At 46.0% G+C, this 132,871-nt stretch overlaps 1 protein-coding gene and 3 long non-coding RNA genes across 7 annotated transcripts; 1 reads left to right on the top strand and 3 right to left on the bottom strand.

The window, feature by feature from the left end:
* Positions 1–63,957: 63,957 nt before the first annotated feature.
* On the bottom strand, positions 63,958–89,480 carry LOC110257175 (uncharacterized). 4 transcript variants are annotated; one of them, XR_014830405.1, is made up of 4 exons: positions 73,156–73,262; positions 71,107–71,184; positions 68,171–68,274; positions 63,958–64,328 (listed from the first exon to the last, which is right to left on the bottom strand). It is a non-coding gene; the product is annotated as an uncharacterized LOC110257175 (long non-coding RNA). The 4 variants fall into 4 exon arrangements; XR_014830404.1 differs by lacking the exon at positions 68,171–68,274 and having other exon boundaries at positions 64,200–64,328; positions 73,138–73,263; XR_014830403.1 differs by lacking the exons at positions 63,958–64,328; positions 68,171–68,274 and adding an exon at positions 89,317–89,480 and having other exon boundaries at positions 70,993–71,184; positions 73,138–73,361.
* A 105-nt stretch (positions 89,481–89,585) lies between these two features.
* On the top strand, positions 89,586–93,476 carry LOC146396134 (uncharacterized). Its single transcript, XR_014830407.1, has 2 exons — positions 89,586–89,998; positions 90,665–93,476. It is a non-coding gene; the product is annotated as an uncharacterized LOC146396134 (long non-coding RNA).
* On the bottom strand, positions 93,428–94,252 carry LOC146396133 (uncharacterized). Its single transcript, XR_014830406.1, has 2 exons — positions 94,114–94,252; positions 93,428–93,605 (listed from the first exon to the last, which is right to left on the bottom strand). It is a non-coding gene; the product is annotated as an uncharacterized LOC146396133 (long non-coding RNA).
* Positions 94,253–116,389: 22,137 nt separating this feature from the next.
* RPL37A (ribosomal protein L37a) lies at positions 116,390–119,022 on the bottom strand. Its single transcript, XM_021076245.2, has 4 exons — positions 118,737–119,022; positions 118,531–118,659; positions 117,878–117,960; positions 116,390–116,513 (listed from the first exon to the last, which is right to left on the bottom strand). Exons 1-4 carry the CDS (start codon positions 118,764–118,766, stop codon positions 116,450–116,452), a joined length of 306 nt encoding a protein of 101 aa, XP_020931904.1. The 5' UTR covers positions 118,767–119,022; the 3' UTR covers positions 116,390–116,449.
* Positions 119,023–132,871: the final 13,849 nt, after the last annotated feature.

Genomic DNA, 132,871 nt, shown 5'->3' with positions numbered 1-132,871 from the left:
TGTTTTCGGTTCAATTCGGAAGCACTTCGTTTGCGCGCTTCCCATGTGGCCGGCAAAGGACGTCAGGCATGACCTTCAAGTAGGTTTCAGTCCTCTCCCTGCAACTCCCTCCATCCTCGGGTTTTCACTCACTGCTGCCTGGGACAATGACTTAGGAGTCTGGAGGCTGTTCACATCCTCTAGACCAGCGTACCCTGAATAGCCCCTCTTAGGGACCATTGCAATTTCCCAACCCTGGGAGCATCTGGTAACATGTAAGTACCTGAAATGCAGTTTCTGGACACTGAGAAACCTGCTCCCTTCCTCTCCCCTAGTCTGCTCCCTCCCCAGAAAATTAATCTCTTGGGGGCCCGGCCCCCACCCACAGATCTCCAGACATTTGCTGCAGGATAGACCCCAGAACACCCTGCTTCAGGGATCTTAAAGAGGTCAGATCAGCTTTCCAGGTGTAGGAGAATGCCCTGAGGTTAGGTCCTTTGGAGCTCTCCTCAGTAAATGGAGGTGAACAAGAATGGCCTCCCTTTATTCTTCTGTTTGATTTACTGAATCATTGATCCAAGCTGTTCCCAGCTCCCAGAAATTCCAGGCTGGACCCCACTTTAATTATCACCCATCTCCCTGGGTTGTGACCCTAACAAAGATCCTTGTCAGAGAGATTCTCTTGGTGGGGGGTGGGCCATTAAGCTGCCTCCAGACCAGGTATAATTTCTCAATACCTCTGTGCCACCCTTCCCCCCGCCAGGGCCCTGCACTCCAGCTCTTTCCAACTTCAAGACTTTACTGAAGCAGCTTTTGTCAGGTGGCTACCTGGCTTTGAAGGTGAGCTGGATGTCCCAGGAGGGCAAGTTTCTGATCTTCAAAAATGGACAAGAACAACCATTTGGGGGAGAGTTTGGTGTAATGAACCAACAACAGATTGCCAGAGGCTTTGAGGAGGAGACACGCATTTAGATAGAAAGGTGATGGGGGTTTCAGGGGTGGGATCAGAATTGAAATTGAAGCTTGGAATTCTACCAGGGGAAATGCAGGCATAGCAAGGGCATCCGGAGCAGAAGGACTTGCTGAAGCAAAGACATGGAAATGGGAAAGTGAGGTTGGAGAAAGGAAGTCCACTTTGGCCAGCAGGAGGCTTGGGGGCAGGGGACGGACTGGCAGGAAATCCAGTTGACATGTGTGGGGGCTGGGCTTCATTTAGAGGGCAAGGGGATGCAGCATCCGTGTTTGGGTGGAGGGGTGAAATAGACAGAGCTGGACTTCTGGAAATCGCTAGAGCTGTGTCTAGTGCAGATCCAACAAAACTAAGAGACAAGCATGAGGAGGCTGCTGGTCACTCCTCTTTGGTGTGCCCTGGATTGCAGCAGAAACATTTGTTTCTGTTGTTTTCACTGCCTAGAGTCCGGGCACCCTCAGAGCAGGGAACAGGGACACTGTCTAGCTTGACTCTGTCCAATAAAAATCTAATGCAAACCACAAACATGAGCCACACGTGCAATTTTCAGTTTTTCTAGTCATCGTGGTAAAATACAGTAAAAAGACATAGATGAGACCCATTTTAGTATATACTTTGTTTGACTTACTATGTTCAAAATACCATTTCAAGGTGTAATCAATATTAAAAATTATTAGTGAGAGATTTAACACTCCTCTTTTCATACGAGATCCTCAAGCTCTGAGGTGTGTTCTATGCTTATAGCACAATTCAGTTTGCACTAGCCAGCATGCACATGCTCAATAGCCATATGCGGCAAGTAGCTGCCAGATTGGATAGGGAACAGGTCTGAAATATAGTGCCTGACATCTGGTGGGCACTCAGTAAATGCGCTGAATGAATGAAAGTGGATGAATGAAAAGCACTAGCTCTAGAGATCCGATTCTCAGAACCCCAATCTCAGTGGCCATCGCAGTGCCCAGCAGCTGGGGGTGAAAAGTAGGGATGAATCATGAATTATTAAACCGTATGATTTCACTTATATCTGGAATCTAATATATGGCACAAATGGACCTTTCCACAGAAAAAAAAATCATGGACTTGGTGAACAGACTTGTGGTTGCCAAGGGAGAGAAGGATAGAGTGGGAGGGACTGGAAATTTGGAGTTAATAGATGCAAACTATTGCCTTTGGAATGGATAAGCAATGGGATCCTGCTGTGTAGCACTGGGAACTATGTCTGGCCACTTGTGATGGGGCATGATAATGTGAGAAAAAAGAATGTATACATGTATGTGTGACTGGGTCACCTCGCTGTGCGGTAGAAAATTGACAGAACACTGTAAATCAGCTATAATGGAACAAATAAAAAAATCATTATTAAAAAAATTAAGTCAGAGTGGAAGAAAAAAAAAGAATCTATGAAGAGGATGAAAGAGCTGTTCATTTATCCATTCAGCTCCTCACTTATCTTTGGAAATGCATTCTCCTTCCTGCTCCTCTGTAGTTCTTGGTCTCTTAGCCAAGAACCTGGGAGATGAGCCGGCAACGTGAGGCTCATTTGACAAATGCCAAGTGCTCGATGAGATTTCTCTTTCTAATGAGTCTGGAGAGCATGCTCTGCCGATACTTTTCTCCTTCTTCCCTGGTTAAGAGTAACCCACGCTCACTTGGCACCAACAACCCCAGCTTTTTTAAGTTCTTTCCTAACTGCCCTGAGGTTCACAGTTCTACTCCAGAAAGGCCAGTTGCTGGTGAGGCTTCAATCACAGAATATCCTCAGTGGACTGAAGTCTCAAGAAGAGGAAGGGCTGGACCAAGGCCCCAGGGGGGTACCTGGCTGCACTGAGGCACTGCCATTTTGTTCATCACCACAGGCCCAGGGCCTAGAACAGTGCCTGGGCACACAGAGGCTGAATAAATACTGAGTGAACCCAACTTTTCAGCTCCTAGCCCCCTGCTCTGCTCACTGTTCCTGGAGCTTAACGTCCCTTTATATTTCTTGCAAATTCCTCTGTAACATCCTTAGGCTCCAGATCCTGTCTGTGCCCAGTGAGGACTCGTTGAGAGATGGGGACAGGCTGAAACTGGTTTTCTCCCCTCCCCCTAATCCCTGCCTTTTTCCATTTGAAAAGTGTTTCAAAAACCCCACCCTCACGAGGTTTACCGTAACTAAGTACCACCTGTACTATTATTTACATAATATTTTTTTAATGTAAGTCAATTTGCTTTTTTTTTCTTTTTTACTTAAAGCTATTTTCTTAAACTTTTAATCACTACCATAAATGGAAAACCAGTATTGATGGCCATATATAGATAGCAACCATTAAAATAAACACGACAAAAGCAAAACAGTGTTATTCAATTCAAGCTGGAGACCATTGCGTACTGTAGCCTCTGAGGCTGGCACACTCTTCCTGGTTAACAAAAGATGAGACAGTCTAAAGAGAAGCCTTAAAGGCGAGCCAGACCCAAGCTGAAAGTTTTCTCCATTAAGTCATCAAGAGATGGAGAGGAATATTTTTTTAAAAATTTATTGGAATGTAATGTACATTCAGAAAAGTACACATATCATAAACTTAAGGAAAGTTCCCAAATTGGCCATCTCATATAACCAGGTGAAGAAAGAGAGTGTTAACTGCATTCAGAAAATCCCTTCATGCCCCCTTTCCAGTAGTTACCTGCCCATCAAGGGTAACCATTATCCTGACTTCTACCAGCATGGATGGGTTTTGCCTGTTTTTGCATTTCACATAAATGAAAATTACCATATGTAGTCTTTTTGTCTCTGGCCTCTTCTCAACATTACACTCATGAGGTTCATCCATTATCTTTGTGTGGGGTGTGTGTGTGTGTGTTTAGGACCACACCCTCGGCATATGGAGGTTCCCAGGCTAGGAGTCAAATCCGAGCCACAGCCACAGCAACACCAGATCCAAGTCGAATCTGTGACCTGCACCACAGCTCACAGCAATGCTGGATCCTTAACCCATGGAGCAAGGCCAGGGATCAAACCTGCATCCTCATGGATACTAGTCGGGTTGGTTACCACTGAGCCACAATGGGATCTTTCTGTCCATTATCTTGAAAGTGTTATTCATTCCCTCTCCTTGTTGGGGAGTGTGCCATGGTGTCACTACACCACACTGTATTTCTCCTTTCTACTGGTGATGGTCATTTGGCTAGTTTCCTGTTTATGACTCTTCTGAGCACAGCTGCTGTGAGTCTCCCAGGACATACTGTTTGTTGAGTATGTGCATACATTTCTGTTGCATTTCTACCTAGATGTGGAATTTCTGGGCCATGAGGTAACCTGTGCTTAGCTTTAGTAGGCACAGCTAGGAAGCTTTGTCAAATAAATGTCTGAATCTATACTCCCGGCAGCAGTACCGAGGGTTCCGCTTGGTTTCTATCCTTGCCAACACTTGGCATTTTCCGTCGTTTTTCAGTGTACCTGTTCTAGTGGTTCTGCGGTTGTGGTGGTTTTATTTTAGAGTTCCCTGATAACTCAAGAAGCTGAGCACCTTTTTAATGACACTATAGGAAAAAATTTTAAAGCAAATTGTGTCAGGAGTTCCTGTTGTGGCTCAGCAGGTTAAGAACCCAACTAGTGTCCATGAGGATGCAGGTTTGATCCCTGGCCTTGTTCAGTGGATTAAGGATCCAGTGTTGCCATGAGCTGTGGTGTAGGTCGCAGATGCGGCTCGGATCCGACATTGCTGTGGCTGTGGTGTGGGCCTATGGCTACAGCTCCAATTTGACCCCTCCCTAGCCTGGGAACTTCCATATGCCGGGGGTGCAGCCCTAAAAATGGGGTGTGTGTGTGTCACATGACGTTATGTGACGTCGTGCCCATGTATCAGGATTAAACATCATGAATAGCACCTACAATCATCTTGCGCACATGGCCTTTATAACTATGGAGTTTTTAGTGCACAGTTGCAGTTGTAGTTTCAAGAGGAAAGGAAGAGGCAGAAAAGGGTAAGAGGATTGCCTGAGCTCAGCAAAAGTCCTCTACTCTCTTTTGATACTCCTGGGAACTGCCGCAGAGCAGTGCCCGCCTCCTCTTTGGCACTTCCTGACACAAAATAAGCAGGCAAGAGGACCTCTGGCTTTTCTGATCCAATTCCTTGTTGGAAAGTCCACCAACCAAGATGAAAACTGAAGAATGTGTTCTGGGGTCACTAAGAGGCCAAGGCTGCATGCTTTGTGGTCATTTCCCCAACAAGCCTCCGGTCAAAGCCAACAACTTGATCCATGACCATCATCAGCTTTGTCTTCAGAGCATCTTAACCAAATACCTCTCCCCAAATGCTGGCTTAGGCTTTTGTGCAACCCTGTCCTTTAGAAGTTGCTGAATCAGATTAGATGACTCTGAAGTGACAAAACAGAGAAGACACAAAGGAAAAGAATCAAAATGAGAATGTGACACTGGAGGCTGGTGGAGGAGTTAAGAGAAAAGGCTTTGCAGCCAGGCTCTCTGCATTCATGTCTGGCCCCTCCCCTCACTGGCCCTGTCTTTGGGGCAAGTTACTTCTCTTCTCTGAGCCTCAGTTTCCTCATCTGTAATAAAGAGGTGATAATAATAGTACCTATTTCAGACAGTTGCTGCAAAAATTAAATGAAATAAACCAGGTGAAGTCTTTAGCACTCTGCCTGCCATGGAGCCCTCAACGAGGATAGTCATGCTATTGCAATTACCTGCCACTCACGAGGGGGGGCCCTTTGGCGCCATGCGGAGCATGAGACTGAGAATTCCCCAGGGTGAGGTCAGAAAAGTGCCAAGTCCCCTCCTCTGACACAGCTGGGAAGATGTTTTCAGGAGAAGGAATTCACCAAGGGGGGTTGATGGGCAGGGGTGGGAGTGGTTCCCGGGCATAGAGTGAGGTGGGACTCAGGTAAACAGATGGACACAGCTTCCAGGACATGCACTGAAGAGTTATAGGGAAGAAAGAGAAGAAGACATCAGAGCACAGATGCCTCAGAGGCCCGGAAGAAGGCCTGGAAACAGCCACGGGGATCTAGAACCTTCTCCCTCCTGTAAGTAGGGAGCCAAAGCATCTGTGTGGCCAAAACAATGGGCAATGAAATGCAGTGACACGAGGAAGAAAAGAACAAAACTAAGAGCAGTAAATCTGTGCAAATACTTTCACAGGTGTCACTTCATTTATTCCCATAAATGTCATAGGAGCCCAGAGAGGTTAAGTGGCTGTCTATGGCCACACAACTAGTATTGAATACAGCCAGGTGTCAGAGGCTTACCTTTCCACAACTACAGAAGAGCCAGGGAACCAGAACTCGGTTCCACTTCAGCTGCTGACTTCAAGTGTCCCAGATGTCTGCTCTGCCTCCCACGGCCCACACTACCTTCACCCTCATTCTGGTTCCCTCCCACTATGGAACCAACCATCCCAAAGCTTAAGTCTTCTAACAATCATGTGTCAGAGTTCCCGTCGCAGCTCAGCAGAAATGAATCTGACTAGTAACCATGAGGACACAGGTTCGATCCCTGGCCTCGATCAGTGGGTTAAGGATCAAGCATTGCCATGAGCTATGGTGTAGGTCATAGACGCAGCTCAGATCTGGCATTGCTGTGGTTTTGGAAGGCCAGCGGCTACAGCTCTGATTGGACCCCTAGCCTGGGAATCTCCGTATGCCACGGGTGTAGCTCTAAAATATATATATATATTTTTAAAAAATTAAGAATAAATAATAAAAAACAATCATGTATGTCATCAGCTGTGGTTCTGTGGATCGACTAGGCTCAGCTGGGTCATCACGCGATATGGAAAAAGTGGACAGTCTGGGACTTGGATCAGCCTGACTGAGCTGGGCATCCAAGAACGTTGCTCACTGTTCTCAACAGTGCCTGAGGCCAGCTGCTGGCTGGCAGCTGAGTTGGGTGTTCAACACCCTCCCTACGGCTTCTTACAGCAAACTCCAAGTGGCTGGGCTTCCAGGGCGAGTATCCCAAGGGGCCACATGGAAGTTGCAAGGCATCACGCCGTCCATTCATCCCACAGTATCACTTGCATTCCTCTGGTCCAACATCTTCCAGGCCAGCCCATCTTCCGGGGGTGAGCCATGCATGTGGGATGGAAGATGTTGTCCTGGCCCCCTCTGGAAAGCACGACAGCACAGCCTCCCCCCTTCTCACTGACAAGAACATCTGCACATAAGGCACGCCATCAGTCTGGGTCCCTCTGCTTCTCAAACTGCCCGTCATTCATTCCCCGGGGAGAGCACCCCGCTGCTCTCCAGAGGCAGGCTGATGGGGATAAAGTGAATGCCTGCTTCTCCTTCCCCTGGGTTACCCACCCCTCCCAGCTTCTGAGGCTCACAGTTTTACAAAGAGCACAGCGGAGCTCCAAGACTCAGGTGCCACCCGTTTCACCAAGCACAATTTCTTTCTCTCCTCTTTGGGGTAGTTGTTGAGGTCAAGGTGTTCAGAACCTCGGGACCCATTTGGTCTGAAGGAGGAGTGTTGAGCTTGAATTCTCCATATCAGGTTCAGGAAACTTTATAGTAAAAATTAAAAAAAAAAAAATCCTCTTTGGTAAATATTTGAGGACTTGCAGGCTTTGTATGGTCTCTGTCAATACTATTCATCTCTGCCATTATAGCCCCAGAGCAGCCAAGGATGCAATTCAAACAAATGAACATAGCTGTGTTCCCATTACACTTTATTTACAAGAACAGATGGCGGCCAGGATTGGCCGGAGGTCTGCAGGACGCCGACCCCTGCAGGAGGGCCTCCTTGGTTAGAGAGAGCAGGCATTCAAAGACTCTCCTACCCAGGGGATAATAGAGACACTGGAATATCACTTCCAGCCTGCATCCAACTGACCGCCAGTGGAATGTCCCTACCTGCTACCACAAGGGAGCAATAGGAACTGACTATTCCTATCAGAAAGGCTGGTTCTGTGTCCTCTCCAGGGTCCCCACTCCCTCCCAGAATCCCACGGTGAGGTGTCTGGGTCCCTAGCATCACTAGAAGACCCTCTCAATCCGGCATCTGGCCAGGCCCGGAGAGGCCCTCCCTGGAGCCAGACAGGCGGCACCCTGAGACCTCTTGGAAGAGGTAGGCGGGACAGGCGGCACAAGGAGGCCAGGCAGATGCCAGGGACCCAAGCGAGAAAGAACTGGCTTCCCCAAAAAGGTTTCAAGCAGGGGGCAGCATCTGTGAAAAATTGGAGTGGGGCTGCCGTCTCCATTAGATGGGCCTGCCCCCCGCCTCCAGGCTGCAGCTTTTCTTTCGAGGAACAAGACTACATCTGTTTGGCGATACTCTATCTGGAATCGTTAAATAAACCTTTCAGGCCCTGGCAAACAACAGCCCATCTTATTCCGATGGGGGAGCTCCTGAAACCCAGCAGACTTCTTAATCCTAAATCTGTCTGCAGGCGCCCCCTCTCCTCCCAGCAAATCCCTGCCGCCCCCGCTCCCTGGCCCTCAACTGGGAGAAAGATTGCTCACCCCTGCCACCTTTGGCCCCTCGACTGGAACAGATTCCTGGCTTTGCGTCTCCACGTTTACTTTTAGTATTGTTGGACTTGGTTTTTCTCTCCCTCCCCCTCTCTTCCCAGGGGGTCTCTCTCTCCCTCGCTCTCGCCGGCTCGGTGGATCGCAGTCACACAATACCGTCTGAGCAGACTTGCGCAGGGCCCCACAATTATCTCATCTTCCCATTACCCCCACCCTCACCCCCTTGGGGCCACTGAGAAGCAGGCAAAGCTAAACAAATAAAGGATGGGAGGGACCCAGCCAGCTTTTCCAAGGCCCTGGCCCTGTAGAATCGCAGGCTCACAGGCTAGCATGCCTTCTGCTCCCCAAGGGCACCAGCCGCCCCCATCATGATCACAACAAGCAAAAAAAGAAAAAAAGAAAAGAAAAAAGAGCCCCTCCTACAGCTGAAACCCAAGTCCACTGCTAAGGCGTGTTGCAATGCAGGCTGCGGGACCTGTGTGTCCAGCTGAGCACACAGACTTCCCCGCCTCCCCCAAAGCCTTCCCACGGCATCCACACACTTCAGTGCCCTAACTCTCCTTTCCAGGAAATCTGTTGCCTCCACAGAGAGTCAAGGAAAGCATGAAGTCGCTGAGGGCACGTTTGGGCTCTTAGAAAATTGCTGCCTGCTGGGCGGTGGTGATATGTGGGTTTGAACACACCGTTCTGCCCCCCCTCTGCCTTCCTGCCTGAGAGAGGGCTGTAGGGCAGGGCAAGCCGGGTTTCTCCTTTGCTCTGTAAGGAGAGCACAGCCTCTCCCCTCCAATCAGAAGCCGGCTGAGAGAGGGCAACCGCTCAGCTGAGGTTGAGGGGGAAGGGAGGGAGATTTGACCAGGAGAGGAAATGATGAAATCAGCCAGTTTGGAAACGAAGCCATTGAGGGGGTGGAGGTAGCCAAGAATCATGCCCTAGGGGAAGAGTAGGACCCTCAATTCAGAGACACTGCACAGGCCAGCGTGTGGATGAGAGAGGCTTCCTGGGGGAGGAGTCTTGCTTCTCTCTGGGCAGAGCGCCTGCCTGAAGGTGAGGCCACCAGCCTCTGACCTGTCCTTCGCCCCTAACAGCACTGCTCAAGAATGGAGCTCCGTCCGAGCTAGTCTGAGATCTAAGTTTACATGACTTGGTGTGTCTGCAGCTTCCATCTAGCTCCTCCATTCCCCCCTGATACTGTGAGCTCTGTGAGAACAGAGACTGGCCTTTTCTGATTCCTGGGCACCCCTCTCCCCCACTCACACACCCCTCTTCTGCCAGGCTTGACCCATAGTAGACGGAGAGTACCCCACTCCCCCATGTGCCTACACATACATGGGCAGCCTCAGAGATTCCTCTTTGCATAAATAGATGAACAGCACCCTGAAGAAATGAAGCTCCTCCTCCTTCAAGGGCGTTGGATCAATCTGTGGTTTCACTCCCCGAGCACTGGCCACCCCACTTGGCCCTCCTACCTCCTCATCCTGGCCATGGGCAGGCAATAAAACCCCACTGACAGGGCCATTGCAGACAGAGCTGATATCAAACTGTGTTTCCTAAACAGTCATTTTGGGAATTTGCTTCTTATTTTGGCCCTATCTTTGAATGACTCCTACTATTATTTCCTTGACATTTATCTTAAAATCACCCCATTTCAAGGAGTTCCCGTTGTGGCTCAGCAGTAACAAAGCCAACTAGTACCCATAAGGATGCAAATTTGATCCCTGGCCTCGCTCGGTGGGTTAAAGCATGCAGTGTTGCCACGAGCTGTGGTGTAGGTCTCAAACATGGCTTGGATCTGGGGTTATTGTGGCTATGGCATAGGCCAGCAGCTGAAGCTCCGATTCAACTCCCCTAGTCTGAGAACTGCTATCCCCTAGTCTGAGAACTGCTATATACCGCAGGTGCAGCCCTGAAAGTCAAAATAATGAATAGAATAGAATAGAATAGAATAGAATAGAATAGAATAGAATAGAAATCTAATTTCATTTAAATAAAATACCACAAGCAATAATACTTCTGAAAACAAGGGGTTTCATATACTAAAAAGCAGTATGTAACTTGTCAAATAGGAGTTGTTGAAGGTATTTTAATCTTTGGGCCAGTTTAAGTGTTTTAGACCTATCTCTGGGATCAAGCCCCTCATCTATAAAAAAGGAATGAAATTGCCTTACTCTGCGTTCCTGAGGGCATTAATACCCCAACAAGACAATGGGCAATATAAAGCCCTATCAAATAGGAAGGGAATTTTTAATAGGAGTCATGGCCACGAGAATGTCCACAAATTTAATAAACATGGGGATACTGTAAAGTCTAAGTTTCTAGAAGAGGAAGAAGTAGAGAGTGCTGTATGTACTCAAAAGAACAAGAACCCTGCACCAGATCCTGCAAAGGAGATATAACAAAAATAGTAGGGAAATGTACAGGCTATTAAAGGAAACAATACACACCCACATGAAAAACACAAATAAAAGAGCCTATAGGGAATTATAACCCTGATTAGAATTCTCTTGAGCCACGAAGGCAAAGCAAAGGAACAATGAGCCTCTGCAGGGCTCGTAGGAAGACTTGTAGCCTAAACAGTGGACCAGAAGACTTCCTGGAGGTGGTGTTAGAAATCAGAGCTCTGGATCTTTGGCTGTGAGGGTGTTTCTGGAATCCTTTTTCCCTTCCCCACATCTCAACTCCACATCCCCCTTGGGTTTCTGCCCTAGATGGCAGGTGTGTGTTGCAAGCTACTTTTCTAGCTGGTGGTTGGCAGGACATCAGGGCCATTGGAGGCAGTGGTGCTGTCTCTCTGGGGTGTGCCTCAGCACTCAATACCCTCTGTAACTGCCCACGCAATCCCTTACCCACAGCCTCCTGGGTGCACATTCTTCCCACTGGAAGTCTTTCTGGCTGCCGCCTCCAGTGAAACTCGTCTTCCTCACTTTCCATAATGTTTCTCTCTCCACTGTGCAGCTGTCAGAGTGCAACTATTTCTATCTCCTCTGTTGTTGTTCCTCTCCATTACTCTGCAGCTGATCTTGGGGCTGGTGTGGGACTTCAAGGCCTCTTCAAGGAGACAGAACTCAAAGCCTCTGGGGAAGACAGGAATTACCAGACCCTTATCATTGCCCCCCGCCCCCCGCCCCACCGCCCCAGTCTCATTGTAATGCCCCCTCCCCCACCTTGAGCAACCTGTCCTAAACTTCCTACCCCCTACTAAGAAAGGTATGTGGCCCACTCCTCACTCCATCCTTATGAGGGCCTTATATGCCCCCAACCAACCAGCAAATGTATCCTAAGTTCCCTCTTTCTCCAACCAGTCAGCAGGTCAGCAGGTGTATCATAAGCCCTCACCTCTCCCTGGGCTATAAAAACAGACATCACCACGTGCCCAGAGTCATCTCTCCCTGATCATCAGGAAGTCTGACCGCTGTGTTAACAGCATCTCTTATCTCAATAAACTCTTCTTTCTCTTCACCCCACTATGTCTGGAAAATTATTTCTCCAACCCGTACACACAGACCACAAACAGCTGGTCTCTTTCTCTCTAGAGTCTCTGCCTCTTTCTCCCTATCCTTGTTATCTTCATTAATGATAGGATTTTCATCCCCGTGCTTGCCCCCAGCTAGAGGCCTCTGTCTCTGACCCAGTCCTTTCCCTCCATAGGAAGAGTCTCAGGGATTCTGCTATATTCAAATGATCATCAGTGGCCATGAGACTCTAAGGAATCATTGTCTGGGGTTTGGACAGGAGGCAAGGCTTAGTCCCATCAAATCCTCACCACCACCACCACCACCACACACACACACACACACACACACACACACACACACACACACACACACACACACTGCAAGGTTGCAGCACTGGGCATTTGGCCAGTCCTTTCAAAGTTGTGCCTCCTGCCCATGATCCAGAAAGAAGAGTCAATATTTATTTCCATCCACATCTTTACAAAATAGTAAACAACCTGAAGGCTCAAGCAGGTGACCTCAGTTCCTGTTCTTGGTTCAGAATCCTGGTCTCTGCACCCTCAGGAGCATTTGAGTTCTAACACCAGGGATTTCATAACTTGAAACAATCAAAACAGGCCCACAGACTTTAGAGGCTGTTCAGGAGGGTGAGGGGATGACTTTTTGCAAGTCACCAAATTGGTTGGAGCCTCGGTTTCCTCATCTGCAAAGTGGGGTGGGAACGCCTAGCTCATGGGGCTTCTGGTGGATTCACTCATGATGGCCTCTGGCTGGAGGTCCAGTCCAAAGAGGGGGTTAATGTAATGTCTGCTAAACCTGAGCAGGGTCTCTACTGTGGTGGTCTTGCCTTCTGGAGCAATCCCCTGAGTGAAAACCGGATCCAGGACACGAGGTGCCAGGGATCCTTCAAGGCCACCTGTCGGCAGTTGAAGCCCCCTCCCTTCTTCCCTCCTGGACATAATGATTTCGAAGGCTCCACCTGCCCGAGAGGACCTTCACCTCGTAGGTGTGCCATCTGCCACTGCCTGTCCCCCTTCCTTGGTCCTGGCCATCTGGAACAGGGCCTTCTCTCTTGGCGAAAATATTATTGTTTTTTTGGCCACTGGTTTGATCCTCCGGAGTCAATATTTGCAGAGATAAGCACAGTGGCATGTAGCAGTGTGGTTGTTTATGACTCTCTCCCCAGTTCCTTCTGGGCCACAGTGTGAGGTGAGGGTGCATTTTGACAGCAGTGGATCCTGTTACTTACTCAGACCACCTCACAAGGATGTGGGAGAGAGGCTGGGGTCAGTCCTCTCCTGCTCCTAAAGGTGTGCTCTCAGCCTGCTTGCACAGGAGCCAGAAAGGGTTTATCATGACCTTCCGGGAAGCCTGCAGCCTGGACTCCTGTGCCTCCAGGCTGTTCCAGTTACACGCATCCTAGGCTGACCCTGACCTTCTCCACTATATTCTAAGGTCTTAGACTGGTCTTTTCTATAAAAATGAGATTTTCTGTTTCCACTTCACATAAAAATGTCTGGGGAGATTTTTCCACCCAGACTGGAGGGCTTATTTCAGAAGATTTGACTTAAAATATAGGTTCCTGTTGTGGCTCAGCAAGTTAAGAACCCAACTAGTATCCATAAGGATGTGGTTTCGATACCTGGTCTCACTCAGTGGGTTAAGGATCCGGCATTGCCAAAAGCCATGGTATAGGTCGCAGACACAGCTCAGATTCCGAGTTGCTTTGCCTGTGGTGTAGGCCTGTAGCGGCAGCTCTAATTCAACCCCCTAACATGGGAACTTCCATATGCCATAGGTGCAGCCCTTAAAAAAAAGAAAAAAAAATATATATATATGGGAAGATAGGAAGATTCATCAATAAAGAGAAATAACTTAGATACTTAAAAAATTATAATAAAATATAGGTTGTAAGGGGTTGTGCAAAATTCCTTTTGAAGTGGTATGACATCCCACTAGGACAGACATACTACCCATATTAAGCCATTGAGGACAGAGAAAGCAAGCATGGTTTCAAACAAAGGCCCAAACTAAAAGGCACAAGGACATGCGAAGTTGCAGTTGGGCTGCTTCTCAGGTGGGCAACTCTGTGTAATTACAGGGGGGTAGAAGCAGGCATTGATTAATGAACCATGGTTAATGGTTTTCCAGAGAGACACCGGGGAGGCTGGATAGCTAATAATAGTTGATAACAACTAATAGAAACAAGAAAGGAGGAAGAACAGGAAGGGGAAGGAAAAAGAAAAAGGAGCAGCAGAGCAGTGGCATAGCTGGGTGGTCTTCTCAATACCAGTCTCTTTTTTTTTTTTTTTTTTTTTTTTTTTTTGTCTTTTGTCTTTTTGTTGTTGTTGTTGTTATTGTTGCTATTTCTTGGGCCGCTCCCGCGGCATATGGAGGTTCCCAGGCCAGGGGTTGAATCGGAGCTGTAGCCACCGGCCTACGCCAGAGCCACAGCAACACAGGATCCAAGCCGCGTCTGCAACCTACACCACAGCTCACGGCAACGCCGGATCGTTAACCCACTGAGCAAGGGCAGGGATCGAACCCGCAACCTCATGGTTCCTAGTCGGATTCATTAACCACTGCGCCACGACGGGAACTCCAGTACCAGTCTCTTCAATTAAAAAAAAAAAAATTTAGGAGTTCCCGTTGTGGCTCAGTGGGTTAAGAACCCGACTATTATCCTTGAGGGTGTGGGACCAATCCCTGGCCTAAGGATCTGGTGTTGCTGTGAGCTGTAGTGTAGGTTGCAGATCTCAGTGGCTTAGATCCCAAGTGGCTGTGGCTGTGGTGTAGGCTGGAGGCTACAGCTCGGATTCCACTCCTAGCCTAGGATCTTCTACATGCCATGGTGTGGAGCTAAAAAGCCAAAAAAAAAATTTTTTTTAATGGAGCCAGCTTCTTTATTACAGAGGGTGAGTTCACATTTAAGTGTCTCCATTTCTTCTCTCTCTTTCTTTTCCTTTTGTTTTTTGTTTTTTGGCCACACCTGAGGCATGTGGAAGCTCCACAGCCAGGGACCGAACATGCACCTCAGCAGCAACCTGAGCTGCTACAGTGACAATGCTGGATCCTTAACCTGCTGCACCACAAGGGAACTCCCAGTCTCTTCATTTAATTATCTTACTGAATTCTCACAACCACCCCACAAGGCAGTTCGTATTGTCCCCAGTTTTCAGATAAAGAAAGTGAGACTCAGAGGTTAAAGTGATTTGTTCAAGGTCATACAGCCTATAAAACATAGGTACATAATGAGACTTTGCTGACTTTGATCAAGGAACCTTCCGAAGATCAGTCTTTTATAAACTCATCATTCTGTACTGTAGACAGCTGGCCCTGATTATCCCACCTTAGCCAATTCCTCTTTCTCCCCTTTGAGACAATGGGATCCTTTGAATCCTCGGCTTGGGCCCAGGCTAGGCTCCAGAACAACTTGGTCAAATGAGTCAAGATGACGTATGCCTTGCCCTGAAGCACTTGGGAATCTGGAGCCCTTTGGGAATCCGGGGGCACCTGCTATGTACAGGCGGTTTTTGTCATTTGGGATAGGTCAGTGAAAGAAGCCAGGACTCTCCCTGCTCTGGTGGAGCTCCATGGGAAGAGGGCACAGGAGTGGCTGGCAGACACCAGAGGGGTCCTTTTCTTTGAAAAAAGCTTGACCCAGCTCCAGGCTGCTCTCCTGGTAGCTAGTGAGGTTTATTTCCCAAACACAAACATGATCAACTCAAATTCCTACCCAAAAAGTGGTTTCCCTTTGCACTTAGGATAAAGACCCAAAGTCTTAGATCTGCCTTCAAGGCCCTACATGGGGTCTCCACCCATCCTCTGTCTCACTGCACACCAAGCCCCTCCCTCTCTAACCAGCACTTCCAGGCCCTTCTCCTTTTACCAGCCAGCCACCCCTTCAACCATCTCCTCAGTCAACACAGACTTGCAAAAGGAAGGCCCTGCTCCTGCTTGGCCAAACCTCCCCTTACAGACTCCCCGAGTATCCTGGGCCCTCTCTGTGGCACTTCCCAATGTTACGGCTTCATACGAAGGTGATCTGAGGCTCCCACACTGGACTGTAAGCTCCTTGCACCCAGGACTGACCAGTGCACACACACCCACGTGCCCAGAACCTGGTCAGGGCCTGCTCCAGCACAGTCTGCCAAATGAATGACCTTCCCTACACCCCACAGGACTAGTGATCTTCTCTCCTCACCCCTTTCCTATTAAGTGAAAGGGCAAAGGGCCAAGAGTTATGGGCAGGGTGCCCACAACACTTCAACCTCAAATCAGGATCTGTGGTCTCAGAGTATAGTTGCCTGTATTATGGGAGAAAGACAGAATGTTTGACTTCAGGTCATAGGGTCACCGCATCTGTGACGAAAAACAGAAACCACTGCAATATGAAATTCTGGAGAAAGAAGGGGATGAAATTAGTCCATGGCCAAGCCTGTCTCTAGAAAAATACTGAGCAGAACCCCTCCAGCCTCACGAAGCTTGGAGCTGCACAGCTGAGCACTCTGTTCCATTTCACCTACTCACCTTTCATTGCCAAAGTGCAGGCCTAAGCTGCAAAAGTTACCTTCCGATTAAAGAACTAAGAGGCTTCCTTTCCCTTATTCACCCAGTTAACAAGCAGTGGTTAAACGTCCACTGTGTTCATAAAAACGAACTGGACCTAGGCATGCTTGTCCTCCAATTCCTGCCACATGAACAGAGCAGGCAGGTTGGGTGGGACAGGGGGTTGAGACGCAGCTAAGGGTCTCCGGGGCAAGGTGGCAGGCACCTGCCTCAGCATGAGAAGGGCTTCTTGGAGGAGATGAGGCTCAGGGACTGAATCCAGAGACAGGTAAGAGTTGGGGTGGGTTGTAAAGGACTTTCCAGGCCATTGGAATGGCACAGACAAAGCATGGAGGCAGACACAGCTTCAGGTGTGGTAGGAGCCACTCGCAGTTTGGTATCCCTGGGAAGTCAAGTGTAAGACTGGAAATGTGGGAAGGGAGGTGGAGCAGGAGGGAAGGGCCAGGCCTTGGAGCAACTTTTAAGTCGACTGAAGAGGCTTTTTTTTTTTTTGCTTTTTAGGGCCACACCTGTGGCATATGGAAGTTCCCAGGCTAGGGTTTGAATTGGAGTTACAGCTGTCAGCCTACACCACAGCCACAGGAATGCCAGGTCCGAGCCATGTCTGCAAACTACTCGGCAGCTCATGGCAACACCAGATCCTTAACCCACTGAGTGAAGCCAGGAATCAAACCCGCATCCTCATGGATACTAGTCGGATTCATTTCTGCTGCACCACAACGGGAACTCCCCCTTAGAAGAATCTTGAATGTTTTCATGGCCAAACAACAAAGCATCATTGAGGGCTTTAAGCAAAAGAGTAACCCAGACAAGACTGCATTTTAGGTGGATAACAATGTGGGGAGAAAGGGTTTGAAGGGGACCAAGGAGGGACAGAGAAGCCAGTTAGAAAGCTGTCGAGTCCACAGAGAAGAGACAAGAGCACAATCTTGTGTCGCAGGGAGGTGCAGGGGGAGGAAGGTTTAGGAATGTATACTCAGAAGATCTAGGTATAATAAAAGCCATAACATGCTTTCCACTCTCTGAGTTCTTTCTTCCTGCTGGACACCATGAAGACCCTTTTGCATATCATTGTAAGTTTTAATACTCATCCAAGAAGGTAGGGGAGCCATGATGAGTAAAGGCTTGGAGGCTCTGGGACCTTATTTGTAGGGTCGAAATATCCTCAAAATGCTGTGCAGCCATGAAGGCCAACTGATCTGAGATGAGGGGAGAGAAATGAAGCAGAAGACAGAGGATGGACTAGAAATGAAAGAGAGCGTGTCCCAAGGATTAGTTAAGAGAATTTTATTGGGGAACTTTAGCAGAGAGTAAGTTTGCAAACCCAAATGTTTCTGTGCACCAGGAAACTAACCTAAGTTAAGTTCAACAGGCAAAAGGCCAGACAGTCAGGAATGGCGGAGACTGCGGCAAAGGAAGAGCCCAAGCACTGTCAAAAAAGGTCACCTGCTCTCAGCTTCAAATGAGGATGGCTCTGCAAGAATGAGAGTTCAAGGTTGCCAAACTGAGTGGTTTTCAAAGTGAAACCCGTTCTCCAGACTTTTGCATGAATTCTCCCAATCTGAAAATGTTGGTAACTAATTCAAAATTTGGAAAAGAGAAGAAAAACCCCATACAAAGCATCTCAACCTGCCTCTAAGCTGGACATGAGTCTGGGACTGGCAAATGGGGGTGTTCTGGTGTTGACCACTTTTTCAGGCTCAAGTTACACAAAGGAAAGGGAGAATCCCAGAGGTGCAACTGGGAGTTGCCCAGGGTCCTGGAGACCTGCCAGCTTGGTGACAAAAGACCAAATGCTATTTGGAGAAGGAGAGTCAGGTGTGGTAAGGTCTCCTCCCCACCGAGTGACAGGATCTGCATGGAATCCCCTCCTGGGGTGAGTGAAATCAGTTGCAGTGTGAGCAGGGGTGGTCAGGACATCTTCAAGCTTCTCGAAGCTCAAAAAGCAAGGTTCACGCTCAGCATTTGAAAGGTAGTTGTGAGTGGGCTGGACTGCCTTGCAATTATGCCACCATCTCAATTCAAATCAAGATGCCTCCAAGAATAAGGAAGGGCTGGCCCATGTGCCCCTCACTTTGTGCCAGGCAGTCCTGGGTGCTCCCTATGCTGACCTCAGAGAATTCAAATTCTCCCAACAAGCCCAGGAGGTAGGAGCCATTATCATGCCCACTTTACAGATGGGAAACTGAGATCCAGGTGGAGAGGTTAAGTCACGTGTCTTAGGACTGTCGCCTCTTTTGCCAGGCAGGGTCAGCGCCAGAGTTTGTGCTCTTTTAAACATCATTTCTCAAATTACCTCTGGTAGAAAACCAGTCCCCACCCACCCAATTCATCACAGACTGACTCTTGTAAAATACAGTAATAAATGAATTACTAGGAAAATGAGCATACGCTTGGACGACGCAGAAATGGAAAATTGCTCTAAAAGTTTCTGGATGCTTACTCTCAGTTTCTACACCTATCAAGTCCGGGCGTGGAGCAGCCGGGGCCACGGGGACTGAGAAGCGCTAAACCACCTCCGCAGTCATCCTCCAAGGATGCGAACGACTGGGCGCCAGGAAAAAAAAAAAAAAATCTCTTGTCTGGATTCCAAAGGCTGAACTGTTAACCTCAGCGCTCACTCTAGCAGTAGAGAGGCGTGAGAGCCCCTCGCCCAGCGTTCCTGGTGTGGGTGACTTAGGGAGGGGGGTGTCTCCTATTGTCCAGGAGTGAGATGGGTTCCCTCCAAAGGGCCCTTGCAAAACCCAAACGCTAGGATTCCGGCTCCTTTTGCAACATCCCACGCCAGCTCAAGAGAAATGTTTGCAGGGCCAGCTGTTTTTGCTCCTGCGCTCATTAATAAAAGTAGTGAACGCAGCCAGAGCCACCCTTTTCTTTCCTTTGTCCTGTCCTGAAAGGGGGCAGGGAGGGAACAAGGGGACGTGCCAGACGTGCAACAGGAAGGGCTCGGCTAGATGGGGACCGCGAGGAAGGAAGGCAGGTGGGCGGAAGGCGGCAGCTGCGGCGGGGCGGGGGGAGGGGCCGGGTGACAAAGGCGGGGAGACACGTGGAACCAATTCCCCCAGGCAGTGGGGTGGGGGGGTGCACCTGAGAACTGGAAAAAAACACCTGGCAGTTTCTGGAACAGAGGAGGATTAAGAACCGCTGATGACAGACCAGGGCTGGGTGAGATGGGAGGACCCTCTGAGGAACAGCTTCTCTAACTTCGGGACCTTCTTTTGATCCCCTGGTGATGTTTCTCACAGTCCATCTGTAGGGGCGGAGTGGGGGTTGGGCAGGAAATTGGTTGCAGAGGTGATAGAAAGCTTCCTTGGTCTGGCGGGAGCCGGGTTTCTCCAGCAAGTGTTTCCACGTAGAATACTAGACGCTGGTTAAATTTTAATTGCAGATACCTGCATAATTGTTCGTCTAAAAGGTTTAGTATATAATGTATTAAATGCCGCAGAATCGTACACTTTAAAATGATTTAAAATGGTAAATTCTGTGTTATGTGTATTTTACCACAATAAAAATGGAATATAAAATTTTATTCCATATGTCTGAAACTCAAATGTAACCAGTGCCTTGTATCTTATTTATTAAACCTGGCCAGCCTACTCCCAGCAGGAGCTAAATGGATGGCAGGGGGCTTCCTGAATGAAGCTGGGAGACTCTGCTGCTGCTGCTGCTGCTGCTGCTGCTGCTGCTGCTGCTGCTGCTGCTGCAGGAGGAGAAGAAATCACCCTCCTTCTCCCCTCCAGGGACCCACCAGTTCCGCCCTCCCATCAGCCAACACTCCCAGAAGCCTAAGCGCAAAGGAGCTTCCGAAAGGCAGGGGCAGGGAAAAATCCAAGAGCAAACTTGCCATTGTTTGAATTGACCCAGGAAAGCCAGACTCGCCAGGCCCAAGGACCACAATTTTATTTTATCTTTGTCAATCAAAATATTAATCATAACGACAATGATGATGCAGGAGGATGCAAATAAGAAAGGAGCATATTTGAGGTTTTAAGAATTGCAATGTGGAAGGCTCAGATCCTGGTAACTGCAAAAGATTGTGCGGAGAAGCGTCAGGGGCTTACAAAGCCAAAAAGCCACGAGGTTCTTAGGAGTTGCCTGGCAAGGACTGTGATGACTCTGACGTGAGCCAGGAATTATTTGTCCTTAAGGAATCACGAGTTGTTTTAGGGTGAGGGTCCGACAACTAGACAGGCTGTGGTGAGTTTCTGGCAGATGTTTTGGATGACTTCATCAGATCAAAAGGTCAGATTCCATCCAGGCCGGGACGTGCAAAAGTCACGCTCCATTACTGGCCTCCCAGCTCCGTTGCAGAGGGCTCTCTTAGCAATACCAACTCCCTTTTGATTTTCCTCTCAATTCTGCAGGCTGAAATGAAGCCTCACGTCTCCGTCAGGTCACCCTTCTGAAGTCCTTGATCTCTCTCTCGTGGACGATCCACGAATCTCGTGAGCAAATGGTTACTGCTTGCTACTGAGGCAGCAGATAGGACCATATAGGGGAGCATCTCCAGGCTAAGCATCACAGACAAGTGCTTCAGGTGAGAAGTGGAGGATATGGTTCTTGTCTTGCAGCTGGGTCCCTTAATGTCTATTCAGTCTTTTACCCATCGTCTCCTTATGAGATAGGCACTGTCCACGGCAGTGGAGCCTATGTCAGTAAGTTAATCAGACCTATTCCACATTGTTAAGGCGTTGACAATTCTGTTTGGTTGGGGGAGTCTAAAAGGCAATAGGAATTAGTTAAAATGATGTAAGATGGAAATGGAAATAACAAGTGAAAGAGAAGTCTAGAAGCGAAATGACAGGGAGCTTACGACGAATAGGACATAGATGGTCTAGGGTGTCTATGGCAGGTGTACCCAGCCTGGTGCTAGGTGCTGAGGGACAGCAGCACAGAATGGGATACGATCCTTCTCCAGGAACTCTCGAGGTTGTTTACAAGAATTGGCCCCAGGTATTTGTTCGCTCGTCCTGACTTCTAACCCCATGGAGAGGCCATTGGAGGAAGAGGGCTGATTTAGTTGCACAGAGCTCTTGAGCTCCCACTCAATTTTGCCTCCAGCTCTGTGAGTCCTGGGGCCTCAGTTCCCTGTGGTGGAGTGATGGTCTGACCTTGATGGCCTCTGCCTCTGCTCCCCCATTTCCCCTGTCCTGCTGTATTGGTTGCTTCTCTATTTCATGTCTGCTCCCTGGTTACCTCGGACAACCTGTCATCCTGAGAAGTGACCAGAGTTGAGTCCAGTCATTTGTAACCCTGGAGGACCAAGCTCAAAGCCATGAACCAATGACTCCCACATCTATCATCACCCTGTGAGGAAGTAGGGAGCTGGTATCAGGTTGCCAGGGTTGAATCCTGCCTCTGCCAGTGACCAGCTTGAACAGAGCTACACAGACTCTCAGTGTGTCTGTTTCTTTTTTCTTTTTTTTTTTAGGGCCACACCCGAAGCATATGGAGGTTCCCTGGCTAGGGATCCAGTCGGAGCTACAGCTGCCCACCACAGCCACAGCCATAGCAACTCGGGATCTGAGCCTCATCTGCAACCTACACCACAGCTCACAGCAACACGGATCCTTAACCCAATGGGCAAGGTCAGGAATCAAACCCGCATCCTCATGGATACTGGTTGGGTTTGTTAACTGCTGAGCCACAATGGAAACTCCTTTCTTTCTTTTTAAGGCTGCACCTGCAGCATATGGAAGTTCCTGGGGGAAGGGTCGAATCAGAGCTGCAGCTACAGGCCTATGCCACAGCCTCTGCAACAGTGAATCCAAGCTGCATGTGTGACATACACCACTGCTTATGGCAATGCCAGATCCTTAGTCCACTGAGCAAGGCCAGGGATCAAACCCATGGCCTCATAGAGACAATGCTGGATCCTTCAACCACTGAGCCACAATGGAAACTCTGTCCATTTCTTCATTTGTAAATGGAAATAATAAGAGTACCCTGTAGACTTGTAAGGCTGAATAAGATAGTTCCTGTGAAAGTGTGTAGAATGGTGCTTGTTAAGCATCACTATTTAGTATCACTGTTTATGAGATTTAGAAACAGATAATAAATAACTCCCAACTGCCTACCTTCAGGTCTTTGCTTTTCAGCCTATGGATTATAAACCACTAATGGGTTGTGAAATCACTTTAATAAGTATAATATTATTACACATTTAAAATAGATATTTATGGGCGTTCCCATCGTGGTGCAGTGGAAATGAATCCGACTAGGAATCATGAGGTTGCGGTTTTTGGGTTTTTTGTGTGTTTTTGTTTTTTGTCTTTTTGCCTTTTCTAGGGTCATTTCCGTGGCATATGGAGGTTCCCAGGCTAGGGGGCTCTAATAGGAGCTGTTGCTGCTGGCCTACGCCAGAGCCACAGCAACGTGGGATCCGAGCCGCATCTGCGACCTACACCACAGCTCACGGCAACACCGAATCCTTAACCCACTGAGCAAGGTCAGGGATCGAACCCACAACCTCATGGTTTCTAGTCGGATTCGTTAACCACTGTGCCAAGATGGGAACTCCGAGGTTTCGGGTTCGATCTCTGGCCTTGCTCAGAGGGTTAAGGATCTGGCATTGCCATGAGCTGTGGTGTAGGTTGCAGATGCAGCTTAGATCCCACGTTGCTGTGGCTCTGGCATAGGCCAGCAACAACAGCTCCGATTAGAGCCCCTAGCCTGAGAACCTCCATATGCCACAGGAGCGGGCCTAAAAAGACCAAAAAAAAAGACAAAAAATAAATTAATTAATTAAAATATTTATTATAATTACACAACAAAAGACAGGTATGTAGAAAAAAAGGGAAATAATAGAAAATATTAGTGTATCACCTGCACTAAGTATTGTTCTGTGAAACTAGGGTTTCAGTTGTATGTGTGTGTATTATGCTACAATGCAAAATGTATCTCTTATTGTGGGTCACAGTTAAACAATTAGAGGAGTTCCCACTGTGGCGAAATGGGATCAGTGGCCTAAAGGGATCAGTGGCATCTTGGAAGCACTGGAACGCAGGTTCAGGTCCCGGGCTGGCATAGTGGATTAAGGATCTTAGGTCACAACTACAGCTTGGATCTCATCCCGGGCTTGGGAATTCCATATACCGCGGGGTGGCCAAAAGAAAGAAAAAAAAATTAGAACCCACCATTTTAGGTTAAATCACTACTCCTTATAGTTCTACCCTTCCCACCTTTCAACACCCCTGCTCCTTCCAACCCCCATGCAAGCACTGCTTACTCTCTTCCTCACACACTCATTCGCCCCTTCCTTTCCCTCCCCTTCCTCCTCGGGATCCCAGAGGCTCAGCTTTCTCTCCACCCCTGATCCCCTAGGGGCCCTGTTTCTTCTCTCTCAGCTCAGATACAGGACACCAGAGGCTGGGTGCTGGACAAGTGGAAGACAGCGGAGTTGTCCCCCAAATGGGCAGTCCTGGGGCAGGAGGAGAGGTGGGGCAGCAAGGGGGAGGTTTTACATAACCAGAGCATCAGAGCACCAGAGGAACACGCTGGAAGCAGCTTTGGGTTCAGGGATGGAGGAGAGGAAGGTCAGGGTTTGGGGTCACTTCTGAGAGACAGACATTCCTGAGGGGTGGGTGCAGTTAACCTGGAGGGAGGATGAAGGGGAAAGAAAGAACTGGAAAGAATACCCCGGAGGAGGCCACTGAAACAGTCAGGAACCAAAGAGATGCACTGCCAAGTGTGACGTGGGGGGGGAGGTAGAGGAAAGCCCAGAAGAGGCTCAACAAATGCCTCTATGTCTCGGTTTGAGTAGGGGCTCAGCCCGCAAGGCCTGCCAGTGTCTTCAGGAACGGGTTTCCCTGAAGGCCTGGAGACTATCTTTGGCCTTGCAGGGTCTTTCCCCCACCCCCCCACCCCCACTCTGTCTCCTCTTCTCCTCCCCTATCCCCCTCTTCCTTCTCCCCCTCTGCTAAGTGAAGTAAATCACCCAGGTTCCTCAGGGTGAGGCTGACTTAACTGCAGCCATCATTACTTTAGCCACTGACCTCTGCAGCTTTGTTCAATCCCGCTTTTGGTCTGACAGGGCTGAGGGACGCCCACTTTGCATGATAAAGCCTGCTGTCTAGGCTGGGCCCCTGCAGACTAGCGCCTTCTTTAGCAAAGCCCTTCCCCCATCCCTGTTCTCCACCTGGCTCTCAGGTTGAGAGCAGAGAAGATGCACAGAGGCTCTCCGCCAGCTTGCCCAAACGCCAAAGCATAGGGCAATGGTCTGTATCATCCAGAGTTTCATCCTTGGAAGCATCTTAGTGGCTCAACATCGGAGTCCCGAGCTGTGCTGGCAGGAAAAGGGGGCTCGAGGAGGTGGTAGTTCCATCAGCTGATGCCTTTGCCTCAGTTCCCTCTAGAGAGAAGGTCTGAGAGTCCCATCACCTTGCACTCTGTTTGGACTTGATCCTGAGGGCCACCCATGTCGCTCGATTCTGTGGGTTCTGCTTCCTTATTGTGTAAAAGGGGGGCTCCTATTGAATGACATCCGACGCCCTTTATAGAGAAGTACTTCCCTGACAGGTGTTACCGAGGGTCCAAACAGGTAAAAGGAATGAGCAAAGCTTGCCGTCCTACTATAGGGAGTAGGATGGAGTGGCTCAAACAGGAAAACCCTTGCTCTGTCTCAAGCAGCAGCCACTAGTCCACTCTATTCTGCCCACAGAAAAGCTGGACATCTGTGATTTTATGTGAAATCTGCCAAACTTTTAAACACTGACACCTCGTTGTTTCAAAATGTCCAACCATCATTGCGAGCCAAGCGTGAACATCTGCGAGAGAGCCTGACTCAGCCTTTTGGTACCAGTCAGCTGCCTCCTCCAAGAGGTTCTCAAACTTATGCATGCCTCAGAATCGTCACAACGGCTTGTTACAACACAGCTTGTCAGGCCCCATCCAGAGTTTCCAATTCCCTAATGCTGCTGAAGGAACTGCAATTTCTAACAAGCTCCCAGGTGGTGTTGCTGCAGCTGACCCTGGGAACACACTTTGAGAACCACTGCTCTACTCTATAGGAATACAGGAGTTCATGTAATTCTCTACCTGATGCCAAAGCAGCTTCCCTTGAGGCACTGCTGATAATCTAGGTCCCTGATTTGCAAGTAGAGTGAGGATAATGGCGATGAAGAGAGCAGCTAACCGCTTAACGTGCATCCTCCAGGTAGTAAATATTTTACATACATTATGGCCTTTTTAGTCTTCACAAAAGTCCCAAAGGTCGACATTAGAAGTAGCCCCTAATTAGAGACGAAAATAGCTAATAGGCCGTGGGTTTGAAGCCAGTGAGACATGAGAGGCCACCTCCACTCACAAAAATTCACAGCCTCTTTCACACTCCATCATGTAGTCAGATCCTCTAGATAGTATTTTTGGCCGTACCCATGGCACGTGGAAGTTCTGGGGCAAGGATTGAACCCATGCCACAGCAGCACCCTGAGCTAGTGCAGTGACAATGCCAGATCCTTAATCTGCTGCACCCCAAGAGAACTCTTAGATCATACTTTTTTATGGGTAGATCTGCTTAAGTCAAAGCCAATGGTGTGTTAATCATTTATTCATTCAGTGAATGTCTGAGCTTAAAATATGTGCCTGGAAGTCATGCTGCACAATGTGAACATAGCAAGCAAGGTAAAAGGATAGGGAAGGATGGGGGGAGGAGGGCAGGGCTATTTTAAGATGAAGCCGTCAGGGAAGGCCTCTCCAAGGAGATGACGAATGAAAGGGGGATGTAAGGAAACGAGGAAGCGGGAATGGCAAGTACAAAGGCCCTGGGGTAGAAAAAAGTGTGGGACGTTCTAGGACCAGCAAGAAGACCAGTGCAGCTAGGAAGAGTGAGCAGAGAAGAGGTTGGAGAGCTGAGCGGGTTCCTAAAGGCCACAGCAAGGAGTCTGCTTCTACGCCAAGTATGATGCAGAGAGCTAGAGAATGAACAGCTATGATTAGGTTTAGGTTCTGGCTTGAACCCCAAAAGAACTCCTAGATCATACTTTTTATGGGTCGGTCTCCTGAGGATCCTCTGATCTGGTTAGATAGGTTTGGACTGGGATCCCTCCAGCTGCTAGGGTGGAGACCAGACTGCAGGGAAGAGGAGTGGAAAAAAAACAGAGCTTGCATGTAAATGACAAGATGCTCAGAGGAGGCGCACTCCTGCAGCCTGTCTCAGCCTCGGCGCGTCAGGGAGAGAAATGGTGAGGGAAGGAAGACAAGGTGGGAAAGAAATGGAGGCCAGGTTTTGGTGCAAAATGAAAACTACCTGATTGATAACTCAGGGCGTGGGAAGTTCTGCCTCCCTGATGGGGACCCAGAAAGAAAGGTGGTGTCCTGACTCCCCCTGACTTCCCCTGACTCTCAGCACCTAGTGCCTGACCTTGTTGGGGAGAAGAGGTGTCTTGTGTAGGGTTTGGATCTACAGAAAAATGATTTGGGTCCTCAGGTCCATCTCCTCTTAAGCCTGCCTTAAGTGCTCAGAATTTCCCATCATGAGAGATGGAAATATTTAAAAACTGGATTGTGGTGATGGTTGCACAACTGCATAAATTTACTAAAAGTCATGGAACTTACTAGGGAGTGAACATAATGGTTTGTAAATTCTACTTCAATACAGTTGTTTAAAAAAGAAAAAAATATTGGCCCACAAGGGAACCATCCGTTGAACCTTGAACTCCTTTTTTTTTTTTTTTTTTTTTTGGTCTTTTTAGGGCCGCACCCACAGCTATAGCTGCCTGCCTATGACACAGCCACAGCAACACATCTTCAACCTACACCACAGCTCACGGCAACACCAGGTCCTTAACCCACTGAGTGAGGCCACGGATCAAACCCGAATCCTCATGGATCCTAGTCGTTAACCACTGAGCCACAAAGGGAACTCCTGAACCTTGAACTCTTAAGAGATTTGTTTTGTTTTGTAAGTTCCTGGGCCAGGGATCAAACTGGCACCACAGCAGCAACCCAAGCCACTGCAGTGACAACACCGGATCCTTAACCTACTGCACCACAGGGGAACTTCCTTTTGAGAGTTTGTCTATCACTGAATAGCCCACAGCCCCTTAAAAATATACACAGTAATATTATTCCGAATGGAATAATAACCGTGGTGATTCGTACTTTTGAAGAACACTTGAAAACAGGTAGAAAACTATGTATGTAGTTTCAATTTTATTTTATGCATTTGTGTGTTTGTGTATGTGTGTGAGAGAGAGGAAGGGAGAGACAGAGAGAGGGAGAAGGGGAGAAAACCCCGGTAATTCAGGTGAGTGCAAATAAAGCCCATATAAAATTGAGTTAGAGGACAGACGAGCAGAAAATAGGTCATGGGCATTTACCATTCCCCCAATATTGTCTGGAGGTAAGGTCAGCAGGGGCAGAGACAAAGCACAAAGGAGACGAAGTAGAGGGAAATAAGTTAAAAGGTTCATCATGGAATCATAGGCAATTTCAACATTCTTTTCTTCACTTCTCAGTCTGTCTCATTTTTCCACCATGAACATGTATGATTTGCCTAATGGAAAGGAGGCATGAAATCTTCTAAATGAGTGCCACTCTGATGTTACAGATTACTTTCTGCTTTATCATGGACTGTTTCCTTCTTCTTTTTCCACTGTGAAGATTTAATTTAGATCAAACATTTCACAACTATTTATGGCACTCTTATTCTGTGCCAGGCACTGTCCTAGGCACGGCAGGATATGGAAAGATTTTTAAGGAACCATCAGGTCTCTTTTTCCATGTAGCTCATTGGACCAGTCAGGAAGACAGATGGGGATGCAAAGAACTATACTGCCGCTCCGTGAGGTCCACGGGCACAGAGAGGGAACCATAAGGTGTGAGGAGAGTTCAGTTAATCAGTCAGCAAAAATGCTTTTTGTTTTTTAAAGGAAATTCTATTATTATTGCAAACAATTTTGACAAAAGCGATCTCTCTGGCCTTACTAGCTTGGCAAGATCTCTGATAGCTGAGCTATGTGAGTATCTTGGGACGTTTTTGTTGGGAGCTAATGCTGATCAGACATCTGTTGCTTGTCCACCATGGGGAGACAAGAAGAATAGGATAGTTGACAGAAGACCAGGCTCTAGAGTCAAGCTGTCTGGATTCTAATCCTGCCTCTTCTACTCCATAGTTACATAACCTCTGGCAAGGTTCTTAACCTCTCTGTGCCTCAGTTTTTTCCTCCATAAAGTGGGCACATTAACACTACACACATCACAGATGGGTGGCAAGCACTGAGCACTGCATCAGACACTCAGAACACGCTCTTGGATTTTATTTTTATGTTTCACCTAGGAAATATTCATACTTCTTGGCATTACCTTTTTCATGTACTGCTTTAAATGTTTTCCACCTAAAGACCACATTATGACAATGACTCAGCAAATTCTTTTCTTTTCTTTTTTCTTTTTTTTTGGCTGCACCCTGGAGACATTCCCGGGCCAGGGATCAAACCAGCGTCACAGCATCCACCCAGCCACAGCAGTGACAACACCAGATCTTTAACCTGCTAGGCCACCATGGAACTCCTAGCAAACACTTTTGATCTCCTCCTATGTAACCAAGACCGTCTGCCTGCCTCACAGGGAGAGCAAAGCGGAAGAGAGCCAGGACCCCACCCTGGGACTGCTCACAGGTTAGTGCAGGAGAGAGTCACAAACACAAATAACAGAACAGGGCTGGTAATTAGTAACAGTAGTTGCCTAAAATGTTCTGAAGTCCCAGAAAACATTGTTTTTGCTCTAATAGTTAAAATGTGGTTCCCATTATCATGTTTATAGTATTCGCTGGTGAAGAAAAGAAGGAAACGAACGTTCCTTGGGTGTCTTGTGTGTGCCAGGCGCGGGGGACTGTCTATAACAGCATGACACTCACCGTGTACCAGACAGCGTGTTGAGTGTCCCATAGGCTTATTCTCCTTTAATCCTATGAAGCAAGTGTGGCTGTTATCCTCCTTTTATACACAGAGAAATCGAGGTCAAGTAACTTAGCTTAGACGTGACCTTTGGCTTAGACGTCAAGTAACTCCCCTAGGTTATACTGCCCAGAAATGGCAGAGTCAGGACTCAAAATCAAGCCCACCCTCTCAGCTATGCTGCATCTCCTCCCAGTGTGATATTCTACATGTGATCTAATCCAGTCTTCATAGTAGTTCTTTGGGGGTGATGCTGTCATGCCTTTTTATTTATTTATTTGGCCATGTCCACAGCATACAGAAGTTCTTGAGCCAGGGATCAAACCCACACCACAGCAGTGACAACACTGAGTCCTTAACTTCTAGGCCACCAGGGAACTCTGAACTTAGGCCTACTTTTATACACAAGGAAACTGACATTCCAAAAACTAAATGCTTTGCCCAAGGTCAAAGATTTATAAGTGACAGACCCAGATACCTCCAAAGCTGTGGTCTTTTTCCTAGTTACTCTGCAGCTATTTTCTCCTATGCCAATTAAAGTTGAATTTTCACCCAGGCCTGCATCAGTGCACTCTGGGTTGGGAGGTAGGAAACAGGACTTCTCATCCTGACTCTGCCTCTTACCAGCACTGGGGCCTGGGACAAATTGCCTCCCCTGTTGAGGACTTCATGCCCTCATCTGTCAAAAGGTAATATAGGGTTCATACTTCCCAGGAGGCCCCAGAGGAATGCCACAGAAAATAGGCTAAGACCAGACTCTGCTGGAATAAACCTAGGGTGGGAACCTGGGGTGATGCCCTAGGAATTAAGAGGGAGAGCTCAGAAGGTAACCACCTCCACACTGTTCAGGAAAGGGGTCTCCATCCTGCGATCTGCCAGAGAGGGATGTGCAGCATATGGCAATATTTGACTTTTTCAGGACTCACAGATGCTCTAGTTCATCTTTGTCAGCATCAGCAAACACACATAGATGCCATGTACTCTAGGCTCTAGGGTTATAAACAGTCCCTGCTTCATTGGTGAGACAAGGTGTACAAAAGAAAGAAAGAAGGAAAGAAAGGAAGAAGGAAGAAATGAAGGAAGGAAGGAAAGAAAAAAGCCAGGGAGGGAGGAAAGAAAGAGGAAGAAGGAAGGAAGGAAAGAAAAAGGGAAGGAAGGGAGGAAAGAAAGAGAAGGAAGGAAGGAGAGAAGGAAGGAAGGAAAGAAGGAAGGAGAGAGAAGGAGGCAGGAAAGAGAGAGAGGAAGGAAGGAAAGAAAAAGGGAAGGGAGGGAGGAAAGAAGGAGAAGGAAGGAGAGAAAGAGGGAGGGGGAAAGAGAGAGAGAGAGAGAAAGAAAGGAAGGAAGGAGGGAGGGAAGGAAAGGAAGGAAAGAACAACTAGACCAATGCCCATAGGAGTTTAGAGGAGATAACAGGGCTGGAAGGAAATGGGTAAGACTTCATGAAAGAGGATGGAAGGGTTTTGGAAGATGACTTAAGGTATTGTTCACGTAAAGAAGGCAGAGGGCATTTTGGACTGAGAGATTTCTGGAAGGCAAGAATGGACATATGTGGACATACTTTGAAGCTAATTGGTAGACCAGTTGCCTGTAGTGGATAATTTGCAAGATAAGCTGGAAAGTTAGAGTCCAGTCATGGAGGATTTCAAATGCAAGGATTAGAAACTGTTTTTATCTATTATCCTCAAAGAATTTTTAGCAGAAGAGTAGTGTAACCACACTAGGGCTTTATAGTATCACCTGGAGCCAAGTATGACAGACAGGTTCAAGTCTGGAGTTGAACAGTTGAGAAAAATAGGATAAGGACAAGCAAAGATCAATGGATTTGGAAAAAATAAAGTACCATCGATGACCCTGCCATGACACTCCGAGAGTGACCTAGGCAGGAACTGGTGCACAAAGGAGGAAGGAGGGGGTAACGGGTGCCAAAATAAAGAGAAAGAGTATTCAAATTCTAGTGAGAAGCTTCCAAGTAAATAGAAGGCCAGTGGGTTATAGGACAGGTTCAAGGAAAGTTGGGTCTTTTTTCTCAATAGATTCAAGACAGGAAAGAAGAAGTTAACAGAGAGGAGGAAAGTGCGAGAAGGATCAGAGAGGTGGAAAGATCTCCCCTTCGGAGTTGCCTGGCCTTTCCCTCCCCGCCCCTTCCAAGTTAAGATCTATACTTGGCAGTTTTAAGGGTTGGATAGATAGGCCAGTGCATGAGGTTATTAGCTCTCCACACAAACGCAGCTGGCCTCGATAGCTCTCCACACAAACGCAGCTGGCCTCGATGTTCTGCACACAACACAGTATGAAGTTATCAGCTGTGAGGGAGATGGAGGAGGAGAGATGGTGCTTTGGTTTGGGTATGCCCAGAAGCAAACTCTGAGATGAGCATTTGAGATAAATTGTGTCTTTCAGAGTTGATTCCAGGAAGCAGTAGTAAGGGAGCTGAGGTGTGAGATGGGGAAGGGCGAGCACCCAGTAATGGACAGGCACTGTCAGACCAGTGGCCCCTGTGGGAAGCTTCATCCAGTGGAGAATGCTGGGAATCAGCAGAGAAGAGAATTATCCTGCAAGAGAGGTGAGGGAGCCAGGGAATTCATCTCTCAGCTCCTGCCAATCACTGGCTTAGGGCCACTTCCAAGGACTACCTCTTACAGGCAGATTACTGGACAGTGGCAGGCATACCGGCTGAGAGGGCACAGCAGGCTCTGGCAGCCAGGTACAGGCAGCTGGAAGCATGCCTGAAAAAGATACCAGCGCCAAGAACATCTGCTACAGACGGGAACTGGGGGTAAAGAAAAATGTTTGAAATAGACAAGATGAGGTGTGCCGTAATGGTTCTTCGGATGCCCGATTTTCCACTTCCAGTTCTTCAGGTCCACAGCAGCATTTGCCTTTGCAAGAAGTCTTATTCTCTGATAGTTTGTCCTTTGCTCAAGGTCAGGGGAGGGCTCAGGGATCGGGCAGAGTGGGAAAATACCCACGTGGGATCACATGACCTTCATGCTCAGAAATGGTACATCCACTCCGTCTGTGGGCTGAGCCTCAGCCCTGGTCCCACTCTGCTGGTCTCCTGCCTACAGCCTCTGGGACATTTAATGGTGTGAGCAAGCCTCTAACTCAAGTTCAAAGGCTGCTGCAACTTATTGTCTGGGATCTTCAGGGGCCACACTTCATATTGGAAGGCACTGCTGGAGGTGGTTGGGAGTTGCTGGCATCAGTGGGGGCACTCACTCAAAGTGAACAGCAGCAAAAGAAGAAGAGTCTCCTAACAGAGGTGGGACCTTTAGGTGCCGCAGTGGCTCAATGCTAGTGATGTGATGAGGGTGCCACCATGGGAAAGTTGGATGAGACAAGACTTCAGGAGGTGAGGTATTTAGGAGTTTTTTGGTGGGTTTTTTTTTCTTGTCTTTTTAGGGCCACACTCGAGGCACATGGAGGTTCCCAGGCTAGGGGTCTAATAGGAACTGTTGCTGCTGGCCTGCGCCAGAGCCACAGCAATGCCAAATCAGAGCCACAGCTGCGAACTACACCATAGCTCACAGCAACGCCAGATCCTTAACCCACTGAGCGAGGCCAGGGATCGAACCAACAACCTCATGGTTCCTAGTCGGATTCATTTCTGCTGTGCCATGATGGGAACTCTGGTATTTAGGAGTTCTGTTGGAGCCTACTGGGTTAAGGATCCAGCATTGTCACTACTGTAGTTCTGGTTACCACAGTGGTGCAGGTTTGGTCCCTGGCCCAGGAACTTCTGCATGCTGCAGAACAGTGGAGGGAGAGGGAGAGAGGGGAGACAGAGAGAGAGAGAGGTATTTAATGTGGACAACTGGTTTTCAAAAGGGTTCTAACTGGTTCAACACACTGAACATGAGCAAGTGCTCAACACATTGTTTTAAGCCAAGAGATGCAATTGGTAGTTAATGTGCTTTTTGAAAACATTTTTAAATTATAAGTGATTTACACTGTTGTGCTAATTTCTGTTGTACAGAAAAATGACTTAGTTATGCACATATATACATTATTTTCTCAAAAATATATTCTTTTCCAGGAGTTCCCGTGCCATGAGCTGTGGTGTAGTTTGCAGACGCAGCTCGGGTCCCACGCGGCTGTGGCTGTGGCGTAGGCCAGCAGCTGTAGCTCCGATTTGACCCCTAGCCTGGGAAACTTCATATGCTGCGGGTGCAGCCCTAAAAAGCAAAAAAAAAAAAAAAATTCCTTTCCTTATGTCTATCCCAGGACATTGGATGTAGTTCCCTGTGCTATACAGTAGGACCTTGCTGTCTATCCATTCTAAAAGTAATAGTTTGCATCTAGCTAGTTAATGCAGTTTTGAATTCCCAATGCTTTCCACATCATGTGTAACTCTTTGAACCTTTTTTTTTTTTTTTTGGTCTTTTTTGCTATTTCTTGGGCCACTCCCGCGGCATATGGAGGTTCCCAGGCTAGGGGTTGAATCGGAGCTGTAGCCACCAGCCTACGCCAGAGCCACAGCAACGCAGGATCCGAGCCGCGTCTGCAACCACAGCTCATGGCAACACCGGATTGTTAACCCACTGAGCAAGGGCAGGGATCGAACCCGCAACCTCATGGTTCCTAGTCGGATTCGTTAACCACTGCGCCACGACGGGAACTCCCTCTTTGAACCTTTTATGTTCTATTTTTTCCCTAGAAATAAAATTAAAAATACCGCGGATATAAAGGGAATAGTCTGGTTGTATTTCCCTGGTTACCTGGTCGACACAATTTTTTTCAGTCATAGTAATAACAGCATCAGCAACATCGGGCTCCTTGGCCGAATGCACTATAGTGACTGGCCAGGTAGTGCTTTCTTCATTGGCATCCACTGACTTGCCTGAAGACCAGTGAGTTGGAGGCATCCTGGAAAACCTGCCCAGGTAGATACCATACTCCTTTGATAGCCCTGTCATTGTCAAGAATCTGCTCAAGTTTATGCGTCTAAGAATAAAATCTTGTTCAAGTTAGAAAAACATACAAACAAAAGTTCTAAGACCATTCAATGGGGAAAGAACAGTCTTTTCAACAAGTGGTCCTGGGGAAACTGGACATACACATGTAGAGAATGAAGTTGGACCCTGACTTCACATCATATACAAAAATTAACTCAAAATGAATCAAAGACCGAAGAGTAAGCGCTAAACCTGTAAATCTCTTTGAAGAAAACAGAGGGGGAAAAACATTGGATTGGGTGGTGATTTCTTGGCTATGGCACTAAAAAAGGAGGAAAGAAAAGAAAAACTGGATACAATGGATTTCATCAAAATTAAAAACTCTTGTGCATCAAGAGGGTGAAAAGGGTAACCCACAGAATGGGAGAAAATGTTTGCAAATCATGTACCTGATAAGGGATTACTCTCCAGTTCATGTAAAGAACTCTTACAACTCAGCAAAAAGAACTCAAAAATAGGTAGAGATCAGGAGTTCCTGCTATGGTGCAGTGGGTTAAGAATCTGACTGCAGCCGCTCAGGTGGATGCGGAGGCAAGGGTTGGTACAGTAGGTTAAAGGATCTGACATTGCAAGAGCTGCAGCGTAAGTCACAGCTACCACGGCTACAGCTTGGATTCAGTCCCTGGCCTGGGAAATTCCATATGCTGCAGGTGTGGCCATAAAAGGAAAAAAAAAAAAAAAAAGTAGAGATCTTACAAACTATCACCACAAGAGAGAAGCAATTTTTGCAGCTATCTATGGTGATAGATATTAACCAGACTTATTGTAGTGGTCATCTCTTCATACAGATATCGAATCATTATGATGTACACCTAAAACTAATGTAACATTTTATGTCAATTATTTCTCCATTAAAAAAGGGAAAAAATAGGAAAAATAGCAAAGTTTGTGCTATGTGTATTTTTTTGTGTATGTGTCTTTTTAGGGCCACACCCACAGCATATGGAAGTTCCCAGGCTAGGGGTCCAGTCGGAGCTGCAGGTGCCAGCCTACGCAACCCCAGATCCACCACATCTGAGCCTTGTCTACGACCTACACCACAGCTCACAGCATTGCTGGATCCTTAACCCACGAAGCAGGGCCAGGGATCAAATCTGCATCCTCATGTGCCGCTGAGCCACAACCGGAACTCCTGTGTTGTGTGTATTTTACCACAATAAACAACAAAGAAAAGGTGTTTCATTTGCTGCCACAGAATAATAATACAGAATTGAGGACAGAGGAGCTGTAAACTGGCTGTTCTCCAATCTCAGAAGAAAGGAGTTGCAGTCTTCAGGAGAATAGCATATGTGGCAAGTTTTGGGGGTTAGCTGTAGTGTAGATGGGCCTGAGCGTGCTTAGAAAAGGTACCAGATGCAGGAGGGTTTTTTACTTAGAAAAAAGAAAACCCCAAACTGTTAGCACGTGCAAGTCTGAGTCCCTGACGCACAGTGAGGCCAAATGATACCGAGATGTTAGAGTTTGGAGCAGGGAAAAGTTACTGCAGGGCCATGCAAGGAGGCAGGTGGTTCATGCCTTACAAACCCCAAACTCCTTGAAGGCTTTCAGCAAAGTCCTTTTATAGGAAAGGTGAGGGAGGGTGTGGTTAGTTGTTGCAAACTTCTTGGTGTCAGATCCGCTGTCCATAGAGGTCAGGCCACAAGATTCCTGTAAACCTCCATCAAAACAGGAGTTCCCGTCATGGCTCAGTGGTTAACAAATCTGACTAGGAACCATGAGGTGGTGGGTTTGATCCCTGGCCTTGCTCAGTGGGTTAAGGATCCAGCATTGCCGTGAGCTGTGGTGTAGGTCGCAGACGTGGCTCGGATCCTGAGTTGCTGTGACTCTGGTGTAGCCCGGTGGCTACGGCTCCGATTCGACCCCTAGCCTGGGAACCTCCATATGCCACGCAGGAGCGGCCCTAGAAAAGGCAAAAAGACAAAAACAAAACAAAACCAAATGTTATTCTCTGCTCTGAACCTTTTTATCTAAAGATGTCATATTCAAGAAAGGGTAGGGGAGGCATTAAATTCTTTCTCCATGCCTCCTTGCGGCTTTTAACCCTTAACAAATCCCATGAGCAAAGTGACATCGTTACCCCTAATTTTACTTGTTCAAGGTCCCAAGCATTGACTTTCTCCCCTGAGGTCTAGGCCCTGGCTAAGAGGAGAGGGTCTCCACTCAGGCCTGTTCCCCTGCTCTGGAGCCTTTGTCCAGCACCCAATATGGATTCTTCTGCTGATGCCTAGGACTGGCTCAAGAGGCAGATGGCAGCTGGTGGTACCCTCCAGGTCAGGTCCCCAGACCCTGCCTGGATGTCATCACTGAGGGAGCCAGGCACCCAGGACCCAGCCAGCCCTCAGGCTCCTCAGGCCTGGCTGGATCCCACCACAGACTGTGACCTAGGGAGACTGCTGCTGCCATTAGGTCATGGAGGGAGGCCTGGGACAGGCCAGTGGGCGGCTGCAGTGAGGGCCCTGGGGCTCTGCAGGACACAGCCCTCAGCCTGTCCCTGGGCTGCCCGGCTCCCTGGCCAGCCTGAAGCTGGAGGGCCTGAGGGCCCAGGGAGGAGGCCAAGATCTGCTTCCCACCACACTCTCTCTGCAGCGAGGACCGTTCTCCGAGACTAACCGTTGGCTGAGCAGGACCTCTCTGGGTCCCAAAATAGTAACAAAACCCTAAAGGGGCTCTACGCCCTCCTGGCCCCTATTACAAAACCTCACGTTGGTGTAATGGAAGGGCTTAGAGTCAGGAAGAACCACTCGAGAGAGCACTGCGGAGCTAAGCTGGATGAGATATGCATCCGGGAGGAGCGGCATGGGGGATGTCGCCCATAGATTCTTCTTCTTAAGCAAATACTTCCCAGGCCTGGAGGCGACATCAAGATGACAATTATGTGGCTCTAAGAGGCCCGTAGTCCCTCCCCTGGGACAGTACCCAGGTCTCACAGCGACGGGCGCTCTCATTCCACTTCTTTGCAGGACTTCCTACAGCCCCAGTAAACCTCATCCTTCCACATCCGCCTGTGATCAGCCTCCAAAGGGCATGATCGTGGTTCTTTTCATGTTCCCAGCTCTGGCTGGGAAGTTGCCCAGAGGAAGGAACGGGATTAAGGAGAAATGTTGACGTGTATTGTGTTCCCCCCAGAGCGATAATAAACTCCCATGGCCAGCGCTTCAGCATATTTTGATCTGTGGGATTTCGCACAGAAGTTAATTTAGGAGAAGGGGGGCTTTTGTCCTTCAAGGAGTTTGCAGCTCCAAGAGAGACTGTCATATTTTACAGCCGTGACAAATTGGGGGGCGGTGGGGGAAGGGTCTTTCGAAAGATGGGGTTACTTTCCACGCTAAGCAGAAAACCGAGATGACGCTCAGGAAAATGAAAAAAATGAGGAAAACCAGCCGTCGCCCAGGCAGAAGTCAAGTTAATCTCTAAAACCTGCTTTGGCTTGTCAAAAGTTCAACTTCGCCACACTCCACTTCAGTGCAGGTAAAAGGCGGTGGGGAAAGTTCCTTCTCTTCCCACAGTGGGGACATAAAATCTCTAGTAGCCAATGAGCTTCCCCGAGACAGAAAGCATCACCTTCCATCTGGGGACCTCTACAGATTCCTCTGCGAGCCCCCGCAGGGTCTGGCCCTCAGCAGGGGCTCAGCTCCGGTGAGTAGAATGAGTGATGGCTCCCACAAAAGAATCAACTGAAAGAATGACTGGAGAAGCCACATTCCAGCCCATGCCTCACTGATAACTGTCATAAAATGAAGAACAAAAGTGGACTGGATTGTTACAGTATTTTGACTGTGTTTAACTTTGTGCAAACACTTTCTGTTTTGCTGGGCTAATGGGAGGACTTGGGTTGGTCATAAACAACTAAATGAGCAAAGAAACGGTGTCTTACATTTGAAGTGATTTGCAGTTTACAAAGCTATTACGCACACATTTTTTCCACAGAGCCCGTTAACCACCTTGGGCACAGGCATGACAAAGAATACTTTCTCCTTTGACGAAACAGTAATTTAAGCAACTTCGGTGACTGCGATCGCAGAGCACAGCTGTAAACCCAGGTCTGATTCTCAGCGTGCCTTCTGACCTGCGGTTCTGGCTCTCAGGGGACCTATACGTTGGAAAAAGTCACCCCGCCCTGGGGTTCAGCCTGGTGCCCTCCTCCAAGAACCTTCCTTTGCCATCCAGGTGTCCGTGAATAACATTTGGTCTTGCTTTGTGCGGGTTGTTAATTTGTCACACATTGTGCAATTCAGTAATGAAATGTGTAACTCAAGCATTCAGGTCCTCTCCCACGCACAAAAATCATCCATTTATCACATCTCTCATGAACATCCGAAATTCTCATTTTCATTTTTTGGCCCTTCCTGTGGTCACTCTCTTCCCCACCGTATGCGTCACATCCCTGCCCCTTTCCCCTGATGCTCGTGGTCCTTTCTGAACTGAAACATTTTGCCACACCCTTTGCTGCCTCATTCACTTCCAGTGTCTGCACACCCCCCACTCCCACCCCCTTGACTTTTCCCCAAGGCCCTGGAGTTGCTTTCTTTGGAGGCAGTGTCTACCCACTCGTTCTTTCCACAGCTTGGGCCAGCTGGCCCCAGAAATCAATCAGTGGCCCATCAGTGACCAGGCTAGCAGCTGTCACCCCCACCATGGAATTTAGGTAAGTTCCCCAGAGGCCCGTTAGTGCAAACATTTCATGAGTCAGCTCTGCTTCACGGAACGCTCCCATTTCCTGCAGTCGCCCGGAGCCTGGTCCATGTCTTTATCTGCTAAGACATCAATTTCTACTCCCTGAGTATGAACATTCTTGGTTTTCTTTCCTTTTTTCTCCCATTTACAAAAACGCACTGCGTGGTTTCCCAGGAAGCTTTTAGAGCCTCCACACACTCTGCCGTCTTCTTCACTCTGCTCTTTCACGAGATCGCCTTTGCCCATTTTTAAAATTTTCCTTCTCAGGCGCCTTGGGAGCTTTACTATGTCGGCCATCCTTCCGTGCCCTTAGCTTTCTTAGGTGATGTGCTCCTGACTGCCTAGTTTGGGGGCTGGAGGGAGCTTCAGAGAGCATCCCAGAAGTCCTCATCCAGAGTCCTTGTGGCCACCCAGGGACCCTGGGGAAGCTGTAATGTTCTGAAGTTTGTTAAGGGTCTGGGCATTTTAATGGAGAGAGAGTCCATAGGTTCCTCTGCTATCCTCAGAGACGGACCACGGCTCAGGCCCTGCCCCTGGTCCAGCCTCCTCATTTTACAGATGCCCAAACAGATGCCCAAACAGATGCCCATCCCAGCATGAGTTAATGGCTCTGAGACAGGAGTTAGGTTGGGGGCCTCTCTCGCTTGTGCTCTGCCATATCTGAGTGGATTTTCCTGCCGGGGGGCTGCCCTACATGCTGTTCCTCCTTCCTGGATTTTCCCCTTGGACTCTTGCTTTTCAAGGGCGCATGCATTGGGTACTCCCTTGCACTGATTCCGTGCTCAAGGCCAGGTGTAGAGTTTGTGGGACCCAGAATAAAATAAAGTGTGAGTCCTGGCTAGGAGTGGGGAAGCCAATCCTCCCTCTCTTTGGGTCAGCTGTCCCAGGGATTGTGACCTTGGGGCCAGGGTACCCTAGGTCCTAGAGGCTGGGTGGGCAAGAAGCCCATGCTCAGGTGTGCACTGAGCAAGCTGAGGGACCACAAGTCAGAGAGAGCAGCCATACCTGTCCCATTAGAGACACCGCAGGGCACAGGTTTGCCAGGCTGATTGTCCCTGTGCCCACACCCAGGCGAGGGAGATCAGTAGTGGAGGGTGGTCCTCCAACATGCCGAGCAGAGAACAGCCATCATTAGGGGTGAGTGTGGGAAAGGGAGGCCAGACAGGGCCCGGGGGCCAGGACTCAAGGAGCGGAAGACAGCCCATCCAAGAGAGGCCATGGGAGGCAGACCCCAGTGAGCAGAGGCTCCAGGCCCCCTATGTACATTCTACTGTCCCAGTGGCTTTCACATCAATGATGAAAGTGTTAAGAATCTTGAGTTGGTAGCAAAAGAGCATTGAACATATGGGTCCTTCTGCACCAGCCACAAGCCCAAGAAGCACCTGGCAGCATCTCACATGTTTCAAAGCACATTCACCTCCTTGCCCTTATTCTGACCTCTTGATAGTCCTTTGAATTCATCAGATCAGGGGTCTCCTTAGGCTTCATTTTGCAGGAAAAGACGAGACCCTAAGGTAGTAGACATAGCTAAAACACATGAGTTCTAGAGTCAGATAGGTGACCTTCATCCCTCTGGGCTTCAGTTTCCTAATTTGCAAAGGGAGCTTTGAAAATTAGGAGGGTTGTTGTTGGATTACAATAAATAATGTATAAAATGCATTCTATAGTGCCAAACACAGTCAGAGCGCTCAATAAGCAGAAATATCAGCATGCCCATGGACCTGTCTGGCTTTTCCCAAAATCCTGTTCATGAACACTCTTCACTAATTTTCAATATGCACAAGCCATCTGTACCATTATTGGCATAATATTTTTGTTTAAATCTATCTACTTTCTAACACTTACATTTATTTTATGGGATAGCTTTATGCTCATGTCACAAGTGAAAGATACTAACACCTTAAATAGAGGATAATCATAATAATAAATGTATGGAAAATGATAATGGTATGAGATTCTCACCTTATTCTTTTTAGTGCTGCACTTGTGGCATATGGAAGTTCCCAGGCGAGGGGTCTAATCGCAGCTGCAGCTGCTGGCCTATGCCACCGCTATAGCGATGCAGGATCCCAGCCACGTCTGGGACATACACCACAGCTCACAGGAACACTGGATCCTTAGCCCATTGATTGAGGCCAGGGATCGAACCTGCATCCTCATTGTTACTAGTCAGGTTCATTACCACTAAGCCACAGTGGGAACTCCCTCACCTTATACATTTGATTGCTGAAAACTTAGAACCCAAATTTTCTCTTTGCTAAAAAGGGAAATTTGAAAATGTGAAAGGTTTAGCCCTACTCTGAGACTTCCCTTTGGCTTAATCTGCAGGGAACAATTTTGTCACTATTCCATTTGATGGCACGATGTGCCCTGCACATAATAGGAAGCAGTAGAGCCAAGGTTCACCAGACATTTAGCATGATTGCAAAAGATGAAAAACCCACACAAACCAACTCCAAATGTTTTTTATGGACACATGGATTGAAAGAATTCACATCAGTTCCTTAATAGTGATTGCCTCTGAGGAGGGAGAGAAGAGGAAAAGGTCATGTCAAAGGGACTTGAACCATCTTTGTCATGTTTGAATAGTTTTATCAAAAATGCTTGAAACAAATAGGAAAATATTTTTACGGTTTGCTAATTCTGCATAATGCAAGCATGAATATTTAATATTCTTCAGATTTTCTATTTTTTTAAAAAAATGTTTCCTAAAATGTGAGAGAAAAATAAGAAAAAAAAAGTTTGACCAGGCAACATACTCCCAAATAAAGTTACTGGGAAGGACTGAAAATTCTCTGCTAAGTAAGGAACTGTCTTCGCTTGCTAGGGCTGCTGTAATAAAATACCACACACTAGGTGGCTTACACAACAGATGTTTATTTTCCCAAAGTTCTGGAGGCTGGAGGTCCAAGACGAAGGTGCTGGCAGGTTTGGTTTCTGAAGCCTCGCTCCTTGGCTCGGAGATGGCTGCCTTTTCACTAGGTCTTCACAGGGTCTTCTCTCTGAACAAGTCTGAACCCTAATTTCCTCTTCTTATAATGACACCAGGCAGATTGGATTAGGACTCACTCTGAAGACCTCATTCCACCTTATTACATCTGTAAAGACGCTCCAAATAGTCATATTCAATGGTACTGCGGGTTAGGGATTCAACGTAGGAATTTGGAGGATACAGTTCAGCCCACATAGGGACCTTAAGTGATGACACCTGCTGACCTACCTCGCCATCCAGGAGTCACTTGTCACCTTCCTTCACTGACTCTCCTTCCCTCCTCTCCTCTTTCCAATGTCCTGAACATTCAGACGGGGTTTCCTGACTGCCCCACTGCCTGAACCTTTTTTTTTTTTTTTTTTTTTTTTTTGTCTTTTTGCTATTTCTTGGGCCGCTCCCACGGCACATGGAGGTTCCCAGGCTAGGGGTCGAATCGGAGCTGTAGCTGCCGGCCTACGCCAGAGCCACAGCAACGCAAGATCCGAGCCACGTCTGCAACCTACACCACAGCTCATAGCAACGCCGGATCGTTAACCCACTGAGCAAGGGCAGGGACCGAACCCGCAACCTCATGGTTCCTAGTCGGATTCGTTAACCACTGCGCCATGACGGGAACTCCTGAACCTTTTTTTTTTTAATTGAAGTATAGTTGACGGACAATAGTATATAAGTTTCAGGTGTACAACAAAGTGACTCTTGATTTTTAAAGCTTATTCTCCATTTATAGTTATAAAATATTGGTTATGCCTGCACCTTCTTGAGCCTTCCTGGCACTGACCCCTGCTTCTTCCAGGCAGCCTACTGAGGACCACCTGTCCTCCTCACTCCAGCCTGGCCCTGCACCCTCCCTTTGAGTCCACACCCCATCTTTGGATCCTCCACTCTGGAGCCCATGGGTGTAGCATCCCAGACTGAAACCCCGCAGCTTCACCCAGCTCAAACTAGCTACGCACAGACAACACATACAAGATATTTTCTCCATATTCGAGCCGCTGAATATGCCCACACAGCTGTCCTTTTATTTTATTTTATTATTTACTTATTTATTTTTGGCCATGCTTGTGGCAGGTGGAAGTTCTTGGGCCAGGGATTGAACCCATGCCACAGCAGTAACCTGAGCCACAGTAGGGACAACATCAGATCCTTAACCTGCTAGACCACCAGGGAACTCCCTGTATGATTTCCTGAGATATGTCTGCAGTGGGTATGTTTGTGGTATTCCTTGGCCCATTTCTCTCTTTGTATCATTTTCAGGTCACAGATTGTATCAATAAGCATCCAATCCAGAAAGCAGAAACCTCTCTAGACACATAGCCAGAGGGAATTTAACATAGGGAATTGTTTACATGGGGGATGGGAGACCTGAGGAGCCAGATGGGGCACAGAGAGGGACATGAACATGTGGCCATGTGAGTAAGGGTGACACCCAGGTGATGGTGGATCAGCCACACAGAAAGTACTCGGGCTCCACTGCTCCATGGAGCCGCCACATTCACTCTAAACGATGTGAATTCAGACGGTTAAGTGAAAAAAGCATAACCTTCTATTACGCTGAAGCTACTTTTGCTTGGAGTCTCTGTTAGAGTAGCTAAGCTCATGTCCAGCAAATACATCTCTTTTTATATCGCCTCTGGGGGCAGTTTGTAGAGACCGGCCCTTCTCCTTCTGAGAGGAGACAGAGCTGTAGCCTTGGCCTTGCCATCTGAAATACATTCGGATGCATTCATTATTCTCAAAGGAGTCCTGGAACTTGGGTGACCAGCTGTCTCTGTTTGCCCACGAATAAGTAGTCTTGGGGAGGTGGGATTTTCAGGGCTTAGATGGGGAGGGTCCCAGGCAAACCAGGGGGAGCTGGTCATCCTGCCTTCTCCTTGTGCTTTCAGCACCTGCCAGTGTCCCAACCCCATCCTCCACTTCCATGCCCAGCTACAAACCACTGTGCAGGCTGCCACCCTCCCTGAGGCCAGTTGCCTCCCCAAGTCCTTTTGAAAGAGACTCAGCAAGTTCGTCCATGCCCACTGCTTCATTCCCGAAGAGAATAAACACCTCTCTAGCCTCGGCCTGCTGAGCAGAGTAGCCAGAGTTCTTCCAGCAGCCTTGGCCCTTTGCACCTGAGACATTTTCCAAAATAAATCCACTTTCTCTGGATCTGAGGTTCACATCGCATTCCTTGCTTCTAGGAATTTTTCTGACTGTAAGAGGAGTCTCTCTCTGGTCTGGCCCCAAGAAGTTGATCAGGGGGTTCTCCTACCACACAGGCCTTGCTGAGCTATTATGTGCATCCTCTCTGAAAGGGAGCCTCCCAATGAGGGGTGGGGGTGCCCTCCTCAGCAGGGGCCCTCTCTCATCCTGCTTTCATCTGGGGCACAGCTTGCAGGACTGAAAAGAGCAGTGGATTGAGTTCAGACCCCCATGTTTGCAATGCTGCCTCTGCCCCTCTTCTCTCTATAATATTTGTCAGATTGCCTCACCTTGCAGGGCCTCAGCTTTCCCATTTGTATAATGGAGTGGGATAGGAGGCTGATAATTATCCCCCAAAAGATATCTGCATCTACTCCTAGAAACTGCAAGTATGACTTTATTTTTTTATTTTTTAATTTTTTTTTTTGCTTTTTAGGGCCGCTCCTGTGGCATATGGAAGTTCCCAGTCTAAGGGTTGAATTGGAGCTGCAGCTGTCGGCCACAGCCACAGCCATGCCAGATCTAAGCTGCATCAGTGACCTACGTTGCGGCAACGCCAGAGCCTTAACCCACTGAGGGAGGCTGGAGATTGAACCCACATTTTCACCAATACTACATCGGGTTCTTAACCCACTGAGCTGCAATGGGAACTCTCTGAAGAAGTGTCTTTGAATGTGTGATTAAGGATCTTAAAAGGAGGAAATTATCCTGGATAATCCAGGTGGACCCAAAATGCCACCACAAGTGTTGTTAGGCGGGGGAGGTAGAGGGAAATTTCAGAGATCTCAGAAGGGGAGGTGGCAAGGTGACTGGAGGCAAAGATTGGAGTGATGCAGTCACAAGTCAAGGACTTCAGGCAGCCGCCAGAGTCCGGAAAAGAGGAGGAACAGATTCTCCCCTAGGGCCTCCCAAGGGAGCCCCTCCTGCTGTTATGGGATGAAAATTCATATGCTAATGTTTGAACCCCCAGTACCTCACAATATAACCATATTTGGAAACTAAGATTTTTAAAGAGGCAGTTGAGTTAAAATGAGGCTGTTTGGATGGGACCCTAATCCTGTAGGACTGGTGTCCTTATAAGAAGAGGAAAGGACACTGGGGACTCACACATACAAGGGGGAGGAGCAGGTGGGGACACAGCAAGAGGGCTGCCATCTGCAAGTCAAAGAGAGAGGCCTGGGGAAAAAACCAACCCTTCTGGTATCTTGATCTGGACTCCCAGCTTCCAGACGGTGGAGAAAGTAAGTCTCCATCATCTAAGCCACCCACCGTGAGGGACTTTATCATGGCAGCCCCAGGAAGGTTTTTCTTCTTCTTCTTCCTTTGGCTGCACCGTCAGCATATGGAAGTTCTTGTGCCAGGAATCGGATCCGAGCCACAGCTGTGACCTGTGGCACAGCTGTGGCAATGCCAGATCCTTAACCCAATGCACGGGGCTGGGGATTGAACCTGTGCTTCAACAGCAACCAAAGCCTCTGCAGAGACAATGCTGAATCCTTAACCTGCTGTGCCACGGTGGGAACTCCAGCCCCAAGAAGTTAACATGGGTGGTGACACCTACTCATAGGCTTGTTCTAAGGTCAAGGAGATCGTGAGGTGCAGCTGCTGGGCTGGGGGATTGCTGTTTGCCTCTCTGTGCTGAGTTCTCCTTTCATGGAGGCTCTGCAGGTTCATCCCTCTGCCCAAGCAGAAGTAAAAAATAAAAATACGCCAGCCATAACGGCTTCTTTTTTGGTGCCTGTTTCCACCTCCCCACTCCATCTTCCTTCAGTGAACCCCATCATCTTCTAGGGCTCCACCAACAACTGGTAATTGCCTGTCCACATATCTGTCTCATCACCACTTAACAGCAATGACAGTAGCTTGCGTTGACGGGATTCTGCATACAGTCAGGCATCATGCTAAGTGCCTTTTCTAAATTACATCATTTAATGCTCTCTGTCCCTTTAATATGGGTACTGTTATCATTCCAACTAGACAGATAGGGAAATGGAGACACAGAGAGGTTAAAGAGTGTGTCCAAGGAAGTGGCAGAACTGGGAGGCAAACCCAATTTGTCAATGCCCAAGCCCATACACCCTTACTGCCTGTTAAACCGCAGGGGGGCCGGGGTGCACCCTATCTTAGTTAACGTTAACACTCCATCATGTGCTTGGCACAGAGTTTGGACTCAGTGAAGGCTGGCTGGATGGCTGATGAAAGAAAGGATGAGTGACACTTTCCACATGCCAAAGAAAAGCCAAGAAGATGCTCTCCAGGACTCTGCTTTGTCCAGCTTCTTCTTCGCTTGGCTCTGCTGTGCTTGCTGCTTACAGCAGCCCTGACCATTCATTGACTGTCTGGCATGGCCCATGCCTACATCCCACTCTCTCTGCTCTCACCCTCTTTCACCCTGATGCTTCAGCTCAGGCCCTGTTGACCCTCCCCTTCCATCACTCAGCAGTGGCCTCGTCTCCTCCTCCCAATGGCCACTACTCACCAACGTGGACAGAGAGAATGGAATTCTCAAAAGCCTGGTGAGAAAGGTCTGGATCCAACAAGGTTATGGAAATTGGGAGGGGCCCTTTATACTCACCCAAGTCCACAGGAAACTGGGTGTTATTTTTGACTTTGAACCTGGAACTCCCCTCCAACATACCAAGTCAGTAAGATGGAAGAGGGAAGATAGGGTATCAGAGCCTGGTTTCAATTCTTACCAGCTGTGTGTTGTTCCCTAAATTCCCTAAACTTGAGTTCTTTGGCCTACAGAATGGGGATGAGACTACTTACTGTCGCTTTTACCGTCAGCGCTGGCCATAGGAATCACCTAGCCAGGCTCTCCTGGGTCTAGATCACTGAGACAGTCCTGGAAGAGACGACCGATGCCAGAACTGCAGAGTTCAGTAATTGACCAGTCTAGACCTTGATCAGTGTCACTCCAACTGCTGATCCAGGCCCTTTGGGGATCAGTCTACTCTCCTGTTAATAATGGGGAAGGGCCTCAAAAACTTTGATTCTACATTAGTGGTTCCTGCACCTGCCTCAGGTGAGAATCAGAAAAATGAAGGAAAAGTAGCAGCTCACCTGAATAATCCCCTCCCTGAGTAAAACCCCAGAGCATCTCTTTGGAGTCAGGAAAATATTTACCTGGCAATTGTGTTCTAACTTACGCAGTTGCCCCTCCTTTGTGATGAGAGCCTAATCACTATGGAAAATAATCTCTCAACTATGTATTTCATAACTTAGCCCTTACCATAAATGTGCTCCCATGTCTCATCTCTTCTAAATATTCTAAAGCACACTTGAATGAAAGAAAACAATGTTTTCCATAGACAACTGCAATAATGTTTTCATCGAACACAAGACAGGCTGGCCCTGATGTCATCGCTGTAAACCCTTAGAGCAGAGCTTCTCAACAGCAGCACTATTGACATTTTTGGAGCAGATAATTATTTGTGTGGGGGGTTGGCCTGTGCATTGTAGGATGCTTAGCAGCATCCCTGGCCTCTACCCCGCAGATGCTAGTAGCACCTCTTTCCCCTCTTGACAGTAAAAAATGCTGCAGGTGTTGACTGGGGCACACATTCATCCCTAATTGAGAACCACTGTCCAAGAGAAAGAGACCAAGCCCAGGGGACTCTCTTTGCCTTGCCCCCCCTGAAATTAAGTATTTGTGGGAATGCTTTAGGACAATGCCAGTGAATTCAATGTAGGAATGAGTTGGCTGAGCAGGGAAGGAAATGAATATGATACACTTTGAACATGTAAAATGTGCACATCTGAAAAGACCATTTACAAATCTGGTTTCTGGAACATGATGCACAGTGGATTCTTCTTGGGATTCTAATATTTAGTTAGATGCACGCATGGTGACCTTGCAAAGTGGACCATTGTGACTTCATGTATGCTGCTTTAAAAATGGCATCCCTGGAGATACTGCTTTGGGAAAAATCCCCAGTAGGTGTTCCCCTTACTTGCTGCAAGTAGTAAACTCTTCCTTCTCCTGATAAAAACTTAAAAAATTAAAGTAAAATGGCAGCCCTCACAGATCTATCCTCAATGAAATGTTTGTTCTTACTCAGTTTCTTGGCAGGAAAAAAAAACAAATTTCCCCTGTAGAAAGTCCTCAGCAACTTATTAAAATTTATGGAGAATGTTGAAGCAACAACGTGTATAAAAATGGTGTGCGAAGCTTGGAGAAGGGTGGGAAGATGCCAGGCCCACTCAGGGCAGAAGGCAGACCACCGCATTAGATTGGCTGGCACTGGAAGCTGCATTTATCACCATGATGTGCTTGAGTCTCCTAGCAGTTGAGAATGATTTCTTGGAATAATCAGTTCAATGGGAAGCAGCTTGGATTACATGTTCTGGTCCCTTTGGGCTCCAGTATTCTAGGATCTGATAACTGCCTTATGTTTTAGATTGATACCATGTGGCTTCTAATGAATCGTGCCTCCCTTGGGCCCACTTCTCTGTGCTGGGTCACTTTACAGGTGATTCTGTCAGGAGGTAAAGTCTTTTCCCACTCCTTGAACTAGGATTGGCGTCATGACTTGCACTGACCAGTAGACTACAGAGGAAGGGATACTATGGGACTTTCCGGTTAGTCCTTAAGAGACTTTGCAGGTTTTGCTTTCACTCTCTTGGGACACTGCCATGGGCAAGTGAGAACACAGACCAGTCTCCTTGAGGATTCAAGCCCACATGGAGAGAGAGGCCCAGGCTTTTCTCTTGTTGCAGCCAAGCCCAGGGTTTTGCAGACCTGCTCCCCACAGAGGGGATCCCTGTGAAGACCCACCCAGTAAACCCACAGAACTGTGAGAACTAGGGCTGCTTTTAAGCCCATGCATTTTAGAGGGGTTTGTCACACAACAATAGATAGCTGAGCACCTTATCAAAAGATAGTTTTTAAGAAATGGAGTTCTTGCTGTGGCACAGTGGGTTATGAAAAGAGACTGTGGTGGCTGAGGTAGCTGCAGAGGCTTGGGTTCAATCCTTAACCCACTGTGCCACAGTGGGAACTCCAGGATTATATTTCTTTTTCTTCATAGCACATAATAGAACTCAACTGCAGAAATCGGAGAAGGAGAGATTACCTTATGAGAAACAATCTCCAATTTCAAAGATACTTGAAAGGACTGAATATTGCAGTGCCTTCCCTATTGAATCGTCATCTGAACAAGTTGGAATGGCTACTCAAGGCAGTAGATGTATATTTTCTTGCCATAGCAAAATGGAGGGCTTACCCAATCCCCTTACCATAGGATTATTTTTTGTTTTATTTTCCCTGACTTGGTGCAGTCCTAGGAAGAAGTTGAATTTGTTGATTATCTTTGCTGGAGGGAGAAGCTTAGCATCAGTGAAGATCACTGGTATTTGGTCTCTAATCCATTCTATGTTTCTCCCACTTAGGGATGCATTTTGTAATTCTTTCACATAGGCAATACCAAAAGGATAAAAGTCAAATTTAAAATCAGAGGGGAGGGAGCTTCCATTGTGGCTCAGTGGAAACGAACCTGACTAGTATCCATGAGGATGCAGGTTTGATCCCTGGTCTCGCTCAGTGGATTAAGGATCCAGTGTCACCATGGCTGTGGTGTAGGCTGGCCCTGGCCTGGGAACTTCCATACACAACAAGTGCAGCCCTAAAAAGCAAAAAAAAAATAAATAAAATAAATAAAATCAGAGGGGGAAAAAAAAAGAGTGCTGTAGAAACACAGCAACATTTTTTTGCCCAATGTAGTCTATTAGCACCACATGTGTGAGCTAGAACAGTATGTCTAGCTAATAGAAAGCTCATTTGTGATGAGTGCTTGCTCCCTACCCCCTGACACCATGCACACACATCCAGTCTTCTCCAAGGTGTTTTGAACATGTTGAGTTGTCGGTTACATATCCAGTTGGAGATGTTGAGTTGGAAGTGGGATTTACAAGTCATGAGTTCTGGAGGGAACACTGGGCTAGAGACAAAAATTGAGGGCTGGGTCATCAGCATACTGAGGGCCTAAGGAGTGCCCAGGGTAGCAACACAGCGTGGCCCAAGTCCTCAGAAGACTGGGCTCTGGAGCTGGCCCTGTCTATGTAACTGGGGACCATGAATATGACCCTTTCCCTGTCTGAGACTCCACCTCCCCATCGGTCGAATAAAGGGGAGAGATGAGATGATCTCCAAGTTTCCTTCTAGCAAAATATATTTGTGATTTTAGGATTCCAATTGCTAAAGTGTTCCCTACCCTCAAAGAGCTTACTTTTCTGCCAAGGTGAGCAAATTGAGAAGACAATCAATCATGGAATCCCAAGGACAACAGAGCAGAAGCCTTCTACCCAGAAGTCAGCCGAGCTATGGGAATGACAGCACTATGATGCATGTGAATAATGGGGAAGATTTCTTGGAGGCCAGAGTGGAGGTGGGGGGAATGATATGGAAGCTTCCGAAGCTCCAGATTGGAGGAAAGGGAGGAGACTCTGTTGCGTGTTTAGGAAGCGGATTGAATGAAGGCACAGAGAAGGAGAAGGGCATGTCATTCAAAAGAGTTTAACTGAAGGGAGTTGAATAAAAGAAGTATTTACAGGAGATACGGCTTCCTCTTTAGGGAGCCATGAAGGAGATGGAGAGGCACCCAGGGCTCAGCAACAGTGAGGAAGCAATGGCACACTATTTGGGTCAAGGGAGAGAACGCTGTTACCAGAGCCTCAGCAGAGCTAGAGGGAGGGAAGAGGGCCTGGCCAACAAGAGCTACAGCCATGAAGGGTTATAAGGCAGAAAGGGAACAGGGAAATAAATGCTCCATCTTCTCCCTCTCTTCCTGCTTTGGGATCTCCGACCAGACCATCCTACTGGACAATCCAAACAGAAGGCCAAGGCAATGGAGTCTGGGTGCTGTCATCTATGGAGGGCAGCATCCCAAGGCACGAAGCAGAACAGAGGGGGCAGATGGTGGGTCCAGGGGAGGTGGGGGGAAATGAGAATAATCATCCCATGAGGCATCCAGAGAAGAAGAGCGTGGTTTGTACTCTTTCCAAGAAAGCTTGCTTTGCCTCTGTCCAGACGTGAAAGTTGCTGAGTCTCAGAATTCCTGCTTGTGAAATGGGCCGTGCCTGTGTCCTAGAGTGGTAAGGATGGGTCTGTGATATGACAGAGGGAAGGGCCAAGCACAGGGCCTGGTCCACCTTGGAGACTCCTCTTTCCTACCCATGCCCACATGACACTTTGACCAGATTACCTCTCCAGGTGTGGGTCTCCAAATGATCTAATAATTTACATATCTGTTTCCCTCCATCAGTTCATTCATTAAGTGTGTATTTACTGAGCATCACATGTGATTGCTGTACGTACCACAGAGGACAATGCAGATGTGTTCCTTGCCTCTCTCCCCCCTTCCTCACAGACCTATCCCCATCCAGTGTGGGTCCCTGGGTCCTCTCTCCTGATTCTCACTGATTTTATATTTTCAGCATCTCCCTATCACCAACCTCTGACAGAATTGTGAGAATGGTCCTAGGAGGAAAGCTCCCTTGCTTTTAACTGGAGAAGCTGCTACTTAACTTTTCCAGCAACACTGAGCCCAAAAAGTAGTCGGCTTTATTCTGACAATGAGTCTGTGCCAGAATCAGCGATACAGCCATGCATGCAAGAGAGAAGGATCCAGCAAGGGAGACAGAGATGGGAAGACCCTGAGAGCCCAGAGCCTTTCTGAACTGCCATCAGAACACCCCAAGTATGGGGTCATGGGAGTATCCAGAGGTCACCAGATCCAAAGAAACGCATAACTTAGTCTTATCCCTAACACTTTGTGGAGCTGTTTATTGCCTTGCTGTTTTAGTGATCTGTGATTCTATTCAAAGTCCCCCTCTCTCTCCAGGACTCAGTATTTTCATCTGTAACATGAAGAGGTTGGACCAGATGACTTCTAAGTTCCCACTGAAGTGTCTAACTCAGATCGTTTGAGTCTATTGTTGTGGGAAGGCTAATAAGAACGTTAGATCTGATTTTATGGTATTGGATATTCTGGGAGCTTCAATCCTTTTGAAGATTGAAGATTCTGCAGTCTGGGTAATTTCCCTTCCGAGCTACCATTCAAATCTCTTCTGGAAAATAGCCTACACAATTCTCTTTCCACCAGGGGGCTTCAGGGAGGCCTCCAGATCTGCAAACACTGCAAAGAGAGTGTGAATCCAAGAGCAAGAGCTAATTGATGCATTGGCATCTGAGCCCAAGGATTGGCTTGGCCCCCACAGGGGGTGACTGAACTGAAGGTTTAGTCACTTTGGCGATCGAAAGAACTAAACTGAACTTGATGAGAAGTTGAACTTGGAGAATATGAATAAACAACACAATAATAATAACTCTTTATTGAATGCTTGCAATATGCCAGACACTGTGTGAAGCACTCAGCAAGAATCTCATTTAATCTTTACAACCCTCTGGGGTAGGTATTATTAGTATTCCCAAGATATAGATGGCCAAGTGTAATTTAAAGCCTTAAGTAACTTGCCCCAAGTCCCTCAGCTATTAAGTGAAGGATCTGGATCTGGGACAGCAACCCAGGTCGGCCTGACTCTGAGGTCCCTGAGGAGGCACGTGCTACGCTCTCAGAGCCCCACTGGACTTGGGAAAAGTTCTATTCATCATGTCCGCCTCCGAGGGATGGCTCAGAAGGATCACAATGTTCCGATTTAAAGACCTTTGGGAAAACTTTGCAGATTTTCTGTATTCCTTACCCCACCTCTGGCTGTGTTAATGTCTCAGCCCCCACTCCTTCCCCTGTTTCCAGAGGTCTCTGGGCCATATTAACATGTCTATTTATAAACTCAACTCACTGGCTCCACACTCTCTAGTTGTTTCATTTGGTGTCCTGTCTAAATTCTTTGGGAGGCTCCAGGAGGGGGAGACAGCAAGTTGGGTTAAAGGGAAAAGACCAGGCGGGGACCTATTCAAAAATATGATACACAAGCTCTTTTTGCTACTCATAAGATCCTTCAAGACCCATCTTGATAGGGAGGTTATGAACAAAGGCTTTGGGGGTCAGCTAGACCTGGATTCTAGTGATGGTTGTGAAGCTTCATCTGAGTTACCTCCCTTCTTTGAGCCTCAGCCCCCTCTTCTGTACAATGAGGGAGGAAGAAGTCCATCCAGGGTTATTTTTAGCACTTCTGGAAATCATGCATCTGCAGGGTTTAGCACAGTGCCTACTGCACAGTATGTGCTCCAACCTGGTAGCTGCTATTTGTAGAACGCTCTCATTGGCTGCCTGCTTTGTTCCTTCTCACTTACGCCACGCTGGGTAAAGTGGTGCCCTGTCCTTTCCGATAGGTTCAAAAGCATGCCTGCCTCTGGAACTCCCTTCAGACATGAAGTTCTCCCTTTCCCATTTTGTGAGCAGAAATTGCTCCAATGGCCTTGAGAAGAGCGTGATTGACTAAGGGCTATTAACCTAGTACCAGCTGTGTACAGAACAGAACACAAGAGGCATGGGGGAAGTTCTAATTATGGAGCAGAGGTTCAAGAGATAAGACTAATACTCATGAGAGAACCAGGCTGTAAGAATACAAGACTGTGCATAACGCTGGTACAGAGGACAAATGCTAACATTGCTTAGGACTTGACTGATGGCTCTTCCAGATCCCAGACAAATTTTCTTCAGAGGCTCGAGAGAACTCAGGGATCTCACCCTTAGTTGACGCACAAATAACCTGAGTCAGGGTCGTGTTGCTGCCACTCCATGTGGTGCCATTGCACGGGCAGTGGCAATGATTTGTGTGTGGGCTGCTGTTTCCATTTCCAGAGGGCAGAGCTCATGTTTGGGCTAGCAGGGTGTTTCCCACTCAATAAACAAGATGTGGCCGCAACAGGATGGGGACAAAAAGGTGAAGGGAAAGATCACTGAACTAGAGGTCAGGGGACTTGGGTCATAATTCCACAATGACCACTAACTTCTTGTATGACCTTGAACTAGTCCCTTGCCCTTCTATGTATAAAATGAGAGAGGTAGCCAGATAGGGTTTTCTGAATTGTGCTCCATGTTCTGGAACTTCTGGAGCTTCAAGGGCACCAGTGGGACAAGAGGACAAGTGAGTGACTGTTTGGGATCCTATGTTATCCCCCTCTTATCTTTCCCTAACTTCAACCAGAACAGCCCCCCATTCACATCTTTTTACATACTGGGTAGCTTTCTTGGAAAAATCCTAACTTATCTCCCTCCACCATATTCCTTTTATGTACAAGTCAGCTGAGTCCCAGAGAGCTAAAGCAACTTGACAAGGTCACTCAGTGAATGGCGGAGATGGTACTAAAATCTCTTTTCTGATAACAGTGACAATTATTTGTTGTCCAAGAATAAATGTCACCAGCTCCTAAGTTCTGAAAAGAGGGGCAAGCTGAAGGTAGGGCAGTGAGTAGGGGTTGGGAATGCATTGGCCAAGGCACCGGAATGCCAGCTCTGACAAAGTCCACCTGAAGTCCGGGCAATGCCCAATGAAGAAACTGACACAGGATTGGGTCCTTGATGACTCCACTCCCTGTTGACAGAGAAAGGGACCCAAGCCAAAGCAAAGAGACTCATTGGTCACCCTGAGGCCTTTCTAGAGGGCTCACCAATTTCTCCACCCTCTAGCTTCTTAGCCCTTGTCCCAGAAGTCAATATAGCATGCTACCAAAGTTCCTTTATTCTTATTTTTTAAATTAATAAATATTAATTTTTTAAAGAAAAAAGGGAGCAGTAAGTCCAAAGAGCACCCATCTACCCCCTCTCTACTCTTGGATTAGTGTGGGACATTTGTTATAATTGATGAACCAATATTGACACATTATTATTCACTAAAGTCCAAAGTTTACATTGGAGTTCACTCTTGGGCTTGTACACTCTAAGAGTTTTGACAAATGCATAGTATCATATATCCATCATTACAGTATCATACAAAGTAGTTTTACTTCCCTAAAAATCCCCTGTGCTACACTGATTGATCCCTCTTTTCTCCCTACCCTCAAACTTCTGGCAACTACTGATCTCTTTCCTGACTCTGTAATTTCACTTCTCCCAGAAGTCACATATTTGGAATCATACAATGTGTAGCTCTTTCAGATCATCTTCTTTCACAGAGTAATATGCATTTGTTTCTCCTGTTTTTCAATGAAAAGCAATAATAATGATGATGCAAGAGCCTGCAAATAAGAAAATAGTTTATTGAAGGGTCTTAAGAATTGCAATTCAGGAGACACGGATTCAGGTAACTACAAAAGAGTGTTCCAGGGAAGAGAAAGAGTCAAGGACTTGTAAAGACAAAAAGCCATGAGGACTTTAAAAATTGCCTGGTAAGAACTTTGATTGACTCTGATGCGTCAGAAAATGTTTGTCCTTTAAGGATTCATGCGTTGTTTTAGGGTGGGGGTCTGATGAATAGATGATCACAAGCTTTTTTTAGACTGTCTGATACGTATCTTGAGTTTTTGGCAGGTGTTTCGGACGACTTCATCAGGTCAAGATGTCAGATTCCACCCAGGCTGAGACATGCATAAGTCACGATTCCTTACTGGCCTCCTCGCCCCATTGGCCCCATTTTGGAGAACTCTCTCAGCAATACAGATTCCATTTTGATTTTCCTTTCACACCTCCATGTCTTTTTTGGAGCTTTTTAGGGCCCCACCTTCGGCATATGCAAGTTCCCAGGCTAGGGGTGGAATCGGAGCTGCAGCTGCTAGCCCACGCCACACCCACAGCTGGACCAGATGTAAGCCACATCTGTGACCTACATCATAACTCACAGCAACGGTGGATCCTTAACCCACTGAGCAGGGCCAGGGATGGAACCCTTGTCCTTATGGATACCAGTTGGGTTCGTTACTGTTGAGCCACAACAAGAACTCGGACCACCACGTCTTTTTGTAGCTTGACAGCTTTTTTTTTTTTTTTTTTTTTTTAATCACTGAATAGTATCCCATTGTCTGGATGTATGATGTTATTACAGTTTACTTACCTATTTACCCAGTGAAGGACATCTTGGTCACTTTCAATTTTGGCAGTGTGAAGGAAGCTCTTATAAATATTTGTGTGCAGGTTTTTGTGTAGACATAAGTTTTCTACTCATTTGGGCAGATACCTAGGAGTGTGAATGCCAGATTGTATGGCTAGACACTGTTTATTTTTGTAAGAAACTACTAAACTGTCTTCCAAAGTGGCTGTACCATTTTACATTCCCACTGTCGAAGTCTTTTCATTTGCTATTAAATGTTGTTCCAAGTAAAGGAAAGAGTTTAAACTCTAAATTATTAGCATGAATTTTACTGTTCATTTTTATATTGTGCAATGCCGGTTTTAAATGCAACTATAAAAACATTCACTCATATGCAGAATCACTGTAATTAATTACACAATTTGTATTTTGCAGCTTGTACATGCATGTGTATCCCATTTTCACTCAAAGAGTGGAAATATGGCATAAAGCACATTCTACCCAAAATTTTCTGCCTTCAATTTAGTAAGCAAGGACACAAAAGACAAGGAACTATGCATTGCCCTGTCCCTTTCCTTCTGCCATCATTTCACCATAAATGGGTGGCTAATACAGGAATGTAACAGGAGGAAGAAAGAGTCCTTGGTTGTTCTGTTCCTGAGAATGCCATTGCCTTCTTTCTGCCTTTAAAGCAAGTTGATATGAATGGAAAGCATAGTTTTTCAGGACAGTCAGTCCCCTACAGAGTTGTAGTCATGTTCCTATGGGAGAGGAGTAGGGAATTCTGGTGTTCCGTGGGACTCAAACACCCAGCTTTCATGGCACGCTTATCTTGTACTCACTTTGAGTCTCACTGAACAGCTGCACATGGTGTCCACTGGCATGCAGTGCTCCCGTGGCATCCCAAATGCTCCATGGGAATGGCGAGCGAGGAACAGAGGACACATATGTTGCACGTGTCTGCTCTGCTCATGGGCAGGCTCCACCCTCCTATCCATCGTCCTCTTTTTTTAAAAAAATTATAGTTCATTTATACTGCCAAATTCTGCTGTATAGTGTAGTGACCCAGTTATACATATTATATACATTCCTTTTCTTGTACTATTTTCCATCATGTTCTATCCCAAGAGATTGGATATAGTTCCCTGTGCTGTACAGTGGGACCTCATTGCTTATCCATTCTAAATGCAGTGGTTTGCCTGTACCAATCCCAAACTCCCAGTGTATCCCACTCTCTCCCCTCCCCCTTGGCAACCACAAGTCTGTTCTCTATGTCTGTGAGTCTGTTTCTGTTTTTTGGTTGTTTGTTGTTTTCGCTTTTTCAGGGCCGCACCTGTGACATATGGAAGTTCCCAGGCTAGGGGTCCAGTCAGAGCTGCAGCTGTCAGCCTACACCACATTCACAGCAACTCGGGATCCAAGCTGCTTCTGTGACCTGCACCACAGTTCATGTCAACATCAGATCCTTAACCCACTGAGCGAGGCCAGAGATTGAACCTGCATCTTCATGGATACTAGTCATGTTTGTAACCCACTGGGAACTCCTGTTTCTGTTTTGTAGATATGGTCATTTGTGCCATATTTTAGATTCCACATACAAGTGATATCATACAGTATTTGTCTTTCTCTTTATGACTTACTTCACTTAGTATGAAAATCTCTAGTTGCAGCCATATCACTGCAATGACATTATTTTGTTCCTTTTTATGGCTGAGGAGTGTTCCATTGTATATATTTGCCATATCTTCTTAATCCAATAACAGCTAATGTTTATTGAGCACTTGGTATATGCAATTTAGGTCCGAGTGTTTTATTATTATTATTTTTTTTTATCTTTTGTCTTTTTGTTGTTGTTGCTGCTATTTCTTGGGCCGCTCCCGCGGCATATGGAGGTTCCCAGGCTGGGGGTCGAATCGGAGCTGTAGCCACCGGCCTACGCCAGAGCCACAGCAACGCGGGATCCGAGCCGCGTCTGCAACCTACCCCGCAGCTCACCCCAACGCCGGATCGTTAACCCCCTGAGCAAGGGCAGGGACCGAACCCGCAACCTCATGGTTCCTAGTCGGATTCGTCAACCACTGCGCCACGACGGGAACTCCGGTCCAAGTGTTTTATATTGATTAACTTCTTTCATCTTTACTGCTTCCTCCTGAGGTAAGATGGCTAGCAGAGCATTAACCCAAGCACAGAGCCCTTCTGAGTGTGGGGTCTGTTGACACTGCACAGGGTGAATATCCATGAAGTCGGCTCTGAGTTTCCTTGAGGATGTTCAGGTCAATTCACATCCTAGCTCTTTCCTGACACTCTGTTATGTCACCCTCTTCCCTGCTTTGCTTCCAAGAGGTCATAGAAACAGAGCTCTTTCTCCTATCATCTGCCTAATGTTCAGATCAGAAACCAGAATGAGCTTCAGCATCCTCTCTCCCCCTCACAGTCCATGTTCAACCACCAGCCCCATCAATGCTCCTGGGAGAGCATCTCTTGACTCCTCCCACCTCCCATCGCCACTACTGCAGCCTGGTTCATCCTCCACCTCCTCAAACAGCTGCCTGATGGATTTCCCTGCACCCACCTCATCCTTCAGATGGAACCCTCAACAGCAGCCAGGGTGAGCTTTGCAAGGATAAAATCCAGTCCTGCCTGAATACTGTCCTGATGGCCCCCAGAATCCTCAAGATCAAGGCCTCTTCTGACCATGGCTTGCAGCCTCTTTCTGGTTTGCCTCCTCCTGTCTTTACAGCAATACTTTTCACAGTTCACCTCTCATTTCTAGTACTCCAAAAAGTTGGAGAATGCACACTTCTTTGGATATATCTTGCTTTTTCCTTCCTTCAGCTGTTCTTTCTTATCCCTCTCAAGTTTTAGTGTTGTCTCTTCCTGCCATGTCTCTATCACCTCCATCACGTAACCCTTTCAAAGCTACATCATAATGAACTTATCTGCATCTCTCACTAGACTCTAAGATCCCAAGAGCATGAGGATCTTGTCTGAATCACTATTGTGTCCCTAGTACATCGAGTACAGTGACTTTCACACAGTCATCACTCCATGGAAATATGTCAAAAGCATAAGCTCTCCCTGGGCCAGCTGTGTCTTCATGTCACAGATGAGATAAAAGTTCTTGAATGGGTGGTGGGGTGGGTCAAGTGGTATCCAGCCCATCTCCTCATTTTCCTGGGGCCAGCCTTGGCAAAGTCATTAGTATTCCTTGGAGGGTCGTGGTTTATTCTTTGTGGGGGTTTCCTGGGCAGATGTTTAGCAACATTCCATTCATCAACAACAAGCCAAGAGGCTAAAGACCAGAGAGAATTACCAACCTGTATGTGAAACCAAGATTTTCAGGGACATCCCCTTGTTTGGCCCATCCAGAGTTTTCCCAAGCAAAGCCCACCTAATCTGACACAGAGGAAGTAGGGTAATTTATGTCATTTCCATCAGAAAATGTCAACACTGCACACAGGATAGTTAATCCAGAATGAAATAGCAAGCACTTGCTCAAAATTGACTTAACACATTTCTCAAAGCACCTCAGATTGTTGCAAAACCTCTCTGTGCTATTTAAAAAAAAAAAAAAGAAAGAAAGAAAAGGAAAATCAAAAGCAAAACAAAACAAAACAAAAAAAACACAGCAGTTTGGAGTTGGGAACAAAGAGTCCCAGAATAGTTTCATTTCCACACCACGGTCACAGCAAAACAATCCTTTGGAAAATGCTTTTTAGTTAACAAGTCTATTTACTTGTCTCATTGGGTCCTTGCGACAATGCAAGCATTCCTTGCAGCCTTTGATGCCATGTCCAAACACTCTGCCTGCTTTTGAGGTCATCCTGGATCTCCGATGCTGCCTCTACCCCGATCTGTCTCATGTTTGTGGGTCCTGAGTTATGCAGGCTCCTCTCCTAAGATACAGGTTCTAGGAATGCCCGCACTCACATGGTCTCCATGGCTTCTCACAGGCACTCTGGATTGCAGTGGATCTTGCCTGGTTTTTTCTCTCTGGTTTCTTTTATAAAGTTTGTCTTTGATACTTTGTAGTTTTGCTATGGTGTATGTTAAAGAATATTTGGTTTTGATTCTCTAGTTTGGGATTTGTGGTGATTCCTGAATTTAAACATACTTGGGAGTTCCCACTGTGGCACAGTGGGTTAAGAATCCAACTACAGCAGCTCAGGTCTCTACAGAGGTGCAGGTTCCATCCCTGGCCTGGTACCATGGATTAAAGGACCCAGCATTGCCACAGCTGTGGCATAGGTCACAGATTCAGTCTGTGGCTCAGATTCAGTCCCTGGCCAGCAACTCCCATATGTGGCCAATGCAGCCATAAAAAAAAAAAAAAAAAAAAAATCTCATCTTTCATCAATTCTCAGGCATCTTCTCTCCAAGCATGGTCTCACCCCCATCTCTCCATTTTCTTTTCTGGAACTTCTGCTAGATGTATGAGAGGCTCTCTCATTTTCTCCTCCATGTCTCCTAATATCTGTTTCATAGTTTCCATCTCCAGGCTCTACTGGGATACTTTCAGAGATTTACCTCCAAGTTCAGTCATTCTTTCTTCAGCTATGTCTAATCTACCACTTAATTCATTCACTGAGTCTTAAATTTTCATGAGTAGTTTTTGGGTTTTTTTTTTTTTTCCTAAGAAAGGATACTCTTTATTTTTGAAGTCTGCCTTGTTGGGTTCACTTTCTAGGTATCCATTATGCTTTTGAAGCCTTACGTTATGCTATTAGTCATTTTAACACACTGAGTTTCTGGTCTCCTATGAAAGTTCTATAATCTAAGCTTCTAGGAGGTCTAGTCCTATTGTTTGCTGGATCTGTGGACTCCAGCTCGTGGCTCTTCCTTGTGGGCTATGTGATTTTGGATTGTGAGCTCATCTTCAGCTGGACTTTAATCTGGAGAAAGCGGTATCATCAAAGTGTTTGCTTCCAACAGAGTTTCACTGGCCCAAACCAAATTTTATATTATTTCTTAGACCAGGGGTTTCTAGGTTGTGCAGGAACTATTTATTCCAACCCCAAACCCACTAAAGACTCATGCCAGTGGTTTTCAATTCTTAAGGGAGACATTTTCCTTCCCCTCCTGACCTAGAGCTCAGTTCAAGATAAACAAATTTTCTTCCCATTTTTTTTTTTTTTTTTATGCTAGAGATTGACTATTTCTGGTCTACAGTTGTTTAAAGGATGTTGTCCTTCCACGGTTTTGGCTTTATGTGGAAGTCCCAGTGCCAACCCTCCACCTCCCAGAGGCTCAAGATCTTGTTTCTTGTCCCTGAACAGCATTAAAACCCAAACCCCTGTGTAAATAAAAGCAGCTCTAACATCAGCACCAGTCCTCCGCCCCCACCATAACTGCAAAGGACAGCCCATGTGCTTACTTTTCTAGTTTTCAGTTCCTTCTTGGTTTCTGGCTCCTGGAGCTTTTTTTGTCCACTCAGCCTTTTTAATAACAGATAGTATTTTTTTGTTTGTAAACACCACACACCATGCTAAGTACTTATGCCTACTGACTCCTTTAACTCCAGTAATACCTCTTGAGCTAGGTACTATTATTATCGGTCTCATTTTCATATAAAGAAATTGAGGCACAGACAAGTAGAGTCACTTTTCCCAAGGTGTCACGGCTAGGAAGCTCAGGCTGAAACTCAGGCAACCTGGCTTCAGAGCTTGCCTTCTTTGTCAACACTCCGCCCGCTGGGCTCTCTCATTGAGGATATGTAGGTGTTTCCTAACAGGAAACTCTTTAGATACCATGTTGCAGTTTCACACTGTTGCTCCCCAAACTGAATGAAGAATAACTGCATGAATAGATGTACTTTTCTGTCCATCAGACAGGCAACCTGGTGATTTTCACTGGCTAATCTCATAAAGTTGAAGCCCATCTCTTGGGTGGAAGATCAAATCCAGGCTCTATCATGAGCACATCTGCTGGTTCAAAGTAAATGATTCATATATGGGGAAATTTTAGCATATCACAGTCATGAGGGAAAGGTACAGGATTTTCCAAGGCTCAGTCCATGGATAATATGCATCCGAATAAATCCAAGATATTTCTTTAAAAATGCAGATTTTTGAGACCCTTCCCCAAATCTACAGAGTCAGAATTCTTAGGGTTGGGTCCAGGAATCTGCCTTTCAAAAATAATCTCTCCATCAAGTGCTAATTCTAATGGACACCAGAGCTTGAGAACCACGGCTCAGTCTTCACTTTGGAGCCCAACCTGGGTCTATGTTCCTTCTCAAGACGTGACCATGACAGGCATAGCAAAGCCCCCTTCTTCCCTTTTACGATCTAGTGCCCCACAGGTGGGGAAGCAAGCTCACAGAGGATGGCCTTCTGCTGGGCCCCCACTGCATCTGCGTTCCCAAGCACCACCCTATGGTATCATTAATTGTCTCAACTGATGGTCTATCTTCTCATATAGTCTGTGAAGGTGGAAAACATTTCTCAGTCAGCTTTGTGTCCCTGATGCAAACCACGGTACCTGACATGCAGCAATCGCTCAATGTTTGTCGAAATTGATTTGCATTTCTCAGGAGCCACCTGCTAATCAATGATACTGTGAGGGCTAGAACCCAGGTGTTAATTTTCCCAAGAAGACGTTAAATCTTCCAATCCTGTGGTCCCAGAAGCCATTTTTCTCCTATTCTTTTAGAGGAAGACGAAATTTCCTCCTCCTCAGACCAAAAGCCAGTCTGAGGTATGGGAGGTCAGCTCATTCCTCCTCACCCCTCTGAATCCCACTGTGACCCAGGGACTGCTATCCAGGTACGTCACCAGAGATGAATGAGTGCAGGATGAGGGCTGAGCATTTAGAAGCTGTGATGTGGGACTCATTCAGAAGTGATGTGGCCCAGACAGGGATGTCAAGAGCTCAGCAGCCTCCAGACAAAAAGTTCATGCTGTTGATGCTTGAAGGCAGGGAAGCTGTGCTGAGATGCCAGTAGGCTCCTTCACCTGTCCTCCTCTTCCAAGCATCACCCTTTGACTTGCAGGCTTGCCCCGTGTCTGCAGTTCCCCTGGAGGTTGCCAAGGAGACCCTGTGGCAGGGGAACTAACCCCTATTCCCCATCAACACTCTCTGCCCATCAATATCTCTCCAAGGGACCTCAATCCACACGCCTTCCTTCATACCAGGGTTTGTCCCAAAACTCAGTCCCGAGTTTAATCATCTTGCTTAGGGTTTTCCTCCTGGGAAAAGGAGAAGGACTTTGCTGGAGTCCTCCAGTTTATTTCTGTGGGAGACATTCTATTCTAGTTCTTTCTATGCACCAGGCACTGTCTGAGTGCCTCTGCAGGTTGGTTACTGAGATCGACAGAATGTGGACCCCACCTGACTGTTTGGAAGGAAGGCAAATGTTCACACACATTTAACACACTCTCTGCCAGGTCATCATCATTCAAGGAACAGTTTCAGGCCTCACATTCTGCCTGAACAACTTCCACCCTTGGACTCTCTCTCTGCGGGAGTCACATCTTGGGTGGTGCTTTTTAGCGCTCATGGGGCCTACGTGACGAGGGGCACTGAAGCTCCAGGGGTGACCTGCATGCTCCAGTGCCATGGAATCCCAGGTGTCTTGCAAGGGCATCCCCTCACAGGAATCTAGGAACAGCAAGAATGCCCCCACCTCCCTCACACGCCTCACTCCTGGCTTTCTGTCTGCAGTCTCTTGGCCTCCCCTGTTTCACCTCTGACTCACCCTTGACTGTAGTCTCAGTTTTCACTAATCTGGAAGCCTCATGTGATGCTGTTACAGTGGTGTGGGCAGGAAAGGAGAATTCCTCCCACCCCCATGAAATCCCCAAGGGACTGAGGTGTATAATATCCAGGGGTCCCAAATATCCAGGGGTCCACTTACTTTCCTCTGTCTTTGGACACTTATGCTATTTACAGGTTTGTTTGTTCAGATGTATTTATTTATTACACTGGCTCAAGTGTAAGCTGAAAACTCCAGCATCGAGCTGAGGCAGGTGGACAGATATAAATGACTTTCTCAAGCCCTGATGTCTCTCTTCTCTCTCAGGTCTGCTGACTCTGGTTGGCTCCATCTCAAACCTGTTCTCCTCCGGGGTGGCAAGACGGCCACAGCAGTGCAGGTCCCACCTCACCTCCATTCCAGTTCCGATGGAAGTGCCAGGAGTGGTTCTCAATGGCTCTGACTGGTCTGGGTTGGGTCACATGACCACCCCCAGACCTATTACCATCGTGTCGGGAGAATGGGGTTCACCCACGGCCAGACCAGAGCTTCTTACTCCACCCAGATCACATAGACTGGAAGAAAAATGGAAGTGGAGAAAATGAATGCAAATGTTTGTGACAACGAATATTTTGAGCACCATAAACACTTTACCTGCGTTATGTTATTCAGTACCTACCTCACAAGGTAACTTTATTTAATGATAAGAAAACCCAAATTTTACCCCAAACGGTGGAGAAACGGTGAGCATTGAATTGCTCTTCCTGACTTTTTTTTTCTTTTAATGGCCGTAGCTGCTGTATAAGGAAGTGTCCAGGTTAGGAGTTGAATTGGAGCTGCAGCTGCAGGCCTACGCCACAGCCACAGCAATGCCAGATTCAAAGCTGCATCTACGACCTACCCTGCAGCTTGTGGCAACCCTGAATCCTTAACCCACTGAGCGAGGCCAGGGATCGAACCTGTATCCTCACCGACACTAAGTTGGATATTTAACCTGCTGAGCCACAATGGGAAATCCAGATCTTCCTATTCCAGAGCCATTCTCATTCTATTTTGCTTACAAATCACTCCATCCTACAAACCATTCACTCTTAAAAATCTCAGGTCTCCTGCCACCTCTCTTTACCCCTTATCTCCCACATTCAATTGTCACTAGATCCCCCCACACACACACACCCCTCATCTGTCCTTGCCCTGCCATCCCACTGTCCCTGTCCTCGATGGCTTTCATTACCTCACTCCCCAGTAAAGACAGTAGCTCCCTAAGGGATCCTGGAGTCCCCACCCCAGGTGCCCACACCGATGGACTCAGACTGGACACAGTTTATAGACCTGACCTGTTAACTTTTTTTGAACCAACATTTTTTAATTGGTAGACGATTCCTCAAATAATTATTATTTCCAGCATCTCTTTTAAAACTGAAAGACCTGGAAAGGTTTTAGGTAAGTTTTTTTGTTTGTTTGTTTGTTTTTTTGTCTTTTTGTCTTTGTTGTTGTTGTTGTTGTTGTTATTATTGTTGCTATTTCTTGGGCCGCTCCCGCGGCATATGGAGGTTCCCAGGCTAGGGGTTGAATCGGAGCTGTAGCCACCGGCCTACGCCAGAGCCACAGCAACGCAGGATCCGAGCCGCGTCTGCAACCTACACCACAGCTCACGGCAACGCCGGATCGTTAACCCACTGAGCAAGGGCAGGGACTGAACCCGCAACCTCATGGTTCCTAGTCGGATTCGTTAACCACTGCGCCACGACGGGAACTCCGGTTTTAGGTAAGTTTTAAAAATTTCTCTGATCTTCAGTTTCCCACGTGAGCTGGAGATAATAACACCTGTCTGATAGCGTTGCTGAGGTGACTGATTTACGTGTGGACCCTTCCAGAGACGGTGGGCTCACATGGGCTTCCTGGGCTTTCCTACCTCTGAAGATAATCTCCCGGGTTCCTGTAGCATCTTTCTCCAGGGGCCCAAATGGCTCTGACCTGTGTGGTCTCCCCGAGCCTCGCAGTAGCACCGGGAGGAGGTTAAAAGCAGCTCTGGACGCCCATATGTGAAAAGAAAAAGGATCCTTCTGGGAAATGATGACTTTCGTCTAACATCACGCTGTCAGGTAGAACGAAGACTAACTGTTCTGTCCAACCCTTAAAACTTTGCCAAATCATATTCTATAAACATTCTTACAATGTCTGAGCAGGAGCAATCCAGGTGAGACAGAAGAAAGAAGAGCTGTTTGTTCTACCTGTGACTAGCCGCCGAAGGGAGGTTCCACAATCTTCTCAGAGGCTGAAGGATTTATGGGATTCTAATCACACAAATAGTGCTCCTGCTGTTAAAACAATACATCTACCACCACACCAATCTTGGCAGATGATGTAATCAATTTTACTGTTAGCGTCATCAGCGGTGATTATTGGCAAGAACAGCGTTATGAAATATTGAAGCCACTAAAAACAATGAGGCAGGAGTTCCCACTATGGTGCAGCAGGTTAAGATCTGGCATTGTCTCTGGTTCAATTCCAGGCTTGGCATTCCACAGCTGAGGCATAGGTCGCAGCTATGGCTCGGATTCAGTTCCTGGCCTGGGAACTTCCTCATGCCACGGGTGCAGCCAAAAAAAACCCAAAAAACGAAAAAACAAACAACAAGGCAGATCTATCTATGTGTACTGAGACATGGTTTACTTAAAAAGGGCAGAGCGATTAAAAAACATTAGAAGATCTGGCAATATTAGATCTGTATTTTCTTTTTCCTTTTAGGGCCACACCTGTGGCACATAGAAGTTCCCAGGCTTGGGAGCTGCAGCTGCAGCTGCAGCTGCAGGCCTATACCACAGCCACAGCAAGGAGGGATCCCAGCCACATCTGTGACCTATGCAGCAGCTACAGCAATGGTGGATGCTTAACTCACTGCGCCAGGTCAGGGGTGGAACCCACATCCCCACGGACACTATGCCAGGTTCTTAACCCCCTGAACAACAACAGGAACTTCTTTTTTTATTATATTATTAATGATTTTGATTTTTTCTATTATAGCTGGTATACAGGGCTCTATAAGTTTTCCACTGTACAGCAAGGTGACCCAGTCACACATACCTATATACACTCAAAAACAGGAATTTCTAGACCTGCATATTAATGCATAAAATTTCACAGCTGCTGCCTGCTTTAGAAAGGGCATCCACATTTTGTTTGCCTACCTCCCCTTGTTCTTCTTCTTTAAAAGTGAAATTTACATATTAGAAGAAGTACAATATCCACAGATTTTAAAAGTACATATAGGGGGAGTTCCCATCATGTCAAAGTGGAAACAAATCCCACTAGGAACCATGAGGTTGCGGGTTCAGTCCCTGCCCTTGCTCAGTGGGTTAAGGATCTGGCGTTGCCATGAGCTGTGGTGTAGTTTGCAGACACGGCTCGGATCCTGCGTTGCTGTGGCTGTGGTACAGGCCAGCAGCCGTAGCTCCGATTGGACCCCTAGCTCGGGAACCTCCATATGCCTTGGGTATGGCCCTAAAGAGCAAAACAAACAAACAATCAATCAAACAAAAAAGTACATATGGGGATCCAGTGAATAGTCTCCCTTCAAATCTTACTCCAAAGCCAAACAGCACCCCTGTCTTATGGCCTCGCAGATATTCTGCGCACACACAACCAAATACACACATGTATAGTACTCATACTCTTTTTTCCTTTTCTTTACGAAAATGAAAACTCACTAAACTCCCTGTTCTTTACCTTATGTTTTTGCTTAACAATGTCTCTTGGAGATTATTACAGATTTGTACCCCAAAAAAGCTTTTTTGTTGTTGCTTTTTTTGTTGGCTTTTTGTTTCTGTTTTGCCTATTTGGTTTGCTTGGGGTAGGGATCGATGGTTTTTGGTTTTTTACTGATGGATGTTATTCATTTCTATGGATATACCATGGCATATTTAACCAACACCCTACTGATGGACTTCAGGAATATTTCTAATCATTTGCAATTATAAACATTTCTATGACAAATTATCACATGCAAGTGGTATCTCACACAAAAATAAGAACAAACTCTAGAAGTAGAATGGCAGAGTCAAAAAGCATATTCTAAAAATGATGGTTTAATTTCTGGGGAGGAGTTCCCATTGTGGTTCAGAGGTAATGAACCTAACTAGTTTCCATGAGGATGCGGGTTCAATCCTTGGCCCTGCTCAGTGGGTTGAGGATCTGGCGTTGCTGTGAGCTGTGGTATAGGTCACAGACACAACTCAGATCTGGTGTTGCTATGGCTATGGCGTAGGCCCGTAGCTGCAGCTCCAGTTCGACCCCTAGCCTGGGTGTGGCCCTAAAAAACATTAAACCAACAAATAAAAAATCTCCGGGGACAAAACACAACATTAGAAAGATTTAAGATGGCTCCTGCTGTACTTATGACACTATGCTGACTGACCTATATTGGTGTTTTGCATTATCTCTTCCTCCAGACAATGCATTCAAGCAAGGCGAGCATCTGTCTCATTTCGCATCCTAGAATACAGTGTCAATAAAGAGTTGCTAAAGGAAGAAAAAGAGGAGGGAAGAGTTGTTTTAAATAGAGGTTCGTCCTTGGACCCGGTGACCCCAGTGAAGTTCTGCTTGCCCAAAGGCCCTGATTTTATGACCTAATGAAATTAGAAATCCTCACACCCTCCCCCTAAAAAAAAAATCTCCAAAGAACACCAGAGGGAAAAATGAGAGAAACTCAACACCAAGGTCAGGCCACAGTAGAGTGGACATATTTCCTTCTGAGACAAGGAGGTGTGTCAGATACCACTTTCCCAGTTGGGCTGAGTGAAACAATGTGGTAGAAGCCAGACTTTCTATTCCAGGAAGGGAAACGTTGAGCTGGAGACAGAAAGATGGTCCATCAGGGGGAAAGATAATCAACCCTCTGGCCTCATTTTAGTTCTAACTAGATCCACATTTGCTCCACATTGACAAATGCCTTTTTTTTTTCCATCCAGATACTCCCCCAGATGATTTCAGGAGCCCCTGAGGGGTGCAATTTGGCACAAATCTACCCATAGGATCTTCACAAAGTCTCACCCCAAAGCAAATTCGATATAACAAAATGAACAAGTCCTTGGTGCTAGCTAGAAATTCCTCAAGACCCAGCACTAAGACCTGACACCCTTTTCAAAAATAGCAGCCACCAGTGGACCAGCAGGAAGATTTGTTGTGTCTCTGAGCGCGTGAAGGCAGAGCGTTGAAGGCGGAGCGTTGGAGGACGACACCAAGGGTTTGAGAACGTCTTCCCTCCCAACCCAATAAAGACAAGTTTGGGAGGAGGAAGGAGAAGAGGAAGGCCTGGAGGAGAGGGCAGAGAGAGGACTCGGGTCGGGGGAAGAGGATGTGCCTGGAAGCGAAGCAGGATCGCAGTTGAGGCAGGTGCTTTCCGCACTCTGGTTCAGAGAGAGAGGAAAGGAGAGGAAGGGAAGAGATGGAGGAGAGGAGGGCAGGGGACACAGGAAGGCCTGCCGGGCTTCCAGGGCACCTCCTGCCCAGGCTGGGAAGAGCGAGCATCTAAATGCCTCCGAAGCCCTTCATGGAAAAGCCAGGTCTTCCTGGAGGACGACCGCAGAGTCCATGAGAGGCTGCCTACTGGGAGGTTATGGAAACAGGGGCCGCGGGCAGGCCAACTGGAGAGGCGTTTCGGCGACGGTTTGCCCTGGTATGTGAAAAATTTTTCCTGCTTAGATAGTTGGCAAACATTTTAGAGGCAAAATGGAATTTATTAACAGAAAATATTTGTCAAGGATTGTTCTGATTGTTCCCTCCCCCCTCCCTCTGTTCTTTTCTTTCTTTCTCCCTTTTTTCCCCCCTTCCTTTTTTCAGGGTGGAGGCCTTCATCAACAAGATTCTTTCATCTTCCTTTGTGGTTTGGATCTTTAAGCCTGACTTGAAAGAAGAGGGAGATGGCTTTAGGGGAAATGCTGGCACCCCACCCCCCAAGGATAGCTTCCTTCTCTACATGCAGGTGTCAGCTTTCTGCCCCTAAAGGGCCTGGGCTGACATGAAATTGTCTTTCCAGAGGAGTTCCTTCTGGGCTTGGAGCCCCCAGGACTGGGTCTGAATCTATAATGGCTTATTAATGTTGCGGCTTTCATCTTTTTGAGCCTTCATTTCCTGAGGGGAAAAATGAGGGGTGAATAACACTGATCTCTTTGATGGTTGTACAACTATAAATATAATAAAATTCATTGAATTAAAAAAATACGTATTTCTTGCCGTTGTTGTGAAGATGAAATACGAAAGTGGATGCCAAGTGTCTGGTACAGGATCTGGAGCAGAGTAGGACCTCAGAGAAGAACTTGCCATTAGTTCTGTACCTTCCAATACAGGACAGAGACCCTGGAGGTAACCTGCTCACAGGCGAATCAATGAGGCTTAGAATGTGGCACTTTGGGTATCAGTTAGTAACAGAGAGATAAGACACAGCCTTTTAAACCCACATTTAGCCGGAGGCAGCAAAAACGGAAAGTGTTTATTGAGAGCATACTAAGAACCAAGTGTTCTATAAAAACTATGGTGTATGGAGTTCCCCTTGTGACTCAGCAGTTAACACACCCAACTAGCATCCATGAGGACACAGGTTCAATCCCTGGCCTCACTCAGTGGGTTAAGGATCCAGTGTTGCTGCAAGCTGCGGTGTAGGTCAAAATGCAGCTGGGATCTGGCATTGATGTGGCATAGGCTGTGGCATAGGCTGGCAGCCACAGCTCCGATTCAACTGCTAGCCTGGGAACTTCCATATGCCGAGGGTGTGGCCCTAAAAAGACAAAAAAAATAAAAAAATAAAAATAATTACGTTGTGGGAGTTCCCGTTGTGGCTCAGCAGGTTATGAACCGCTCTAGTACCCATGAAGATGCAAGTTCAATCCCTGGCCTTGCTTAGTGAGTTAAGGATTTGACCGTTGCTGTGAGCTATGGTGTTGGTCACAGATGGGGCTCAGATCCCACGTTGCTGTGGCCGTGGTGTAGCCTGGCAGCTGCAGCTCCAATTCAACCCCTAGCCTAGGAACTTTCATACGCCTCAGGTGTGGCCCTAAAAAGCAAAAAAAAAAAAAAAAAAAAAAAGCCAAAAACCTTTACGGTGTTATTTAACCCACCCGACTACCCTCCTATTATCCCGAGGCTAGTAGTATTAAAGTGGCTGAAGCAGCATTGAACCCAGACCATCGGCTTCCCCACCCCACTTTCTTAACCATAATGAAAGCTCCATCACTGCAGCAATGAAAAGGGAAACACACAATCATATTCTTGTGGGTTGAACAAGCTTGGACATCAGCTTTTCCAGATCTGTTGTGAGGAGGAGGAAAGTAAAGGCCAGAGAGGGCAAATTCTCACTCAGGGCCATGGAGCTGGTGATGGTAGAACCAGGACTGGAAGCTCAGCTTCTGGAATTTTGGGTCAGTGTCCTGCCACCTAGAGAGAGAGGAATGATCAGATTCCCTGGGGGAGAGAATACTGGTTGGCTTCATAGCCCTTGAGAGCTGTGGGCCTTAACTTCTCAAATGGGAATGTAACCTAAATTTAACCCACCCCAAACCAAATGCTTTCTCAAGCACCTTTGATTGGGTGCCTGCTGTGAGGGAGGCATCTTGGGTGCATACACCTGTGGGGAGACTAACGATGGAGGACCCCTCATTTGTGGAACTGGAAAGGGGCTTCAGGCCCTGTCAAGTTCATCTCTGATGAGCTGGAATGTGGCAGCTGCAGGAACAGGACTCCAGAGCTTGTTAGGCTCTGGGTGGAGCTGCAGAGGAAGAGGGACCTATGGGGATGAGGGGTCTGGAAAGACTCATTTGCAATGACCCTAAGAAACCATGGGCTGGGCCACATCATTTCCCATCTAAGCCATACCTGGACACACAGAGATGGTCGTACCAATTCTTCAGATACTGCAAACATCCTATACCACTCGGTAAGAAGCCAATGCCCTGAGCCCCAAGAGTGCCCCTGGCTACCTCCACTCTCTCTCCAGGCACCTTCCTAACCTCCCTCTGGTCCAGCGACTAAAGAGTTAACACTTGCCCCAGCAGAGGTCCGCCTGCCTTCCGAGCTGACTATCTGTGAAGACTGGTCTACAACTAAACTCATTCTTACTGTTTTTAAATAGTTTGAATGTCTCCCCCAGATGAAACTACCCAAATGGAATGAGGTATCTAAACAGAGCCACATGGGGTCCATTTGGGGTGACTCCCTGGAGGACAGATCCTGCAAAGGAAATATGAAGGGCTAAGGGATGCAATTTAGTGGCCGGGAGAGGGAGGGTTTGGACAAAAGCTCTGATTAAGGGGCAATCGTCCTGAGCACGCTGGGGTCTAAACACAGGGTTCGGGCGCCCTGTACATCCCTATGGGCACCTCCCCTGCGACAGATGCTGAGGGCAGGCCTAGCAGCCCAAGGTCACATTATTAATACTCCTTGATCTGCCCAACTCCCTGGCGTTTCCCTGCCAGCAGCACCCTCCTTCCCCTCCTTGCTCCTAGGAATGCAGGTCAGAACAGCAGCAGAGGGCTCCCCCCCAACCCCTGAAATCCTCTGCTGGGCAGGGTCCTCCAGAGCCCATCCAGGCAGGGTGAAGGTAGGAGGCTTTCACTGTGATGCAGATTTTTTAGGGCCAAACCTGTGGCATGTGGAGGTTCCCAGGTAAGGGGGTCCAATTGGAGTTTAGCTGCCAGCCTACACCACAGCCACAGCAATGCCAGATCGGAGCTGCATCTGTGACCTGCACCACAGCTCACAGCAACACTGGATCCTTAAGCCAATGAGCAAGGCCAGAGATTGAACCCATGTCCTTATGGATCCTAGTCAGGTTCATTTCTGCTGAGCCACGATAGGAACTCCCAGGAAAAGTGTTTCAATAACTTCTGGGGGATGGTGTCCTCTATCTTGTGACGGTTGGAAAGTCTGTTCCTTAAGACTTCATCTCAATCCCTTGGATTCAAAGGGAGAAAGAGTAAATTGGAACAGGAAGGAGGGAGCGGAGGGAGCTAGGGTCAAACCCACACACCTCCCTCTACCTTGCTGCTGAACTTCAGGGGGCAGATGGCAGCTCTCATTCCACTGGCTCTGGAGCTGGACGGTCCTGGGTTCACATCCCGCCTCTTCCCTTATCAGCTGTCTGACTATCTGACTCTGATAGTTATCTAACCTCCCAGAGCTCAGTTTCCTCATCTGTAAAATGGGAATAATAATAACCCAGGGTCCTTGGAAAGGTTAAATGAGCTAATGGATGGAGGGCCTCTACCCATGTGACTATTGTTAGTTCTCTTCTCTTCCTTCCTCATATTAAGTCGGGCAAGAAAATGAAAACTATCTCCCTAGCCATTCAAATATTTATAAGGTAAGATTTTTTTTCTGTCAGCGACATACTTTCTCACATCTCTTCACCTGGCGTTTTCTTTCCTTGGGCTCCGCATCCCTGGTCTTCTTAGTGAAAGAGTGAGACGTTCAGACCGTCAGAAGATGGTTCCTGAAGCCAAGCAGACACTTCAGAAGGGATGGTCTCTGCGGTTTTATGCTGCACATCAGGAGCCTATCCAGTGTTCAGAGGGTTGTTTTTTGGTTTTTTGTCTTTTGTCTTTTTAGGGCCACACCTAAAAAGCACATGGAGCACATGGAGGTTCCCAGGTTAGGGGTCTAATTGGAGCTGTTGCTGCTGGCAACACACCCATAACCTATTTATTTGACATTTAGGTTGTGCTATACATATGATGATAGATGCTAAACAAGTTAAATAAACAAGCAAATATTTATTTATGCTATAACATTATCAAGCCATTAAAAATAAGGTTTGGTGCACCTCAATGTTCATAGCAGCATTATTTACAATTGCAAAACTGTGGAAGCAACCTAAGTGTCTACCAACAGGCAAATGGATAAAGAAGGTGTGGGGTACACATACAATGGGACACCACTCAGCCACAAAGAGAATGAAAATTTGCCATTTGCAACACCCATGATGGACTTGCAGGATATTATGTTTAGTGAAATAAGTCAGACAAAGACAAATACTGTAAGACATCTTTTTTTTTTTTTTTTTTTAGGGTCACACCCACAGCATATGGAAGTTCCCAGGCTGGTGGCTGAATTGGAGCTGCAGCTGCCGGCCTACACCACAGCCGTGGCAACGCTGGATCCAAGCCACATCTGCAACCTACGCTGCAGCTTGCAGCAACACCAGATCCTTAACCCACTGAGCGAGGCCAGGGATCAAACCCGCATCCTCATGGATACTAGACAGATTCTTAACCTGCTGAGCCACAACAGGAACTCCTGGGAAAGTATTTATTGGGAGAGAGAGATTCTTAAAATATGAAGTACAGTTAAGAGTCAAGACACAAACTGTATTCATGGCATGATCTCAAATATTCAATAGATGTTTGAGTAGAGACAAAAGGCCAAAAGGAAATTTACCAGAATATAAATTCCGGTCAACTCTTGAGTGTGGGGATTAAAGGTGAGTTTTATCTCATTCATTACAAAAGGAATCCATATCCTTCTAGAACATTTGAAAAATGCAGAATGGGATAACCAGAAAAAGTTGACTTAAATTTTTAAGTATCTTTAAAAAAAGAATGGATGGTTTCCAATTGACCCGCCAAAACCTCAGCAATCAAAACGATCAGCTCTTCAGAGTTTCATTGTGGCTCAGCCAGTTCTGAACATGACTAGGATCCATGAGGCTACGGGTTCAGTCCCTGACCTCACTCAATGGGTTAAGGATCTGGCATTGCCTTGAGCAGTGGTATAGGTCGCAGACGTGGCTTAGATCCCACGCGGCTATGGCTGTGGTATAGGCCGTCGGCTACAGCTCCAATTCAACCCCTAGCCTGGGAACCTCCACGTTCTGCAGGTGCCACTGTAAAAAGCAAAAACAAAAACAAAAAATTATCAGCTCTTCGACTACCTACTACCCACCTCCAATGTTTGCAACACTCTCCTCCCTACACACACGCACACACCTACACACCCCCTGCCTACATGTACATACACGTGTACACAGACGCTCACCCGCAGAGCACTCCTGAGATTCCCACATGGGCACATGAGGTCAAGTCCCTTGCGGTTGTGGCAGGAGCCTGGGGCTGAAAAGAAAGCATCTGCTGGAAAGATGGAAGAGAAAAAAAATAAGAGGAGGTGGGGTGTGGGGCTTGTGAGGGCGGGGTACAATGGGAAAGGAAGGGAGTGGGCTTCCAGGAATAAAATTCCCACAGATCACCATCTTGGTTCAGAAAGATGAGTTGAATTTTCTCCAGATATAGAAGAGTCTCCAGGACAGATGGGGTGGCAGCTGTTTTAAGAAAAATAGAGACAACTGTCTGGAAGGACTCAGGGGGTTGCTCCCCAGCACCAAGGTCAGTTGTGTTCTGTGCTGGATAACACACCTCCCCACGACCTTGTGGTTATAAGAGCAAGAAGAGTTTTTTCTGCTCAGGTACCTGCAACTTGCTCAGGGCCAGATGGGGGTAGTTGCCCTCTGCTCTAGACACTGACCACACTGGGGGCTCCAGCACGGCTCATTCACAGAGCTGGCACCCTGGCACTGGGTGTTCAGCCAGAGCCACAGGCTCTGAGCATCCGTTCCTCCCCACGTGGTCTCTGCTCTTCACAGGCTGCTTTGGCTTCCCCTGGGCACAGTGGCTGGCTTCCAAGAGCAAGCGTCCCAAGAGACAGAAGTGGCAGCTGCCAGTTTCTGAAGACCTGGGCCCAGATATGGGTACAGCGCCTCACCTACTGTATTGATTTGTCCAGTAGTCACAGGCCAGGTTCCAGGGGAAGGGAGACAGATTCCCACCGCTCTAGAAGAGGATGGTCAAAGAATTTGGGAAAAGTGTTTTAAAACTACCACAGAGGTAGGGCAGACAAGATCAATTCTTGGGGAGCTCCTCCAGGAAAGCCATTTATAACATCGCCGCACTCGTGAAGGTGTAAGATCTGTGGGATGAGCAATATCACACCCTATTCATAAAGAAGCAGCCTTCTTGGCCTGGGCAGGGAAAACCCAGTTTCTCTCTTTGGCCCACCTCTCCAGTCCCTGTAGCAAGGATCCCTCCAGCCTCTGGTCTCCTCCCCATCCCCGCAACATCCCTAATGACCTTGAACAACCTCCTGATGAGCCCCAGGGCTGTGACTCCTCAGAGCCAGCTGCAGAACCAGAAAATGTCAGGGACCACTCAGGGGGCCCTGGCAGGAAAAGCAGGCCGCTTTCTCCCCTTGGGAATGTGGAGCACCTGATGAGGGGGCGGAGGGAGCTGGGTGTGCAGCCCTATGGGGCTGCTCTTCTCATGGGACTATAACTCCCTAAGGCTCTGAGCAGGAGGATCCCGGATGGAGTCCAGCCCTTTACGCTCAGAGGACACTGAGTCTTAGAGCGGAGAAGAGGCTGGCCTGGAAAAGCAGAACTAGCACCCAGTTCTCCTGACCCCAAATCCATCTCTTGGCTCGTTCCTGCCCTGCTATGGAGTTTCGACTGTGAGGGAGGCACTCATGCACCAAGGAGCTCATTTTGCTTGAGAAGATGTATCCAATCCAGCACCTCCATCCAGAAGCCCCCAGTAGGGCATCTAAACATTTCCTCTGCAGAGGCCAGAAGCTGAGGAGAGATCTGCAGAGCCAAGGCAATCTGCTTCCCATTGCCAAGCTCACCACCCCCACCCGACCCTCCAAGAGTGAAACTCTTCCAAAGTCACCAGGGTCATCTTTCATTAAGGTGGGAGTCATGCTCTCCACAGCATGACGTAGTCAAGGCTAATCCACCATAACAACTCAGCCTAAATCCCAAACCGCCAGAAGCTATATTCACCTTCTCAGGACAAGAAAAAGGATTGGGGGTGGGGGGCAGGGGTAGATGGACACTTAAGACAAAATCTGTTTTTCCTCCCAATTCTGAAGTTTCAAGACCTATTTTCCATCCACTTAATGGACAAGACCTTCTATTGAGCTTCCTTTCAGCCTTTTTCCATTCCTCCTTTTCTTCCTTTGTTTCTTTTTTCCTTTATACAACTTCCTCATGTGCTTGCATGTCCCCCTTTCTCCCCCCTCCACCCTTTTATTCACAATCTAACTCAATGGAATATTTTTCTTTGGGGATCATGGGAGATTTTCTGACATCAGGGAACCCGGATGAGGTATGTGCACTTATAATATCTATTAATATCAATATATATATATATATAGAGAGAGAGAGAGAGTTCTATCTCAAGAATTTGCTGTTCTTTTGATGACAATCTAATCATTTGCAAGGACAGAAACACCTGCTGAGGCACCAGCCTCGTGAGAGACACACTACCAGCTATTACTGTCTCCTTCCTGGCTGTTCAGTTCAGAAGCAACATCAGACATCCCTGGGCCATTTCTCAGAAAGCAAAAATTTTAGAAGAATCATAAATCAGAAAAATAATTAGGACATTTTTAAAGAGACATGGACCATAAAACTTGCTTCTAGCATCCTCAAAAAACATTACCATTAGAGTAGATTAGTCTGGGATTCGAGTTTTCAGGGCAGGATTAAAAGAAACACATATATGGATTCAATGCTAGTAATGATATTAAATACACATCAGCTTCATGTGTCAAAATGTTTTCCTGATTCAATGCATTTATGCTCCACCTTAGCATAGAGACATGAGAGTTCTCTTGTGGCACGGCGGATTAAGGATCCAGTGTTATCACTGCAGCAGCTCAGGTCTCTGCTGTGGCGCAGATTTGATCCCTGGCCCAGGAACTTTCACATGCTGAGGGTGCAGCCAGAAAAAAGGAAAAAGAAAAAAAAGCATAGAGATATGGAGTCATGAAAGATGCTATTATCAAGGAACTCTGGTCTCAAATCCTGGCTCAGCCTAATGAGCTGTAAGTGTAAAAATACTTCACTGGACTTCAGTTTCCTCATCTATAAAACAAGAGACAAAAAAATATCCAATTCTTGGGGTTGAAAGGATTCAATGAGATAATGTCTTAAAGCCCTGGATAAATGTTAATTTCCCTCCCTCCTACGTCCTTGCCTTGGGTGGAGAGGGAGATGATTCAAACAGGTATTACCACACCCTTAGCATCAAGAAGATTACAACCTGGTTGAAAAGACAACACCTAGTTATATAGAATAAACTGCCAAATTGGTGCAAAGCTGGAAATAGTCAACACACAAACAGTATGGACATAAAGGGGATGGCCAGATCGGAAAATCTTCCCATAGGAGATGGGCCTGGAAGAACTGGTAGTTTGGAGCAGAAAGGAAGCTGGCATTTCAGGCCCAGGTGTTAATGGAAGAGTCAAACTAGTGTGTCTGTGGGAGACGAGACGAGACTGACCACACAAAATGATACGGCAGGAGAGGGCCAGGGGCACGGTGTGGAGACGCTGTGGAGCCAGGAAAGGGTAAGTGGGCATGAGCTCATGGGAAGTGGGGTTAATTGTAGTGCTGGTATCATGAGATCAGAGTTTGATGGAAGGGAAAGTTGTAGCCCTCCTGTCTCCCCAGAGAGGAGCCAGCAGGAGAATCATCAACAAGACGAGGGGGGTGGGGCTTGCCCACGGCTTAAATGTCGGGAGTAAAAAGGGGAGGAGGAATTGGGGATGACTCCCGGTGTGAGTCAGGGTAGCAGGGGAGTCCACTGACCACACGGAGACTGAGAACAGGGGACAGGGGTTGCCTGAAGAAGAACAAGGTTTTGGTTGGTTTTGGACAAGTTTATGTAAGATAGCCCTTTGTGTGGAGGTCTCCAGGACCTATTTCCACTTCTATTTATTCATTTATTTTAAATTTTAATTAGGGTTGATTTACAATGTTCTGTCAATTTCTGCTGTACAGCAAAGTGACCCAGTTATACACATAAATACTTCCTTTTTCTCACATTATCCTCCATCATGTTCCATCACAAGGGATTAGATATAGTTCCCTGTGCTGTATAGCAGGACCTCATCGCTTATCTACTCCAGATGCAATAATTTGCATCTGCTAACCCCAAACTCCCCGGCCATCGCACTCACTCCCAGAGCCCTTGGCAACCACAAGCCTGATCTTCTATTTAATGCTACCTTCTCCTCTTCTTCTTCCAGCATCATATTTCCTAAAACCTCAAATGGATGCGCCTGGAGGCAGGAAGTTACACAAACTATCCAGAGGAAGCCAGAGCCACGCTCAACAGCCGCGTTCCCCAGGTCTTTGCTGGGTCCCCCAAATGTTGTGTTCAGCTCCCTCCCCTTTTTACAGAAGAATAATAAGAGTTTCTGGAAAGTATTTGACCTTATATGAGGCAAAAATCTCATGACTTAGGGAGAGTCAATGTGATAGAGAATCTTAGAACCCTAAGGTAACCAGATGTTCTTTCTGAGCTCTTGATAATACCCTTTCTCAACTGTATACATTCCAGCTACTTCATCCTAGTTGGTAACTTGTCTTTTCTCTTTGGGTAAGATACCCTTTGAAGAATGGTCAGAGGTACCTTGCATGGATCCTCTTGCCCAAGCATTCTGCTTCCAAGGAAGTCCACCCTTATCGGCTGCTGCCGTTCACCGTGGCTTTGGCTGGCAGAGCTGTGTGGGACTTTGGGCACCAGAATAGCAAGCAGGCCCGGAGGCAGCCAGCATCAGGAATCGAGGAAGGGAGTTCCAGATGGAAGCAGCAGAGTGTGAAGATGCTTGACTGCAGGCCAGCCCCGGGGCGGGGGGAGAGGCGCGGGGGCTTGGAATGCCCTAAAAGGTTCCAGACCAGAGGAGAAAGGCTGCTAGGAAAGGCTGAGAGCATCGGCACGCAGACCCAAAGGAACGTCTGGTATTCAGTCCCTACGGTCATACAATTTGGAGAATTACAGACTCCCCAGGAATTGAAATCACCTGCACCCTAAAATTCTCATGGCCTTGAGCCTCCTGCCAAGATGACCAAAGCAGAGATGGAAATCTGCCACAACTCTTATGGGTCATTCATTCAAGACCCCCTAATATTTCTATTGCCTTCTATGATGTGTCAGAAGGATAGGAAATCCAAATTCAGATTTTTCTGGACAACTAGAAGGAAACAGGTAAACGCAGAGGAAATGATTTATATCAATTACAACAAAGTGAATAAAAGTTAGAGAACAGAAAGAACCTCTCAGGAGTCTGAGAGGGTGTGCAATACAGTCTAGTCTACACCGTAGTCTCAAAAGTGAGTCTTTGTGTTCTTTCTGGAAGAGACAACCACACAGGGCCTCAGTTTCCTCATCTGTAAAATGTGGAGACCATTCCCCACTTTGTCTTTCTTGATATTGTAGCGAGTAAAGTCCATGTGAGATGCTAAAGACCTTGACATCTCCTGAGGAAGTTTCTTGTGATTTCTCCGAAGTAGAGACTTATGAACCGTGAGGTTATCCAACCAAGGAGATGGGAAAATGAGGGCTTTTCACCCCTACGTCATCTTCCAGAAACACTAGATGGGCAAATGAGGCCAGAACCATCTGTAACTTACTACCAGGCTGTGCTTATCCTTTCAGCTGCCAACACTCCTCCTGCTTTCAGATGATAACCTATTTTCTTCCGCCAAACCATCATCACTTGACCACTCCCAGGACTTGACGATCTCAAGTACTGCAAGACCACCTCCCACCAGCCTCCATCAGAGCTCCCAGGTAGCAGGCATAGACTCCTTCTGGAGGCAGGGGCTAGCCACATGCCCAAATGGAGGCAAAGAGAGAACACTAAGAAAAGCCTGAAACACCATCTCAACCTGTGGGTTTCGGCTGTAGCTGAGGGAGCCTCAGAGTCCCAGTGAGGTGTCTCAGTGGAGGGTGGGCGTGGCCCAGGACTAGTTTGGGGCCCCCAACCCCTACTGCCATCACAGTAGCTTTGATGTTATTGGTCTTATATATTGCAGTTCCATATATGCTTTTGCTTACTGAGGGGGCTCTGTGGCTCTAAAAATGTTTATAAAGCTCTATCTGCACTGATATATTTTATAAGTAAAAAAACCAAAGCCTAGAGGTAACCCCACAAATCTGTATAGTCTCCACATTAGGCACAGTGCCAGTAACTCAGAAAAAGTTCAATAGCTGGTTGCTGGAAGTAGGAAGGAAAAAAGGGAGGAAGGATGGACGGATGGAAGGAAGGAAGGAAAGTAGAAAGGGAGGAAGGGAAGAAGGAAGGAAGGAAAAAAGAAAAGGAGGGAGGGAGGGAAGAAGGAAGGAAGGAAGGAAGGGAGATACTTCTGCACAGACATAATTTCTTGGTTTCTCTTCCCTAAGTAAGCTAACCTCTTCCACAGTTGTTTTTTTCTTCTGGGTTACAGAGGGCAAATGCTGTAAATTCTCTCTAAGGGGAAAGCTGGGTAGAAGTACTCAGGGACATTTAAAAAACTAAGTTGGCATTGTAAAGGAAATAGCCAATATATTTAGCTACCCATGGCATGCCAAGGCCTTATTGAGACAGAAATAAGCACTGTAGGAGGAAGCTCAATTAAATATTTTTCTAAGCAGTCAGTTCTGGGCTTTGCCTGAACATGGATATAGAGCTGGGGCAAAGCAAAGGACAGAAAGCCAAGAGGATTCTGAGTGGGGGCTTCTGTAAAGCTAGTGACCCCAGGGGGAGGGGACTGGCCTGCTGCCATGGCCCAAAGAGCAGGATCTCTACTCCTTTCAGGCAGTTTCCAGAATTCCTACTTTGGCGGGAACCACCATCTCTCTCACACCCATTCTTAAGTGGCACCATAGCTCTGAAATATTCTTCCTTCAAGTTCTACCCAATTTTTCTAAAGTCCTTCCACTAATTAACACCACCTAGAGTCTTGCCCTGTTAAGAAGCAAGGTTCCGGATAACCTGAGGGAAAGGACCACTTTGGGCAGGGAGCACCACACACATCCAGCCTGTCTTTGTTAAAATATGTGGTACTTCAGTCCAGAGGCATAGCAATGACCATCCCACATGGACTGGGCTGTGAGGATGGGCTCCCAGGCTAGGCAGGGCGAAGAGGAAAGAGCTACCTGGTGGTGGCACAGGCCATCCCACACACAAGCCAGATATGCATGCCAACATACACGCGTATGAATAAGAGCAAATATCTTCCCTTTTTTTTTTTTTTTTTTTGTATGTGGGATCATACTGTTTTGAAAACAGATTTTCTCACTTAAAAACGTATCATCAACATTTTCCCATGTCATTGAGTATTCTTCTACGACGTGATTTTTAACATCTATATCGCATGCTCTCATTTGGAAGGCAGACTTTAGCCAACCTCCAGCTGTTAAGCATTTAGATTGTTTCCTGTTATTATAACGCTAAAATGAACACCCTCAGGGCACAGCCTTGTGTTCATTTCTAATCATTTCAAGAGGCAGAATGGCCGGTGGTTAAGAAGGGCCTTGCAGCTGTTCTTCCGGAATCTCAATCCCTCGCTCTTTCGACTTTGCTCAAATGACAGAACTTTTCTGAGCCTCATTTTCTTTATTTGCAAAAGGAAAATTTACTTGTAAAAAGTATTAATAGTACTGACCTTATAAGAGTGTCCTGGGGATTAAGTAAATTAATAAATGTAAAGGGCTTAAAAGAATGCCATCCTTGGCTCTGTGTCGTTGGTTGAGAAAGTACTCAATAAACTTTAATTATTATGTCTTTGGGGTTATAGTCTTTGATGAAGAATGTCTGCATCAGCAATTTTATACATTTTTAAGGCCTCTGAAACGTGTTGCCCAACTGCCCTTCTGAAGGATGGCGCCAACTTATATTCCCACAGGCGGTTTATAAAGACCACAGCTTCCAAACCTCATCTTTTACAGTAGTGAAGATGTTCGCTTTCACCAATGTGGATTTCTCCACAGTGGTGGGATTTAGCACTGTTGACCCCTCTCTCTTGAAACCCCCATTACCTGGCTCTGTTTTCCGGGTTCTCTTCCTATATCACTGATCGTTCTTTCATGTGCTTTCTTGTCTCCCCTTTCTTGGGACCAAGTAAGGCTGGGTTTCCTTAGGTCTAAACCTTGGCAGCCTTCTCCTCTTTCACTGCATGCTTTTTCTTGGAAGTTCCACCTTTTCTGATGCCTGTAGTTCTCACTCATCACTAATGTCTGGATCCTACATCTCCATGTGGGTATCCCATCATCTCAAACCTCCAGATGTCACACTAAATCCACCATAGCCTGCTCCCTCTCCTCAACCTCCCCAAGGCAAGCTCCTGGTTTCCAGCTTCCTGTCACCAAAGCATGAAACTTCAAAGATGACTTGAGACTGTGACTCAGTGGTAACGAACCCGACAGTATCCATGGGACGTAAGTTTGATCCCTGGCCTTGCTCAGTGGGTTAAGGATCTGGTGTTGCTGTGAGCTGTGATGTAGGTTGCAGATGTATCTTGGATCCTGCATTGCTGTGGCTGTGGTGTAGGCCAACAGATGTAGCTCTGATTCGACCCCTAGCCTGGGAACTTCCATGTGCCATGGGTGTGACCCTAAAAAGGAAAAAAAGAAATTCCTTGAGCTCCTCGCCTGCCAACATCTAAGACCCACACATTACTTTTTCTCAATACCTCCTGGAGTGTCTCTCCCTTTCCATTTCCAACACCAGCACCTTTATTCAAACTTTTCTCACCAGGCAGGTCCTCTTGCAGCCAGCTCTCCCCTTTCTCCGGTCATGGGCCTCTGGACACACATCCGCCCCCCTACTCAAGGATTCGCTGCCAGAGTGAGGCCCACATGCCTCCATCCAGCATTCAAGGACTTCAAAGCCCAGTCTTACTCTATATTTCCGGCCCAGTCCTCTGGACATTTTCTTTTGCCCTTCCTATTGCCTGGAATATCCATTTGCTCTAAATCCTAGCCATCCTTCAAATCATTCTCTTCCCTGCAGGCTTTTCTAGCCACAATAATAACTTGATTTAGTTGGGACAGTTGGGCTACAGGCAATAGTTTGAGAAACACTCAAACTGGCTTCAACCATCAAGATATTTACTAGCTCACCTCAAAGGAAATCTATGGGTAGAGTAGCCAACAGGGTCAGTGGTAGCAGATGCCCTTGTTAACCAACGTTTATTTCTTTCTTCCTCTTTCCTAACAGAGCTTCAACTTTGTTCAAATCCCCATCTCTCCTTTGCTCAGCCATGTGCCCCAGGGAAGCTGACCTCATTTCTTAACTGGGGTGAGTAGTGATTAAGAACATGGGTCCTGGGGCCTGAATTCAAAATTTAGTTCTGCCACTTCCAAGCGGAGTGATCCTTGGGCAAATTATTTTAATGCCATATTTCAATGTCCTCATGTATAAAATGAAGATTCTAATAGTACTTCTCCTAGAGCATTGTAATACAGGTATAACACTTAGCACAGCACCTGCACATAATAAAAATTCTATGTGTGGTGTGCTTGCTATTTGTACCCCAACTAAGATGATAAGACAGCCATGGCATTCCCAGACTTTGAGGTAGCCATGGAACCCAGTGCTTGCCAAAAAGTCAAGAGGGTGGTCTACTGGGCATCTTTTGGGGAGACTATCCTAACTCTTAAGAAGAAGGTACAGAGTTCCCGTCATGGCTCAGTGGTTAACAAATCCAACTAGGACCATGAGATTGCAGGTTTGATCCCTGGCCTTGCTCAGTGGGTTAAGGATCCGGTGTTGCCCTGGGCTGTGGTGTAGGTTGCAGATGGGCTCAGATCCCATGTTGCTGTGGCTCTAGTGTAGGCCGGCGGCTACAGCTCTGATTAGACCCCTAGCCTGGGAACCTCCATATGCCGCCAGTGCAGCCCTAGAAAAGACAAAAAGACAGATCCCCCCCCCCAAAAAAAAAGAAGATACAACATTTTCTGACTCTTTTTCTCCCTGGTCTACGCCATGTCTGAAGTGTGGTATCTAGGATGAGCGGCCTGAGGAGGGTTGAGTGATGTCACCAGGAACCCAGAGTCTCGTCTCTTTGCTCATCCTCTTTGGCATGCTGGTGTCTTCCAGGCAGCAAGTTGTCCACAGCAGTTCTGATCATCATGTTCTATGCACAGCAAAAACCAGTGGAATAGAGACTGCCCTTTTCTGTGGCTCATTAGAAGCAAGAGAAGTTTTCCCTGAGGCTGTCCAGCAGCCCCCCTTTCCCACCTAATTAGCTAGAATTGTGTCACATGGTCTTTCTTGAACCAACCAGTGGCAAAGGAAATAAGGTTCTTCATAGCCTAATCCGGGCAGGCCTAGACCTGGGAGAAGCGTCATCATCCTCTGAGATAACAATGCAGCTCTGAGCAGCATCTCTCAGAAGATGCTCCTTTGTCCCCTGGAAGTAATGTTAAGATGAAGGACTGCCATGGAAGGCTCAAGAGACCAGGCTAGGGTCCTGGCACTGCTGCTAACTAGCCAGTAACTTTGAACAAGTTCCTTAACTTCTCTGAGTCAGCATATTCATCGGTTAAGTAGGAATAGTAACCCTACCCTCTTGTGAGAATCCAAGGAGAATATGTAAGACAGCACTTTGTGAGCTCAAAGTTTTTCTATAAATGCAAATAAAGTGTGTGAATTTTAAGGGGCTGCTCCCTTCTTTATGAATCCACTCTCTTAGACAACGGAGCTCTCCTTCCCAGAAAGTGAGTCAGGAATCTCTGTCTCCCTCCTCCTGGCCTCTATTTTGGGCTGCCTCATCTTTAGAACCCACCGTGGTATCAGCAGCTCCACCACAGGTTGTCTATCCTTCTCCATCCCCAAAACCACAGATCTTTTTTGGACTAGAGAGTCTTCAAGGAAGAAAAATGTCCTGCTTCCTTCAGACACCTAGGACTATTTGCCTCCAATCTCACTGTCAGAAAAGCTGGGATGTTACATTTCAATCTAGAAGTTCTAGGCTGTCTCCTTGGCTCTGTACAGGCCAGGCAGGAAGGCTTTAGAAAATAGCTGTTGAAAGCCGAGGCTCTGAAATCAGGCAGTCTCTGAGTTAGAATATGGACCTCAAAGCTTAGTACCTGGTTGATCTAAGCCTCTGCACTTCAGTTTTCCCATCATGAGGCTGTGTATATCCACCTCATAAGACTGCTCTTAGATAAAACACATAAACCGCTAAGCATTGGTTCGTGCCTGGCATGTAGCAAGAACTCACGCAGCAGTTAGGCTTGCTAGTCTATTTATAACCATTGTTGGGGGAAACTCATTCCAGCTCCTCTCTGGTCCCTGAGGAGGTAGGAGCCTTGGAAGGAGGAGATCTGGGTTCCAGTCCTGGTGCCAGCACCACAAACTGCGTGGCTTTGGTCACTCCATTTCTCTCTCAGCTTCCATTTCCAGATCCATGAAGTGGAGGCAGGTGCATGGAACCACCTCTGGGGCCCCTCCTTATGCCAGATACTCATTTTTGTGGCTTGCAATCTCTTCCATGAGGAGACTTCCAGAGTCTTCTCCTGTCCATCTGATTTTCCGAGTTGGACTGGTGACTGTTCTGTGCTCACTGTCCACATCCAGGAATTTGCTCCAGGGGGCTCCTCACCATTTTTGGGCATGGACACTGCATCTCTGGTTGGGTTCTGCTGCTCCCTTTTCGCTTCCACCAAGGACTCCTGGGTTGCCTGGAGGGAAAACCATCCCCCCCCCCCATTCCTCTGCATCCCCTCGCTTTCTCGTCTCCTGCCAAAATTCCTGGCTCCCTAAGCCAGGTAGGAAAGCAGTTTAGTTCGACCCAATCTGGCACTTTCTGAGAACCTCCCCTGCCTCTGGCACATTCCTTGCATTTGGGCAGAACCCAGAGAGCTAGAGAATTCCTCTCCCTCCTTAGCGTGGGTCCCCGTGTTGGCATGCCAACAGCCCCAAATATTTAAAGCAATCATGAAAATGAGCTCAGAGGCCCATGCCAGAGCCTTGAAAGGAATTAGGCTAAAAACAAGACAAAGGAAGAGGTGAGGCCAAATGGAAAATGCCATGAAAGGCACTGCCCAGCAGGGCCAGGGCCCAGAGCCCTCCTCACTGGCTTCATTCATCAGCAGCCAGGCCCTGGGCTGGGCACCAGGGATGCAAAGTCAAGTTAACTGGTGCCTGCCCTCGAGGGGCAACCAGTTCATCCCGAGAAGCCATACAGACAGGTGATTGAGGTACAGAATGTAAGGACAGGCAAGATGCCAACAAAGGCACGATGGAGCCACCTAGGAAGGGGGTGTCAGCCAGGGTGGGTGGTCAGTAAGGCAGCTCTCAGGGCATTAGGTCCAGGCCTGACTTAGGAGCCTAGGGACACCAGGCTTCACCAGGGGACAAGGGAACAGACGTGCTTCCAGGCAGAGTGGAAAGAGCAGATGCCAACGCACAGAAGCCTGAAGCAAGGTGGAGGAGAGGGAGAAAGTGCCCCACGTAACCACTTCATAAACTGTAAAGACCCTGCATCTCCTGCTGGCATGTTTATGCGCATGTGATACATGGGACAGAGAACAAAATTAAGACTTTTTAAAAATGATGACAGTGGAGATCCCATTGCGGCTCAGCAGTGATGAACCTGACTAGTATCCACGAGGATGTGGGTTCAATCCCTGGCCTCGCTCAGTGGGTAAGGATCCAGCGTTGCTGTGGCTGTGGTATAGGCTGGCAGTTGTAGCTCCGATTCCAGCCCTAGCCTGGGAACTTCCATATGCCGTGGATGTGGCCCTAAAAATAAAATAAAATAAAATAAAGTATTGAAAGAGACGGACTCTTGGATGCATGCAGACAGAAAGGCTTGAGCAGAAAGCCTTTATCAGAAGGTCCTTTGAGTGTGAGCCAAGCATCGTACCTGTGCGTAGAGAGGCTGGTGAGGCTGTGCAGCCGCAGAGCAGCCCCTTTCCTGTGATGACCCAGAGAGACCGATTCTTTGCTGGAGGGGAAATGGGATTTCCCAGGTCACATGTGTGATGGAAGCGAGTCAGCTTGGCGACTGGGAGCACTGCCAGTCTTCCAGGCACCTGGCACGTCGCGGGGAAGGTGCCAAGGTCAAAAACCGATGCCTGCATGAGTTGTGATTAGGGGAGCCCCAGAAGGAGATGGGAGAGGTGGGGCAGGCCTGGGCCTCCTCCTGCCAGAGCGCTTCCAAGCCCGCACAACAGGGTGGAGAGTGGCTCTGCCAGGAGCCTAGGCAGCCACAGGGAGGAAGAAGCGAACAGAATGAAAATACAGCAAGTGAAAGGATCCTCAGGAGCTGTGCAGACACCTGCTAGTAACGGTGTGCTGGGAGCTTCATCATAGTCATCTTTATTCATTTAAACGGTTCTAGCTTTTACTAAGAATCTACTGTAAGGCAGGCTACATTAGTTCTTATGGGCACTTAATTTTCGCAACAAATTCAAGAGATCAGTATCCATACGAAGCCCATTTTACTTTATATTTTGTTTTAGTTTTTGCTTTTTAGGGCTTCAACTGAAACATACGGAGGTTCCCAGGCTAGGAGTCGAACTGGAGTTGCAGCTGCTGGCCTACATCACAGCCACAGCAGCACGGGATCCAAGTGGTGACCTATGGCTTGTGGTAATGCCAGTTTCTCAATCCCCTGAGCGAGGCTGGAGATTGAAACTGCATCCTCATAGATATTAGTCAGGTTCGTTACCACTGAGCCACAACGGGAACGCCAGCTAATCCCATTTTATACAGGAGGGAATATCTCCTCATAAGCCTAAATGAAGGTCCCGGATGCCCTAAAACCAGGCAGTGTGCAATTAAAAAGTAAAAAGTGTTAGAGGCTGACTTGTGTCCTCCCACCTTCCGGTTCATATGCTCAAGTCCTAACCTCTAGTCCCTCAGAATCTGGCTTCATTTGGGGATGGGCTCTTTAAAGAAGTCATTAAGTTAAAATGAGACCAAGAAGGTGGGCACTAATCCAACATGACTGGTGCCTGATGAGAAGAGGAGAGTTGGACACAGACACACAAAGGGAAAAACATCTGAAAGCACAGGGAGAAGATGGCCATCTGCAAGCTCAAGAGAGAGGCCCCAGAAAAAAAACACAAAGTCCACACTTTGGTCTTGAACTTCCAGCCTTCAGACTCATGAGAAAATAAGGCTGTAGTATCATTATGGCAGGCCAAGCAGACCAACACAGGGAGCGGTGGCTGAGGAGTGCCTTAGAGAGACTCCGTGGATCAAGTCTGCTTGGAGAGTGTGGTGCCAGGCAGGGGGCTGCCCGCTACAACCCCTTGCCTTGTCCTTGTCTGTTGGGAATCTGAAGACATCTTAGCATCCTCAGTTGAGCACTAAGGGTGACAAGCCTCAGGTGGTTTGAAGTTGTGTTGCAAGAGTGCCATTGATAGGAGTAACCATGGTGGCTCAGCAATAATGAATCCAATTAGTATCCATGAGGATGCAGGTTCGATCCCTGGCCTTGCTCAGTGGGTTAAGGATCCAGCATTGCCATGAACTATGGTGTAGATCACATCAGCGGCTCAGATCCCACTTTGCTGTGGCTGTGGCACAGGCCAACAGCCGCAGCTCCAATTTGACCCCTAACATGGGAACTTCCGTATGCCGCAGGTGTGGCCCTAAAAAGACCAAAAAAAAAAGAGTACCATTGATGGGTGTCTTGCCTGACAAGACCAGGGCTTGAAATCAATGGGATGAAAACTGAGGTTTAAAGAAATTAAAACACAAGCTCTAAAGCCAAGCCATCATAATTCTTCTTTTACATACCTTTATATACTAGACTTCCATGAGAGGCGAAGCCAAGGGGACAGACCGATATTTCCATCTGCTTGAGAAGCAAAACAGGTGTGCCAAAGGAATTCACGTTCTCACCATGAATAGACCAGAGCCCAGAGGATGGACCCTCATGAGAAACATCATTAGGATCGGTTAGAAACTAGGTCAGTCGTCACTGTATTTGGGCTTTTGAATTCTTTGAAGTAAGTTAATCATTAAAAGAAAGAAGCAAAAATATAGTCTTGAATTTTGGTTAAACTAGAATTGGTCTAGTCGGAGTGTGGGGTGAGAAAGAGGGTTTCAGAAGTTCACTCAGCCCGTGATGCAGGTGTCTGGAGACCCAAGCGGCCCTGGCCTCTACAGCCAATACTGAACTGACCAGAAGTACAAAAGGAATGAGGTTTCCGGGTTACAGGATGGTGGGATGTGGAGATGGAGGAATTGAGGAGAGGCATCTGAAACTTTAGGAAAGCTGGATTTCTGTGCTGAGAGTAACCTTTAAAATAGGTGCAAGCCACTAAGACAAAGAGAAGGCTAGCCAAAAAAAAAAAAATAAGGAGGACGTCCTGGAGGAGGGGCCCTGCAAGCCGGGCTCTGAAGGAAGACGGATGTGGAGCTGAAAGAACAGAGGAAGGTGCTTTTTCCCATGAAAATGTTAGAGAAACTCAAAAAGGTAGGCAGGAGGTCCCCAATGAAGACTTTAACACTGGAAGGGGAGCCTTGGGCCACACCAGGGAGGGGTGTGTGTGTGTGTGTGTGTGTGTGTGTGTGTGTACATCCTGTGACTTTAGTGGGGAGGATCATTTGGTCAAATGTCTCTGGTGAGAAGTGGAGCTAACTAGCCTCGCCAGGGCTAACAAGAGCGGGGTTTGGAGATTGTCGGGGGAGTTCAGCAGGCACCTTCCTTGGCCAAGGGGGAGCAGGGACAGAGAATCATGAACGAGACCTGCTGGACTTTCAATCAGATCTAGTGTCAACCTGCAGCTTAAGTGATAGCCAAATGTCTCTTATTTCTATTTTATCATCTCCACACTTGCTCCCAGCACACAGAGCACGCCATCTGCATGATGCTGGGCCAAAGAAATAAAACCCGAGAGGAAATTGCACGACGGTGCTGCATAATCGGTCCGCTACGTCTTGGATATTAGCTGAGACATGTGTGTCTTCACTTATCCGAGCATTAACATCCTGACTGTTTCAATGAAGCAGGACGTTTCCCATTAGGTCCGGCGGAGGGGCAGCTCCAGAATCAGCCACGCATCAATAGCTTTCTGGTCTCTCTCACTGAACCTCTCTCCCCTGCTCCTCAATCCCATATCCCTTCTTCATGTGTTGACAGTTTTGACAGTTTAAGAGAAGACAGCAGCAGGAGTCCTGGTCTGAGCAAGAAGCAAACAGTGCAGCACGGAGGCACCGGGAGACAGATGCTAAGTGATGGAGGCAGGCGGGGACCTGCCCGCTCTTCCCTGCCGGCTGTCTTCGTGGCCCAGCTGACGTGTCCTCTGCAGCCCGTGGGGGCAGGGGCCCATCTCAGACAAGGCACAGGAAGCTTGGCAAACCTTGGCTTCTTCCTAAGAAAAGCAGGCTCGGCAATGCCTACCTCATGTGGGCAGTAGGAAAAGTGCTTAACACAGCACCTGGCTGCAATATACACAAGATCGAGAAATGCTTTTAATAATAGTACTAATAGGGATTGCTTATACAGTGCTTACTACCTACCAGGAGTGGTTTTAAGCACTTTATCTATATGACTGATTTAATCTTTTACAGCCCCGTAAGGCAAATCCCATTATTATCTCCACTTTACAAAGGAGGACACTAAGATACAGAGAGGGTCTGTCACTTGCCTATGGTCACAGAGCTGGTAGATCTGGGATTCAAACTCAGGTGGTCTGGCTCCAGAGGCTAGGTGTGAATACAGATAGATGAATAAATTAGAAAGCTGGTGTAGGAGTTCCCTCTGTAGCACAACGGGATCAGTGGCCTCTTGGGAGTGCTGGAATATAGGTTTGATCACCTGCTCTGCCCAGTGGGTTAAGGATCGGGTGTTGACGAAGCTTTGGCTTAGGTTATGACTGCAGCTCAGATCTGATCCCTGGCCTGGGAATTCCATATGCCAGGGGGCAGCCAAAAAAAAAAAAAGCCGGTATATTGGATGGACAAAGATCGGGGATCCTTGTGAGTTTCAGCAAGAGGCGGGTTATTCAAGTAGCACATTGATGTCTTGAAGGCTGGACGTTCTAGTCCCGGCCTCATGGCACCCAGGAACCACAGTCAATCATCTAATGTTGCTGTGCAGTGGCCTCACCTACTCTCAGCTAGAAGTGAAGGCTGTCTCCCTTGCTGAAACAGGGATAGTATTTGCTATAATTTGGAAAGTTAGAACTGGGAAGGACCCAGAGATCACCTGACCCCCAACTGTATGTCTGAGGGAACTGAGGCAAGAGGGGAAGTGCCCCACCCAGAGTCACGAGTGCCTGCTGACACAGCCCCCACATCCTTGCCCAGCGCTGTTTTCTCGGCACCATATGGCCTCTTCTTCATGCCAGGAAAGTCGTATCTGGAAGTTGGAAGAACAATTACAGAAAAAAAACCAATTTTTTTTTTTTTTGAAGAGTTGAATGCAGGAATACATGGCAGATTGTTCTGCAATGAGAAGGGCTCCCTTTGTTGCATGAAGTTCCTATTTCTGTGAGTCTGCTGACGTCATCAGGCTTTGCCTTTCTTCCTTCCTGAAGGCTTGGGGACAGGACACTGATACAAAATGCACCCTCCCTGACCAAACAGGCCACTTGCTGTTCCCCAACTATCACAGCCACAAGGGACTTTCTGGGCTTGAGGCACCTCAGGTCATTTGGTCAAGTTCTGGCTCAGCCAGGTCTGGGTGTGAATCTCCAGCCTCAGCTTATTGGGCCGTGACCTTTGGCAAATACCTTAACAGGCTCCTTATCTCCATTTCCCACTTATCAAATGGGGAAATTACCCCCTCCTCTTGTGGGGTTATATAAATGACATTAACATGTGTACGGAAAGAATTTAGCCTAGGGCCTGGCCCTCAGTTAAAAGGGAGACAGGATGGCTCCCTAGGAGGTCGGATTCCACATACCGTTCTGATTTATGTTGTTTGGGTTTGCATCTTATCTCTCTCTTAAGGAGATGCCAATCTAATTGGCAGGAAGTGGGCCAAGTTCATCTTTCTCTCCTGTGGCACCCACCGGGAGCCCTGCACAAAGTCAGTGCTCAGCGAGCACACGTTCCATTGGGGTGAACTGGACACAAACAGGATGAGTTCATCGTCACCAGAAGCTGGTGTTGCAGCTTTTGTAAAAAGCCTTGGGGACCACCCTTCTAAACAGGCTTGGATGTTCTGGGTAGAAATAGAGAGTGGGGTATCACTCACAACCCTCATTAGAGTCTGCTTGTGGGTGATAAACACAGTAATAGCCTCCACCTATAGGGGACTCCAAATAGCCACCCAGGCTCTTCCTACCCTCATCCTCACATCACACTTACTGAGTGAGACATTATCAACCCTACCTGGTAGGAAACCGAGGCTCTGAGAGATCCGCCAAAGGTCAGATGCCAAGTGTACGCTGGGCCAAGGTCTGAACCCAAGCTTGTCTGACTCCCAAGTCCACCCTCTCTGCCCAGAGGCCTAAAAACCCCCTCCCACTATCTAGCAGGCCCCCGCACCTGTTTCTGTATGGCCCTAAAGCTAAGAAGGGTTTTTACACTTTTATTTTTTAATTTTTATTTTATTTTATCATTTTTTGACTTTTTTAGGGCCACACCCGCAGCATATGGAAGTTCCCATGCCAGGGGTCGAATCAGTGCTGTAGCTGCTGGCTTACACCACAGCCACAGCAACGCAGGATCTAAGCCATGTCTGGGACCTACACCACGACTCATGGCAATGCCAGATCCTTAACCCACTGAGCGAGGCCAGGGATCAAACCTGCGTCCTCATGGATACTAGTTGAGTTTGTTAACCACTGAGCCACAACGGGAACTCTGGTTTTTATACTTTTACATAGTTGGAGAAGAAATCAAAAGTAAACTAATATTTTGTGACACAGGAAAATTATATGATATCCTAATTTCAGTGTCTATAAATAAAGCTTTATTAATAAGACTGCAGCTACATCTCTTCACGTGTATGTTGTCTGGCTGCTTTTGTGCTGGAACAGAAGAGTTGGGGTAATTTCAGGTGCCTCAAATGTTGACCATCTGGTTATTGTTGACCCTGCTTGATGCCATGCTGCCTCTTACAGATAAAGTTCCTGCAAAGAAAGTGTCCCTTTCCATAAAAGTATTGCTACAGAAAGGGCAGCCACTCCTGCAGCCTCAGTATCAGTCCCAGATGCTGACCTTCCCCATGCCTGCCAGCCAGCCCTGGGTTCTCACAGCTCCCACACACTCCCAGTGCCCTCGGAAAGGCAGAGCTGGGGGTAGCCTCTAGCCCCCGCCAGGTAGGGACAGGCCAGAGCAAGCCTAGAAGAAGAGGGAAAGGGATTTGGACCCAGAAGTCAGCTCAACTTCTATAATGCCTTCACCCCCTTGATTCATGGTTTCCTGCCGCATCTTGCTCGGCTGTGAACGTGCCCAGGCCCCAAGCAGGGACAGGCAGGCCAGAACCCATGAAAGCACAGGGGCCCCAGGCCCCACCATGTTTGATCTGGCTTCCGCCCTGGAGGTGGATAGAAACCCAACTCAGAAGAGCCTCTCTAGGGGGCCTCAGGCTGTTCCCTCCTTGGCCTGGCTGCTCAATACCCCACCTGCCCCACACACCTGTGCAGGCCTCTCCTCCACGTTGTAATCACTTTGTCCTCCCATTGCCCCCCCAGGGAGTGAGTTCCAAACAGCAGAGTTTGCTCTTTGTGGCACTCCTTCATTTGGCAGGATTTTTGAGTACTGCTGTGTTGTCCAGCTCTGCAGAGACATGAAGGAAGTAAAAGTAACAGGAGAGCTTTCTATTGTTTCAGGATACTAGCTGCACCAGATGAAGAAGCTACCGACCAATCCCAGCAAATTCAGATTCCTCATACACACGCCAGTTGCCAGTTATATATGTAGCAGCTCCAGGTATTTTCACAGCCATGCTTTTCCTTAAGCCACAAACCGCTCCTGTGGCCCAGGCATCCTTAGACCCATTTTACAGATAAGGAAACTAAGACTCAGAGTTTGCCTGATCAAATAGCTGTAAAGAAGTGAAGCGAGACTTTTAATACAGATCTCACTGGTTCTAAAACCAGTGCATCTGCAAAAAAATGAAGCTACCCCAAACAGGGTGCAGTTGGTGACCAAGTGAGGGCAGCATGGAGATGTTAGAACTGGGAAGGACCTAAAAAATGCAATAAATAAAATTTTTTAAATAATTAAATAAAAAATTAAAATTCTTCTAGACCCAGCTCTGCCTTTTAATGAGCGATATCCCCCTGAGGAGATGTTTTTTCATCCCTGGGTCTGTTTTCCCTTTAGTAAAACTGCAGTGGGGAAACTGGACAAAGTGATTTCAAAGCACCACCCACCTTCACGGCCGCTGTCTGTACCTGCTTCACAGATGATACACTTAGGTACAGAATTCATCATTCAGCTCTGGCCCTAAATCACACAGTTCAAACCTAGTGCCTGTAGCAGAATCTTAAAAACTCAGATAGTTGAGCTATATAAGTTCAAAACAGGAAACTAAAATTTAAGAAAAAATGGAGGCCAAAGATGTTATGTAGATGCTATTTTCCCTTCCTGATTTCACCTTACTTGGCTTTTGTGGAATTCTCTTTCCAAGAGTAACTCAAATCTCTGCTAAATTTGAGTTTTCAGAGTATTCTGCACTGGGAAGCAAGAGATAGGCACGTTGAAAAGGAAGCTGGGTAGAGGTGGCAGAAGACAACTGAGGCCTGAAGAATGCGAAGGATTTAGGGAAAGTATGGGTGAAGACCTATAAGAAAGAAGAGAAGAAAATGGAAGGAAGGAAGGAAGGAGAGAAGAAAGAAAGAATGAAAGAAAAGAAAGAAAGAAAGAAAGAAAGAAAGAAAGAAAGAGAAAGGGAAAGAAAAGGGAGTTCCTGCTGTGGTGCAATGGGATTAGCTGTGTCTCTGCAGCACTAGGGTGCAAGTTCGATCCCAGGCCTGGCACAGTGGGTTAAGAATCTGGTGTTGCTGCAGCTGTGGCATAGTTTGCAACTGCAGCTTGGATCTGATCCCTGGTCTAGAAACTCCAAATGCCTCTGGGCAGCTGAAAAAGGAAAGAAAGAAGGAAAGGAAGGAAGGAAGAAAAAAGAAGAAAAAGGAAGGAAGGAAAGAAAGAAAAGAAAAGAAAGAAACTCCAAGGCTTGACATCCCAGTAGCAACAAGTACACATTAGCACCAGGATCTTAGTTTCTAATACCATTCTTAGTATTTAGAAGGAACTTGGGCTTCTTGGAGAAATAGCCGATACTAGTTCTACAGTCAAAAAACATACAAGATAAATATGTAATGCCAGAAAGTAAGAAAGTGCTCAAAATTTTTTTATTTTTAAAATTTTAACCTACATTGATGAGGGTATGTCAGAAGGAGACAGGATCCAAATCAAAGAGCTCCCAATGAGCAACACTGGAAAAAACGAGCAAATGAAATAAGTAACATAATAATGATTTCTAACCCAAAGTAAAGAACAAATATTCACAAGTACATACTGATATAAATATATAATACAAATAAACAAATAAGTAAATGGAGAGGAAGATAAAAACTCATTTAGAAGAATTCCCATGATTATGTAGATAGCCCTCCTTCAAGAAAAGGGAGCATAACCCCCTTCCTTAAGTGTGAGCTGTGCATAATGACTTTCTTCCAAAGAGGACAGAATGGGAATAGGGAAAATAGTAATTCTCTAGTGGAGAAACTTGACAAACACAGCTGTCTTCTTGCTGTGTCCACACAGGTACCTTCCTCTCCTTATAAGGGAACCAGCTCTATCGGATCAGAGTCCCACCTTCATGACCTCATCTAACCTTTATCACCTCCTACAGGCCCTACCTCTATCACGTGAATTGGGGGAAGATGCAAACATTCAGTCCCATTACACTATGTACAAACCAAATGACATTCTTAATATCTTACAGGCTGAAAAACAGATAAAAGAAGAAAGAAAGCAGCAAGGCTAATTTCATAATTCACAGATGTTTAGACATAGATAATACTCCTAACACTATTGAAATAGCAATGAATAGGGATAAACCCCAAATATTCATCAGTAAGATATCTAGCTTAAATCAATTCTGGTGGATGCATTGAATGAAAATACCACGCAGCTCTTAAACAAGAATGAGGATGCTCTCTGTGCAAGGCTATGGAAATATCGCCATCATACATGGTTAAGAAAAACAAGTAAGTACATTGTCACATTGTCCATTTAACTTGCTGAACATTTGTGTAAAAGAAGATGGGGGGGGGGAATAAGAATTCTAATTGTATATCTTTTTCTATTGTCTTTTAAAAATTTTGAATCATGTAAATGTGATACTTATTCAAAAACTTAATGAAAAAATGAAATGAAATGAGATGATTTACAGAAAATTATTAACTGAAGTAACAATGAGGTGGTATGTGGCTTGGCAGCAGTCAGGAAGTTTCTGGGAAAACGACTAGTGCAGAGAAGCGTTTTCAATCACCTCCCAATGGCACCTCAGTCTGGTTCCTATTAATTGATTGATTACTTCACTCTTTAAATCTTATAAGCTGAAAAATAAAGTTATTTTAAAATACCAGCAAGACTCTTGACAGATTTTTAGATGGAGAAGAAAGAGAGAGCTTCTAACTCAGCGCCCTCACCAACAAAATGAAAGCTTGTGGCTTGTCAGGGCTCGTTGGCAAGACGAAGGCCTCCCTAAGCCCTGGGCTCTTATTCATTTTGAAGGCTCTATCTCCCATCAAGCAAGTCCAAATGCACCCACACTGAATAAATCTCATTCATTTAATCTCTAGAGCATATGTCTAAGTTAGCTTTTGAAGTGGTTTGACTATTAGGTAACTTATTACATTCACAGTTGTTTTTTTCTTTTCTTTTTTGTCTTTTTAGGGCCACACCTGAGGCATATGGAGGTTCTCAGGCTAGGGGTTGAATTGGAGCTACAGCTACCGGCCTACACCACAGCCACAGCAACACAGGATCCTAACCAACCGTCTGTGACCTACACCACAGCTCATGACAACGCTGGATCCTTAACCCACTGAGCGAGACCAGGGATCGAACCTTTGTCCTCATGGATTCTAGTCGGGAATCTAGTACCACTGATCCACGACGGGAACTCCCAACATTTGCGGTTGCTTATATTCCCTGGAATTCCTGCAAAATACGAAAATCTCAACTGAAAGTTGTTTTTGTAGAAAAATTCTTTTTTAAAAAAATTTGGCCATGTCCACGGCATGCAGAAGCTCTGGACCAGGGATCAAATCTGTGCCACTGCAGTCAAAATGCCAGATCCTCAACCCACCTAGCCACCAGGGAACTTCTGTTTTCATAGGAAAATTCTAAACACCAAATTTTATAGGTAATAAAGGTAACATAAGGAGAAGTTTTAATTAAGCATATGTTAACTCTGATCTTGCAATTTCCTTTGGTTATCTTCTTTTCTTCAGGAAAAAAAAAAAGTCTCCTAATGCCTGCAAATCTCCTAAGAGGCAATGTGAGCTAGTGGCAGCAGAGGTAGGAACCCACACCCATGACCTCTCAAAGCAAGGCATCCTCTGAGAACCCTAGTCCTCACAAGGGAAGAGAGGAACCTCCCCCCAGGGGCACGCCCACCTACACAGACGCTGCCAGACGGCCCCGATGAGGGGAGCTCAGGGGGTCTACCCCTCCCCCCCAAGCCTGCCCCACCGTTCCTGAAATAAGCTGCTGTGGAAGGGGCTGCCCCTCCCTCTTTCAGCGCCTGCCTCCCCTCCCATCCACCCTCCCGGCAACTCTATAAATCATCCAGCGTCAGCACAAACCCCCCCTTGCAAGGTTTCCCACAAAGAATTACTGTTAGGTAAAACAAATGGGGAAGGGTGGTGCTTCTTCGAGGCTGACCGGGGCACGAGGGGAAGGAAACGGAGAAGGTGAGCTAAGGGCCGCGAGCTGATATGCCTACCGGATCTTTGTTTTCACTGACAGAGCTCTAGGGCAGCCTCATTTTCGTTTCCATTTGAGGCTGGGGGTGGGGAAGGCGGAGAGCTTTGGTGCTGGGAATATACATACTGATGAAGATGAGGTCAAAACCGGAAGCAGCTGGTTGACCTGGAAGAAAAACTTTCTGGTCGTAGAGTCACAACTTCTCTTCTTTTTAGCGACCCAAAAGATGCCTGCCAGGCCAGACAAAGAATCTGAATCTGTCCTTTTTCACAGGATGTGGCAGCACAGGAACCGCTTTGTAGCTGTCCCTACTCCTATCCCTAAAAGAGCACAAAGCCAACAGAGCCACCCAATTAGATTTACATTTACTGTCCTTGCTACGCACAAGTGTCAGTGCATTATTCATTTAAAACATTTTTATCGGAGTGTAGTTGACTTACAGTGTGGGTTAGTTTTAGATGTATGCAAAGTGATTAGTTATACACATACTCATATCCATTCTTTTTCAGATTCTTTTCCCATATAGGTTACTACAGAATATTGAATAGAGTTCCCTGTGCTCTAATCTTGTTGGTTATCTGTTTTATATAGAGTAATGTGTATATGTTAATTCCAAATTCCTAATTTATCCCTCCTCACCACATTTCCCCTTTGATAACTGTAAATTTCTTTTCAAAATCTAAGAGTTTCTGTTTTGTAAATAATTTCATTTGTATCATTTTTACTAGATTCCATGTATAAATAATATCATATAATTTGTCTCTCACTTACTTCACTTGGTATGATAATCTCTAGGTCCATCCATGTTGCTGCCAATGGCATTATTTCATTCTTGTTTAAGGCTGAGTAATATTCCATTGTATATATGTACCACATCTCCTTTATCCACTCTTCTGTTGATGGACATTTAGGTTGCCTCCATGTCTTGGCTATTGTAACTAGTGCTGCAATGAACATTGGAGTGCATATATCTTTTCAAATTATGGTTTTTTTCAGATAGATGTCCAGGAGTGGCTGGATCACAGATCATAGTGAGGAAGGGAAGGATACTCCCTAGGGAACTTGGTTCTATGGTTTGTCCTCTTCTCACCAGAGGTCAGACAATAGCTCTCTGGACTTCTCCAGAATGACCCACAATGGTGATTCCTTCCCAGCCAAGACTCTCCCCTTATTCTGTTCCTTTGGGTTACACAGTCTCCAAACTGTTCTCATCATGCTCAAAGTACAAATGTGCCCCTGGGGAGAGGAACATTCTAGCTTCCTAATTCTTTCATGTTGAGAGAATTCAGGGGCCCTCTGTGACAGAAAGGAGCCCATCAAGCTGAAAGTGAGGCGGGGGGATAGGGTGAAAGAGACAGCTGAAGGGAGGTGAGGAGGCCTGCAGGCCATATTAGCCTTTGTCACAGTAGGTCCAGCATTCTGCAGACAGCCTGCTGAGTTCAGGGCGTGGGAGAAGGGGGCCTCCATCTTTGCCCTCCTTGATCTTCTCTTCAACTTTCTCTTTCTCACCCTCATTCTTGTTGACCTAGCCGTGTTAAAGGATGTCAGGATTCAAGAGGGGGTTCAGGTGATCAGCATGGTGGGGTTCATGGAGCTTTCTTAAAGGAAAGCCAGAGGTAGTCTGGCTGGTAATGAGACAAACTATTCATCAGGGTCTTTAGAGTCAAAGGAATAATCCCAAAGACTAAATTCTCAAAGTTCATCATTTTTCAGGACAGCTAGCTTACCAGCTACCTTATGTGGCCTTGGGCAGATTGCGTATCCTCTCCAAGCTCAGTTTCCTCAACTGCAAAATGAGGCTAGGAAGAGACCTACCTCTTCAGGATTGGGTGAAGATCAAAGGAGACAATCTCCATTCTTTGTAAACTCTAAGCCAACAGAGCAATGTCCTTATTCTTTATTCACTAATCACCTTTACCCCTACTGGCTGTTGTGCACAAAGTTAGTACCAGATTCTGCCATAAAATTGTTTTACTGAAAGTAAAAAGGCAACACAAATTGAAAAAAAAAAAAAAAAAAAAAGTTAGCACAAGAGAACAGGCTTGGAGGGACAGTCCTGAACTGAAGTCAACAGCAGCCTTGACAAAGAAAGGCCAAGTTCTCTGATCTTTGCACCACACTTCAAAGGGCACTGACCCCTGACTCACAGGTAACACAAATATTTTTTACTCCAATGTATTTCTTTGTTCAATACACTCATCCCATTTCTCTGGGTCCTCTCCACATTTATCAGTAATATGGCAGCCTTTTAACCGACGTGTGACAAAAATATCCCAGGCACTTATTTATTCATTTTGGGGGGAAAACCTTCAATTGTGATCCCTAATAAGAGTTTTTTTTTTAATTAAAGTATAGTTTATTTACAATTTGTGCCAATTTCTTCTGTATAACAAAGTGACTCAGTTATATACATATTATATTTTTTTATATTATTTCCCATCACGGGTTATCCCAGGAGATTGGATATAGTTCCCTGTTCTATACAGCAGGACCTTATTGTCTATCCATTTCAAGTGTAATAGTTTGTAGCTATTACCCCCGAACTTCCAGTCCATCCCACTCCCTCTCCCTCCCCCTTGGCAACCACAAGCCTGTTCTCCATGTTTCACAGGCAATTATTTAAAATGCCAGTTTCTGGGTTCCATACGTAGTGGCTCTGAGGTGAGCCTCACAACCCTGGCATTTGGGAGTTGTTACTGCTACATAACCTGGCCTTTCTTGGCTCATGTCCAAATGCCCACACATCCCCTTTTTCTAATCAATGAAAATGTTCATACACAAAGGCTGGGTAACCTGTGGGGGACCCCAGACCCATTCTTTCAGAACCTCTGCATCAGTTTATTTAAGTCCCAAAGGGCATGGGCATAGACTGTGTCATTTAACTACCCAGTGCATCATTAATGCCTAACACTCAGGAAAGATGCTTGCTAATAAGTGAGAAATACCAGGCAATCTGAACACCTGCCTCTTAAAGGATGTAACACTTTGTCCCCAGTATTATTTCACAACTTTGACCAGCTGCATAATTCCCACTCCTCCTTAAGAATGAAATTCTAGACATCAGTTTCCCATGGTGAAATTTTTTGGCACCCGGAGGCTGGTTTAAGTGGCCCTGGGTCATGGTTCCACAGCCCCCAGACCAGACCAGCACATACTTCAGAGTCTATTTGCTGATTTACTGCTAGTCTTCCCCCTACTAGCAAAAAGTTTGCCCCCTTCCTTGAAGACAAGGGCTTTGTCCCCTTCTCGTTTGTGTTTCTACCACCTAGTCCAGTAATCAGCCCTAAGTCAGCAGTGGTTAACAAAGTGAAGCACCGACAGGCATGAAACAGGATGGGACGAGTGGTAAACCCTTTGAGATGGGAGACGGAAGAGAACCTTCTCTGAAGTTCTAGTACAAGGACCCGCTCATCCTAGGAGGAGCCACATGACTGTGTGTGGTTGGTTTTCGAGGAACGGGGACTTTGATTTTGTTCATAGTTTGGGAGTTCTGAGAAATTATTTTAAGGAGTGGGCATTGAGAAATGTTCCTTTTAATGCTGTGATGTGTCTTAGTTTTTCATGCCAAGTTTGACATCTTGAGCAGGTGTTTCAATTAGCTCATGGCAGAGGATCACTCACGCTATGATTATATTTGTTTATGTAGTGAACCGTCCTAAATTGGATTACTCTTCACCAATATCTGGTTACCTCCTGTAAGGGGATCATGCTTATCCACATTGTTGGACTCCATATGGCCATGTGACTTATGGGCAGAAGTGATCAGTCACTTCCAGATGGATGCTGAAAAGTAGGTTTGTGCTTCCAATACCCAAGTCCCAGGACAAAGAAGATCATGTTAGGAGCAGAGCCCCAGCTACCCATGATGGGTGCAGAATATAAGCAAAAGATGAACACATTTTGCAGTAAACGCTGGCATTTGGGAGACGTTACTGCCACATAACCTGGCCTTTCTTGGCTCACCTCCAAATGCCCACATATCCCCTTTTTCTAGTCAATGAATATGTTCACACACAAAGGCTGGTTTTGTGACTTTTTTTTTTTTTTTTTGCTTTTTAGGGCCACAGCTGAGGCATATGGAGGTTCCCAAGCTAGGGGTTGAATTGAAGCTGCAGCTGCAGGCTATACCACAGTCACAGCCATACAGCATCCAAGCCGTGTCTGTGACTCACACCACAGCTCACAGCAACGCCGGATCCTTTAACCCACTGAGCGAGGCCAGGGATCAAACCTGCATCTTCACGGATACTAGTCGGTTTTGTTTGCACCACAATGGGAACTCCTGATTTTGTGATTTTTAAGAAAATATATTTCTTAATATATACTTCTATTTGTCTCAGTTTCTATGTCTACAAAGTAAGGGAAAAAATAATGACACAATAGTAGCATCAAATGTTACTTAAAGGTTTACCATATGTCAGGCATAGCACTTTAGAAAAAGTATCTCATTTTATCCTTATGACAACCCTATGAGATGGTATTATTATTATTATCCTCATAGGCAAAGGAACAGAGGCCGAGAGGTTAGGAAACTTGTCGAAGGGAATAAAGACACTAAGGATAATTAGTGATGGAAGGTAAGTGATCTGACACCAGCACCTAGTCTCCTGACTTTTGTGCTCTATCTGCAGGGTCATTACTCCTCTTGCCCCCACTACCAGAGGGTACACCCTGTGCAGGGCAAATACAGAGGGATGTCACCAAATGTCATCAGCCTCTTTGTTTTGACCCTCAGCGGCTCTGGCAGAGGACATGGCAGAACTGCTGTGGCTTCACTCACTCGCCTTCTCCTCATCTTCCATTAGCAGAGTTCATGCACATCTTGTTCCATGTTGGCACCTCTAAAAGTGTGGAGCTGAAGCATGAGAAGGACAAAGCAGATTTTTTTTTTTAGGGCTCTAAGCAATATTATTTGAGTAAGTCCTTGTGGTTTTCTACAAGAAAATGTCCTACCAACAATTGATAGCCAATGACACCAACAAACCAGGCACCTGCTCAGGCTTCTCTGACCACAACTCCAGTGCTCTCCATTCGGATGATCCTCTCCATACCTTCCTTTGGGCAGTTAATTCTTACTCCCTTCCCAGTGCTCTGCAGTACTCCCCTCTACCCCCAGCTGATCCTGGCCCTGACTCATGGATGCTGACTCAAAGAAAAGCAGACCCCTCAGGCAGCCGGAGGGTGGACCTGGCCCAGAGCCTGCAGGAGTGGGCGGGAGGGCAAGGAGAGGCGGGGAACCCATCAATCAGCCTGTCACCAAGTCTTTGCTGATCCCCTCTCCACTCCCTACAGAAACTCGGTCCCATGCTGAGCTGCACAGTAGGGGTTCCAGAAAAGGAAGGGAAGACAGGAATGTTTATTTGGTAGCAACTTAAGATGTAAAGATGGAGCTCCTTCCTTTTGGGGGGTCCCCAAGCGTGCTCACTCACCATCACTCTCAGAAGTAAGGTTCGTGTAATGCTAGGAAAGGCTGCCACTATGGAGTTAAGGGAAGGTTAGAAAGGAGCAGCTAGGGTAGCGTTTCAAAGCTGTATTTGCAAAGTTAAAGACATAAGATTAAGATAATGTCAGTTGTTTATAAGGAGAGAAAGGAAGCAGATGGAAAGTAGGGGAAGAGTTTAATGCCCCCAAATCCATACCCTTGGTACTACCATTGCTACTGCTCCCCACATTTCCCTCCTATATGCCTGTTGGATGTGGGCAATTCCTTTTGGTTAAAGCACTGTGCTTTTAAAATGTCCCTGCTAGGAGTTCCTGCTGTAGCTCAGAGGTAACAAACACTACTAGTATTCATGAGGATGTGGGTTGGATCGGTGGGTTAAGGATCCTGCATTGCCCTGAGCTGTGGTGTAGGTTGCAGAGGCGGCTCAGATCCTGTGTTACTGTGGTTGTGGTGTAGGCCTGCAGCTCCAATTCGACCCCTAGCCTAGGAACCTCCATATGCTGCAGGTGTAGCCCTAAAAAGCAAAAAAATAAAATAAAATAAAATAAAATGTCCCTGTTAAAATGAACCAACTATGCTATTCTGGAAGTGTCTTTTTAACCTGATTTGCACCCAGGATTGCCTTTGCAGAGAGGGAATATAGACCATAAAAGATTCTGGGGCAGAGAAAAGTGACTGAGATGAGGAAGTGAAACTTTAGAACCCCAGCGCCCTAAGGACTAGAATCCTGACTCAACGGCTTACCAGTGTATAACTGAACTGGAGGCAGTTTTTCAATTCCTTTGAGGCTTGGTTTCCTCATCCGGTGAAGAGGAATAAAGCAGCAACCTCATAGGGCCTTGTGAGGAGAGGCACCTTCATAGGCACTTCTGATAGGGAAATATAGGCAGGCACTGAGTAGGAGGAGAATGGGGAGAAATGAGCTCAAGGTGATGGAGGTTCAGAGAAAATGTCACTTTCTCCTTCTGAGTCCAGACTTGATGAGCAAAACTCATCGAGGGCTCCCCCTGCTGTTCATTCTGTACACTCATCTTCCTCTATCAAATAGGTGCCTAGATTTGAGTCTGGGGCACAGAGTGTACACCTACCCTAATTTCATAAGTGGAGTTCCGTTGTTACTTTGTTAACATTATATCTTGAAAACATTCTTTGCTTTCCATTCTGTTGTCCTTTCCCCAACTTTATGCCTTTGTCTCGTGCTTAGATTGGCTCCCCTATCACCAAAATCCTTCACAATATGCCACTCTCAGAAAACCTGTCTTCTTATATATATTCTCTGAAGTTCAAGCCAGTAAATGACAGAGCAAAAGTTTGATACCATAACTTCTGGGTCCAAAGTTCATCCTTTTTTCTGCATTATTATCCCTCTCTGAAGTGTATGACCTTATGTATAACATTTAACTTCTCTAAGCTTCTTTTTCCTCATCTGTAACATGGAGGAAACAATCACATTAATCCCACGAGTTTGGTGTAAAGAGAAAGGGAGTCAAGGCAGGAGCAAAGGAGAATGAGCAATAGAAAGAGCACAATCAATACTAGAAATGATCTCAAAGTACGATTCGTTCGAGTAACAGAGAAGTTCAGCATGGCTGGTACTCAGAGTGGAAACAGAACATAAAAACAGATAAGACTGGAAAGGTAAACAGAAGTCATGAAGCACATTGGCAAATACAGTCCAGTTACCCAGCGCAGGCTGTCCTGAGGATTACATGAGTTTATATGGGTCAAGCCCATACAACAGTAGGGCTGACAAACTTTTGCTCCGTCATTTATTCCTGATAAAACGCTCCTACTGCTAGTCATGACTTAGAAACTAAAGCAGGGAAATTTGTGAGCAGAACAGCCTTGAGCTGAAGAGTTAAAAAATAATTGCTTGGGTGGGAAAATAAAATACCTAAAAGACTCAGGAAAAAAAAGAACATCAGGAAAGAGAAATGAAGACTTACATCCACCCTGTAATACTGGCCTTTGATTCTTAATAAATTACACCACTTTATGTTCCTGTGTGACACACATGAGCATGTGTGCACACACACATACACTTGTGTGCACACACACACACAGCTTCCTCTCAGTAGAGAGAAGCCCCTCGTCCACTGGCTCACTTTCAAGTCATACTCCCACTGCCCACAGCACGCAGAAGGTCCCAGGCCTGGGATTGAACTTGAGCCACAGCAGTGACAATGCCAGATCCTTAACTGCTAGACCACCATGGAACTCCAAGAAATGCTTGAGAAATAAAATCTTATTCAATTAAATGTATGTTAAAGATGCATTATCACTACAAAAGAGTTTTGTTTTTATAACTGGTAAAAATAAAATTTAATATTATTAACAAAATGAAAATATGAAATTATAATTTTCTATTCAAACTAGCAAACCCTAGAAAATACACCCAAGATCATTTTAATTATGCATTATTGAGGTGTTCCAAAAGACCTGTAATTATTAAATCCTATGGTCTTTTTTTTTTTACTTTCACATTAAAACATTACGGAAATTTTTAAATAACTTGGTACTTAACTAGTTTTAAACAAGCTCTTAAGCATTTTATATATGCCCTCAAGATGACTCCTCCAGACTTTACACTTAATTACCAGTCTGTTTCCTTCTTCTAGTTATATTTTATCACCCCCTAGTGTTATACATGATGTCTGCAGCCAATACATGATGGCAAATTTCTCTGCTTTGTTGAAAGAATGAGTAATAATCTGCAGATAAGTACTTTTTAAATTTACAGATTAGGTTCCAAAAAATGTATGTAAATCTACTGGGTTCTGAGGGCATGGTGCACTACATAAAACTTAAAAAAAATATTTAGAGAATACCATACCAGGACATCTTATGAAGGGTATTTTCCAAAGTCAGTACACAAAACAAGTAGAGAATAGTGATTGACACTCAACAATGATTATTCTGTTTTCTGCTGTTGAGATTTCTAGGGAAACATCAATGTTAAATGCCAGTCCAGAAAAATGGAGCATCAATAACAGAAACAAAAGCACAGAGGGATGGCTCTAGTTTAGCTTAAAAGATTCATTTTCAAAATACATTTTAACAGATTAATATGTTACTATTATGTCGAGCTGCTGAAACATTTCTTGATATTTTATGTTTTTGTTTTATAGACTTAGCTATTATTTAGAAATTAAAATGTTTTCTAGCTTATAATGAGTCCAACTTGCTGGGTCTTCTTGGTTATTGGCATTGACTCGTAGAACTTATACTGTTCTTCTTGATTTCCTTTAGTCAGTGTTTCTCTAAATTTTTCAATTAATTCTTCTGTTTGCTCCTCAAAAACATCTTCAGAGCCATCCCCATTTACTTATCTAATGTTTATCTTCATCAATGGCCCAGAAATGCTGAAAAAGCAGGCATACATTTTTTAACAATTTAAATGTCCCCCTTTGTTTCTAGCAACACTTTTCTGCCTTAAAGCCCACGTTGTTACATATTAATATTGCTTCCAGGAGTTCCCACTGTGGCACAGTGGGTTAAGGATCTAGTGTTGTCACAGCTGTGGCGGAGGTTGCAGCTGTGGCTCAGATTTGATCCCTGGCCTGGGAACTTCCATATGCTGCAGGTGCTGACAAAAAAAAAAAAAAAAAAAAAAAAAAAAAAAAAAAATTGCCTTTCATTTCATGAACTAGTGTTTTCAGGTTAATATCTTTCTTATACCCTTTAAATCTTTCTGTAACTTTTTTAGCGTATCTGTATCCATATATTACTTATACCTGATTCTTTAGGGCTTTCTTTAATCTCTATATTTTATGTATATGATCCAATCTATCTTTTTTTAAAATTTTTCATTTTTAAAAATGTTATGGCCACACCACAGCATACGGAAGTTTCCAGGTCAGGAACTGAATCTAAGCTGCAGCTGTGGCAACAGGGGATCCTTTAACCCAATGCACCACTGGGCAGGGGATTGAACCCGCACCTCACAACGACCCAAGTCACTGCAGTTGGATTCTTAACCCACTGTGCCACAGTAGGAACTCCCAATCTATCTCTTTTTTTTTTTTTTTGCCATTTCTTGGGCCTCTCCCACAGCATATGGAGGTTCCCAGGCTAGGGGTCGAATCGGAGCCGCCCGCCCTACACCAGAGCCACAGCAATGCAGGATGCGAGCCACATCTGCAACCTACACCACAGCTCACGGCAATGCTAGATGTTAACCCAAAGGCCAGGGATCTAACCCGCAACCTCATGGTTCCTAGTCGCATTTGTTAACCACTGAGCCAAGACGGGAACTCCCCCAAATCTATCTTTTTTTTTTTTTTTCCCACTGTACAGCAAGGGGGTCAGGTTATCCTTACATGTATACATTTCCATTACAGTTTTTCCCCCACCCTTTCTTCTGTTGCAACGTGAGTATCTAGACATAGTTCTTAATGCTATTCAGCAGGATCTCCTTGTCCAATCTATCTTTTAATTGAAGTCTTATTTAGTCTATTTAAATGTGATGTCATTATTACTGATATATGCACATGCACGTATGTGTATATGTTTACGCTTAAATCTGCCACCTGACTATGTACTATACTTCTAGTTCTTTTCATACTCCACTTTTTAATTCTATATCCACTCTATTAGTTATACATTTTCTATTATTTTAATGATTACTAGAGACTACAACATGTACTCAATTTGTAGTTTGAGCTCTTCCCAAACAATCCAAGAATCATTTGAACACAGTATTTATCCTTTCTCAACCTATATGCTGGGGCTATAACACATGTTAGTATTACCCTTACATTTATTATTGCTATTATTTACAACATCTATATTCATTTGCACTTATTGACCTATTTCCCCTTTGTTGTTGACTTTTTTTTTTTTTTTTTTGGCAGTGTCTACAGCATGTGAAAGTTCCCAGGTGAGGGATCGAACCCAAGCAACAGCCATGGATATCAGCTGCAATGACAACACTGGATCCTTAACCAACTGCGCCACAGGGAAACTTCCTTGTTGACTTTCATTCCTTTGTGCATCTTTAAGTCTTCTTATTTACTTTCTTTCCAATAGGTTGGTTTGTAGTGATAAATTCTCTCAGTGTTTTGTTTTAAACTGTCTTTATTTCATCTTCATATTTTACAAATATGGCCATTAGATTTAGCACCTTTTTTTTTTTCTTTTTAGGGCTGCACCCACAGGCTATGAAAGTTCCCAGGCTAGGGGTCAAATCAGAGCTGCAGCTGCCAGCATACACCACACAGCAACTTGGGATCCAAGCAGAGTCTGCAACCTACACCACGGCTCACGGCAATGCTGGATCCTTAACCCACTGAGTGAGGCCAAGGATCGAACTGTGTTCTCATGGATACTGGTCGGGCTCGTTACCCCTGAGCCACAACGGGAACTCCGATTCAGCACCATTTTTAGTTTAGTGCCCAGAGGAGCCCTGAGACTATTTCCATCAACAGATGCAGTATCCCTTCTAACTTAGGGACGTGGACAGCAACAGAAGAATGGGAATTACAAAAAATTTAAACCAGCAGCATTGAAAGTTACATAAATTGAATAAAATTACCAGGACAGTAATGAAAAAAAATTTGCCTCTAGAGAAGAAACTTGGAAAAATCTTAACTTTTGCTGACATACCTATAAAAAGAAATCTGTATTTGTATTCTATAAGGAATCTTCAGTTCTACCTATTATAATCTGTGGATTATGAATTACTTTTCTGAATGGAAAAAACAAATTGACTTTAGCAGTAAAAAAAAAAAAAGTACAGCCACCAAGTATACAATTTGAAGAATTTTGAAAATACAAATCTATTGTTTTGTAGAGTCTATTGTTCAAGAAGTTGGCTGCCTGCTTTGATGCTATTCCTTTTTTTTCTACTAGCTGCTTTTGAGATATTCCTTGTCTTTGGTATTCATAATACAATCATATTCTTAGATAGGATTTTCTTTGTATTTATTTTGCCTAAGGCTTACAGGGAGGTTCTTGAATTTGCAGTTTGGTATTTTTTTTTATTGATTTGATAAAATTCTCAGCCATTACCATCCCTCCTTTCTCCTTTTAGAACTTGTTATACACATGTATTAGAACTCTTTGTCTATGTTTCTTACACTTGTTGGCTCCTTTCCACTGTTTTTGTGCTTCTGGAGTTTGGTTTTTTCTATCTTTCTAGCTACTATTCTCTTAATCTGCATCTAATTTTTGGATAAACCCATTCATTGAGTTCTGTTACTGAATTTTTCAGCACAAGATTGTCTTCCTTTTGGTAATGAAATTCTTAGCCTTATCTTTTATTAACTTGTCCATAACAAGTTATTAATAATTTTTAAGTCAAGGTCTGATAATTCTATTTGGATAGCCTGTGGACCTGTTTCCACTGTCTATTGTTTCTCCTGGTGTTTTAAATCAAACTATCTTGTCTCCTTGTATACTTGGTGATGTGATTTCTACCTGGGTGCCAGATATCATATATTAAAAAACATAGAGGTAATTTGTAGTTTAGAGTATCTTTCCTTTTCCAAGACAGGATTTACACTTGCTTCTTGTAGGCAATTAGGGCACGAGAAATTTGAAATTCACTAAGCCAATTATGGATTAGGATGATATGGAACTCATCCTCAGTCCCCATGAGGGTTTCGTGTTTTTTTTTTTGGCTTTTGTCTTTTCGGGGCCACACTCACAGCATATGGAGGTTCCCAGGCTAGGGGTCCAATCGGAGCTACAGCTGCCAGCCTACACCACAGCCACAGCAACATGGGATCCGAGCTACATCTGTAACCTACACCACAGCTCAGGGCAATGCTGGATCCTTAACCCACTGAGCAAGGACAAGAATTGAACCTGCAACCTCATGGTTCCTAGTTGGATTCGTTAAGCACTGAGCCACGATGGGAACTCCCATGAGGACTTGTTTATCTCTTACTCACTTCTCCCAGTGTGTAGGCTGCTGGAGGAGTTTTACTCTATACTGGGATCTCACTACATCAAAGGAAGAACTAATACCCAGACAAGAACCTGGGCAACTTCAGGGAATTTGACGCAGAAATTCATGATGTTAGGGCACTTCCAATAAAGGACTCAGTTCCGACTAACTACCTCTCTCTATGACTCTACCCAATTTATAAATGCCCAGAATAATTTGTTTGATCAGTTGTAACAGTTCAGATCATGTGACCATCCTTTTGTGGCCAAGGGAAAGGATCCTGCTATGGGTAATCCCACCATAACCAAATAGAATGAAGCTGCTCAAAGGAAGAGATTTGGGGAGACAGAAATATTGTCTAATCACAGAACATAAGGAAGAGGAGGGAGTGACAGATGATGTAAGACAAGGAACAAATCTGGAGAACATGATTTTAGCTCTAGAAATGTCATGACACGTTACTGTGTTAACATTTGATTCAGTCCGGTTCCTGGCAGAAAGCAGAGGGGACACCAAAATAAGTGAGGTGAATAAAGGAACTAAGGTCAACAGCATGGGCAGTATCAAAGGAAATCGACAATGGATGCAGCCACTCAGGACTAGTAAAAATGGGGAGTCATTACCATCCTAGGCCCGCAGGAATAAGAGGAGCGGGTACTAAATCTTCTCAGAAAGAGCCACCTAAGAGAACTGAAACCTTCAGCAGAATGGTTGACATGAGCAACACTGCATGCAAGAGCAGAGGAAATACCATGATTCCACTTTCTTATCTACTAAGACTTCTCTTGGTCCACCCCTTTTCAAAATCCAACCAGAAGCCACAGAACAAAAAACCCATTGCTAGAGCCCACAAAGGCAGAGATTCTCCTGGAGCAAAGGTGGGTGGTAAAGATGACATATCTGGAGACTCACTTTTCTACTTGTTGCTTCAGTGGCATAAAAAACTCAAAATGATCAACCCTCAAGATTTCAATTTAAATGGAACTAAGGTTGTGTTCCCCGGAAGAAGCATTTCTTCCTTAGGCACTAAGACCTCCCAACTCATCAAACCCAAAGTTACAAAGCAAATGAAGTAAAATTGCCTTCAGTGGAAAAACTGCTGTAGTTCTCAGTGGTGAGAGTCCCACTTTGATCCCTAGATTTCTTGACCTATGAATCCTGGCTACAGAGAATGCACCACAAACTGAAACTTGTGAAACAGTGCCTAACCTCATGGTAAGTTAATTCTCAGCTAGTCCTTTTACAGAGCCTTTGGCAAACCATTAAGTCTATCAAGCAAACTGTCTCTAGATGATGGGGCACATGGTAAAGCAAATGATGTCCCCGAGTTTGAGCCAACTGCTGCATTTCCTTCACTGTCAGAGACTACATCATACGAGCTATCAGTGATGAGTAGTTTTCAAGTCCGTGAACACTGACACTGACAGATATTGTAGGTAAGAGACAAATCCACACCCATAGCGCATGTCTATCCCCAAGACAAACTGCTATCCTTTCCATGATGGAAGGCGTCCAATGTAATCTCTTGGCTAAATGGCACCCCTAGGGAATGGTGTCATATTAGCTCAGCACTGGCCTCTTGAAGTTTGCCACTCACGAGAGGAAAGAGCCAAGTCATCATTGGTCCATCTTTTCAGCTCACATTCAGGCTCAGTCTCCATTATCGTAATTGTTTTGTTCATGGGCCCACTGAGCAAGCACCAGGGTAGTGGCTGAGGGAAATAGCTGACTGATATCCAAAAGGGCTATCTTACTTATCTGGTCAGTGAAAACAATATCCATAGTGGATACTTTCTGGTGGGCATTTACACAGGATATACATACACCAACCCTGTGCCCATCCAAATAATGTCCACATAACTTATTCCTGCAATACCCTTGTCACCAATCTTTGATTCTTTCTTCTTTCCAACTCCCTGGCCAGCTGGTTAACCCAGAGTCTGAGAAGACTCCGGAGCAGGTTTAAGTTGTGATCCAAGTCACTCTCTCACAGTCTCCAGAACCTAGCAAACTGAATATTCCATTTTAGAATAGAATGTTGCTGAAAACAATTTTTTAACTTTATGCACCATATAACAAGTTTATAATGGGCAGTTTCATATGCATAGAAATTCTATGTTCAGGCATTCCACTAATAGCAGTTAAGAGCTACTTTTCAAGTGGACAAGAGATGTTAAGTCTCTAGAATTCCTGCTATGGCTCAGCAGCAACAAACCTGACTAGTACCCATGAGGACATGGGTTCAATCCTTGGCCTCTCTCAGTGGGTTAAAGACCTGGTGCTGCCGTAAGCTGTGGTGTAGGTCGCAGATGTGGCTCAGATCCCACGTTGCTATGGCTGTGGTGTAGGCTGGCAGCTACAGCTGATTCAACCCCTAGCCTGGCAACTTCCATATGCTGTGAGTGCAGCCCTAAAAAAAAAAAAAAAAAAAAAAAAACCAAGTCTCTTAACTCCAAAACTCTAGTGCAGAGGATTCTTTCAGAGTATCACAGAACACCCCTACCACTAACACTTTCATCCTATTGGGATTTGTTAGGTCAGAGTCACTTGGACTAGATTTGGACCTGCTCCAAAGTCCCCTCTCCAGTCTCCACTCAAAACCAAATGCCTTACAGGCTACTCAGTAAATGACACAGCACATCCAAATGTGACCCGTTTCATACACCCCTCTGCCCCCGCCCTGATCCAAACATATCCAGGTATTATGCCCCTTTCTTAGTCAGAGGTGGCGTCAGGCGAAGAAACTTGTCCACCACTTTGGACAGGCAGTGTGACCTACATCACTGGATGCATGTTGAAGGCATGTAAGGTTCACAGTACTTCCTGACCTTCCCTGGTCTGGTTTACATCATCAGTGTAATGGATCACCATGATCTTTGCTATCAACATGACCAAGAACCATCAACATTATGGCAGAACATGTAAGTTCAGAGCCCTGAAATAAAACAAAGTATATTGCTGTCCCTGTAACGTGAAGGGAAAACTAATTTTGATTACTTTGCAGTTAGGGATGATGCTAGCTTCCCATTATCAAAAAAAAAAAAAAAAAAAAATCTTGCTTTAGCTCCTTTCCCCTTGGATCAACATCATTTCTTACAAAAAAAAAAGCCTCCTCCAGCCTGAACCTCAAATCTCCTTCCTCAACACCAAAACTCATCCTTTTGCCAGAGCCAGTTTCCCTTCTGGATTCCACCTCCTTCCCACTGAAATATAGAACCAGTATCTTCAAACTTAGTACTCACTGCCCTCTCCCAAGATCCAGTTAGCATCCTGAAACCAAATTTATCTTAATTTGCTCTTTGAAGGAAAAACTACACCCTTTTTACAAATGAGGAAACTGAAGTTCAGAAAAGTAAACTCGTCCAAAGCCATCATGGCTCAGGGGGTTAAGCATCTGACGCTGTGGTAGGTCAGACGCGGCTCTGATCCTGTGTTGCTGTGGCTGTGGTGTAGGCTGGCAGCTGTAGTTCTGATTCAACCCCTAGCCTAGGGACCTCCATACCCCTGGGTGTGGCCCTAAAAAACAAAAAAATAAACTACTTCTGACTCTAGAATCCATGTTTTTAATCACTATGCTACATCTTGTTCTTGTCCTAATTGTTTCCAAGTGAATTGTAGAACATTTTGCAGGGTTTTAAGTGATGAAATTACCATTTTGCCTGCAATTGCCTTACGCAAATAACTCTGGAACACGTTAGTTTTCCAAACCAGTTTATTGGCATGCTCTTTCACCCTGCCAGTGATTTCTGAGTGATCACATCTTGTCCTTATTCCAGTGAGTGTTCAATGCACACTGGTTTAATGGTCTCTATTCTCAACTAAGCCCCTTCTTCACTAGCTGAATTCACAAAAACACCTGAAAGCCTATGGTGTCAGCCAGACTGCCCCTCTCCTGATACTCCTCTCAAGGCACCCAGCTTAGAGGGCTGATTATGGCATATTAACTTGACCCTTGACTCATTTTGACTGACATACCCCAAAACATAATCAAAGTTACCCTCCCCTGCTGGCGAATTCTGGTTCAAAGCGCTATCAACAACAACAAAACGCGAGTTCCCTGATGGCTCAGTAGATTAAAGATCTGGTGTCACCACTGCTGTGGCTTGGGTATGATACCTGGCTGGGTAACTTCTGCATGTTGCAGCCACGGCCAAATAAAAACAACAAAATAGTTTCTGGTTTTCCAGAGGTAGTCAGCAGCAAAAGTTTTAAACTTTGTACACACTGCTTGGTTCTGGTTGCTATTTTCAAAATTGTTAACTGAGTCCTCCCAAAATTCCTTCTCAGTCTCAGTTGTCACTTTCAAAACTCAGCCTCTAGTCCTCAGCTCTTATGGATAATGCTGTAAAACCAAGCTCAAGTACCCCTATCCCTTATCTCAACACCCAGAACAAAACTTGCCTACAGATGGGCTCCATTTTGGCTTTCTGGCTACTGCACGCACACAGACACAAACAGTATTTAGGATACAATGAGACAGCCCTTAAGCTCAGCATCCAGTGAGGAATACATGCCTTATTCATCTTTATATCCTGATACAAAGTATTAGACAACTTAGAATAAAAGGCTCAGAAAACCACTGTAAAAACAAGCCAGAGGCTGGAAGTCTTTAGTTTATAAAGGAGCAGATTAAGAAGGAACATTCTTGAGCCCATAAAATATAAGGCAGCCTAGGACAGTGAAAAAAAAAAAAAAAACCAAAACATCGACTAGGAGTCAGAAACCTAATTTTTAGCCTTACCAGCTGCCTCCTGAGTCTTGGCAAAATTGCTATTTTCTTAGCCAAAGAAATATTTACTATTTCAACAGCCTTCTAATTGGTTTCTATGTCCCCCATGCAAGCCTCTTCATAAAAAACATGTCTAGGACTATCAGCTCTGAAGCCAAGAATGCATGGGTTGAAATACCAGCTTCATAATTTACAAGCTCTGTAACTTTCTCTTGACTCAATAAGGGTATTACCTATACTGTATAAGGTTGTTGTGGGATTAAATGATACTCCATGTTTAGAATACTCAAGCACAACAAACACTACATCACTGCTCATAAAACTCTTATCACCCAGATTCCTAAGCAGAGTAACACAAAAGTCTTCAAATAAGATTCCGCATTAGTAATCCCAGCCCCTCTCATATATTCTATTGCACTACCAGCACTGTTCAGGAAACTGATACTGAGAAGTAACTCAGACCACACAACTACCTAGGCAATTTGGCAGAATAAGTGCTTCTTCACCACAGCCACCTAATGCTTATTCAACTACTTATGCTGATGCAAAATTTTAGCCACTCACTTGGGGAATCCCTGAAGACCTGTGTCAAACACTTCTATGAAATCAGTATATAATCAGACAAAACACCAAAGGTTAATAGGCAATGTATGTTAAAATATCTTAAAATATAGACAGACTGTGATTTTAAAACAAGTTTGCACAGCGTGATGTATCTCAAAGAAGTCGAACTGGCAAGGAAAGCCTTAGGCTTATGTCATATATCATCTGACTACCAAAAAAAACAATAGATTGTGACAACCCATCTCAGCATGATTTTATAAGAAAATTAAAAGGATTTTAATTTCCAAGTCTTTTTTAAGAAAGCAAAATTAATGCAAATAAGAATGTCAACAAACCAAAGTAGTTCTGTTACATAAATTAACCCATTTATTATAGGCTAGCAAAATTTCCACTGGTGGTGCTTCTACTGGTCCTTCAATTCCTTCAGTCTTCTGATGGCAGACTTTACTGTGACAGCAGAAGTGGTGCTGGAAAGAAAAACAAATTTGGTTCCAAGATAATCAACTAGTTAACATGTGAAACGGCAAGTAAGAAACCTGCCTCAGTTTTACATTATAATCTTAATCTTACATCCATCAACTGTCATGTCTTCAGGATCTGAAGACAATCTCATGCATCTAATTTCTCAGACAGGAGAGCATAAAATTAACAGGAAGAAATGGTTGCAAGAAGCTAACTCGTTAAAAGGGAATGGACAGACTGTCAGAAGAAACTAATAAATTATAAGATGTGTACCATCAATGAGCAGTATCAAGAAGACGTCTAAAGCAGTAGAATAGACTAAAGCACGTTTTGGAAATGACAGTACATTTTGCCACAATATTCAGAAAGAGCATTTGAAAAACATCCATCCCACCCCACAGGGAAGACATATGAATACTAATTCATTTTACCATCACAATCAAGTGCACCGCACTCCCCATTTTTGTCTATGTTGTCCTCAAAACCCCACAAGGTGTCTATCTACCTATATATACACACATCTCCACGTTATCATTTCAACATTTTCCAATTATTTTACACTACTTTAATTTTAAATTTTAAAAAATTTCAGGAGTTCCCGTCGTGGCGCAGTGGTTAATGAATCCGACTAGGAACCATGAGGTTGCGGGTTTGGTCCCTGCCCTTGCTCAGTGGGTTAACGATCCGGCGTTGCCGTGAACTGTGGTGTAGGTCGCAGACGCAGCTCGGATCCCGCAAGTTGCTGTGGCTCTGGTGTAGGCTGGTGGCTACAGCTCCAATTCGACCCCTAGCCTGGGAGCGGCCCAAGAAATAGCAAAAAGACCAAAAAAAAAAAAAAAAAAAAAAAAATCAACTACACTAGCTGTATCCCTTTACTATATGTAAGGTACTAGTACTGGACAGCTGTACACTGACTAGAAGTGAAACACCTCAGCCTTCAGGGTCAGCAACGAATTCTACAACTAGAGGTCTTTGGGGGTGGCTCGAATTTTCAGAATTGGATAACCATAGGAGTCCACACAATAACCAGCATAAAAGTCCACAAGGCAATAGCACCTGGTCCTTGTCAGAGCCACAAAACTGAGAAAGTCCAACCACATTGTTTAAAAGGGCAAAGGTGTGGTAGCCCAGATGGCCTCCATACATATATGACAAGAAACAGCCTGCCTTAAGTGTTCAGCAGTCAGCCCAATAGACCTGTACAACATTCCTTGATGACCCTAATGAATGTAAAATTCTAAAGTAATGTGATCACACTTTAAAAGCATTCTTTTGTTTAATAAGAGTTTAAACTAGCCCATTCAACATCAAACCTGGAATTGTGACATGGTCCACGCACTTTCAGTTACGACAAAGAAATAAGACTCACTTGTAGGTCCAGGCACCACCAGCTACCGTTTTCATGCAGGAACCACAGTGCCAGATGCCCACAGCTCGTCTCTTCATCTTGGTCTGTAAAAGACAACCAATTTTCCCTCTGACCAAAGAACAGCCTTTTATGTCACAAAAATCTAAGAATCTAAATTACACTAGAATTAAAGCTGGTGTATTTTACCATTTTTTTCCCCTAACTTCAAGTTTTCTGCTGCAAAATTTGCATAAACTGTGGTGATATTTTCAGGGATGTGGAAGATCTGCAACCCCCCCCAAAAAACACAAGAATTGCTGGAATACAGTATTTTTTGCACACAATAAACATACAAACATTAAATAAAGATCTCTACCCGACACTGGTAGACAAAACAGACAGAACTGTGTTCCACAAAACTGGTTTGGCTTAAGCTGGGACTGTCAACTGTTTACCCTTTAGTTCCCACTTGTCGTCACGGGAAAAAAAGGTTTTTACAAAATCCAGAGTTATCAACAATACTCTCGTCTTGCAACTGGTTACCAATTATGTGCAATTCTGAGAACCAGCAAACCATCTATAAACTTCCTTCAAGAAGCCTCACTCCGGAAGGAAACCTTCCCTCCCTCCCTCTTCGCCGCGCCCCCCGCTTCCCGGCCCACAGCCCATCTTACTTTGCCACAGAAGGAGCAAGTGTACTTGGCGTGCTGACTGATTTCAATTTTCTTCACCATTTTCCTGAGGGAAGCACCATAACGGGTCCCGTATTTGCCCACGATTCCGACCTTCTTGGTGCGTTTGGCCTGTTAAAAAAAAAAAAAGTTAGGGAAAAGCCCAGCAACAAGGACTCTGACCCTCCACACACCATCCTTCCACTCACCCAGCCCCCGCCTGCTCCCCGCTCGCCCATCACATCCTGGTAAAACGAAGGTCCGAGGGCACTGGGTTAACCCAGCCCGGACGCGCCAGCCTTCGCCAAGCCGCCCCAGTCTCCGTCTGAGGAGCGGCGAAGGCACGGAGGCCAGGGACACAGGACCGAACAGGCGAGCAGAGGCGGGTCGGCGCGAAGAAACCAAGAAAAAGGCAGATGCACGCAGATAGACACCTAGGCCTCACAGGGACCAACACTCACCATTTTGCCGCAAACCCGGTCCGAGCCCAGAGAGGAAGAAGGGTTGTGCGCAGGCGCAGTTTTAGGCGGACGAGCGGAAGCGGCGGCTGGGAGGCCCAGCTAGGAACTGAACTCTATGGTTCGGAGGTCTCCTCCCACCCGGTGCCTTCTGGGTAATGTGGCCGGCCTTCTTTCTGACAGGTTTACCCTGATTCACAGATTGCAGCAACGGACTGGATAGCAGAGGCACTTTCTCCCATCGGCATTATTTTACACGTATCTCACCAAGTTCTGCAAAACCAAGTATGATTTCCTCCATTTTACAGACACTTCATATTTTAAGTGACTTGCTCACAGGCACTTGGCTTAGAAAAGTGCTTAACTTTTACGACTCCAAATTTCGTCGCTTTCTGTATAATGCATTCTGAAAGCGGCAAGCCCTGTGCAGGAAGCCAGGATAGCGGTGGCGAAAAACCAAAGCTCCACTCTTACATGTTATAGTCCGGCCAGGGGAAGCCATATGACTTCTTTAACAAGTTATAATTTCAAAGAAATCAGAGCTCTGAAGGAAGGAAGATGGTCCCATCTATCCTAGGAAGAGCCTGGGGCTCCCTGAGAAAGGCTGAGACGAGAAAGCTGGAAAGGAATAGTCACGGCCGAGGTTCGTCTGGCAGCTTCTCCCTCCGTCTCAGTTCTGTTTGCCTGCCGCTCTATTTCAGAATCCATTCCCATGGCCCTGATGGGAGGGTGGAAGTACGCACAACCTAAGAGATGAGAATCATCTTCTACTTCGTGGACTTTCCGAGGACTGACTTTCTGAGGACTTATGTGGGAAAGACAGCTTCTCAGATATTTCTGAGGGACTGCTCCCAAGAAATAAAGGAGGAGCCAGGATTTATAGGAATTTTGGCGACAAAAACTAAATGGTAGGAACATCAAAATATTACTGTTGAAGTTCCCACTGTGGCACAGTGGGATCGGGTGGTGTCTCTGAAGTGCCAGGACAGAGGTTCAATCCCCCACCCAGCACAGTGGGTTAAAGGAGCTGGTTTTGCCACAGCCCCAACATAGGTCACAACTGTGGCTTGGATCTGATACCTGGCCTGAGAACTCCATATGCTGCAGGGCAGCCAAAAGATGAAAAAAAAAAAAAAAATTACTGGTCGTTAAAGAAAAAGACATGTCAGGTTAATGAATTTAGCGCTTTTCTATGTGTGGGAAAATGCAAGAGTCTGGGCTTATTAAAATTATTCTTTTGAGAAGTTCCTTTCATGGCTCAGTGGTTAACGAACCCAACTAGGATCCATGAGGACGAAGGTTTGATCCCTGGCCTTACTTACTGGGTTAAGGATCCAGCATTGCTGTGAGCTGTGGTCCCAGACACAGGTCACAGACATGGCTTGGATCCCACATTGCCGTGGCTGTGGCTGTGGCATAGGCCAACGGCTACAGCTTGGATTCAACCCCTAGCCTGGGAACCTCCATATGCCTCGGGTGCAGCCCAAAATGGAAAAACAAAAAATTATTCCTTTGATATGCATCTTAACTATCTAAGGCCAGCATCCCATTTTTCTCCATCCTGAATCCCCCCTGGATGCACAGCTGAGGGTAACTCTGTGATTGATGGCTTGATGGCTGTAACATCCTTTACTGATCTGGTAGGCGACAGTTTCGCCCACAGCCCCATCCTGGGCTGTCAGATCCCTGCCTGAAACCTTAAACCCCAACATCTCAATCTTTAACCACATCTCTTACCTATCCTTCCAACTCTCTCAAAAGGAGCAGCAGAGAAGGGCCAGGTTTCCAGCTAAGGTCAGGAAGTGAAAGGTATGTTCAGCAAATAGCCCGGAACATGTAGAACACTTTCTCGAAAGTTTTGCTGGGAGTTCCCTTGTGGTACAGTGGGTTAAGGATCTGATATTGTCACTGCAGTGGCTGAGGTTGCTGCTATGGCTCATATTTGATCTCTGGCCTGGGAAATTCCACAGGCTGTGGGCAAAAAGAGCAAAAGAAAAAAGAAAGTTTTGCTGCCTTTCCTTGGAAGGTGGTAAGGCCGGAGGAGAGGAAGCTCAGAGAATTTTGAAATAAATGGGTAAGAAAGAATCTGTGACTTAGGAGCCAAGAAAGACCATGAGAGCTGAAAGGGATTCTGGGATTACTTGGCCTTGTTTCCAATCAGAACTCTGCTAACAAATGGCTTCAGTTCACAAATGATTTTGCAGGTGCTCGAGGCTCCTCACAAGTTAGCCAAAGCGACTTGCAGACAATTACATCCTTCGTACTTCATAGGGTTACAATCTTTGGACCCTTTATGACTTGAGTACAGTACTAGGAAAATTACTGGGGCTCAAAGCAACAGAAGTGGTAACAGCACTGCCAGCTGGCATTTGTTGAAAGGCGCCACATCATGGGCACTGTTCTGAGTATTTTACAGGAATGTTCACATTTACTTTTCACTATGCTCCTTTGAGAGAGGAAGTATCTTTATCTTCATTACTAGGATAAAGAGAGGAGGTCTCATGTAATGGTTAGGAACATAGCTCTGGGTTCAAAGCAGAGCTCTGCTGTTTACCCTTTGTTGGACCGCTGACAAATTATTTTACTTTTCTCTGTATTGGTTTCCCCAGCTGTAAAATCTAAATAATTGTAATACCTCCCTCATAAAATTGTTGTGAAGAGCCAAGGAGTTAAATACAGGAAAAGTGTTTGCCACAGCGCCCGAAACATAGTAAACAGTATACAGTTGTAACTATTACTGTTATTGTTTCAGATGAAGTTAAGTGCTTTGCCCAAGGTCACATAGCAATCAGTGGTGGAACTAGAACTCAAATCCACATCAATCAGACTCCAAAGTTCTGTCTTTGTGTGTGTGTGTGTGTGTGTGTGTGTCTTTTTTTAGGGCTGCACCTGCGACATATGCCATATGGGTAGGGGTCAAATAGAAGCTGTAGCTGCAGGCCTAGGCCACAGCTACAGCACTACCAGATCTGAGCCAAATCTGCAACCTACACCACAGCTCAAGGCACGTCAGATCCTTAACCCACTGAGCGAGGCCAGGGCTGGAGCCTGCGTCCTCATGGATATTAGTTGGGTTAATTACCGCTATACCACAACGGGAACTCCCCAAAGTAAGTTCTCTTAACTGTTGGCTTGTACTCCAGCTCATAATATTTAGTGCACTGAAAAATCATAGCAGAAAAGTGCTTAACCTGATACCGGGTCTCTGGCCTTCAGTCCAGGCCAGGCTCTGTGACTACCTTGTGGTATGACTTACAGTGCCTGCATGGCCTGGAGAACTACCTCCCTGCCTCCCTGCCTCCCAGTAGTGACTGTCTTTACAGTGAGGTGCTGGACCAGATGATCTCCAAGATCCCATCCAGGTCTTAGGTTCTAAGATTCTAGGAAGAGTTTCCAGACTCTGAGTGCTGTTGGGGAAGCTGACTGACCAATTTTTGTTGTCACCATCCTGCAGGATTTTTGGTGGAACATAGCAGTTGTCTCTTTACCTTCCCCCGTCTGTTATCCCAGCTCTGACTATATAATTCCAGAGAAAAGGTGAAATGTCTACTTATTGTCGTGTGGGTAGCAGGAAAATTTTAATTGATTTTTGTTTTTATACATGTCTATATTCTCTATCTCATAATGAGTGTGTATTTATAATTGGAAAAAAATTTAAAAGATTGGAGTTCTCCTGTGGTACAGTAGCTTAAGGATCTGGTGTTGTCATTGCAGCAGCTCAGGTCACTGCTGTGGTGCGAGTTTGATCCCTGGCCCAGGAACTTCAAAAAGCTGCAGGTGTGGCAAAAAAAAAGAAAAAGAAAAAAAAAATCCATCGTCAATAAACACACCTAACACCCAGATCTTGGTTTTTAGTATCATGGTACAATGAAAGGAACCAGGGCTCCTTGGCGAAATGACTGGTTCTAGAACTGGGGCAGGACATATATACAAGATGAGGCTGGAGGGAGCACTTGTAGTGCCAGAAAGTAAGGAATGCTCAAAAAGCAAAAAGGAGGAAAAAAAAAAAAAAAAAAAAAAAAGAGGTGGGGAAGCATGGGAACCAATCAAGAGAATTCCCAATGGATAAGTCTGAAAAAATGTAAGCAAAAAAAGTTGTATTGGTATTTAACCCAAGTAGAAAATAAATATCCATGAGTCCAAGCTGGTATAAATAAATGATTGAATAAATGAATACTGGAGGAGAAGAGGCAAATCTCTCTGGCAGAAGAATTTTAAATAATTTATGTGGCTTCTCTGCCCTCTGGGAAGGGGGATAAGACTCCTCACTCCTTAAGTATGGGCTGTGCAGTGACTCCTTCCTAAGAGCACAGTATGGAAAAGGGAAGAAAGAGGAGCTTTATAGTAGAGAAACCTGCCAATCACAGGTCAAGGTTAGTATCAACAGTCATAAATCATGAAGACAGTATGTCCTTTTGATACAGTGTGATGAAAATGGCACTTTACTTTTGTGACCCTCCTCCCCCAGACCTATAACCTCAGTCTAATCATGAAAACAACAACAAAAAAAAATAAGACAAATTCCAATAGTTCGATGTCCTACAAAATATTTGACAAGTACTCCCCCAGATTATTAAGATCATAAGAAACCAGAGAATCTGAGATACTGTCACAGGCAGGGGGAGCTTACAGAGACTAAATGTAAAATGGGATCCTGGAACAGATAAAGACATTAGCTGAAAACTAAGGAGCTCTGAATAAACCATGGATTTTAGTTAGTAATAATGTATCAGTGTTGATTCATTTGTTATAATAAATGTACCACTCTAATGTAAGATGCTAATAATGGGGAACTGGGTGAGAAAGTATATGGGAATTGTTTGTACTATCTCTTTAATTTTTCTATAAATCTAAAACTTTTCTAAAAAATAAAGTATATTTGGGAAAAAAAAAAATAAGAGTTCCCGTCATGGCTCAGCAGAAATGAATCTGACTAGTATCCATGAGGACACAGGTTCGATCCCTGGCCTCGCTCAGTGGGTTAAGGTTCCGGCATTGCAGTGAGCCGTGGTGTAGGTCACAGATGCAGCTCAGTTCTTGCATTGCTTTGGCTGTGGTGCAGGCTGGCAGCTACAGCTCTGATTTGACCTCTCGCCTGGGAACTTCCATATGCCTTGGGTGTGGCCCTAAAAAGACCAAAAGAAAAAGAAAGAAAGAAAAAGAAAAAGGAAAAAACAAAACAAAAATAAGCCAAGGTGACAAGTCAACACCATGAGGACAGGGCTGTGCTTGTCCACTCCTGCATCCCAGGGCTGAGCACAGAGCCTGGTACGTCAGTAGTAATGAATACTTGTTGAGTAATTAGATGTTAGTTTGCATGGTGCAATGGTGATGATGGGTCTTAAGGCTTTTTTTTTTTTCTTTTTAGGGCCATACCCAAGGCATATGGACGTTCCCAGGCCAGGGGTCAAATCGGAGCTGTAGCTGCTGGCCTACACCACAGCCACAGCAACGCAGGATATGAGCCACATCTGAGACCTACACCACAGCCCACTGCAACACCAGATCCTTAACCCACTGAGCAAGGCCAGGGATTGAACCCATATCGTCATGGATGTTAATCGGGTTCTTAACCCTCTGAGCCACAGCGGGAACACCTGGGTTTTAAGGGTTTTATAGAGTTTTATTTGTCTGGGCTTTGCTGCTTTACAAAGGCAATCCACTTATATGAGACCAAAAAAAGGGGGGGGGGCTTTAGAGATAATAAAGATTAAATTGGAAACTGAGGCCCAAGGAGGTGGAATGACTTGCCCAATAAAGGACTTTCAGACCAGTGCTCTTCCTATTGTATGACAAGATTCAAGCTGTTTTCCCAGCTGTAAAATGAGCACACAAGAGTTCACTGGTGGCCTCGTGGTTAAGACTTGGCACTTTCACCACTATGGCCCGGGTTCAATCCCTGGTCTGGGAACTGAGTTCCCATGTGAAGCAGCTGCATGGTGCAGCTGGAAAAAAAAAAATGAGTATACTATAACCTCTAAGGTTCTTGGTAGGATGAAATAACTTTTATAAAGTGCCTAGTGGAATTTCTAAATGATGGTTACCGTTGTTAAGATGTTCCAATATTTCTTGAGGCCTTTTCAATCCTATTTTCTCTTCTGCCACATTCAGGGAACTATGACAGACGGGCTTTCTACTTTCCCTTAAAAACATGCCCATCTCCTTTCTCCTTAATTTCTTTAGCTCAGGCATAATGACACTATTATAGTCTTGCTACCTGAGGCCCGCTGTGGCAAAGGGAGTGCTCATGGTCCCTTAGTTCCACCAGAGGCTCCATCTACACATTCTCGACCTCTTAGGATACAGAATGGCAAGGACCCATGGAAGCAAGTCTCTCATCCCTCAGAAGAGAAATGCACTGCCTTCTGGGAGGTGATTTCTAGTGACCTCTCCACCCAAACTATGCCCTTTCTCCAGAAAACTAGAAATTAAAACATATTGGTGCAGGAGTTCTCTTGTGGCAAAGTGGGTTAAGGATCTGGTGTTGTCACTGTGGTCACCCTAGTTGCTTCTTTTGTTTGGGTTCTATCCCTGGCCCGTGAACTGCTGCAGGTGTGGCAAAAAAAAAAAAAAAAAAAAAAAAAAAAAAAAAATTGATGCCAACAAATGGGATTGGTGCAAGGAGTGTTGAGAAACAAATACTCTGATGTTCCTCCTGTTCCAGTCTATGTCTCTAGGGCAGCAGCCAGGAGCAGCCCAAGAGGGTTGTCCTGGGTGGTTGGGTAAGCATGGCCAGCCTCACACTGGGGCAGCTCAAGCTGAGGTGAGCACTCCTGGGCTGGCTCTAGAGTCTAGTTCACATCATCTTTTACCATCTCCCACCCTGACCCCATATGGCTTCCTATGTTTCTGGCTTCCAGAGGGTCTGACAGAGAGAGCAAGACAGGGAGGATGCATGAGTAAGAATGCAATAGAATGGTTGGAAATGAGAAACTCTGACACAGGAGGACATTGTTCATGTTCAGAGCAATTTTTTCAAAACTGAACCATTCTATTTTTTGTTTGTTTGTTTAGTCTTTTTTAGGGCCACTCCAGCAGCACATGGAGGTTCTGAGGCTAGGGGTCTAATTGGAGCAACAGCTGCCGGCCTATGCCATGGCCACAGCAACGTGGAATCCGAGCTGCATCTGCGACCTACACCACAGCTCACAGCAACACCAGATCCTTAACCCACTGAGCAGGGCCAGGGATCGAACCCAAAACCTCATGGTTCCTAGTTGGATTCGTTAACCACTGAGCCACTATGGGAACTCCAGAACCATTCTATTTATTTATTTTTATTTATTTTATTTTATTTTATTTATTTTATTTTATTGTCCTCTTAGGGCCACACCCACAGCATTTGGAAGTCCCCAGGCTAGGAGTCAATCAGCTGCAGTTGTCAGCCTACTCAACAGCCATAGCAATGCGGGATCCGAGCTGTATCTGCAACCTACACCACAGCTCAAGTCAACGCTGGGTCCTTAACCCACTGAGTGAGGCCAGGGATCAAATCCATGTCCTCATGGATACTAGTCGGGTTGGTTACCGCTGAGCTACAATGGGAACTCCTCAAAACTGAACAATTCTCTTTAAATAGCTGGCTTGAGGATGAACAAATAGCACTCTCATGGAATCAGCTCTAAGCAGCTTCAGAGAACAGTGTGTGGAGTCTCAATTTGTCTTATCCATGGGCTAATAAATCTCCCTCCCCATTAGAGGATCATGAGGCATAGAGATTGTTAACTGGGATGTGTACCCATAAAAATCTCAGTAAAAAGCTCTGAGGAGTCACTCCTGCTCCTCAGGAGCCCTCAAAATTCACTTCTCACCTTTAGAAAAATACAAATAAAGAACTTAAAGGTTGCCTCCAGGGAAGAGTTCTAGCTGTTGTGTCAACCACTTCTCTCAGGGGCACATGGAACATTTTATTCCTTTTTTTTTTTTTTTTGGCTGCACCCATGGCATGCAGGTGTTTATTTTATAGTATTTTGTTAAGCTGTAAATCTGTTTCATGAACTCTTTTGTATATTCTCATCATCCCCCAAAAGAGGGGTTAAAAAGAAAAGAAAGACAGAGTTCCCTTGTGGCGCAGTGGGTTAAGGATCCTGCATTGTCACTTCTGTGGTTCTGGTTGCTGCTGTAGCGGGGGTTCAATCCCTGGCCCAGGACCTTCTGCACTCTATGGGCAAAACACCCCCCCCCCACTCTGACAAAAAAAATAAGAGGAAGAGTGCCTGTTTCTCAGTATATCTGGGTTGAATGGGTTGACGGCGGGGGGATTGTGGGCAGAGGGTGTTGCAAAATCAAGTAATTGTTAGCTGTCCTAATACCCCCAAGACCGTGACTCACAGTCTTCTAAGTGCTCCACTATGATGAGGAACCCATTTCCTTCACTGAGAAACCCCTGCCCCCCCACTCTGCCCCCAGAAAACACAAAACCAAAACAAAACATAGGTACAAGAGACTACTCCAGTGAATCCTTTTTAAGCTTCTAAGACATTTTTTTTTACCTGGTAATCCTAAACTTGGTAAGAAATCAGAGGATAGGGTGAAAAATAAGGTTGGACTTCTCTTCATTCCCCAGGCTAGGGGTCAAATCAGAGCTGTAGCTGCTGGCCTACACCACAGCCATAGCACCTCAGGATCCAAGCCACATCTGCGACCTACTCCCAGCTCATAGCAACACTGGATCCTTAACCCAAAGTGCGAGGCCAGGGACCGAACTGGCATCCTCATGGATACTAGTTGGGTTTGTTACAGCTCAGCCACAATGGAAACTCCCTCTGCATCCCCTTTGCAGTTTAAATTTCAGTTAAAAAAAAAAAAGCTTCAGAAAATATCAAGTCTTCAATAAACAGGAATGCACAGATAAAGCAAAACCCCAGAGCCAGTGGTGAGGGACCATCACCTCCAGCTGTTTCTCAGCTCCCCTTCTGACCTAGAAACAGGCTCTTGGGAAGCCCAGAAGGAAAAGGCATGATTAATTCAAGCACAAGTGGATCGAGGCGAACAGGATTCCTTACTGCCTCTTGGCGTCTTCCTGACATCAGCCCTAAAGGCAGAGATTAACCAAGGTCATTCGGGGAACCACACTTTAGTAGACAACTTGGTGAGGGGAGGCGGGGACAGCTCCAGTGAGCCTTTAAGGGAACAATTGATGGTGGGGACAAGAGTGGGATAAGAAGTACCCAGATTTTCTTCATTCCAACTGACATTTCCAGAAAACATGGTGGATGGTGGGGAGTGTGTGCCTGGACTGAGCTGCAAAGCAAAGGAGGAAAAGCAGTTAGTGTGGAAATCCTTTCTTAAAGCCAAAGGTATTCACTCTCTATCTACATAAGTCTAAGTATCCTTTACGGAATCACTCAGGAATGCAGCAAATTTCAGAGGTGTATTTGGGAAGGTATAACTTAAAATATATAGGCTACATGGTATAAATGAAACTTGCTTTGTAGGACCTCAGGGACAAGAGAGAGAAGAAAGAGAGAGGGAGAGGGTTTTTCTCCAGAGTAGCTGAAACTGAGGTTTAACTAGAGGTGTCAGCTGGAGGCTCAATGGGCATGTTACTAAGAACACAAAGGAATAGAGGTTTCAGATACGAGGAGTACTCCCACAGCCAAGCACTGATCTGACACCTTGCAATATCTCAGAGGCCACTCTGTGATACAGGCCCCAGGTAAGTGCAGCAGGGACCTGTTCATTTAATTTAGAAGCAGTTCTTCTTCTTCTTCTTTTTTTTTTTTTTTTTGTCTTTTTTTTTGCTATCTCTTTGGGCCACTCCCGCGGCATATGGAGGTTCCCAGGCTAGGGGTCGAATCGGAGCTGTAGCCCCCCGGCCTACGCCAAGCTGCGTCTGCAACCTACACCACAGCTCACGGCAACGCCGGATCCTTAACCCACTGAGAAAGGCCAGGGACCGAACCCGCAACCTCATGGTTCCTAGTCGGATTCGTTAACCACTGCGCCACGACGGGAACTCCAGAAGCAGTTCTTCTATGTGACACTCTATGTCTCAAAATCACCTATGCATTCACTTTTACTTTGAAGCATACCCCTTGTATCCTAGCCACATCCCTGGAGTAAGGAGGGACTTTTTTTTTTTTTTGGTAATGGCAGCACTTGCAGCACATGGATGTCCCCAGGCCAGGGATTGAATCTGAGCCAAGCTGCAGCTATGACCTATGCCACAGCTGCCCATGACAACGCTGCATTCTTTAACCCCCTCACCCACAGTCACTTGAGCTGCTGCAATAGGATTCTTAACCCACTGTGCTGCAGCAGGAACTCCAGGAGGGACCATTAATAGAAGTAGAGGGGTTGCCCCTGAGGTGCAGAGGAGATTGGCGGAGTCTCTGGAGCACTGGGATGCAGGTTCGATCCCTGGCCTAGCACAGTGGGCAGATCCCGCATTGCCACAGCTGTGGCATAGGTTGCAACTGCAGCTTGGATCTGATCCCTGGCCCAGGAATTTCATATGCTATGGGGTGGCCAAAAAAGAAAAAAAAAAGTGTAGAAGTAGGAAATGAGATCCTCAGCAATTGAAGAACTTGATCAAACACCAGTGGAGCCCATGGAAAAGCTGTGCGCACATTTTCTGGAGACCCTGATGAGGGTGGAGTGAGCAGCAGGCAGGTGGAAGCATCTCTGGAGACATCCACAGACTCACGAGAGAGGGCTTCTGAATGTTTCCCAAGCTATGTGTTGTAAGTGCGTGGATCAGGGCTGTGGAGAGGCACCGGGACCAGCCAGGAAGAAATGCTCCTTTCTGAAACTCTCCCAGGACAACTGTGATCCCAAAACCCTTCTGCTTCCTGGGTATTAACTCAGTTCAAAGATTTTTCTCTAATGAAATGACTGTGGTGTTCCCATTATTGGGCCCCTAAGACTGCAAAAATCACCTGGGTGAAGCTGATGTAGGATCATTAGTAGTTCTTTTGGCTCTGGGTTTTGTTCTCACTGGGCCACCTCCTGGCAGGCTGCCTGGTACAGCGCGACCATGTCTTTCCCCACAGCTGCATTGATCATTGTGTCCACTGTAGATTATGAACCTCTAAGGGCAGTAGCCATGAGGTGATGTCATTGGCTTTTTAGAACACCCACTCACGAAGAGACTTAATACAGCTTGTTTGGGGAGACAGCAGCCACTGCTCTATGTTAATCACTCTTAGACAAATAGTTAAGTTCTTCTTTGGGGGAAAATTATAGTAAAATTTATTTAAAAATTTTTTTGTATTATAGTTAATTTACAATGTTCTATCAATTTCTGCTACACAGCAAAGTGACCCATGATATATATATATATATATATATGACTGTATATATACACATTCTTTTTCTCACATTATCTTCTATCATGTTCTACCACAAGTGACTGGATATAGTTCCCTGGGCTATACAGTATGACCTCACTGCTTATCCATTCTAAATGTCATAGTGTGCATTCACTAACCCCAAACTCCCAGTCCATCCCTCTCCCTCAGCAACCGCAAGTCTGCTGTCCATGTCTGAGTCTGTTTCCATTTTGTAGATAGATTCCTTTGTGCTATATTTTAGATTCCACATATAAGTGATATCATATGGTATTTATCTTTCTCTTTCTGACTTACTTTACTTAGTATGAAAATCTCTAATTGCATCCACGTTGCTGTAAATGGCAACACTTGTCCTCCGGAAGCTTTCAACAAGACTAGTCACTGTTACAGACAAATGTGTTGAGCTGGGACAGCTAACAAAATTTAAAAACAAAATTCAGAGCTGGGAGTGAGATGGTGTGAGACAACTTCAGGTGGCTCAAAGGAGGGCTCAGACAAAAGTTATCTCCCAGGCCTTGACCCTGGATTTTCTCCAGACAACCATGGGTAGTTCTCATGTTAGCAAGTGAGGAAGAAACCAAAGCCTCAATTATTTATGGAGATCTGGGGCCCAGCAGAGCTTCTTATGGCAGGATAAGTCAGCAGATGCCAGCTCAGCTGCTGATCTCCGCAATCTTTCTCTCAAAGACAGGAGAAGCAAGTCATGCCCTTAGGCTTCCATGTTCAGGCTGAACTTTCCAAAGAGTTCTGACTGTGCGGAGAAGGCAGATGCAGTGGACAACACAGTGATGAGCAGTAAGCACAGTCACCAGAGGTTGAGTTTGACTGAGGAAAGCAGAAAGGTCAGCATCTACCTAGTTATTTCCTGAGGCTGGAGCTTACACAGGACATGACCCCCCAGTTCGAACTGTGCTGAGATGTCAGTGAGCCTGATCTCCTCCGAAAGCAGTGAGGGTAGGTAAGTGACCCCCAAAGATCCCCTCTTTCAACTGGAGCTGAGAGCCCAGGAAAGGAGACTCAAAGGGATGAGAAGGGGTTGCATTCCAGGATCTCGGTCTAGTTTGTTAAGCAGAGAGGCCAGCAGGTTCACAGCCAGGGCCAAGCCTCTGGGGAGGAGAGCTGTGTAACAAACAGCTCACAGACTCCCCTAAAGCACCATGAGCCTTATGCCCCGGCAGAGCAGCAGGTCGATGCTTAGAGTGGGCTCTGGAGGGGCTGCCCACCCTGCAGGTCCCACACTGCCTCTTCCCCGCTGAGATGCTCTTGGCTGCTGCTGCTGCTGTAAAATGAAAATATAACTACTTTCCTCTGAGGTGGGGTTCACTGTGCCTACACATGAAAAGTGCTCAGCCTGGTCTGTGCCCCTCTTCTAGTGCACAGTGCAAAAGGGAAGACCATTCAGGTCTAAAAAACAGTCCACACACCATCATACTGGCACAACTCGGGCCAGGAAAACCGGGCTAACTCCAAGTCCACCTGGCCCCCTGGCTTCCTACAACACCAATTAGAGCAGCAACTCCTTCGTTTTTGAAACATTTGGAAAAAAAAAAAAATCCCCCTCCTGGACACCCATATGAGTCACCTTCTCCTCTCCCCAACTCTGAAGGCTGAGTGCTCAGCTTTCACCCAGATCTGTTTTTCTCCTGAAGCCACCGGACCCCAGATGATCTCATCTGGCCCCCTGACTATAAACACTTCCATCTGGTAGAGGCCACAAGACTCAGATCCCCTACTGCCTATGGAACATTTCTGCTCAGACCTTGCTACAGGTTGGGTTTTCTGGAAACATAGAGTTTGGGGTGCAAGAAGCTGACGAGATCACCTGTAAAGGGAAGGAGGAGGAAACAGGGCAGGCAGAGGGAAATGAACTGTGATGCAGGCCTGATGGAGCCCCTGCCAACGTGGAGTGGGAGCCCTATGGTGGATGCTGCCGTCAGCCCTGTCCTGCATCTGGCCTTTGTGCCCACCTTGCCCAGTCACTGATGCAAGCTGCCCCTGGAAGGGTGCAACTGCAGACAAAGTGGTCTGAGACTAACTGGAAGTCATGGCCAGGTGGAGGGTATTTGCTGATTCCACATGGAAATGACAGTATTTTGAATATACCAGGTTGAATAAAATATTACTAAAAACACCCTTTAGAAAACTAACTTACATATGTGCCCTGTGTTATATTTCTATTGGACAGTGCTGCTCCAAACCAAGAGTTAGCTAGCAAACTATGGTCTGTGGGCCAAATCCTGCCCACTGACTGATTTTGTATGGCCTGTGAGCCAAGTACAGTTTTTACATTTTTATATGGTTGAAAATAAAAGAATAGTAATTCGTGACACATGAACATTTTATGAAACTCAAAATTCAGTGTCCATAACAGAGTATTATTGGAAAAGAGCCACAATCATTTGTTTCTGGATTATCTACGGTGGATTTCTTGCTAGAGCAGCAGACTTGAGTACTTCCAACAGACACATCCTGGCCCATAAAGCCAAAATGAATTACTATATGGCTGTTTATAGAAAAACCCTGTCAACTCTAGTTCTAAACCTGAGCTTTATTTTTCTTCATAGAACATATAACTATTGCCCCTCCTGTTAT

Source organism: Sus scrofa, chromosome 15 (assembly GCF_054392235.1).
Source record: "Sus scrofa isolate SSC_HxYL_T2T_F1_AM1 chromosome 15, Sscrofa_HxYL_maternal_Yorkshire_Landrace_v2.0, whole genome shotgun sequence".
Taxonomy (NCBI): Eukaryota; Metazoa; Chordata; class Mammalia; order Artiodactyla; family Suidae; genus Sus; species Sus scrofa.
Note: the sequence above shows the minus strand (reverse complement) of the source record. Positions and strands in the feature narration are given on the sequence as shown.

Coding starts and splice junctions, on each gene's coding strand:
- RPL37A (XM_021076245.2), bottom strand. CDS start 118,766: ATGGGCGAGCGGGGAGCAGGCGGGGGCTGG. Junction 117,961..118,530: donor CTTGCTCCTTCTGTGGCAAA/GTAAGATGGGCT, acceptor TGTCTTTTACAG/ACCAAGATGAAGAGACGAGC. Junction 116,514..117,877: donor GGTGGTGCCTGGACCTACAA/GTGAGTCTTATT, acceptor TTTTCTTTCCAG/CACCACTTCTGCTGTCACAG.